The sequence below is a fragment of the Lithobates pipiens genome, unplaced genomic scaffold, assembly GCF_037356315.1.
Source record: "Lithobates pipiens isolate NorthernLeopardFrog02 unplaced genomic scaffold, aLitPip1_a1.2 Scaffold_27, whole genome shotgun sequence".
Taxonomy (NCBI): domain Eukaryota; kingdom Metazoa; phylum Chordata; class Amphibia; order Anura; family Ranidae; genus Lithobates; species Lithobates pipiens.
The window spans coordinates 170,798,811-170,942,989 of NW_027507788.1; positions in this window are offsets into that span (position 1 = coordinate 170,798,811).

Consider the following 144,179-nt stretch of genomic DNA (forward strand, 5'->3'; position numbering starts at 1 on the left):
GACTTACATTGCACAGCAGGGACAAAGCAGACTGCAAATGTATCAGGAGCGAGTCATCGACCATGTACGGTCACATCTGGCGCTCCCAGGACACCGGCACATGGCTCCGCAGTGTGGGCTTTTTTTAACGTGTCCGCTGCTGACAATAGCGTTGCCATCTGCAATCTTTGCAGTCAACGCGTTAGTCGCGGTAAGCCCAATACTCACCTAGGGACGACCGCCTTAAGAAGGCACATGAGCAGCCATCACCGAGCCCAGTGGGAGCAACGGAACACACAAAGCCACACTGCAGGCTCTCACCGTCCAGCCTCGTCTTCTACTTCTCCTTCTCCTCTCTCCTCACAATTGTCCTCCACTCCACCTTCCATCACGCCAAGCTCACATTTTTCTGCAAAAAGGCAGGCTTCCGTGGGCCTAATGTTTGAGCGTAAAAAAATGATGACGCCGGATAACCCTCTTGCCCAACGGTTGGCGGCTGGCTTGTCAGAACTCATAGCCCGCCAACTACTGCCATATAAACTGGTGGACTCGGAGGCCTTTCGCAAATTTGTGGCCATTGGAACACCACAATGGAAGGTCCCAGGAAGGAAGTATTTCTCAGAGAAGGGCATCCCAGAGCTATATGGCCATGTTCAGCGGCAAGTGAATGTATCTCTGGCACACAGTGTCGGTGCCAAGATACATCTGACCACAGACACGTGGTCTAGCAAACACGGGCAGGGAAGGTATATCAGTTTTACTGCCCACTGGGTGAACCTTCTGACGGCCGTCAAGCATGTAACCCGTGGCACCCGTGTAGATTTGGTTTTACCGCCACGGATTGCATGCAGGCCTGACTCTTCTTCTCCTCCTCCTACTCCATCCTCCTCCCTCTCCTCCTCAGCTGCCTCCTCCTTTTCCGCTGCTAGCGTCTCTTCCACTGCACCGCCCAAGCTCCCCAGAACCTATTCCACATGCCAGGTGAGACGTTGCCATGCCGTGCTGCGTCTGTTGTGCCTGGAAGCAAAGAGCCACACTGGCCCGGCACTCCTTTCAGCTTTGCGTTCACAGGCAGATGAGTGGCTAACACCGCTCAATTTGACAGTTGGTAAAGTGGTGTGTGACAACGGTGCCAATCTGCTTAGCGCATTGAAACAGGGCAAAATCACGCACGTGCCGTGCATGGCACACGTCTTAAACTTGGTCGTGCAGCGATTCCTTGTCAAATACCCTGGGGTCCAGGACATCTTGCGGCAGGCAAGGAAAATCTCGGCCCATTTCAGAAGATCTTACACGGCCATGGCTCGCCTTGCTGACATTCAGCGGCGACACCATCTGCCGGTCAGACGTCTTATTTGCGATTGCCCGACGCGATGGAACTCAACCTTCTATATGCTTGATAGGCTGCTCCAGCAGAAACGTGCAGTTAACGTCTACCTGTATGAACTCTGCGAAAGAAACGGTTCTGGGGAGCTGGGTTTTTTTTCACCGCGCCAGTGGCTGCTCATGCGCGACACATGCAGACTTCTGCGGCCATTTGAGGAGATCACCAAACTGGTCAGTCGCAGCCATGGCGCCATCAGTGACATGGTACCTTATGCCTTCTTTCTGGAGCGTGCATTGCGTCGTGTCATTGATCAGGCTGTGGAGGAGCAGGAGCGGGAAGATGAGGAAGTCGCAATGCTGGATGAATTCCCAGGGGGGGCTACTCTATCTGAGACAAGTCAACAACAGGAGTCTGATGAGGAGTCAGAGGAGGATGGTGCCGGGGCGGATGAGCAGGAGCAAGAAGAGCATGCTTTAAACCTTTCTGGGATCCCTGTTGTGCGAGGATGGGGAGAGGAGAATGAAGAGGACGACATTATCCTGGATGATGAGCAGGAGCCAGGCCACCACACCGCTTCCACTTTAGTGCAAATGGGGGCCTTCATGCTCCAGTGTTTTAATAGGGACCCCCGTATAAAAAGCATGAGGGTCAAGGACCAGTACTGGGTGGCAACGTACTTAGACCCCCGGTACAAACACAAAATGGCGGAAATGTTACCGCCGTCGCAGAGGGCTGTCAGAATGCAGCACTTCCAGGCCTTGCTTCGAGAAATGCTGCATTCTGCTTTTGCGTGCGCTGGCAGAGGAGCAATTCCCACTCCCAGAGAAGGATTTGCGGGTACCAATCCAACAGCGCCTGCAAGAAGAGGCCGGTTTGAAGATGTGTTGGTGACTTCGGATATGAGGTCATTCTTTCAGCCGACCCATCGACAGGTGTCATCCGGATCCAGCATCAGGGAACGCCTAGACCGTCAGGTGTCCGACTACATTGGGTTAACGGCCGATGTGGACGCTCTGAGGAGTGATGAACCCCTAGACTACTGGGTGGGCAGGCTTGACCTCTGGCCAGAGCTTGCCCAATTTGCAATCGAACTGTTGGCTTGCCCCTCATCCAGTGTCCTGTCCGAAAGGACGTTCAGCGCAGCAGGGGGGATTGTGACCGATAAGCGTACTCGCCTAGCTCACCACAGTGTTAACTACCTCACATTTCTAAAAATGAATGAGGCATGGATCTCGGAGGAATTCAACACATGTGATCAGTAGACCATGTATATGTCTATAAACAATTTTTGGAATCAAGCACACAGACCTTCTTAATTCATTTGGCTCACTTCCCTGACCCAAAAAAGCACACCGTACTATATGCCCCTACCCTCCTCTTTGAAGAGGTTGAGCGGTGTCATATTTCTACTGGGGCTGCTTATTATGAGGGGTTCCCACCATCCCTGTGCTGTGCTGACTTCCTCCTGGGTGTTCTTATTATGAGGGGCTCCCACCATCCCTGTGCTGTGCTGACTTCCTCCTGGGGGTTCTTATTATGAGGGGATCACACCATCCCTGTGCTGTGCTGACTTCCTCCTGGGGCTGCTTACGGTGCTGCTGTCAGCGCTGTATGTCACGGAGCTGCTGTCAGCGCTGTATGTCACGGAGCTGCTGTCAGCGCTGTATGTCACGGAGCTGCTGTCAGCGCTGTATGTCACGGAGCTGCTGTCAGCGCTGTATGTCACGGAGCTGCTGTCAGCGCTGTATGTCACGGAGCTGCTGTCAGCGCTGTATGTCACGGAGCTGCTGTCAGCGCTGTATGTCACGGAGCTGCTGTCAGCGCTGTATGTCACGGAGCTGCTGTCAGCGCTGTATGTCACGGTGCTGCTGTCAGCGCTGTATGTCACGGAGCTGCTGTCAGCGCTGTATGTCACGGAGCTGCTGTCAGCGCTGTATGTCACGGAGCTGCTGTCAGCGCTGTATGTCACGGAGCTGCTGTCAGCGCTGTATGTCACGGAGCTGCTGTCAGCGCTGTATGTCACGGTGCTGCTGTCAGCGCTGTATGTCACGGAGCTGCTGTCAGCGCTGTATGTCACGGAGCTGCTGTCAGCGCTGTATGTCACGGAGCTGCTGTCAGCGCTGTATGTCACGGAGCTGCTGTCAGCGCTGTATGTCACGGAGCTGCTGTCAGCGCTGTATGTCACGGTGCTGATGTCAGTGCTCTGTATTACGGTGCTGCTGTCAGTGCTCTGTATCTCCTGCACCCTCTTGTTTGCCTACCCTGGTCCCTGACCTTCCCTCTCCTCCATTGCCTTCATTAGCTCCATAGTCCTGAATTGTCAGAACAATTTCCCAAATAAAAAAAAAATGCTTGTAGTTATCGATCCCAAATTCACCTCATACATGTATTATGCTATTGTCCAGGTGGTGGGACTACGTGCTACCCCCTAATAATTACCCCGTGGCCGCAAATTCGACCTAAAGGTTTGCGAAATTCGCCTCCCATTGAAGTCAATGGAGCCCGCGGCGAACGGTCGTTTTCGCGAACGTTTGTGCCCGTTCGCGTTTCGCGTTCGCGAAACGTCCCGTCGGAAGTTCGTCCATCACTATTGAAGAATTCCTTAAAGACAATGATTTCCATCAGAGTGGGAAGGGTTCTTTATGGTAAAAGACAACGATTGCTATCAAAATGGAAAGGGCCCAACACAGTAAAAAGTAAATGATCGCCATCCCAAAGGGGAGGGTTTTTTACAGTAAAAAGACAATGAACGCCATCAGAGTGGGAAGAATTTTTTACAGTAAACGGACAATAATCACCAGCAGAATGGAAAGGGCTCTTTATGGTAAAAAGACAATGATCTTCACCACACTGGGAAGGGTTTCTAACATTAAAAAGACAAGAATTGCCATCAGAATAGGAAGGGTCCTTTACAGTAAAAAAGACAATGATCGCTATCAGAATGGAAAGGGTTCTTTATGGTAATAAGTGGTTAAGCTTTCGAAGCTCTTAAAAAATTAGATAATACTAGCAAAATCAATAATGAAGAAACAAAACAAAAAAAAAACCTGGATGCTTGTCTTACACCCGAAGGATAAAATGGGAATGTTTTGATCCTGGGAATCGATCCAACTTTTTGTTGGGTCAGAAATAGTTTTCCGTCTCATTGTGAGGCAGAATTGGCCACAGTTGCCGGTAAGGGGGACGATTGTATTCCTTCAGCCAAAAATTATCGGAGTTGTGTGACTCCTGATGGACACGTGCCTTTTTTTTCCCAACCCAGTTAACTATGTAACCTTGTCCGTTACGAAGCCTCTTGAGCAGTGATAGCTTGTCAATCAGCCTCTCTTTGCCTCCTATTAATCCTTTGAACTGTACGCCAGCCAGCGATGTACGCCCTGCGGCTGAATATAGGAATATCCATGTGTTTTATGAGCGATCGTACAAACTCTATCAGAATTCATGCCGGATTCCGCCTGGCGGGTTCATGCACTGTGTCTCTTGCATGTTAATTTGTGTTTCTCTCTTCCAGCAAGTTTCCCGTCTCGTCCTCCTGTTTATTGCATCGTGTTTTTGGCAGATAATCGGCCTTTGGTTCCGCTCTTGTTACCCCGGGTGTGGAGGGGGATTTGGCTCAGCCGTTTTGACTCTTTATGTATTTTTATAAGACGCAGCGGCATACCTTTACTGTTCTTAAGGTAAATATTTAGTAATACGGCGTGTCCTTGGAAATTTTAGCACCACGCGCCGGCGGCTCTTGTTTATGTCGCGCGGTAAGCTGCCAGTTTACTGCGCTCCCTGCCAACGTTTTCTCCTGGACTGGGTAGACCATTGGGGGTATCGGTAAAGTCGCCATGATGGGCAATGTAGGCCCTACCTAAGCTGACTATACACTAGTAGAATTTTGTTTGAAATGTTTCAGTTTCAGAACAGTTGTTCAATTTTTCAAATGTTTAGTTCGGTCAACTCCACGCTCGTTATTGGCTGCAGTGATGAGAAAATTCAGAGCGGCAAGATAGAAATTTTTCTGGAGCAATTTGAATTCTAAAGCTGGCTATACATGGATCAAAATTTGGCTGGTTCAGCAGGGACCGGATGGATTTCGATCCATGTATGGGCACCCTGGTTGTACAGAAGTCAATCTACCCATTAACCAACCTGTTGGGTTCTTCCCAATTGATCAGTGCCAGCAGAAATGATTATTGTATTCTGACAGTGGGAAAGTCTCTCCGCTATCGGAACAAAATAGCACAGCAGGGAAGATTTCCCCATCCATGTCAAATGTGTGGATGGGGGAATTGGATCATTTTTGTTGCATTGAACACACTGGTTCAAGGAAAAAGAATTAAGAATGTATATACTGCTTAAAGCGTTTGTAAAGGTTCACTTTAAAAAATAAAAATAAAATAAAAATCATGTTATTGTATTATACTTATCTGCTCTTCTCGCGTCCCCCACCAGGGCTCCTGGCCCCTTTCTCCTGCAGAGTGCCCCCATAGCAAGCTGCTTGCTCTTCTCGCACCCCGGAACCTGCCCCCTCCTCCCTGGCTGTGACTGACAACAGCAGAAGCCAATGGCTCCCACTGCTGTGTCTCAGCCAATGAGGATAGAGAGACATGCATGGTACAATAGGTGCAATCTCTAGATGTTTGTTGTGTCATGTCTTATGTTTTTTGCAGTCTCTTGTACTATGTTAGCAGTTTCTTGTACCATGGGTCTTGTATGTTGTTAGCAGTCTCTCTTGTAACAGATCAGAAGTTCCAATCTATTTACATACAGTAACTTTTATCATAGTTGCAGCTTCTAGATGTCAGTTGCACCACTTAGGAAGTCTTTGGCAGCCTTTTGTACCATATTGACAGTACAGCAGTTTCATGTAATATGGGACTGGTACCCAGTGGCGTCGGGAGGGGGGGGAGGGGTTGTACCCCCGAATGGGTCTCCGAAAAGCCCCAGGTGTCAGGCATGCACAATTTTATTGTTAGCCCCGAGCACAGATAGATCCGATCCCGAGTGTGGCTGAGTGTGGCTGAGTGTGGCTGAGTGTGGCTGAGTGACATAGCAGGTCCCACCTTCTGGAGCATGCAGCACCTATGATGGACATCCCACTGGGACCGCGGGACGTGTGATGCCCATCACAGGCGCTGCAGACTCCAGAAGGCAGCAATTACAATGCGGCCGCGCCACATCGATCCCCGCTTGACGCTCTGGCAGGTGGCTCTCCTCCACTCCTCTGGCAGCCTTGCACACCACGCCTGTTGCTGCTGCAGGACACAACATGAAGTCTGTCTCCTGGTCAGGTAGGTCACTGGTCAATGAGTGTATGTCAGGTAGGTAGGTCAGTTAGGTAGGTCACTGTGTGTCAGGTAGGTAGGTCAGTGTGTGTCAGGTAGCTAGGTCAGTGCATGTCAGGTAGGTAGGTCTGTGTGTGTCAGGTAGGTAGGTGAGTGTATGTCAGGTAGGTAGGCCAGTGTATGTCAGGTAGGTCAGTGTATGTCAGTGTGTGTCAGGTAGGTCAGTGTTTGTCAGTTAGGAAAGTGAATGTCAGGTAGGTCAGTGTAAATTAGGTAGGTCAGAGCGTGTCAGGTAGGTAAGTCAGTGTGTCAGGTCAGTGTGTGTATGTCAGGTAGGTCAGTTTAGTGGTCAGCATTGATGGGCACTGGTAAGCCAGGCAGCAACCAGCAAGTGAGCCCCCCCCCCGCCACACAACCCCATCGCCCAGCCAAAAAAATCTGTGCCACAGGAGCCCCCCGAGTGCCGTTCTTGGACTACAGGCTGAAGCCCCTGGTCTTTTTGCCACCTAGCAACGCCCCTGCCGGTACCCTAGATGTTAGCAGTTCCTGAAGCTCTCTGAAGTTCCAGACGGCCATTTGCTGTAATAGTGATGCCGCGTACACACGACCGGACTTTTCAACATCAAAAGTCCGACGGAACAATTCCGGCAGACCATTCGATCGTGTGTGGGCTGCAGCGGACTTTTGATTTGCAAAAGTCTGACAGACTTTAGAAATGGAACATGTTTCAAATTTTTCCGCCAGAACTCCGCCGGACCCAGTTCCTACCGAGAAATCCGCTCGTGTGTATGCTAGTCCGACGGACAAAAACCGACGCGAGGGCAGCTATTGGCTACTGGCTATGAACTTCCTTATTCTAGTCCAGTCGTACGTCATCACGTTCAAATCCGTCGGACTTTGGTGTGATTGTGTGTGGCCAAGTCCGTTCATTCGGAAAGTCTGTCAGAACTCTGTCAGAACTCCGTCAGAACTCCGTCGAAAGTCTGTCGGGCCTTGTCCCTCGAAAAGTCCGGTCGTGTGTACGTGGCATAACAGTCTCTAGATGTTTGTTGTGTCATGCTAAAATTTCTTCGTATTCCTTTGTAACATGTTGGCAGCCTAGCAGTTTCTTGTAATATGGGACCAGTATCATAGACGTAAGCAGTCGCTAGAGCTCTCTGGAATTCCCAGGAGTCATTCGCTGTAATAGCGGCAGTCTCTAGATGTCTGTTGTGTCATGGTAAAAGATCTTTTCAGTATATTGTAACATGTTGGCTGTCTCCATCACTCCCTTATCAGAGCAGCAGTCTCTTGTATTGCGGCAGCCTTCTAGTATGGCATCATTGAAGGTGGGTTTGGATTGTGGTCCCTGCTATAAACTCAGTTGGTTGGGTCGCAGGTCCAGATGTCCTCTACGAGAAGGTTGCCGGTAAGGCCATGGCTCTCAGATTGCTGCCAGGTGTTGGCCAGATCTCCGGTCCATACTACCGCGATATGTTAGTGTTGTACATATACACCCATTCACCATATAGGGGGGCCTCCCCATCCTCCTCTCTGGCCCCCTGCAGTGTGGATTAAAAGATTCTCTGTGGGTGTCTCTCGCTGTGAATTTGGGTTAACAGTGCAATGAAAAGGGAAGCGCCCTCGCATCTCCAGCGCCACACGCTGAGCAGTAATTAGAGAGTAACCCTCATTTAAATGCAAATGAGCCTGCAATTAACAGAGCAGCTTGGGCAGTTGGTTATTTCCCGGCCAGCGCAGGATTCGGCAGCCATGACTGGCGGGCTGCACAGCTGTGTTTGTCAGGTTACACGGGTGGGTGAAGCTTTCTGCTGCAGAATTTAACTATTTCCCCAGAAAACATCTTCTTTTCTCTCTATCTCTCGAGTTGACGGAAAGATTTTAAAAAATAAGTCAGATCCCCGGCTGGGACGAGCAGAGATTGGGGAGAAAAATTCAATATTTAATCCCAACAGACTCTTCCACAAGCTTGTATTCGTGTTTTTTTTATTCCCACAACTGTCACTCTCATTTCTTGGGCTTCGCTGAATCGATCGATCGTGGAAAATTGATCAGCTGGGGAATTAAAGGTGCTTTACTTGTCCTTCCAAATTTTTGCAGCCCACTCTTTCACTTGCAGGTGAAGTCTGGTGTCTGGGGCAGCTGATGCCTTTCTTATATTTGTTGCAGAAAACCTACATAAACTATATTGCCAAAAATATTGGGACGCTTGCCTTTACACGTACATGAACTTTAATGGCATCCCAGTCTTAAGCCTCATACACACTATTGGATTTTCCGCAGACAAACCCTCCGACTTTGTTCGAAGGCGTGTGTCTGGATTTTGTCTTGTATACACAAGGCAAGGAATTGTCGGACAACAAACACAAACATAGTGCTACATTTACTAAAGGAAAATCCACTTTGCACTGCAAGTGCACTTGGAAGTAAAGTCGCTGTAGATCCGAGGGGGACATGCAAGGACAATAAAAACAGCATTTTAGCTTGCACATTGGATGATAAAATCAGCAGAGCTTCCACTCATTTCAGATCTACCCCTTCGATTTAGAGCGACTGCACTTCCAAGTGCACTTGCAGTGCAAAGTGGATTTGCCTTTCGTAAATAACCCCCATAGTGACGTACTACGTGTTTTTCAGCTCTTTAGCGATACCCTTTGGGCTCCTTCTGCTAATTTCACGTAAGTAGGTGTTTGGTGAGTGTTGATTTGCGCTTTTCATTTCGTGCTTTTCAGTTTGTGCTTTTCATTTCGTACTTTTCAGTTCGGCCATTCGTCAACCAGACATGTTGCGGAATCGAAGGAGATAATGTGTTATTTATTATTGTCCTTGAAATTATTGCTTTGACCCAAGTCCAGTCCAGGAACAGGAGGAGGAGGAGTTCTTGGACCAAAAATTGGTTGCTTTATTAATCGTGACCAATTATGTCATATGCCTTTGCTGTGGGAGCTCCAGGAGAATAACCCAGATGTTTTTCGGAATTATCTCCGGATGACGGACCCCTGCTTTCACCAACTCTTGGCATTGCTGACTCCCTATATTAAGAAGCAGGACACATGCATGAGGCTTTTATTTTATTTTTTGGTTAAATACTAAGGATTTGAATTGTTATATTTTCTATATTTTTGGATGCATAGAATGCACTTTTTGGTTACGTTCTATTGGCAGATAGCATGTCTAATTGTATCTGTTTTCTTTTTTTTTTTTTTTTTTATGCACAATAAAAAAAAAGTGGAGAATAATACTTGGCTATGTGTTTTACTTCAAATGACAGTTTGGGAGTAGGCAGTTACATTTGAAAAATTACAATGTAAATTTGACAAGGGACACCAACAAAGTTGTATCTTTGATCTCAAAAACTATGGGATAATGGTGTTGTGGTAACTTGCTCAAAAAGCATAATAATTTATTCTTGATATCACTAGAAAGAAAAAGCCTTTGAAAATTTGTTTGCAATAACTCCATCAGTATCACCAGAAAAGCAGCTTCATTATCATCCCATTAAAGAAGAAGAGAATGTGCCCTGCATTTCGAGATTTCATAATTTGCTGCATCATGAATGTTAATTCTCCATTACGAATGCTAGTTTACAAGACCGACCACTTCGGGCTCGTCCTGGCTTCCGAGCATGCGTGTTTGTACTTTTGACTTTTGTCCGACTGACTTGTGTACACAGGATCAGAAAATCCAACAACAGACATTTGTCTGCGTAAAAATTTAAAACCTGCCATCCAACATTTGTCTGCGGAAAATCCGACAACAATTGTCTGATGGAGCGTACAAACGGTCGGATTTTCTGCCAACAGCCTGACATCACACATTTCCCATCGAAAAATCCAATCGTGTGTATGAGGCTTAAGTCTGTAGGGTTCAATATTGAGTTGGCCCTCCCTTTGCAGCTATAACAGCTTCAACTCTTCTGGTAAGGCTGTCCACAAGATTTAGGAGTGCGTCTATGGGAAATTTTGACCATTCTTCCAGAAGCGCATTTGTGAGGTCAGGCACTGATGTTGGATGAGAAGGCCTGACTTGCAGTTTCCGCTCTAATTCATCTCAAAGGTGTTCTGTCGGGTTGTGGGCAGGACTTTGCACAGGCCAGTCGATTTCCTCCACCCCAAACTCTCTCATCCATGTCTTTATGGACTTTGCTATGTGCACTGGTCCAAATCATTTGGTGGAGGGGGGGGGGGGGTTATATTGTAGGGTTGGGCTTGGCCCCTTAGTTCCAGTGAAGGGAACTCCTAAGGCGTCAGCATACCAAGACATTTTGGACAATGTCATGCTCCAAACTTTAAGGGAACAGTTTGGGGATAGTCCCTTCCTGTTCCAACGTGACTGCACACCAGTGCTCAAAGCAAGGTCCATAAAGACGTGGATGAGTGAGTTTTTAGGTGGAGGAACCTGACTGGCCTGCACCCCGATAGAGCACCTTTAGGATGAATTAGAGTGGCGGAGACTGCAAGCCAGGCCTTCTCGTCCAACATCAGTGCCTGACCTCACAAATGCGCTTCAGGAAGAATGGTCAAACATTCTCATAGACACGCTCCTAAACCTCGTGGACAGCCTTCCCAGAAGAGTTGAAGAAGAGTTGAAGCTGCAAAGGGTGGGCCAACTCGATATTGAACCCTGCAGACTAAAGCCTCGTACACACGATCGGACTTCAGTCTGACTTTTTTGTAAATTTTGGTCTGAAGGGCGTTGGCTGCGAACTTGTTCTGCATACACATGTTAGAACATTTTCAGCCAACTTTCACCAAATCATGTGTTTTTTCAGCTCTTTACCGCCACCCTTTGGGCAACTTCTGCTACTGTTGTCTGATCTTTAGCATTGGTTCTGAGCATGTGTGTTTGTACTTTGAACTTTAGTCCTATGGACTTGTGTACACACGATCGGATTGTCCTCCATCGGACATTTGCTGCCGGAAAGTTTGAGAGCATGAACAGCGAATATTTCTCTGTTGAAAAACTGAAAACGATTGTCCGATGGAGCATTCACACGGTCGGATTGTCCAATAAAACAGGTCCGTCGGACCGTTGTTGTCAAAAAGTCAGATCGTGTGTATGGGCTTTAAGACTGGCATGCCATTAAAGTTCATGTGTGTATAAAGGCAGGTGTCCCGATACTTTTGGTAATATAGTTTATCTCTCAGCTAGAAGACCAAAACTATTATCATAGCGTGATCATATTGGATTAGAAGTTGCAATCTTTGTCTGTTAGTACTGAAAAAAATACTTCTCTCTGGAACCTGAATAACCCATTCCTGTCTCCAATCTCAAATATGACGCCCAGTGCTTAGAATAAGTTAAATAAATGTCCTGCCTTTCTAAATCACCAGCCAACACTTTGCACGGCTGGTGGCTCTCAATCCCGATGGTCATTGATAGCTCTGGACTCACAGGCAGCCAATTAAAGTGGTTTGTGATCATGTAATCTCTATCAGCTGTGACACAATGGGGTTGATTTCCTATAGGCAAATAGACTGTGCACTTTACAAATTGCAGCTGCACTCTGCAAGAGCAGTCGCTTCAGAGCTTAGTAAATGAGGGGAAGCTCTGCTGACTTTTATCATCCAATAATGTGCAAGCAAAAATGCTGTTTTTTTTCATTTTCCTTAAATGGATATTCTTTGCAAAGTAAAGCTTCACCTCTTTTACCAAGTTCTGAAGCAACTGCACTCACTGAGCACAACTGCACTTTTCAAAGTGCATAGTCATTTTTGCCTTTAGTAAATCAGCCCCAATGATCACATGTTGGTATATGGATCTATATATGGATGTTTTGATTTTTTTTTGTAACTATTTTTGTTTAATTGTTTTAATTTGATGGGGCTTATTTTCAGGCTGACTGGCTATATATCTATAAATCTATAAAATAATCAGGGAGGAGACTTCCTTGAAAAATTAAAAACTAATTAAAAACTAAAACATATTCACAGTTTATAATACAAAAAGATAGAGCATGGCTTCTATTAAACTAGTAAATTAAATACCAAATGAAGACTTATATGTTCTTTAAAATAAATAAATAATAAGGCCCCTTTTTTATGTTTTTGCAATGCTTTAACCTCCCTGGAGGTATGATTATTTCAGATTTTAGGTGCTGAAAGCAGTACAATTATTTTACATGAACATTTGGCGTTTTATATTGTAGTCCTGTAATTCTAAAGCCTCATACACACGGTCGGACTTGTACAAACTTTTCCGTGGACTTTTGTACAAAGGGCGTGGTCCACAAGTTTGTATTGCATACACACTTTTTGACAACAAACACGAACGTAATGACGTCACAACGTACTGACGCCGCTTCAAAAGAGGACGTTCAATGACTCCAGCGCCACCTTTGGTCAACTTCTGTATTGTAGTCTGATCTTTTGCATTGGTTCTGAGCATGCGTGTTTGTACCTTGTACAAAAGTCCGATGCTTTTGCATACACACGGTCGGACTTTGCTCCATCGGACTTTTGTTGCCAGAAAGTTTGTCCGTTCGCACAGCCAACAAAAGTCCGATGAAAACAGAAAAAGTTTGTCCGATGGAGCGTACACACAGTCGGATGTTGCTCCAAAACAGCTAATTTGCATGTTTGTTGTCAAAAAGTCCGACCGTGTGTACGGGCCTTTAGGAATAACTCTCTTAAATCTGTCCAAACCAGAGTCTAGCAGACAATCCCGGGTATGATAAAGACTGAAAAATGAAATCATAAATTATAATATAATAAATAACTATAAATAATTATACCAAATAATAATATAACAATAATAAAAATGATTCATTAATGTAATCAAATCAAAAACACTGAAATTTGCTTATTTTGCAGAATTGTCGCTGTCATTACTTTTCAGTATTTGATGACGGATCTCCCCACAAATCGCTATCCCTCAATTCTGCGAGTGATTCTAATTTATTATCACTGTTTTCTAGCTGGTCTAAAACCATTTTTGATGTAAAGGTTTTGGTTGCTATGGGCAATCTCCAGTTTCCAGGCATAAAGAACAGTTTTTATAATATAAAACTGCATGCAGGACACTGGACAGACCACTAGGGACAAAGGGGATGTGACATTATTACATACAGCAATGTAATCTGTAAGATTATATTATACTGTATGTAATGTGTGTGTTTCACTTTTTGAATTTGGCGCGGTTCTCCGTCCCCGTGCGTCGCAACACTCGCAGAGAACGGAGATTGGGCTCCCTGATTGAGCGCAGTACGGCTCGCTCGTACAGCGGAGGGACATCGCTGGATCCAGGGGACAAGGTAAGTAAAGTCTCCCTGCATTCAGCGATGCAGTCCAGAGTTTGGCTCGGGGGGCTACCACTTTTGTTATAAAATCTCCACCCCGAGCCAGACTCTGGCATACCGCCAGTGGGGTTAACTCATGCACACTAATGCACTTTATGTAATTTGTTAATACAGTATATGTTAAGGCAGCTCATTCAAAATTTACAGGGTGCCAATCCACCCACAACACGACACACTTCAACACAGATGAAATGCCTTAGTGAAGAGGAGATTGGGGGTGGGGGGGGGGGGATATGGTCAACATGTATAAATACATAAGGGGTCCATATAGTAAATTTTGTGGTAAGTTATTCACTTTAAGGTCATCACAGAGGACAAGGGGGCACTCTTTACGTCTGGAGGAAAAGAGATTTTATCTCCAAATACGGAAAGGTTTCTTCACAGTAAGAGCTGTGAAAATGTGGAATAGACTCCCTGCAGAGGTGGTTCTGGCCAGCTTGGTAGATTGCGTTAAGAAAGGCCTGGATACTTTTCTAAATGTACATAATATAACTGGGTATTGATATCCATAGGTAGTTGATCCGATCCAGGGAATATCCGATTGCTTCTCGGGGGGATATGGAACGCATTTTTTCTCCTCCTGTAGAAAATTAGGTCATGCTTTGTTGGAGTTGTTCACTTTCCTCTGGATCCACTGTGGGTGAAGGATTGTATATATGGGATTGTATGGTTTATTTATTTTTTATGGTTGAACTAGATGGACTGGTTTCTTTTTTCAACCTGACCAACCGTGTAACTATGTGACGGGCAATATTTTGATCAATGCTGCCGAATTAACAAAATTGAAAACAACAGTTAAAATTAAGTTAACATTTAAAAGCTAAATACACAGCTTAACCACTTCAGCCCCGGAAGAATTTACCCTCTTCCTGACCAGAGCACTTTTTGTGATTCAGCACTGCGTCGCTTTAACTGACAACTGTGTTGGTCAAGTGACGTGGCTCCCAAACAAAATTGACGTCCTTATTTTCCCACAAATAGAGCTTTCTTTTGGTGGTATTTGATCACCTCTGCGGTTTTTAGTTTTTGCGCAATAAACAAAAAAAGTGCGACAATTTTGAAAAAAACACATTATTTTTTACTTTTTTCTATAATAAATATCCCCCCAAAAAATGTTTTTCCTCAGTTTAGGCCGATACGTATTCTTCTACATATTTTTGGTAAAAAAAAAATCGCAATAAGCGATTATTGATTGGTTTGAGCAAAAGTTATAGCGTTTACAATATAGGGGATAGTTTTATGGCATTTTTATTAATATATATATATATATATTTTTTTTTTTTAAATGGCAGTGATCTGCGATTTTTATCATGACTGCGACATTATGGCGGACACATTGGACATTTTTGACACATTTTTGGGACCATTGTCATTTATACAGCAATCAGTGCTATACAAATGCACTGATTCCTGTGTAAATGGCAGTATAGGGGTTAATTGTGTCCTTGGGGCGTGGCTGTGTTTTACAGATCACTGATCTCTGCTCCAAGCACAGGGGGCAGAGATCAGTGTCACTGTTGCTAGGCAGAACAGGGAGATGCTTGTTTACTTTAGCCTCTCCCCTTTTTTCCTCTCCGTGAGGTGATAGCGGGTATCCCTGCGGCGATCGAGTCCGCGGGACCCACGACCGGACTCACGGAGCTTCCAGCGGCTGGGCGCACGCTCCCCCCGCCGCCTCTTAAAGGGCAACATAAAGGTATGTGATTCAGCCTGTACGTGCCCTTCTGCCGACGTATATCGGCGTGAGGCGGTCGGGAAGCGGTTAAATAAATACATAGGAGCTGTTTTATCAGCCAAAGGATTTGCATCTCTGTCCATACAGTTTTGAGATTCACAGAGCTATGCCTTAAAGCACAGGACAGGAGACCTCATTTTTCTCTGCTGCAGTTAAAGTGGTTGTAAACCCTTACAACACACTTTGACCTACAGGTAAGCCTAGATTAAGGCTTACCTGTAGGTCCAAGAAAAATGAAGACGGAGGACTGCTTCAGGGGCTTTGTTCTCAGGTAAGTTATTCATAATGAGCTATGCATACTAGCTCATTATGCCTTTGCCTTGCAAGTTGTGTTTTTTTATTTATTTATTTTTAGCCTTTACTTCTTCTTTAAAGTAACACTTCCCACGTCTTGTCCCTCCCCCTGCCTGTGATTGGACAGTAAAAAGAAGAAGCAGCAGACTGATGAGCTCATTTCTTGGTCACTCTGCTCTCTCTTCCTATCAGCATGCTCCTTGTAGGTATATGATTACTGCAGCACAACTGATTGGAATTCCAACCTTGTGCCCTCCTTTCCAAGTTCTGCTGTACAGGCACTGCAAGAGGCTGACATCATGTTAAATTCAGGATAAATGCAATACATACAGAATACTTAAAAAACACATTTGTTTGATATATTAATTATTTCAGAGCTGCATTATTTGTGTATTTTCAACCTGCATGGTGTTCAGCATTACAGGATACATGAGATTTTAGTACTGTAATTGGATTTAGTTCTGCTTTAAAGCTGAACTGTGGGATAACCCAATATTATCTAAATACAAGGGTCATGTATATTCTTACTTGGATCTTGGTGTGTTTTGTGTATTTCTTCCAGATCTGTGCAGTAATCCAGTGTGAGGATTTACCTCTCTGCAGGAGCTTCCTGTAATAAAGACCGATCACTGCTGCTCTTGCTCCTTGATCAGGGTGACTGGTCTTGTCTCCGCCCCTTCTGTAGTTTTCTGCAGGCAGCCTGTAGTGGGCAGCACCTGCTGGGCCCCTCCCACAGCTCTGCACAGGCAGTGTACAGCACAGTGATGATGTCACTGCTACTTTTATATGATAAGATCTGGGTTTGCAAAGGTGTCTGGTGAACAGAAAGTGGATTTATATTCTTTGTGGCTATTGAGGAATATCATGTTTTTTTAAGCTCCTAGAAGCTATTATGAACATTTGTTTTCTGCTGCTGGAAGCTAATAGTGTTATCCTAATTTGCAAAATGTATATGTGAGACTTTTACACACCGTGGCCACATACAGAGGCCCAACATGCAGGGAGCACCATCAGGCGTTCTTGGAGCATAAATTACACATATCATTTCTTGCCGACCTCTTACACTCTGGAAGGCCCTGGAGCACCAGGACAATGAAAACGCCCCAAAAATTACCCCATTTTGGAAAGAAAACAACCCAACACATAATCTATGAGGCATATCGAGTCTTTTGAACATGTCATTTTTTTCTACAAGTTTTTTGAAAATGTGTAAAGAAAATTAAAACATTTTTTTTTATACAACGTTGTGCATTTACACAGTATTTCTAACACATTGCATGTACATACCAAAAACTACATCCCAAAATAGATTCTTCTACTCCTTCTGAGTATGGCAATACCACATGTGTGAGACTTTTCCACATACAGAGGACCAGCATGCAGGGAGCACCGTCAGGTGTTATAGGTCCATACGTTTCAAATCTAATTTGACTACCCATTATACATTTGTGAGGCACTGTAGGGGCATGGATGATCGTGAATGGGGATGGCTGAGCATGAATGAGTATGGCTGGGTATGGCTGAGTATGGCTGGGTATGGCTGAGTATGGATGGGTACGGCTGAGTATGGATGGGTATAGATAGGATGGCTGGGTACGGCTGGGTATACTGAGTACGACTGAGTATGGGTGGGTATGGCTGAGTATGGCTATGTACGGCTGAGTATGGCTGGGTACGACTGAGTATGACTGAGTATGGCTGGGTATGGCTGAGTACGGCTGGGTATGGCTTGGTATTGCTGAGTATGGATAGGTATGGCTAATTATGGATGGGGGTGGATAGGATGGCTGAGCATGGATGGATGGGTGGATGAGTATTGCTGAGGAAGGATGGATAGCTGAGCATGGCTGGATGGATGAGTATGCTGAGAATGGATGAGGATGGATGAGTATGCTGGGTATGGATGGGTATGCTGAGCATGGATGGCTGAGTATGCTGAGTATGGATGGGTGAGCATGGGTGGAAGGATGAGTATGGATGGGTGAGCATGGATGAGTATGGATGGGTATGCAGAGTATGGATGGTTTGGTATGCAGAGTATGGATGGGTATGCAGAGTATGGATGGATGAGTATGCAGAGTATGGATGGATTGGTATGCAGAGTATGGATGGATGAGTATGCAGAGTATGGATGGATGGGTATGCAGAGTATGGATGGATGAGTATGCAGAGTATGGATGGATTGGTATGCAGAGTATGGATGGATGAGTATGCAGAGTATGGATGGATATGCAGAATATGGATGGATATGCAGAGTATGGATGGGTATGGATGGGTATGCAGAGTATTGATGGGTATGCAGAGTATGGATGGGTATGGATGGGTATGCAGAGTATGCGAGTATGGATGGGTATGAATGGGTATGCAGAGTATGGATGGGTATGGATGGGTATGCAGAGTATGGATGGGTATGCAGAGTATGGATGGGTATGGATGGATATGCAGAGTATGGATGGGTATGCAGAGTATGGATGGGTGAGAATGGATGGATGGATGGATCTGTCACTGAGCAGCGCTGTGGGGACGACATATGCAGCGCACAATGCTGCTGCCACCGATCTCTCCCCTCTCCGTCGGATCCAGAGATGTTCTCGTGTTCACGCCCCAGGGGGCTCACAAGAGCGGGATTCTGGGAAGACTTCACTGTACGCTCTCCCAAAGTTAAGCAACTGCCCTGTAGCCGTCATTGGGAGTTTGGGGCGCTTAACCATGTAAGGACCGAGCCTGTTTCTGAAATTTGTTGTTTACAAGTTAAAAACAAGTTTATTTGTTATAAAATTACATAGAACCCCCAAACATTATAAAACATTATAAAAAAAAAAAATTCTAACAGCCTAGAGAATAAAATGGTGGTGGTTGCAATACTTTCTGTCACACTGTATTTGGTCTTACAAGCGCACTTTTTTTGGAAAAAATACACTTTTTTGAATTAAAAGATAAGATAAGTAAAGTTACCCCAATTTTTTATATATATATATTGTGAAAGATAATGTTATGCCGAGTAAATTGATACAGTTTAAAAAAAAAAAAATTAAAACATCAATTGCAGCCTCACTCATAAAATGAAGCCACTGTGCCCCATTAAATGCAGCCATTGTGCCAATCAAATTCAGCCACTGTGCCCATAAAATGTAGCCTTTGTGCCCATAAAATGCAGCCTCTGTGCCCATCATATGCAGCCTCTGTGCCTATCATATGAAGCTTATGCCCATCATATGCAGCCTCTGTACTCATCATTTGCAGCCTCTGTGTCCATCATATGCAGCCTCTGTGCCAATCATACGTCCTCTGTGCCCATCATATGCAGCCTGTGCCTATCATACAACCACTGTGCCCATCATTTGCAGCCTCTGTGCCAATCATACAGCCACTGTGTCCATCATATGCAGCCTCTGCGCCCATCATACAGCCACTGTGCCAATCATATGCAGCCTCTGTGCCCATCATATGCTGTCTATGTGCCAATCATACAGCCACTGTGCCTCTCATACAGCCACTGTGCCCATCATATGCAGCCTCTGTGCCAATCATACAGCCTCTGTGCCCATCATATGCAGCCTGTGCCCATATGTGCTGGGAGCATTAGGGGGAGTCAGATATGTGCAGGGGGGCACTTTGTGAGAGAAGAGGGCCAGTGCAAGGGGGGGGGGGGGGTGGGTGGGGGGGTAGAATGAATGAATGAATTAATAACTTGTATAGCGCTACATATGTGAACTAAATTGCCTCAGGGCGCTTTTGCTGCCAGTGTCCATCTGTGCTTTCGGAAGAAATGGGTCTTGAGCTTTTTCCTGAAGGCCAGATAGTTTTCCTCTGAGCGGATGTCCGCGTAGGGTAGGATATGTGCTGGAGGGGTCCTTTGGGAAGAAAGAGAAATAGTACTAGGAGGGGTTGTCAGATTTAAAATCCAAGCCACACTTTTAGCATATCTTCCTCCTGCCGAAGCCCCTCAACACATATCCTCCTAACCCCTCAATCACTCCACATATTTTCTACCTTGTCCTCCTTTCCAGCCGCTCTCCCCCTCCCTCCTCAATCTACAGAGCATAATAACAACTTTCTACAGACCCGATATCAGCGTGTCCCTGCTCCCCCCCTCCTCCTCGTGTGTGTACAGCATGAGAACGAGGAGGAGGGGAGGAGCTTTGATACACCGACACTCTGCTCTGCTGAACCAAGCTGCTGTCAGGGAGAGGGGAGACATGTCACTCTCGGTGCAGTCTATGTGAATGATGTGTCCAGGTCTGGGGCAGAAGTAAACCCCAACACATCATTCAAAAACCGGACTGTCCGGGAGAAAATCCGTACAGGTGGCAACCCTACTCGGATCTCATATTTACACTAAAACACAATATAATAAAAAATGAAATTAAATGTCATAAAAAAATAACTAAAATAAATAAAAATGTTGCTTTAAAGAGGAAGTAAACCCTGATGAGTTTACTTCCTCTTTCGTTCCCTGCAAAGGCAAAGCATAATGGACTACTATGCATCGCATAGTAGCCCATTATGTGTCACTTACCTGACACAGGAGCCAGCGAAGTCGCCGCTGTCCCCTGTAGTCCGCTGCATCCATCTTGTTGGTGGGGTCTCGCAGCTCCGCCACTGTCATTCGGCGAAGCCGCGATGACGTCACTCCCGCGCATGCGCACGGGGGCCGACACGTGCGGCAGCTCCGTCGCTGAGAATGCCGCGCTCAGTGCGCCTGCGCGCCACTGTCTACGGCGCATGCGCCGTAGACAGCGGTGCCCGTTTTCGGGCAAATATCTCCTAAACCATATAGGTTTAGGAGATATTGCTTGGACCTACAGGTAAGCCTTAATCTAGGCTTACCTGTAGGTCAAAGTGGTTTGTAAGGGTTTACAACCACTTTGAGAGCTTTGAGCGGAAGTGGCGTTTTAACGCTGCTTACGCCCAGCAATGGTCTCCATACCAAGCCAGGAAGAGGACCCAACCGCCTCCATCTCTACCGACGCCTCGGGTAAGCGGCGGAGGGCACCAGAGAGCGGCGGAAGGGGGGGCCCTCTTCCGCCACCGATAAAAGTGATCTCACGGCAAATCCGCCTCAGAGACCACTTTTATCTGAAACCGGACCGCTCACTGAAGAAAAGGATACTGGGGTAGCTGGCTGCTGTCATAACAATATCCCTCTTCAAAGTGCCGACGTATATTGACGTAAGCCAGTTCGGAAGTGTACACCCCTCTATGCTATCCTATGTATCCACATAAATGTTTATTGAAGTTTATCAGCAGGGGAGTTTATGGGCTGTTGTATGAACGCCCTAAAATCGTGTTCAAGGGCAGCTCTTTTGACCACGAAAAATGCTGAAAAAATGTGCATAAATGCTCATAAACGCACTTTTATCAATGTTCAGCATTTTTTACATTGCAGAGCTGAATATAAGCTGGGTGAAATGTAAAAAAAACGCAAAAAACGCTAAAAAAATTGCATAAACGCGTTTAAAAAATGCTGTTAAAAGCACGTTTTTAAAGCAGTGTTTTCCTGCCAGCAATCCAACGTCCAGAAAGACTTTTTTGAACATCCTGTGTGTTCTTCATGTACTGTAAAAACGCTAATGCTCCTAAAAGATTCTAAAAGCTACTAAAATACTACTACAAGCCGTCACAAAAACTCTATTATCAGCATTTTTTTATCCAGCGTTTATTTTTTCATTTTTTGAGCTTATAAAAAAGCTAGTGTACATGCAGCTAAAAAAATTGCTTTTTTTCTGATGCTAGAAGTTGAAGCTTCAAAAAACGTATCTAGACTAAAATAGAGTGCATGGACACATAGGATAACAGTATTTGCTTCTAACAGCAGAAGCCTCATGAAGCCTTCATGAAAATTTTTGTGCCTGGAGTTCAGCTTTAATTTTGCCTTCCCTATTGCATACTTACCAACATTTCAGTCCCCAGCACAAAGTTAACCCCATCTCCAGTGTGTTTCAGGCTTTCCTAATGACTGGGTACCCCACCCACTTACAAGAGTGGCCAAATTTCCGCAAAACTAAAAACTCCCAGCTCCGCCCACTTATACCCTTCACATTTCTTGCTGCAGATCCTACAGCGAGTTTTGTGGCCTTTTTGGCCTCTGTTGGATTATCCTTCTGCCGGTGAACTCTCTAATGTATTTATTAATACATAATGATGCCAGGGTATAAAAGGAGTGACGGTATTATTATCGGATGAGTAAATCGCAGGATGTGGCCGACGGGGGAAAGGATGCAGAAACTGACATTCACCATGGAGACCCGCAGCGAGGGTCACAAGCCGTGATTAAATGGCGCATTAAAAAAGGCAGGGAGCGTTTTGTTTGCTGTCTGTTGACTTGTAATAAGAGGTTAAATGCCAGCAGCCGGCAATAACACACATGCACGCTGGAATTTGGCAGTGGCTTCAAAAACAAGTAATTAGAAGCCTTGCTTTCAAACTTCCAGAGCCGCATTCAATATCAAACTGACAGCCGCAGATATGAGCACAAAGAGGACAATTATATTGTACATTTTTACTTTCACACCGCTGAAAAATTGCTTTTCAAATGTCCGTGCGGGGAGTCAGCCAGAGCTGTGAAGGCGCATCATAGTAAATATTAGCAAACAAGCTGCCGTCATATCAGATGGATGGGAGATGGTCTATTGCTTTATATGCTCTATAGAAAGGGTATTATAATGTACACAGCGTGCTCAGGGTAGGTGCATGTCACAGAGCGCAACCATTATTAATATTAATTGATCGCGCAATACAAAGTCATAGGACATAGTGGGGCCATAACAATGACATAGTGTTGTAGGGGGTGACTGGGCTAGAAAGATACCCAATTCTATCAGGGTTAAAGCGGTAGTAAACCCACTTTTTTATTTTTTTATACTCCTGCAAGGCAAAAGGCATAATGAGCCAGTATGCACCACATACTTACTAGCTCATTATGAAATACTTAACTTAAAACCAGGCGCCGGCATCTCACCCGATCTACGCCGAGGTAGCTGACATGTTCCCTCGGCGTGTCTTCCGGGTATCGCGGCTCCGGCGCTGTGAGTGTCGTCACTCCCGCGCATGCATGCGGGAGACTTCATTCCGGCAAGGTTCGACGTCTGCCGGGCTTTCAGCCGAGAAACCCCTATGTGCATGCGCCGCTGCAGTCAGCGGCTCATTGCGAGGGGAATATCTCCTAAACCATACAGGTTTAGGAGATATTTTTATTTACCTACAGATAAGCCTTATTATAGGCTTACCTGTAGGTAAAAGTTACAAATTTGACTATACAACCACTTTAACTACTTACTGACTCCAGAGGAAGCAAATAAACCCAATGGGTGACCGTGAACAATTTTGCCTCTGTAGCACCCTCCTAGTTCAGAGCAGGCTGCTAGATGTGGTTCAGCTCCTCTTTAAAGAGTGGAGCAGGGATTGATTGCTTAGGGCTGTTCAGCGTTTCACAGGCTGCTATTCTGCTACTTTTCCCTGTCTTCTAGAGACTTCTGGAAGTATAGTGAGAGCGAGAGCAGGACAGGTAGCCTGAATATTTATTAAACTCCAACCAATCTCTGGGGAGGTGTGCCCAGAAGGTGGAGGGAGAGCCCATGATTAGGTGTGAGGCCTGGCAAAAGAGAGTTCCTGGGTCAAGTCCTGCAGGTGGAGAACCCTGTATATGGGCCCTGCCCCTGGGGCAGAGGAATCTAGAGGATCCAAGGTGAAGACATCAAGGTTTTAGCTACGCTTTGCTGGGGGCCTACCGAACAGAACTTTGTTCAGAGACTGAGTGGAATCAGAAGGGAGATGGTAGGAGGAAGTCCAACCATTCTGGGACTGAGTGAGTAACGGACTCCCCCCACCTTTACAGAGGAGAAGTGGCCGTGGGGAGGTTTGGTCTACCAAACAAGTGCGGTGCAGCCAGGATTTGTGCAAAACATCCAGGAACGTGCAATGCTGCCTGAAGTTTTCCCAGTACAGCCAGGGGTTGTGCAGTACAGCCAGGGCTTGCGTAAACCCTTGTACACACGGCCAGACATTCTGACAACCAAATCCGTTGGATTTTGTCTGATGGATTTTGTCCGACGGATTTTGTCCGAAACTGTTGCATACAAACGGTCAGACAAAGTTGTCGGAAAATCCGATTGTACATAACGTGATGATGTTATTTCGTTACGTTCAGGCTAGTAGCCAATAGCTTTGGTCTAGGAATTTGATCTGAACATGCGTAGCACTTTGTCCATCGGAGTAGGCTACACATGATCGGAGTATGTCCGATCGGAGCATTTTGTCGGAAAATTTTACGGACAAGTTGGAAAACTTGGTCCGTCGGATACTCCGACGGAAACAGTCCGATGTAGACCACACACAGTCGGATTATCCGACAAAAAGGTCCGATAGGACACATTCCGTCGGAATCTCCGACCATGTGTACAAGGGCTAAGACAGTCAAGAAAGTACAGGTCAGCCAGAGGTTGTACAATACCGCCTGCATTTTTACAGAGCAGCCAGGAATCAAGCAGTCTTCAGATTGTACAGTTGTACAATTCTGGGGTATCCCAGGCCTCCCATATCTATCCAAGTTCCTGTTCCAATAAAAAAAAAACAAAAAAAAAAACACTAGAGTAATATTTGAGCCAGAGAAAGAGTGCTAAAAATGCAGTATGCTTAGCTGTGTTTGGACAGAAGGGGGGGGGGGGAATAGAACTAAATTACCTGCACCTGTGGGGGTAATGTTACACCTTAGTGGGGGAAAAACCTTTTCTGACCTCAAAGAGCCTGAGTATTTGCTGCAAAGTCTCCTCTATAAAGTGCTCACATGCTTTCCTCTTCCATGTACAATGCAGGATTGATAGACCAGCACTGTACAAAATGATGCAGAGGGACCATCCAAAGCCAGGAACAGGGATGTAAGGTGGGTAATACAACCTCTCCACTTCCCCTCTAGACCTAATGAGCATTTAACCTTTGCAGTGCAAAAGTATTTTTTTTCTTCTTCCCAGGCTAAATTCACCTGTTCTAGAAATTAGCCCACGCAGAGACAATTTTTTATGATACACAATGCACAGAGCGAAAGAAATGTCATTCAGTTAAGGGTTACTTCAGCTGCTCATATGATAGTGGATTTCCGAACAAATGTTCTTATGAAGCGTCATAGGAAAATTCATTTCAATTCACTTTTGATGACCTAATGAATGGCGTTTAAATGTTGGAGTAAATGGACTTTTTTTTTTTTTTCCTTCCTGCGCCTTTGAATTTTCTCATGGAAAGCAAATGTCAGTTTGACCCCACTAGCGATTAGAAAATCAAATAATAATTCTGAAAACTTAAATTTTTTCGAACAAAATTCTACTAGTGTATGGCCAGCTTTATTGCAAAGAATAACAACTCCAATACTGACAATCTGATAGATTTATGTGTCTTTCCATTAAACCTTGTACCTGGCCTGCAATTCTATTCCAAAGCCTTTTAACGTTTCTACAGTAGACCCCTTTCACACTGAGGCGCTTAAAAACTGCCCATAAAACATTGGGTGCTTTTGAGGCGTTATCGGTGCACTTCAGCTTCGCTCAGGTGCCCACATAGCAAGCTGCTTGCCGTGGGGGCACTCATCAGGAGAGAGGGGCCAGGAGCACCAAAGAGGGATCCAAGAAGAGGAGGATCTGGGCTGCTCTGTGCAAAACCACTGCACAGAGAAGGTAAGTATAACATGTTTGTTATTTTTAACCAAACAAATGAGATTTTACAATCACTTTAATGGCTGGAAGTTTTTGATTCCGCTCCTTGACACATTTCCTCTTGGCAGCATTGTTTTGGCAGAAAAACATGCTTGATGCTTGTAAATGCGTAAACTATGTCTAGATGTGTTTAGGCACGTCAGTTGCTTGGGCGTTAATTAATTTCATTGGCCAGAATAATATGAAGGGAAAAAAGATACATTGTATATTTTTACAAAAAAAAGTAAAAGAAAAAAAATCAACATAAAAGTGTTACATCAGAGAATGATCTAGGTCTGTTTTAGGTCCCTTTGACACCAGTGGACCGATCCTAGGCCTGCTGATGTCACAATGCCTCACGTCGCCGACTGTGCTGCATTCCACGCTGCCGTCCTGCAGAGAAAGACACATCTGCCGGCTTTCTCCTCATCTGCTGGGCCCTCAGGCGGTGGATGTGGACTTTCCTTTCCTTCTGGCGTCCCGGACCTTGTGCTATGATGAGCCTATTTTTAACTTACCTAAGCGAGTAGCCCTGTTTGTAGGTTTATTAAAGCTTATCTGTCCTACCACACTTTCAGGCGCTTCTCCTTTTCTCCATTTCTCCCATTTTCTTAGAGCCAACTTCAGCTCATGGACTAGCTTTCCTAAGTGATGGACTTTTTGAACTTTTTATGGACTTATTTATACCCTATTTACATTTAGAGACACTGCCTTTGCACCTACCATTCTTCCCCTCTTCTTTGCAGACCGGTCGGGTCCATCTGTTCGTTGTCCAGGTGGAACCGATCAGACCACCCATTGCTCTCTATGGGGCAGCGGGTGTCAGCAGACATGTGCCCACTGTCACCCGCTAGCATCCGATCCAGTCTGCTAAAAACAGACTGATGGAAATCTATCTGTCCGGCAGATGAGATTGGATGATAATTGGACAGAAACAGACAAGCAGTCCGTTTTTATCTGATCGCCCCACAGTGTGCTGTATGTGTGCTGTGCAGATAGGACACAGATCTGTCATCTGCCTTCTCAGCAGGGATCAGTTGAGAGATTACCTGCTGAGCAAGCAGATCCGCTTGATGGATTCCACTCGATGGATTCCGCTCGATGGATTCCGCTCGATGGATTCCGCTCGATGGATTCGATGGATTCCGCTTCATGGATTTCGCTCTGTCTAAAAGGCCACTTTTTCGACTTGTCAGTTTTTCAGGTGGACCTGATTGGACGGTTCATTTACCCCTTGGATACAAGTGCGTTTACATCCACCTACCTCCAACAGATCCCTAATAAAAACAGAAGGGGATCTGTTCCCCTCCGTCTAGGTGGATCATATCAGAGGGTAGTCGGGTGTAAATGGACAGCCAAGGCTATGTACACCCAACCACTTATAGCGTAGCTCCTGAATTTTTTTTGGGCAACATGCCTCACACGATACGGGTTGCCATGATTGCAGCACAATTTATCATGCAACAAACGTGGCAGAACCGCAATGCTATTTTGTATGCCATTGAAATGAATGGCATCTCAAATTTGCATTCTGTGATTTGTCATTCTCACTTCCAACTTTGAAATCGCAGGCAGAATTGTGGCAAATCTTCTGCAATTCAAAACACTGAGTTGTGAATACAGTGTTAGTGTTAGCCCTTGTACACACGGTGGGAGATTCCGACAACCAAATCCGTCGGATTTTGTCCTACGGATCTTGTCCGAAACTGTTGCATACACCCGGTCAGAAAAGTTGACGGAAAATCTGGTCTTTCAGAACGTGATGACGTAATTTCGTTACGATGGGACTACGTTCAGGCTAGTAGCCAATAGCTTTGATGTAGGAATTTGATCTGAGCATGCGTGGCACTTTGTCCAATCGGAATTCTCTACACATGATCGGAGTATGTCCGATCGGAGCAGTTTGTCGTAAAATATTTCCAGCAAGTTGGAAAATTTGGTCCGATGGATATTCCAACGGAAAATACCACACACAGTCGTAATATCCGACAAACCGCTCCGATCGGACACATTCCGACGGAATCTCGGACCGTGTGTACAAGGGTTAAGTGTGTTTCGGTAGGATTAAGGCCGGGTTCACATCGCTGCGATGCGGGAACGCCGCGAATCCGCTGCGTTTTCCCGCATCGCATTACTCCCGCCGGCAGTTCACACTGCCCTATGCGGACGGCTGGGAGTGTCAATGATATGTTAATGACACCCCCAGATCCGTCCGCATATCGCAGTGCGATCTGCCGACTCGCACAGGAATCGGATCGCATGGTGTGAACCCCCATGCGATCCGATTCTGTTGCGGACCAAAAAAAGGGTCCCGTGCGAGTTTGCTGCGGGAGCGATGCGAATTCAGCCATACTATCTGTATGGCTGAACTCGCATCGCTACGGAGATCGGATGTGATTTGCGGTACGAATCACATCCGGATCTCCCCCCGCAGCAGTGTGAACCCAGCCTAAAGGAAAGAAAAACAAAATGTGCACTATTAATTCTGGACCCTGCTATGGGTACAATTCAAAAGGAGGAAATTTGTTTTCGGTCTTATTGGTGGTTGTTCATAATAATGGTTTAAAAAATAATAATTATATATATATATATATATATATATATATATATATATATATATATATATATATATATATATATATATATAAACTTGGTTTAACTATTTTACGCTAATTTGTATTGAATGGGAGAAATGCATTAACAATTTGTTCTAACAAAAAAAAAAAAAAAGTATAATTCCCATGGGGTGTTTTGAGATTTTGCATACTTTTAAAGTTTTTTGAGGAAAAAAAAAAAGATTGAGAAACGGTATTATAGCTTTGCAGAGAACACCATGGAAGACATTTCTAAAATGTAAAAAAGATCAGTTATTTTCTCCAATTTATTATTAACACTGTATTTTGTTAATTATTTACTACAGAGACTAATTAGAAAAAAAACGTTAGGCTTCAGAAGAGAAAACCTCCAAATACATAATTTGCTCACTTTCAGTCTACGCCACAAATGTTTTTATTTCTATCACAGAATGTTTGTGCAGATTGTGTTTTTGAAAGTTACATTTCTCTACTGTGACCCAGCAACGGATCTGCCTATTAGCGCCGGCAATTCTTTAATATTTATCTGCAGAACATCAGACGGAAATCAGATATTTTAGCATTTGATGAGTTTTCTGATAAATGTTTAAACGGCTCCTACGCTTCGTGTTGATGATGATTTTCCAAAAGATTTCGACCTTCCTTTGAACGTTGCAATTCTAAATAAGTTGAAAATAATCTGTACAAAGACGGGAGACCCCAGGGGGATTTCCCCTGCGTTTTTGCCTGACGGGGAAAGGAAATGTTTTATAAATTGCTGTACATAGGACGTATCTACGTCAAGAAACCCCAAGTGTCTCCCTTTTGTGAATTTCTAAATGATGTGGAGACGCAGTGGGGAGGGAGATATGCTTCCTCTACGCGGATATAGGCATGGTACTTATTAATGAGCGCTCAAAAACTTCACTCTGCAACATATGTAGTGAAATGAGAAAATTCCCGAAAATTCTATTGGATTCTTATTTATAGACAGCAAACTTGCAGCAGCCCAGGTGAGTATGTGTTCAATCTCTCCCTCTGGTATTAGTCCAGCCCATTGTAATCCGGGACATCAAGTAATTAACAAAAAAAGCACAGTCCAGACTGCTGGAAATGTGTTTATTAAACATGGCAGAAGAGATGCATACAAATTAGGCTAAAAACATCACTTTTTCAAAATGTCTAGTAATCTTTCTCAGTCCTTTTCCCCCAGAGGAACCCTTGAAATAATTGAAAGTCTTGGGAGACTCCTGCTAAAACCAATTCATTGGTGGTCAGTGGGTGTAATGCTCTACTTATAATGGTGATCAACATTCTTACCTACAGCTAAAAATATAATTGTCAATATGTCGCTGGCTCTTTGTGGTGTTGGCCCCAAGACTATTCAGGGACCATCAGATAGGAGGTCAATCAGCCACAGCTCAAGGAACCTCTATTAACCTCTGTAGGAACACTAGGGTTCTATAGAACCCTGGTTGACATATGGGTTGATTTGATAAGGTTGACATATGAGTTGATTTACTAGATCTGAGGGGAACAGAGGGGAGGATCTGCTGATTTCTATCATCCAATCATGATCCAGCAAAAAGCTGTTTTTTATTTTCCTTGCATGTTCCCCTTAGATCTACAGCAACTGCACTTCCAAGTGCACTTGTAGTGCATGGTGGCTTTGTCCACCATGCACTACTATATAAACCCCAATGACTGCTCTAGAGGCTCACATTCGTGTGCATCTTATACACTAATTAAAACCAATTACATTCTAGTTTAATTAGTGTGTAAGGTGGACAAAACATGAGTCTCTATACTTTTTGAGTTGAATCTCTCCCCCCTAGTGTCCGGGTTTCAGTCCAGCCCATTGTAATCTGTTACATCAAGTAGTAGTGTGGTGTGAATAAACCACAGTTTGGACTGTGTAGAAAGTGTTTATTAAACATGGCAGAAGAAATACACGCAATTGGTGCTACAAACATTGCTTTTTCAAAATGTCTAGAGTAGTCTTTCCCATCTTTTTTTGGTCCAGAGGAACCCTTGAAATAATTTCAGGTCTTGAGAAACTCCTGCTAAAAAACAATTCATTGGTAGTCAGTAGGAATAATGCCCCACTTATAATGATGTTCAACATCCTTACCTACAGCTAAAAAGATCATTGGCATTATGTTCCTGGCTCTTTGTGGTATCTGCCCCAATGGACATAAGATAGGAGGTCAATCAGCCTCAGCTCAAGGAACCCCTAGCAACGCTTACCTGAAACCAAAGCCTGCGATGTCACCACTGTCCCCACTAGCAGCTGTCCTCACTTCACCCCTCTTCCTTCCGGGGCCGCAAACTCCGGCTCTGTGACTGGCTGGAGTCGCGTGACCTCACTCCCGTACATGCCCTATTAGAAATGTAACGATCTGCTCTTTCTAAAGTGTGCATACTCTGTAGACATCGGCGCATGGCTTTTTGGTAAATATCTCCTAAACCGTGGAGGTTTAGGAGATATTTCAAGCACCTGCACGTAAGCCTTAATATAGGTTTACCTGTAGGTAAAAGTGGTTTACAGGGTGTACAACCACTTTAAAGCCCTGATGTAGGACGATTTGTGAGCTCTTGAAATGTGTTGCTTTTTCTTATGTCCTCTCATTACTGGAATGATAAAGTAATTAGAGGAATTTGGGACTTTAGATGAAGCACACGGTGTGCTTCATCTATAGTCCCAAATTCTCCCCTTTATTTTAAATGCAACAGGGATGGAGATTTTTGATTATTGGGTCGGCAGTGTTCCCCTGCCGTCCATGTGTGGGGTTATCTATGTCCTGGGTGTTAATGTACCAAATACAGTATCCACGCACACATGTTCATTAGCTTTTACCACACACTTTGCATTGCACTATTAGGGTGCTCACCGGGCCGCTGCACGTCTTATACCCAGGAACTGCCATGCGCTCTGTGTGCCCGTGCCCCGCCCCTTTCCCCTTCTGGGGATAGGGTGGTTGACCACAGTGCATTGGCGCCAGGCATCGTGTCACATGTGGTGTCACGACGGGGGCGTCATGTTCATCTCCATCTTAGCTGACACAGCTGGGGCACATGGGTTTTGTTCTTGTACCGTGTTCACCGCCCAGGCAGGGGCCCCGCACATGCTATGCTAGCGTGACGCTGGTGTGAGCCTACGTGCTGGACGTATTTATGGCACCTCCCCAAACACAGTCTCTCTTGCCATACACTCAAAGATACTACTTGTCACTGGAGCAGTTGCTCCTATGTTTATACTTAAAGTAACTACTACGTTATCCCACCCTATTGTTTATTTAGCCATTCACTCTCTTGGTAAATGCTTCTTGGCAACCTGGTACTACCTTGAGTGGTTCTGCATATACCATTTCTTTATTTTACTTACACTTTCTTATTTTTGTTTACTATCACCACTTCACTCATAGGGATTTCACCCTTTTATAATTCTCACTTGGCTACTCTTATTCACTTTCTCACTGAGACTGTTTAATTTATGGATATTCCTTTTATCCAGACAGACTCCTTGGCAGTTATCACTTGTATCCACCATTTCCGTTTTACCATAAAGGTTGGCAATCTGTGCTCTGGGGGTGCACTGTGTGCACCTTTCTTGTACTGCTGCTTCAGTACACCTCGGCTCCCGGGAGAGGCAATTCTCTGGTCCTGGCCCCATGTCTACTACATACCATTGCATTGCACTCTATTTAAGTAATCAGAATTTGCAACTGCTTTTTCCTGTTATGCCTAGTGCCCCACTAGATTAATCCTATTTTGTTTATTGTAGATTAAATTTGAGCACCCGTCCTCGAGTAAGTGTTTACATACATAAAACGCGTCGGAATTTCAGGATGCATTCTCATGCCTCTTAATAGAAGCCTATCTAGACTCATCATCTACAACCAAAAAATGATCATACTGTCTTCCTTACCATTTACCACTCTGCATAGTGCAAGTTAAATGATATTTATTTATATGAATTTGCATTTATTTTTTATTCATACAAATTTTTTGTCAATTCTATATGCCGTCAAATTGATATGTATATGTATTCATGAGATCCACACCATGTATGTGTGTGTGTGTGTGTGTGTGTGTGTGTCTATATATATGCAATCATTTTACTATGTGCATTATTGTTATGTATTGTTACACCTAATATGCCAATAAAATATATTTTTAAATTACTTCACCCCCACATATCAATAACCTAATTTAAAGTCCCATTTTTCCTTTCTCTTATTACTGAAATGATTGGGTTGTGGTGTTCTCTTCCTTTACTATTTCTCAGGCATCAATTCCCTGGTTGACAGAGAGCTGCCTCTTAGAGCTGGATTTTTGGTTTGATTTTGTCTACCCTTGTCTACCCTTGGGTTCAGTGTCTTCCAACATATTCTCTGTCTATATCTCTTTAGCATCCTCTACCAATAGGTAGGTGCTAGTAATAGATTTACTAGGAACTGTCAGCGCAGGCGAATTTAGGCAGGCCTATGCTGCAAGCTAGGCCTGTCTGTTTTTATCTGGGGGCTGGGAGTGGTTAGAGTAGCAGTGGGTGTGACCACCTGTGCTCTAGTTCTGAGGTGCCTCCCCTGCTTCCGGGGAGAATGTTCTGGAATAGGGGCAGGGCCTGGAACTGGAGTGACAGGCAGCTCATGTGGGAGCCCTGACCAATCCCCAATTGGTATTGGCAGGGGTAGTCCTCCTATATAAGCTGAGGTAACATGCTATTTCGGGAGAGATGTCGGCTGAGTAAAGTGGAGGATGGAATACTAGGCAGCAGCAGGAGTACACCCCCATCTGGGGGGGGGTGCACCAATCGCAGGAGGGGGCCCAGGGACAGCTTCAATGCATGAAGGTAGAAAACATTCTGTGTGCAGCAGCCCCCCTAATAATTAAGCCTCTGGACTCTCGTTGGCTCATGCTACTGTCAATCCCAGCCAGTGAGCCAATGAGGAGAGAGGAGGGCAGGGCCAAGCCACAGCTATGTGTGTGAATGGAAGAAGGAGCCTGGTTGGGTGCCCCCATTGCAAGCTGCTTGCTCTGCGGGCACTCAACAGTAGGTGCCGGTGAGGGACCCCAGAAGAGGAGGATGCAGGCTGCTTTGTGCAAAAACACTGCACAGAGTAGGTAAGTATACCAAGTTTGTTTTAAAAAAAGAAAAAAAACAGAAGAAAGCCTTTAATATAACTTTAAGGTTAAGTATTACAATTGTCACCTCCCAGCCTGTGTTTGGATAGCAAATAAGTAACTACAGACTGATGTGTTCTCTCCTCCCATTAGTATATTCCTTGTGAGTAGTGATGGACGAACTTCCGACGGGACGTTTCGCGAACGCGAAACGCGAACGGACACAAACGTTCGCGAAAACGACCGTTCGCCGCGGGCTCCATTGACTTCAATGGGAGGCGAATTTCGCAAACCTTTAGGTCGAATTTGCGGCCACGGGGTAATTATTAGGGGGTAGCACGTAGTCCCACCACCTGGACAATAGCATAATACATGTATGAGGTGAATTTGGGATCGATAACTACAAGCATTTTTTTTTTATTTGGGAAATTGTTCTGACAATTCAGGACTATGGAGCTAATGAAGGCAATGGAGGAGAGGGAAGGTCAGGGACCAGGGTAGGCAAACAAGAGGGTGCAGGAGATACAGAGCACTGACAGCAGCACCGTAATACAGAGCACTGACATCAGCACCGTGACATACAGCGCTGACAGCAGCTCCGTGACATACAGCGCTGACAGCAGCTCCGTGACATACAGCGCTGACAGCAGCTCCGTGACATACAGCGCTGACAGCAGCTCCGTGACATACAGCGCTGACAGCAGCTCCGTGACATACAGCGCTGACAGCAGCACCGTGACATACAGCGCTGACAGCAGCTCCGTGACATACAGCGCTGACAGCAGCTCCGTGACATACAGCGCTGACAGCAGCTCCGTGACATACAGCACTGACAGCAGCTCCGTGACATACAGCGCTGACAGCAGCTCCGTGACATACAGCGCTGACAGCAGCACCGTGACATACAGCGCTGACAGCAGCTCCGTGACATACAGCGCTGACAGCAGCTCCGTGACATACAGCGCTGACAGCAGCTCCGTGACATACAGCGCTGACAGCAGCTCCGTGACATACAGCGCTGACAGCAGCTCCGTGACATACAGCGCTGACAGCAGCTCCGTGACATACAGCGCTGACAGCAGCTCCGTGACATACAGCGCTGACAGCAGCTCCGTGACATACAGCGCTGACAGCAGCTCCGTGACATACAGCGCTGACAGCAGCTCCGTGACATACAGCGCTGACAGCAGCTCCGTGACATACAGCGCTGACAGCAGCTCCGTGACATACAGCGCTGACAGCAGCACCGTGACATACAGCGCTGACAGCAGCTCCGTGACATACAGCGCTGACAGCAGCTCCGTGACATACAGCGCTGACAGCAGCTCCGTGACATACAGCACTGACAGCAGCTCCGTGACATACAGCGCTGACAGCAGCTCCGTGACATACAGCGCTGACAGCAGCACCGTGACATACAGCGCTGACAGCAGCTCCGTGACATACAGCGCTGACAGCAGCTCCGTGACATACAGCGCTGACAGCAGCTCCGTGACATACAGCGCTGACAGCAGCTCCGTGACATACAGCGCTGACAGCAGCTCCGTGACATACAGCGCTGACAGCAGCTCCGTGACATACAGCGCTGACAGCAGCTCCGTGACATACAGCGCTGACAGCAGCTCCGTGACATACAGCGCTGACAGCAGCTCCGTGACATACAGCGCTGACAGCAGCTCCGTGACATACAGCGCTGACAGCAGCACCGTAAGCAGCCCCAGGAGGAAGTCAGCACAGCACAGGGATGGTGTGATCCCCTCATAATAAGAACCCCCAGGAGGAAGTCAGCACAGCACAGGGATGGTGGGAGCCCCTCATAATAAGAACACCCAGGAGGAAGTCAGCACAGCACAGGGATGGTGGGAACCCCTCATAATAAGCAGCCCCAGTAGAAATATGACACCGCTCAACCTCTTCAAAGAGGAGGGTAGGGGCATATAGTACGGTGTGCTTTTTTGGGTCAGGGAAGTGAGCCAAATGAATTAAGAAGGTCTGTGTGCTTGATTCCAAAAATTGTTTATAGACATATACATGGTCTACTGATCACATGTGTTGAATTCCTCCGAGATCCATGCCTCATTCATTTTTAGAAATGTGAGGTAGTTAACACTGTGGTGAGCTAGGCGAGTACGCTTATCGGTCACAATCCCCCCTGCTGCGCTGAACGTCCTTTCGGACAGGACACTGGATGAGGGGCAAGCCAACAGTTCGATTGCAAATTGGGCAAGCTCTGGCCAGAGGTCAAGCCTGCCCACCCAGTAGTCTAGGGGTTCATCACTCCTCAGAGCGTCCACATCGGCCGTTAACCCAATGTAGTCGGACACCTGACGGTCTAGGCGTTCCCTGATGCTGGATCCGGATGACACCTGTCGATGGGTCGGCTGAAAGAATGACCTCATATCCGAAGTCACCAACACATCTTCAAACCGGCCTCTTCTTGCAGGCGCTGTTGGATTGGTACCCGCAAATCCTTCTCTGGGAGTGGGAATTGCTCCTCTGCCAGCGCACGCAAAAGCAGAATGCAGCATTTCTCGAAGCAAGGCCTGGAAGTGCTGCATTCTGACAGCCCTCTGCGACGGCGGTAACATTTCCGCCATTTTGTGTTTGTACCGGGGGTCTAAGTACGTTGCCACCCAGTACTGGTCCTTGACCCTCATGCTTTTTATACGGGGGTCCCTATTAAAACACTGGAGCATGAAGGCCCCCATTTGCACTAAAGTGGAAGCGGTGTGGTGGCCTGGCTCCTGCTCATCATCCAGGATAATGTCGTCCTCTTCATTCTCCTCTCCCCATCCTCGCACAACAGGGATCCCAGAAAGGTTTAAAGCATGCTCTTCTTGCTCCTGCTCATCCGCCCCGGCACCATCCTCCTCTGACTCCTCATCAGACTCCTGTTGTTGACTTGTCTCAGATAGAGTAGCCCCCCCTGGGAATTCATCCAGCATTGCGACTTCCTCATCTTCCCGCTCCTGCTCCTCCACAGCCTGATCAATGACACGACGCAATGCACGCTCCAGAAAGAAGGCATAAGGTACCATGTCACTGATGGCGCCATGGCTGCGACTGACCAGTTTGGTGATCTCCTCAAATGGCCGCAGAAGTCTGCATGTGTCGCGCATGAGCAGCCACTGGCGCGGTGAAAAAAAACCCAGCTCCCCAGAACCGTTTCTTTCGCAGAGTTCATACAGGTAGACGTTAACTGCACGTTTCTGCTGGAGCAGCCTATCAAGCATATAGAAGGTTGAGTTCCATCGCGTCGGGCAATCGCAAATAAGACGTCTGACCGGCAGATGGTGTCGCCGCTGAATGTCAGCAAGGCGAGCCATGGCCGTGTAAGATCTTCTGAAATGGGCCGAGATTTTCCTTGCCTGCCGCAAGATGTCCTGGACCCCAGGGTATTTGACAAGGAATCGCTGCACGACCAAGTTTAAGACGTGTGCCATGCACGGCACGTGCGTGATTTTGCCCTGTTTCAATGCGCTAAGCAGATTGGCACCGTTGTCACACACCACTTTACCAACTGTCAAATTGAGCGGTGTTAGCCACTCATCTGCCTGTGAACGCAAAGCTGAAAGGAGTGCCGGGCCAGTGTGGCTCTTTGCTTCCAGGCACAACAGACGCAGCACGGCATGGCAACGTCTCACCTGGCATGTGGAATAGGTTCTGGGGAGCTTGGGCGGTGCAGTGGAAGAGACGCTAGCAGCGGAAAAGGAGGAGGCAGCTGAGGAGGAGAGGGAGGAGGATGGAGTAGGAGGAGGAGAAGAAGAGTCAGGCCTGCATGCAATCCGTGGCGGTAAAACCAAATCTACACGGGTGCCACGGGTTACATGCTTGACGGCCGTCAGAAGGTTCACCCAGTGGGCAGTAAAACTGATATACCTTCCCTGCCCGTGTTTGCTAGACCACGTGTCTGTGGTCAGATGTATCTTGGCACCGACACTGTGTGCCAGAGATACATTCACTTGCCGCTGAACATGGCCATATAGCTCTGGGATGCCCTTCTCTGAGAAATACTTCCTTCCTGGGACCTTCCATTGTGGTGTTCCAATGGCCACAAATTTGCGAAAGGCCTCCGAGTCCACCAGTTTATATGGCAGTAGTTGGCGGGCTATGAGTTCTGACAAGCCAGCCGCCAACCGTTGGGCAAGAGGGTTATCCGGCGTCATCATTTTTTTACGCTCAAACATTAGGCCCACGGAAGCCTGCCTTTTTGCAGAAAAATGTGAGCTTGGCGTGATGGAAGGTGGAGTGGAGGACAATTGTGAGGAGAGAGGAGAAGGAGAAGTAGAAGACGAGGCTGGACGGTGAGAGCCTGCAGTGTGGCTTTGTGTGTTCCGTTGCTCCCACTGGGCTCGGTGATGGCTGCTCATGTGCCTTCTTAAGGCGGTCGTCCCTAGGTGAGTATTGGGCTTACCGCGACTAACGCGTTGACTGCAAAGATTGCAGATGGCAACGCTATTGTCAGCAGCGGACACGTTAAAAAAAGCCCACACTGCGGAGCCATGTGCCGGTGTCCTGGGAGCGCCAGATGTGACCGTACATGGTCGATGACTCGCTCCTGATACATTTGCAGTCTGCTTTGTCCCTGCTGTGCAATGTAAGTCATTGCTGCTTCTCCTCCCTATCTGCTGGTCCATATCTCCCTCTGAACTCCCCTCCTCTTCCTCTCTTGTGGGCACCCACGTGACATCACTAGACACGTCATCATCAACGTCACCTTCCCCACCGCTATAAGTAGAGTAGGCAGCAACACCGGGGACCAACCTCCTCCTTGGGCTGATCTGGGTACTGGCGTCAGACTGCTGAGTAGCGCTTGTTGCTACCTCCTCTTCCTGATCCAATACCAAGAGTGGCTGCGCATCAGAAATGTCCTCTTGATATGGATCGGAAAATAATTCCAGTGACTCAAGCGGAAGGTATGTGGTGGTGGTGGTGGTGGTCGTGTTGTTGGTGGTAGTGTCTTTGGGGGTGCACATAGCAGAGAGTGAAGAAGAGGGTGCAGATCGAGAGGATGAGGAGGGTGCAGAAGAGTAAGGCTGAGCGAGCCACTCAACCAAGTCTGGTGCATCCTTTAAAGTAATTGAACGCACCTTCTGCAACTTCCCACTTTGGCTCAAGCCTGTTGCTCCTGCCCTACCCCTACCACCCCTGCGGAAGGGCCTGCCTCTTCCTCTGCATGTCATTTTTTAAATGACCCTGTGACAAAACTCTTAGTCCCTATACCGCTGAAGGACTGCTGCAGTATAGGTGAGCGGTCAGCAGTGGTGCACGTCAACCCTATCTATTGTGGACCTATAGCGGTCCTTACAGAACAGCAGACTGTACCGCACTCAAGCCTATGTACCGTAGCACCCTATACCAAGTTACCAGTCCTTATAAGAACTTTTGTGGACCAAGCAGGTTGTGTATTAGTGTTTAGCAGACTGTACGTCAGTCCCTATACCGCTGAAGGACTGCTGCAGTATAGGGCAGCGGTCAGCAGTGGTGCACGTCAACCCTATCTATTGTGGACCGATAGCGGTCCTTACAGAACAGCAGACTGTACCGCACTCAAGCCTATGTACCGTAGCACCCTATACCAAGTTACCAGTCCTTATAAGAACTTTTGTGGACCAAGCAGGTTGTGTGTTAGTGTTTAGCAGACTGTGCGTCAGTCCCTATACCGCTGAAGGACTGCTGCAGTATAGGGCAGCGGTCAGCAGTAGTGCACGGCAACCCTATGTATTGTGGACCGATAGCGGTCCTTACAGAACAGCAGACTGTAACGCACTCAGGCCTATGTACCGTAGCACCCTATACCAAGTTACCAGTCCTTATAAGAACTTTTGTGGACCAAGCAGGTTGTGTGTTAGTGATTAGCAGACTGTACGTCAGTCCCTATACCAATGAAGGACTGCTGCAGTATAGGGCAGCGGTCAGCAGTAGTGCACGGCAACCCTATGTATTGTGGACCGATAGCGGTCCTTACAGAACAGCAGACTGTAACGCACTCAGGCCTATGTACCGTAGCACCCTATACCAAGTTACCAGTCCTTATAAAAACTTTTGTGGACCAAGCAGGTTGTGTGTTAGTGTTTAGCAGACTGTGCGTCAGTCCCTATACCGCTGAAGGACTGCTGCAGTATAGGGCAGCGGTCAGCAGTGGTGCACGTCAACCCTATCTATTGTGGACCGATAGCGGTCCTTACAGAACAGCAGACTGTACCGCACTCAAGCCTATGTACCGTAGCACCCTATACCAAGTTACCAGTCCTTATAAGAACTTTTGTGGACCAAGCAGGTTGTGTATTAGTGTTTAGCAGACTGTACGTCAGTCCCTATACCGCTGAAGGACTGCTGCAGTATAGGGCAGCGGTCAGCAGTGGTGCACGTCAACCCTATCTATTGTGGACCGATAGCGGTCCTTACAGAACAGCAGACTGTACCGCACTCAAGCCTATGTACCGTAGCACCCTATACCAAGTTACCAGTCCTTATAAGAACTTTTGTGGAACAAGCAGGTTGTGTGTTAGTGATTAGCAGACTGTACGTCAGTCCCTATACCAATGAAGGACTGCTGCAGTATAGGGCAGCGGTCAGCAGTAGTGCACGGCAACCCTATGTATTGTGGACCGATAGCGGTCCTTACAGAACAGCAGACTGTACTGCACTCAGGCCTATGTACCGTAGCACCCTATACCAAGTTACCAGTCCTTATAAGAACTTTTGTGGACCAAGCAGGTTGTGTGTTAGTGTTTAGCAGACTGTGCGTCAGTCCCTATACCGCTGAAGGACTGCTGCAGTATAGGGCAGCGGTCAGCAGTAGTGCACGGCAACCCTATGTATTGTGGACCGATAGCGGTCCTTACAGAACAGCAGACTGTAACGCACTCAGGCCTATGTACCGTAGCACCCTATACCAAGTTACCAGTCCTTATAAGAACTTTTGTGGACCAAGCAGGTTGTGTGTTAGTGATTAGCAGACTGTACGTCAGTCCCTATACCAATGAAGGACTGCTGCAGTATAGGGCAGCGGTCAGCAGTAGTGCACGGCAACCCTATGTATTGTGGACCGATAGCGGTCCTTACAGAACAGCAGACTGTAACGCACTCAGGCCTATGTACCGTAGCACCCTATACCAAGTTACCAGTCCTTATAAAAACTTTTGTGGACCAAGCAGGTTGTGTGTTAGTGTTTAGCAGACTGTGCGTCAGTCCCTATACCGCTGAAGGACTGCTGCAGTATAGGGCAGCGGTCAGCAGTGGTGCACGTCAACCCTATCTATTGTGGACCGATAGCGGTCCTTACAGAACAGCAGACTGTACCGCACTCAAGCCTATGTACCGTAGCACCCTATACCAAGTTACCAGTCCTTATAAGAACTTTTGTGGACCAAGCAGGTTGTGTATTAGTGTTTAGCAGACTGTACGTCAGTCCCTATACCGCTGAAGGACTGCTGCAGTATAGGGCAGCGGTCAGCAGTGGTGCACGTCAACCCTATCTATTGTGGACCGATAGCGGTCCTTACAGAACAGCAGACTGTACCGCACTCAAGCCTATGTACCGTAGCACCCTATACCAAGTTACCAGTCCTTATAAGAACTTTTGTGGAACAAGCAGGTTGTGTGTTAGTGATTAGCAGACTGTACGTCAGTCCCTATACCAATGAAGGACTGCTGCAGTATAGGGCAGCGGTCAGCAGTAGTGCACGGCAACCCTATGTATTGTGGACCGATAGCGGTCCTTACAGAACAGCAGACTGTAACGCACTCAGGCCTATGTACCGTAGCACCCTATACCAAGTTACCAGTCCTTATAAGAACTTTTGTGGACCAAGCAGGTTGTGTGTTAGTGATTAGCAGACTGTACGTCAGTCCCTATACCAATGAAGGACTGCTGCAGTATAGGGCAGCGGTCAGCAGTAGTGCACGGCAACCCTATGTATTGTGGACCGATAGCGGTCCTTACAGAACAGCAGACTGTACTGCACTCAGGCCTATGTACCGTAGCACCCTATACCAAGTTACCAGTCCTTATAAAAACTTTTGTGGACCAAGCAGGTTGTGTGTTAGTGTTTAGCAGACTGTGCGTCAGTCCCTATACCGCTGAAGGACTGCTGCAGTATAGGGCAGCGGTCAGCAGTAGTGCACGGCAACCCTATGTATTGTGGACCGATAGCGGTCCTTACAGAACAGCAGACTGTAACGCACTCAGGCCTATGTACCGTAGCACCCTATACCAAGTTACCAGTCCTTATAAGAACTTTTGTGGACCAAGCAGGTTGTGTGTTAGTGATTAGCAGACTGTACGTCAGTCCCTATACCAATGAAGGACTGCTGCAGTATAGGGCAGCGGTCAGCAGTAGTGCACGGCAACCCTATGTATTGTGGACCGATAGCGGTCCTTACAGAACAGCAGACTGTACCGCACCCAAGCCTATGTACCGTAGCACCCTAGACAGACCAAGTTACCAGTCCTGATAAAGAGCTTTGTGGAACAAGTGAGTTGTGAATGATTAGCAGACTGCAGCAGAAGGGCAGCAGTCAAGTATAATATTCTTTCTATATTTGGAAGAAAGAATATTATACGTGTACAAGCCTATTACCGTACCACTGATACCAGTCCTGAAAAGAACCTTTGTGGAACTAATAGTAACAGCAAGTCTTTAAAATTATCCTCACTGCCTGACACACTGCTTCCTGCCTGTCCCTATACAAATTGGCAAAAAAGAGTAGGCTGGAACGATTAGCTGGAACAGCTCTTTTGTGGACCTGATAGTAACAGCTAATGATGATGATGATGATGATGATGAAGAAAGACTAATCTGGCTGAGCTGTCCCTAAAATAGCAGCATACAGCGCTCTGTCCCTTTATCTAAACTGACAAAAGAAACTCAGGCTGCTGACCTAACACCTATACCAGTCCTGAAAAGAACTTTTGTGTACCAAATAGCTAGCGTTTTCTCTGTCCCTACTCCACACAGGATCCTTTCCCTACAGTGACAGAAGAAAGAATGTAAAATGGCCACCGGATCGGGTGTATTTATAGGTTAGGGGGAATGTCCAAGTGTCCATGAGCTGTCATGTCTCAATTGGTTGTCCTGTAACACATGATAAACGTGTCACGAAAGGTTAAAGTTCTTGTATACATTAAACACGTAAGTCCGCCGGGGCGAACGACGGAAAAAGGCGTTCGAACCCGCGGACGGCGAAAGTCGGAAATTCGCCGCGAAACGACCGCCGGGCGAACCGTTCGGCCATCACTACTTGTGAGCACATGTACAGTATGAACACATTAATTAAAGCATTTGCATACGTAAATTTTACACTTTTACAGTGCCTTGCGAAAGTATTCTGCCCCCTTGAACTTTTCAACCTTTTGCCACATTTCAGGCTTCAAACATAAAGATAGAACATTTTTATTTTTTGTGAAGAATCACCAACAAGTGGGACACAATTGTGAAGTGGAATAAAATCTATTGGATTTTTTGAAAAATGCAAAATTATTCGGCCCCTTTGCGTTAATACTTTGTAGAGCCACCTTTTGCTGCGATTACAGCTGCAAGTCGCTTGGGGTATGTCTCTATCAGTTTTGCACATCGAGAGACTGAAATTCTTGCCCATTCTTCCATGCAAAACAGCTCGAGCTCAGTGAGGTTGGATGGAGAGCGTTTGTGAACAGCAGTTTTCAGCTCTTTCCACAGATTCTCGATTGGATTCAGGTCTGGACTTTGACTTGGCCATTCTAACACCTGGATACGTTTATTTGTGAACCATTCCTTTGTAGATTTTGCTGTATGTTTGGGATCATTGTCTTGTTGGAAGATAAATCTCCGTCCCAGTTTCAGGTCTTTTGCAGACTCCAACAGGTTTTCATCCAGAATGGTCCTGTATTTGGCTGCATCCATCTTCCCCTCAATTTTAACCATCTTCCCTGTCCCTGCTGAAGAAAAGCAGGCCCAAACCATGATGCTGCCACCACCATGTTTGACAGTGGGGACAGTGTGTTGAGGGAGATGAGCTGTGTTGCTTTTACGCCAAACATATCGTTTTGCATTGTGGGCAAAACGTTCGATTTTGGTTTCATCTGATCAGAGCACCTTCTTCCACATGTTTGGTGTGTCTCCCAGGTGGCTTGTGGCAAACTTTAGATTAGACTTTTTATGGATATCTTTGAGAAATGGCTTTCTTCTTGCCACTCTTCCATAAAGGCCAGATTTGTGCAGTGTACGACTGATTGTTGTCCTATGGACAGACTCTCCCACCTCAGCTGTAGTTCTCTGCAGTTCATCCAGAGTGATCATGGGCCTCTTGGCTGCATCTCTGATCAGTCTTCTCCTTGTCTGAGTTGAAAGGGACAGCCAGGTCTTGGTATATTTGCAGTGGTCTGATACTCCTTCCATTTCAAAATAATCGCTTGCACAGTGCTCCTTGGGATGTTTAAAGCTTGGGAAATCTTTTTGTATCCAAATCCGGCTTTAAACTTCTCCACAACAGTATTACGGACCTGCCTGGTGTGTTCCTTGGTCTTCATGATGCTCTCTGCGCTTTCAACAGAACTCTGAGACTATCACAGAGCAGGTGCATTTATACAGAGACTTGATTACACACAGGTGGATTCTATTTATCACCATCAGTCATTTAGGACAACATTGGATCATTCAGAGATCCTCGCTGAACTTCTGGAGTGAGTTTGCTGCACTGAAAGTAAAGGGGCCGAATAATTTTGCACGCACCACTTTTCAGTTTTTTATTTGCTAAAAAAGTTTAAAATATCCAATAGATTTCGTTCCACTTCACAATTGTGTCCCACTTGTTGGTGATTCTTCACAAAAAATAAAAATGTTATATCTTTATGTTTGAAGCCTGAAATGTGGCAAAAGGTTGAAAAGTTCAAGGGGGCCGAACACTTTCGCAAGGCACTGTACCTACAGGTAAGCCTATAATAAGGCTTTACTGTAGGTAAAATTAATATCTCCTAAACCTATACGGTTTAGGAGATGTTCCCTATGCATGCAGCCACTGACGTCAGCAGGCGCATGTGCTCTGAATGCCCCAGCTGAAGGTCCAGCAGCGTTGGTAAGTATTTGATAATGAGCTAGTATGCGCTGCATACTTTTTTTTTTTTTTATGTGCGGGTTTACTAACGCTTTAAGATTGAAGTGAGACTTCTTTAAGGCTCGACGCACACTAGCGTTTTTTTAAGCTAAAAAAAAATCCAAAAAAACACTGGATAAAAAACGCTGGTAATAGCTTTTTGTAGTAGCGTATTAGCAGTGTTTTAAGAGCGTTCAGGAGCATTGAGGAGTGTTAAGCCCCATACACACTATCAGTTATTCTGCTGACTTTTTCCTTCAGATTTACCAAAACCATATAATATGAGGTCAATCCTTAGGAGTTTCCATTTGTATGCAATCAGGCAGGCCCTTGTACTACATGGTTTTGGTAAATCTGCAGGAAAAACTGATAGTGTGTATGGGGCTTAAGCGTTTAACTAGCGTTTTTGCAGTAAAAAGGGGGAGCTCAAAAACCACTATTAGTAGCGTTTAGGAGCGTTTCTGCTGGAATAACGTTCCAAGCAATGCTACAAAAAAAACATTTAGCTTCTAGGAGCAGGAAAAAAATGCTAATAACATCTTCTGGGAGATTAAAAATCACTAGTGTGCATGGAGCCTAAAGGGCCGGCAGAAGGGCAGCCAAAAAAGGGTTAAAAAAAAATGTATAATATGCAGTGCACAGTATAAAGGAAATGTCATTCAATTAGGGTTTATATCTACTTTAACCTTAAAAAAAAGTATACTTATCTAGCTGGCCCCATACATACTGGCACTGAAACCCTACAGTTCCTGAGCTGAGATCTTGGTGCCAAAACCCAATGACAAGGCAACATTGCTGGAAATTATATTTCCCATTAAAAAACAGTGAAATATGATTTTCTGGGTTTATAATCAGCCCTCAAGAGATAAGTTGAGTCCAAGACGAGGAATTTAGAAGTATTTCTTCCTTTTTCTTTTAAATCTGCAGCCTTTATAGCCAACAGGGTGTGAGGTTACTGAGGGGTGCAATCGGAGGTACTAAGCGGCACGATGTCCGATCCAAGGCGCTGGAAACGCCACCGCTTTGTGTTCCTGGCTTCTCCCTCCAGTGGATTTATTGTCAGATAAAACACCTGAGCCCCAGGGCCGCACAGCCAACGCCGACCACTCAGCCGTAGGTACCTCGCTGCACTGCGCCATCTCGTGCTTTCCAGAGCACATCTTATTTCATATCGAAATGTCATCTCAGCCACCAACGCCACCAATGCAAATCACAGAAACTTTTCACATTCTGACTTTTACGGCTTGTTCAGAGGATATTCCAATCCGCAGCCTCGGTAGAATGTCTGTTTGAACTCTTCAGTGGAATGAAACTCGGGGAATGAAAAGCAAATTTTGTCCTGATCCTTAGAAGCACGCCTGAGAACCACTTCAATTGTTTTTAGTACGCTCATATTATGACGCATCAGATAGCTCTGAGGCCACACAATCCAACCGCGTTCTCTGCACCGTGCGCCACATCTCTGGGGAGCAGCTACCGCAGTGTGGGGGGGGGGGGGGGGCTACAAGATTAAACAAGTTTACCTGATGTTTAAAGAGATAACAAGTGACGGCTGAGACCAAGGCGGAAAAGTGATGTGAAAGATTTTGACAAGCATATGCTGCCCATTAAGTGAGAATAATCAGAAGGTGAACAATCCTTTTAGGTAGTACAAATAGCGCAGCTCTCAGCATTCCATCCCTTCTGATGTCATTTAGGCCAAACGCTTTTTCCCAGCAAGCATTGTGGTACCCCAGCATGATGCAAAGCTCCCGCAAGGCCTCCATCCAACTCATAAACGCCTTGTAATTTGCGTGGTATTTATTCACTACGGCATTCATCTTTGTATACATCGGCAGCTTCTACAAAGTTTCCTTTTAACCGCACATCTGAACGCCGCGAGGACACCACCGGCGGCCGCGGATGGTGCGTGCTGCAGCGTAACACAAAAGACACAATTATACACAGCACACCTTAGATAAACACGCCGTATCTTTGTCTTGCCGCGCTTTGTTTCACAACCGGTATCTCTCCCTACGACGCATTAGACAAAAACGGACAAAGGGGCCCTGTCTCTCCGATGTATGGGTGTGCAAGAAAAGAGCTTGGCGATCAAACGCAGATATACTAATTTAAAGCCACATCAGGGGAGCTAAAGTTCAGAATAGGCCTTGTGTTACCATGACAACCGTTATAAAGTAATTAGAAGGAAAATCACAACAAAAGGAGAAAGAGCGGAATAAAAGAGCCAAGAGAAAGGGAGGTAAATTAAGACGACGAGGGCTGACGCTCGTCATTGTGTCAAGGTGATGCCACTGCAATGTGACACACGGGAATTTGGTTTAATGTCGCCGCTCGGTTTTGTTGTTCCTGTGTTGACATTTAAAGAACAACTCGATGCGTCTTTCTCTTTCTAAAGAACAACGTGATGCGTCTTTCTGTTTCTATTTTATAAGGTATTGTTACTTTGTGCTGGAGTTTAATATAAAGAAATTGTCATTCTCTGTTGAGGAGGCCCTCATCTCACACTTTGTTCTTCTTTATTTTAAGATGTATTCTCTGCAAGACTCAAATCAGCTTTTGTGCCGATACCATCCACAATTCTGAGCTGAGGGACGCCAACAAAGGGTGACATTTCTGGATCCACGGTGGAATAATTCACTACACAAATGTTTTTCATAGACACATCAAGACACACGGCTTTCATGTCGGTGTATTACCTTGTCCTCTCTCAGGGGTCTCACAGAATCATACCCTCTTCTCCATCACCATCATTTTCCACTCTGATGTCTCCTATGTGAGATGTTTGGCAGGATGGTCCCGTCTACAGGGATGATACCATATAACTGTAGCTCCCTCTAGGTAGGTAGGTGCTAGAGTAGGATTTTTCTGTTATAGGGTAGGCAAATTTAGGCAGGCCTGGCTGGCAGCCAGGCCTGTTTGTTTTGATTTAGGCTGGGAGTGGCTCAGGATTGCAGCTAGTGACTCACGGGCAGCATCACTGGGACCTCCCTTTTCTTTCTAGAGCCTTCTGGAAGGGACTGGAAAGAGAGGAGGAGAGGAGAGAGGGGCTGCCTGGGTTACTCTAAGGAGCCCTGACCAATTCCCATTTTGGATTGGCAGGGGCCAGGCCTCCTTACCTACCCAGGTTCATCCCAGTGGGGGGGGAGTTGTTCAAACCTTGACGATGGAATGCTAGGCTGTCTGGGCCTTTGAGGGAGATAGCATTGTCGGGCAAGTCTTCAAGGAGAGGAACAACTGGTCGCAGCCAGGAGGGCTAGTGAGTGACAAGCATATTAAGGAGGACTAGGGAGGCAAGCCTAAGAGGACTGGGAGCATGCAGTCTGGGATGGGTGCAGAGCCAGTGGAGTGGACTGTGTTGTCAAGGGTAGTGGAGAACGGCAGCTGCAGTCAGGAGGGCTGACAGCGCCCTAATATGAGTTACTGGGCTTAGTAACCAGAGATAGAACGGGTAGCACCACAAACTTTCTATCTATCTGCTACACCAGGGGTCTCCAAACTTTGTAAATAAAGGGCCAGTTTACTGTCCTTCAAATTTTAGGGGGGCCGGACTTTGGCGATTAGGAGTAGAAAAGGGCCGGACATCAGTGAGAAAAAATAATGGTTTATCATTTATCTCACTGGGAGGAATTGTGCCCCATCTTTAGTGTCATTGGGCCCCATTATTGGTGTCAGTGGGAGGTATTGTACCCCTTCATTGGTGTCATTGGACCCCATCATTGGTGTCATTGGGAGTAATTATTTCCCTTCATTGGTGTGGGTGGGGGGTTATTATGTCCCTTTGTTGGTATCAGTAGATGAAACAGTGCCCCAAGGGCTGCATAAAAGCAAGCAAAGGGCCGCATCTGGCCCCCGGGCCGCAGTTTGGAGACCCCTGTACTACACTATAGGGGCCCACGGTCTGTGCCTGCAAAAGGCTGTTGCTAAGGGCCTGGCTGAGTCACAGTCAAGCCTAACCCCATTGTGCTAGTTGTGCCTGGAACATTAGAGAGCAAGCGATGTGCAGGAGGAGAAATGGAGTGAACCTACTGAACTGTATATAGTTGTCCCAAGCAAATTGCAAATTGCTATTATTTCCAATGGGCCAATCCCATATTTCCCCTACCCCATCCTTACTTCAATTTCCTCAATAAAATACAAAAATAAAGCTGACGGACTGTATATTGTCTTGGAGTGTTTGGAAGTAAATGCCGGCCTGGACAGGGTGACAGGTGGGCCACATCACTTAGCAGCCCCTATGGGAGTACCACTACATAGTTGGAAACAGTCCCGATTTTCCCAGGACAATTCTGATTTTGGGACCCTCATCTCGATCGGAGGCCGCCCCGATTTGGGATTTGCCTTTTTTGTCCAGGGAAATCGGGAATGTTTGGCTCTACAGCAGCTGGCTCCAACAAAATGGCTGCCGGTGTCGCCGCTAGATTGTTCCCCTTGTGTTCAGTGGAGAGGGGAGGGGGCTTGATCTGTGCAGCCAGTGAATCGTCTTCTCTCTTCACAATTCTGAAGCCGGGGTTAGCTGCACGGATCGGCCCTTCCCCTCTACACTGAACACACGGCGCCGCTCATGGAGTTTGCTCTGCTCTTGTCCCTCTCAGTGTAAAGCCCAGGCCAGCAGCAATGTAACTGTAATGTACAGGGGGGAGGATAGTAACTATGTACAGGGAGGGTAACTATGTACGGGGGGGTTACTATGTATAGGGGGTAACTATGTACAAGGGTGTAACTATGGCTCTGCCAAGTACACAGGTGTAAGGACTGACTGCTGGGGGCAACTGATGTAAGGAGGGACTCTGCTGGGGGCACCTGATGTAAGGAGGAACTCTGCTGGGGGCACCTGATGCAAGGCAGGACTTTGCTGGGGGCACCTGATGCAAGGAGGGACTCTGCTGGGGGCACCTGATGCAAGGAGGGACTCTGCTGGTGGCACCTGATGCAAGGAGGGACTCTGCTGGGGGCACCTGATGCAAGGACAGACTCTGCTGGGGGCAACTGATGCAAGGACAGACTCTGCTGGGGGCATCTGATGCAAGGCGGGACTCTGCTGGGGGCACCTGATGCAAGGAGGGACTCTGCTGGGGGCACCTGATGCAAGGAGGGACTCTGCTGGTGGCACCTGATGCAAGGAGGGACTCTGCTGGGGGCACCTGATGCAAGGGCAGACTCTGCTGGGGGCACCTGATGCAAGGACAGACTCTGCGGGGGGCATCTGATGCAAGGACGGACTCTGCTTGGGGCACCTGATGCAAGGACGGACTCTGCTGGTGGCAGGCGACATGGCAGGTGATACGCTCAGGGGTCCCACTGATTCTACATTATGGTGAATTGAATTATTTCATCTTATATTACAATGTAATAATAGAAATAATGCGCTTCAATCACCCTGACACCATTACAACCTTGGTGTCGGGATGATTGAAACGCTAACCCCAGATGTTTGGAGTATCTTTATCTGCTGATTGGAATACACATATTTCTATTGTGGTTTAGGATCTGGGGCCGCTGTGCCTCAATCCCTCTCCCTCTCCCCCCCCCTTCCCTCTCCATCCCTCATTCATCTCAGACTCTAACCACACCCCCAGTTGAGCCACGCCCACTATTTAGCATAAACCACGTTCATTTTTTGGCGTGACACTCCACATTTTAAGTTTTCCATGCCTCGCCTACAAATATATGCCCCGTCCCCTAATTATAATGTGACACCGCCTACAGCCAAAAAAGTGTCCCGAATTTTTTTTTAAACAATGTTGGCAACTATGCCACTACATAAGACATTGGTGGAAGGTAAGTCTGTGTTCCAGCAAGGCTTCAGGCCTGCAAACACAGGCTAGTCAGGCAAATTTAGGATATAAACTTATATTTATATCATCTCATCACCTTTTTGTTTGTTTTTTATCATTTAAACATTAGGAAATGAATACTTTGTTTACTATTATTTAAGTTGTAGGAAAGTATGAGTCTCCCGGGGATGTGTGATCATTTGGGGCAGTGAGATAGAAGTGACTACAAAAACTTTTAACCAGCCTTCAGCCTGCTACACTCCTATTTTTAATTGGAGATATTACAGTTGTAAAAAGTTTGGAGAACAAATGTGAAAATGATGTATATGGATGTATACACTCACCATGCTCTGCAGAGGGTCCAGGACCCCAGATTGATGTGCATGGCAGGGAAGCAGATGTCAGAAAAGCTGCGCATGAGGAACATCTACCAAGGCATTTTTGCACAGTCTACTTGCTAATAGCTGTTCTTAGTTCTTAACTTTTCCTGGTTTGAAGGACAAGGCCACAGATGTATTGATTCGCACTGCTTATTTATTTCAGCAACAATACCAAACAGATCGAAAATGTGCAGTTGACAAAAGAAGCTATGCTGGCCACACATAAACATTGAGCACACAATATATTATGGCTTTTGAGGTCTTTTCTATCTCTAAGTTCAGGACAGTCGTCTAAGTTACCAAAGTCCACTGAGGACATCAGTCAGGTACCATTTTTCATCCATCAGCGGACTGTAGCTTCAAGTGAGTGGGACCTCTTTATAGCGCTGCAATTAGCTACTCACCTTCAAAACCTCCCCCGCTTTAGATCAGTCATTTACTCCTAACTTCCTTAAATAATTTATGGAATTACTAATCTTTATGAGATCACTTCAAAAAGTTAGGAGGCCCTTTCACTAAGATTCAAGAGCACATTTGTTCCCTAATGCCGCATACACGCGATCGGACTTTCCAGCAAACTAGGTCTGACGGTCTTCCTGATGGAGTTCTGACAGACTTTCCAAGCGAACGAACTTAGCCACACACAAACGGACTAAGTCCGTTTGAAAGTCCGTTCGTTTTGAACGTGATGAAGTAAGACGGGACTGAAAAAGGAAGTTCAATAGTCAGTAGCCAATAGCTTCTCTTGTGTCTTATTTGGTCCGTCGGACAAAAAGTTTTTCCCTATATGAATTGAGTCCATCAGACAGATTTGAAACATGTTCAGTTTCTAGGTCCGTTGGATTTTTTAAACGAAAAACTATCGGATTAGCCCACACACGATCAGTTTGTCCAATGACTGATTCCGTCGGACCTAGTCTGCCGGAAAGTCCGGTCGCGTGTACGCGGCATAAGTGTCCCTGCAGAACCTGCCACCAATGTCCACACATGTACTCTCCAAAGAGCTTCCATACCTCTCCTGCTGCCTACACCACCAAACACTGCAATGTTGAAGATAAATTACCGACTAAAGTCTCTTCAGAAACCAAAACTTTCAGGAGTGCAGATCTCCCAAAACATCTCACAAAACTTCCAGGAGTGTGGATCTGTAAAATCTAGTGCAGCTAAATAGAAACCTTCTATAGGAGGTTTAGAAAATCAGCTTCTAGGTTGTAAGTGAATTATTTTTTTTTTTTTAATTAACAAACATGTCATACTTACCTCCACTGCGCAGCTCGTTTTGCACAGAGTGGTCCCGAACCCGCTCTTCTGGGGTCCCTCGGTGGCTGTCTCGGCTTCCTCCCGCAGGTACTTCTCACGTTCATGCGAGCTCCCTCGCATGGTGAGAAGCACCTGCGGGCGCGCTCCCGTGATACAGCCGGCAGCTATAGCCGCTCGCTGTATCACACGGCCCCGCCCCCGGCGCTCCGCGTCAGTGGATGTGATTGACAGCAGTGCGAACCAATGGCTGCGCTGCTTTCAATCCATCCACTCCATCTAATCAGCGGCCAGGCTGAACGGTGGAAAGGACGACGGGGGGCGAGCGCAGGATTTTCGAGGGGTGAGGTAAGTAAAACGGGGGGGGGGGGGGGGCGCAGGCACTGTCAGATGTTTTTTCACCTTAATACATAGAATGCATTAAGGTGAAAAAACATTTACCTTTACAACCCCTTTAATTGTACAAGCTGAAGTTAGAAGCTGATTGGCTACCATGCACAGTCGCATGAGATTTGTCACTCTCCTGTCTTAGTAAATCAACCCCACTATGTCTTTTTTGCATTAAAGTTTCTTACCTGCCTATACGCCCCTGTACACTAAGCTGTTCATGCACAGCTCAAAGTACAATGTTGCCAGTGCCGAGACAAATTAACTCTCATGCATGAGTAGGAGTTGCATCGTCTTGGCCCAGTCAATGAAAAAGGCCGACAGTTGGTACACAGAAGCCATTTGTTCAAAGATGTCAGCATCCGACTGAGAGCTCCAGGACACTACACTGCTGGAGTGAAGGTAAGTATAGTTCCTCTTTAAGTTGGTGATTCCTCTTCATCACAACAGTATTAAAAAGCTGGGGTAGCAAGAGACGTAAGTATTTACTTTCTTCTTTGCAGAGGCATCTGTCAAAAGTTTCATTTTTCTGAAAACAACTTTTTGAACCAGTGTTTCTGGTACCCAGAATGCATTTTATAGACCAGCCATTCTCAACCAGGATTCCTTCAGAGGTTGCTGTAGGTTCCTTGAGATGTGGTTAATTGACCTCCTATTAGATGGTGCCTGCCTAGTTCAAGAACCACATTCTACAAATGATCTTTTTAGCTTTAGGTAAGGTTGACATTCTGACCGCCACTGTAAAGGGGGCATTCTTTCCACTGACCACCAATGTTAGGGACATTTTTTCTCATTTCCTTTTCTAATTTTTGCTTTTATATTTTATTCCATTTCGTATTTTGTATTTTAACTTTTTTGGTCATATGACCATTTGATTCACTATTTAAATCTTTGTAATGTTATTTTTCTTCAGCCATGACTAAAGCCTGATGGCTGAAACCCATTGGCTGTTTTACAACTTTTTATACGGTACATGTTTTTGCATAAAGGATAACTATTGTTGGATGCCATTTCAAGTGCAGGCCTCGCTTCTTGTATATTTTCCTATTGACCTCCAATGAATTTGTTTTAGTAAGGGTTCCCCCCGAGACCCGAACATTATGTTAGTTGTTTTTCTGATGAAAAAAGTTGAGAAAGGCTGATAAAAAGAGAAGATATAACAAAAAAAAAAAGAGAAAACTTAAAATAGAACTATAGGCAACATTTTTTTTGTTCATTTTGAATAGAGTAAAGCATCGTACACACGATCAGATTGTTGGCCAACCGAGCACCTGATTTTTGTCCAAAGGGCGTGTGCCAGGAACTTTTCTTGCATACTAATGATACACAATTGTCAGCCAACAAACACAAACGTAGTGACAGACTAAGAGGAATTTCAGCTCTTGAGCGCCACCCTTTGGGCGCCCTCTGCTAATTTTCGTGTTTGGTGAGCATTGATTCTGAGCATGCGTGTTTGTACTTTCAGCTTTTGTGTGATGGACTTGTGTACTGACGATACAAAAATCTGACAACAGACCGTTGTCCACTGAAAATTTACTAGCCTGCCATCCAACATTTGTTGGCGGAAAGTTCGACAAGAGTTGTCTGAAGGAGCGTACTAACGGTCTGATTTTAGGACAACAATCTGTCAACAGACAATCCCCTGCTATCAATCGGATTGTACGTATGAGGCTTAAGAGAGGGTTATAACAACTGCCAGATTTCTTTTTGCCATCTGTGTCCCATTGAGGAGATTTCCCTTCACTTCCTGCCCCATACCCAAACAGGAAGTGAGAGGAAATCCCTGCAAATTAAGAGAATTCCTTGGGAACCCCAGGTCACCATTGGAAGATTTCCCTATTACTTTTCTGGAGACAACCCTTTCCCTTTCAATAATAAGAGTAGACAGGACAAATAGAGAGTGTGAATCTCCTTAAGGTCTCATGTACACTGCGTCTCAAAGAAGCAGCCCCAACAGGCTTTTGAGATTTTTTGAGTTCTCAATTTTTCTTGCCTGGAAACTCCCCTCCATGTTAGCCAATGTGTCCATGCACACCATGGCTTTTTCTGGAGTTTACAGACATATGCTCTTACAGGCAAAAAACCCCCATCAAACTTGTCTGTTTGAGAGGTGCTTTCGAGCACAAAAGACACCTAAGTGCAAAAAAATAAAAATAAAAGTGTGAAAAAGCATGAGAAAGCTCAAAGAAGCTAGAAAATACAAAAAAAAAAAAAAAATAAGATAAAATGAGCTAAGGGGAAGGTTTGTGAAAAACAATGCTTATGCTCAAAGAAACTCAAAGAAGCTTGAAGAAACTCAATAAAGAACACAAAAAAGCATATATATATATATATACTGTGATTCTGTACTTGCCAAATATGCTCCACTAAGTCTGGCTGCATCCATTTTAACTGTGGGCAGCTGAAGCTGCTGCCTGTTCACTTCCTGGATTTACACCGACACACAGAGGCACACCTCCAGCTCTGCAGCTCTCATTGGTCCTCTTATGACTCATTCCCCCCTCCCTTCCTGGCAAACTCTCAGGAGAGTGAGAGAGATCTGTGCATGATTTCATAAGCCTAGGATAATGACCAGACAAGAAACAGGATGAAGGCCTCTTGAGCCTCTTAGGGAAAGAGAGTCGCGACTGATGGGGACATGGCCAGGTGCAGGACAGGGTGGCTGAGTGTTCACCTAGGATTGGTTGTTAGGGGGGATGGGCTGGGCCTGAGCTCGGTAAAAGTTTTGCCCCAGGGAATTCTGGGTCTTTCCAAAAACGTGATTGGAAAAGCTGCCCACCCTCCTGCCCCTTTTTTCTATGGTATGGCTTACGCATGCGTTTGCAAATGCATGCAGACTAAACCCCTGTTTTTAACGTACTGTTAGACAGTTTGGTTGTCTGCGAGCTGGTGGTAAGTAGGCTTGGATTTTTCCTGGGCAAACCCCAGGCCTTTTTTTCTATGGTATGTCACAGCTTGCTGCTGTTTCTAGACCTTGCCAGCATAAAATGGCTGTAATGGGCTATGCCCTTGATAGAAATCGGAAGTAGGCTGCCTGTTCAGCACTTATGGTAAGGACAGGCCCCCGTTTGGAATTGTGTGCTCACAGTACAACTGTGACTGATACTGGGTGAAAAGTGTTCACATGTTATGTTTGGATTTAATAAAGCTGTAGCCTTGCACCTTTCCAACCTAATCGTTTTAAAGGGGTTGTAAAGGTAAATGTTTTTTCACCTTAATGCATTCTATGCATTAAGGTGAAAAAACATCTGACAGTGCCTGCGCCCCCAGCCCCCCTGTTTTACTTACCTCACCCCTCGAAAGTCCCGCGCTCGTCCCCTGACGTCCTTTCCACCGTTCAGCCTGGCCGCTGATTGGCTGGAGTGGATGGATGGAAAGCAGCGCAGCCATTGGCTCGCGCTGCTGTCAATCACATCCACTGATGCGGAGCGCCGGGGCCGTGTGATACAGCGAGAGGCTATAGCCGCCGGCTGTACCACGGGAGCGTGCCCGCAGATGCTTCTCACCATGCGAGGGAGCTCGCATGAACGTGAGAAGTACCTGCAAGAGGAAGCAGAGACAGCCGCCGAGGGACCCCAGAAGAGCAATTTTCGGGGGCCACTCTGTGCAAAACGAGCTGCCCAGTGGAGGTAAGTATAACATGTTTGTTATTTATTTATTTATTTTAAGTTCACTTTACAATCCCTTTAAGTGTGTTTATTTAATAGGGTGAGGGGGCAAGGGGGACGTTTTTCTATACTATGTTACAGTTAATTGTACCTGGGCTCATTGCGACTCAGCAGTCAAGTGGGCTGTATAAGGTATTTACTGGCAGAAAAAAAATGTTTTACTTTCCAAAATTAAAACAACAAGGGCAGAAGATTTAATAGATGGAAAGTTGAAAAAATTACTGAAGGTCCGCTTTAAGTTTTAATAAACCCCCAGGACCCCGCATTCACTATATCTGGTCTCCCACAGTACACAGAACATGGAAATGCAATTATTTTAGTAAATAAAGTGCTGAATACTTTTTCTCCTGAGCAGTATATATAAGGCCGCGTACACACGGGCGGACTGTCTGGCCAACTAAGTCCGTCAGACAATCCGACAGACAGTCCGTCCTACTTTTGAATGAACGGACTTGACCACACACGATGAACAGACAGTCCGTTGAAAGCTTGCGCCATGACGTGTACAGCACGTACGACGGGACTAGAAATACGACGTCCAATACACTGCAATGCAACCTTCGGCCGTGTAAATCCTTTCTGAGCATGCGCCATACTTAGTCCGTCCAACTTGCCTACTCACGAGCGGACTGTCCGCTGAAACCAAAGTTGGACGGACAATATTACGGAAATTCCGAAAGACTTAGTCCGCCAGACTGTCCGCTGAAAAAGTCCGCTGAAGCCCACACACGAGCGGACTGTCCGCTGAAACACGTTTCAGCGGACTAAGTTGGACGGACAGTCCTCTCGTGTGTACGCGGCCTTAGTCTTGTTACTTCTATCAGTGCCCAGCCAAGCACTGGTTAAAGCTTGCAGGAGGAGTTTTCATTCCCCTTTGACTGCCCTATGAGGCTGCATGACCCCTGACCTTCTGTCTGGACAGTGCTGATTGGCCCCGTGCTGATCAAATGCACCCTCCCAGAAAATAAATAAATAAACTCTTTAGCAATAAACACTCAACTGAGCCTGTGCAGAGTGCCCCCAAGGCACTGTTCTATCAGCAGATGGATTGGGGATAGCAAAAGAAGGGGAGGATCAGAGCAGACAGGAACAAACCGCTTTTTTACACAACACAGAGGATTAACCCCTTAGGTTCCACAGTGAGTATAACAAGCATGCTTTACTGGATATACAGACTGATTTTACCGTTGTGGGTTTAACAGGGACACAGATAGCAATAAAATGTATAAGTGTTCAGATCCCTCTTAACTCTATCCAAAAAAAAAAAAGTTTTTCCTTTAGTTATACTTTAACGATCAATAGGATAATTTAATGAAAATGGTAAAATGTTATTACCTTCATGCACCAATGTCAGTCTATGATGACAATCTTTGTGAGTTAAAATCTGTGGTAAAAAAAATGCCAGTTATTCTGCTTTTCAAGGTTCTCTTCCATCAAATGGTGTCTTTCAGTGGAAATCATTTCTGTCATTTTAGAAGCAGTGTATTTAATGTGGAAAAAAGCGTTTTTATTTTTTTGTTTTTTTTCTACACCAGATGATATTATCTGGAAAAAAAACGGTCATATATTCGATGTGGAAATGAGGTGAGAGAGCAGATTCCTCCGTCCCCGCCGCGGTCTGATGTCTGGAGGCCTCTGAGGTTGTAATCTCGGCCTAAACATTGACTCTGTGTCCCCGATGATTCCCGGGAGCATTTCATGAGAAAAGCAGATGGCAAAACATTTAGTGAAGAGGGCGATTTAAACTGAATAGTACTTTAGTGGAGAAATTAAGTGCATCCTTGTTTTACAGGGACAGGAAATTTCAACAAGAGACGCAGCACTCATGTCATGCGGGAAGGCAGCAAAGCAGCCAGTCTGCTGTCACAGGAACGTGTCGGAAGAATGTTTGTTCTAAAAGACTGTCACCAGCATAAGAGACGGTGTACGATGTTACCAAATGTGAACCTCCCGAGACCTGTCACATGGAATGTGTAATGCGATTCAGAGACGAGCTGTGGCGGGGCTTGCAAGGAATGACAATAGAGATATTATTATTATTATTGTTATTGTAGCACCCTCTACTTAGGTAGGTGCTAGAGATAGTTTCTTTTTGGCTAGAGCAGGCAAATTTAGGCAGGCCTAGCTTCCAGCTAGGCCTGTTTGTTTTGATCTGTGTGGGCTGGGAGTGTCTCAGTTTAGGCTGGTGACTCACAGACAGCATCACTTCACTGTCACCTCCCTTTTCCTTCTAGAGGATTCTAGGAGAGAGGCGGGGAAGTATGGAGGAGCTGTCTGGGGTTGTCTCAGGGAGCCCTGACCAATCCCCAACTAGGATTGGCAGGGGGCAGCCCCCCTGAAATACCTGGAGTCACCCCAGCTAGGAAGGAGTTGTTGGGTGGAAGAACTGGGTATGGAGTACTAGGCGGTCGGGGCCTTTGAGGGAGCTCCCCAGTCTGGGGGGGGGGGGGGGGTTGACCTTGGGCCTGGGACTTGGGTGCAGCACGGATCCTTTCAAGAACGCATGAAGGATCTGAACAGGAGGCACAGAGAGGAGTCAGAGAGGACAGCGGGAGCTAGTACTGCCAGGCAAGTCCTTAGGAGGTAGGGTTGCCACCTTTTCTGAGCAGCACACGGAAATTCATTTTTTAATGGACTCTGATGTAAGGGGGTTTCTGCTCACCAAACCTCCCACTTCCATCAGAAATTCCAGCATTTCCTCTTAAATGAGGCTCCCCACAGTCCCCCTTACATCAGAATCCACAGGGCACCCCTTACATCTGAGTCTCTCTTACCTTAGTGTACTCACTCGCTCGGAGGCAGAAGGGAGGGAAGGGGGAGACTTCAGTCACAGACATTGGATAGTGAGCTCACTCATCCGAGGATGGGGGCTCAGTTATCGCCACCTTTCATCCACAATGTAACTGCCAATTTCTGACCCTCAAATTTTCCTCCCACACATCCCTTTCCTGAGTCACAGAACGCCAGGGATTGGAGTGTGGGTGGGCAGACAGAGAGGTAGAGGTGGGAGGAGGAGGAGCAAGCGCTCTCTCCTCTCCTGTCTGCGTATGGGAGTAAGGGCCCGTGTACACTCCTATGCACTTGGCGGTTTTAGTACTCAATTACTTGGGGAGCCATAGTCCATTATGAATATTGTGTCCGGGTTTCAGGCAGTCTGAATCCAGGACAAACTATTCAAAACCCGGACTGTTCAGGTGAATCCCAGACGGGTGGCACCCTATTAGGAGGGAACCACCGATTTGCAGCCAGAAGGGCTGCTGAGTGACATGGGCAGTTGGGAGGACTGGAGAGGCATGCCAGAGAGGACTGAGAGGAAAGTCAGAGCTAGGTGTGGAGCCAGTGAGGATTGCAATGTCATGGGAAGTGAGGTCGGGCAGCTGCAGCCATAAGGGCTGGCAGGGTCTGATGAGGACTGACTGGGAGTAGTAGCACTAAAATACTTCCTATTTCTATTTTTGCTAAATTAAAAGGGACCCGCGATCCCTCTCTGCAAAAAGCAGTTGCTGAGGCCTGACAGAGTTAGAGTTGGGCCTAACCACGTGCTAGCTGTGCCTGGAGTTAAAGAGGAGTTCCCATTCTAACAAAAAATGTAAAATCAGAATCTAGAAATACTGCAGCTGCTGACTTTTAAGAATCAGACACTTACCTGTTCCAGGGTCCAGCGATACAGGGATCGAAGCCTCGTCTCGCTCTCCGTTTGGGGGCGCCGCATTGTAACTTTGGGCACCCGGCTGTGGCTTCACAGCCGGGCACCCACTGCGCATGCACGAGCGTCGCTGCACGTCGTGATTGGCCGAACAGTCATCTGGGACCTGTCACGTGTCCCAGATGATTGACAAGAGGGAGGGGGCAGAGCTGAGCCCTTACTGCGCCGAGGGGAAGTGATATCACCAGCCCAGGCACTGAAGGAGGCAGACTACGAGGGAATCCCTAGCAACAGGCATTTAAAGGTGAGTAAAAAAAAAAATCAAATTTTTTTTTTTTTTTTTTTAGGAACATTCATGCCATTATTTTTTTTTGGATGCAACTCCACTTTAAGTGATGTGCTGGAGAGAGAGACCAAAACAATCTGCAAGCAAGAGATGTGTTGGAGGAGACTGGAGTAAGCCAATTGTATATAATTATCCCAACGGATTGATATACAATTAACCAATTGCTTGTTCTACTGATCATCCCATATATTCCTATCCCTATCCAAGTTCAAATCCCTCTAAAAATACAAAAATCACATGGACTGTTCTTTCCCTCAAAAGTGACTGGGGAGTGAATGCCGGGCTGGGCAGGGTGACAGGTGGGGCAACAACTTTCAGTAGCCCCTACGAGGGTAGCGCTACATTATCCTGCATTTATTAGGTGCTGACATATTACAGGGTTCTTTAAACACTTGATGCCAAAGGTAAGTACATGGACGTCCTTGGGTTTCAGTGGTTATACTGGGATGATGCCTGCACCTACAGGTATCATCCCGGTATCAATCTTTTTAGCTTGTGACTTTTTTGCAGAAGTGATCTGAGTGGCTAATTAGCCACTCGATCACTTCTGCAGTGGCAGAAAGGGGTCCCAACCCCCTCCCACCACCGCCTCTCCTGGGCTCTCCGGTCCTATCACAGAGGCCGGGACAGATGTGACCGGCAGCGATGGCTGCCCTGTACAGAGAGAGAGGAACTGACATCGTTACCCTCTCTCTGTAACCCTGGAAACTGGGAGCGTCGAGCAGGTAGGAAAGCAGCTGATCAGGTCGGCTGCATAGGAGGCCAGAGGAGAGATCTGGGGTCTAATAGATCCTAAATCTCTCCATAAAGAGGACCTGTCATTCCCCATGCTGTCACAAGAGATGCTTGTGATAGTAATAAAGTTAGTACAAACAAAGTGTAAAATAAATACATTTTGAATAAAATAACTTAATTAATACAAAAAATAAAATAAACTGTAAAGCTCCCCCATCCCACCATGCTTACGCGCATAGGTTACTTCTACACGCATATGTAAATGGTGATTGCACCACACATGGGAGGTATTGTCATGAACATCAGAGCGAGAGCAATAATTCTAGCACCAGACCTCCTGTACAACTATAAACTAATAACCTGTAAAGGTGTTTAAGGTTTTTCCTATGGAGAATTTTAAGTATCGTAGTTTGCTGCCATTCCACAGGCAGACGCGTGACATATTAGGTATCTATTTACTTGGCGTAACAAAAAATTGGGCTAACTTTAATGGGGTTTTTTTTATTCATGAAAGGGTTTTTTTTTCCCAAAAAAAGAATGTTTGGAAAACTGCTGAGCAAATACCGTGCGACATACAAAATTGCAACACCCGCCATTTTATTCTATAGGGTCATTTTCAAGCAATAAAAAGTAGATTTTTACATGTAAGAGTGAAGTGTCAGAAATGGCCCGGATGGCAGGTGGTTAAATACAGAAGCCCCCCTAATCCAGCACTAGAGATGTGCATTTAGAAACCGGTGAACTGAATAACACTGTGCATGCTATGTAGTTTGTGTTTTCTTTAAGTCACTAAATGTGCAGCGGGGAGGCCGCCATGAGAATCCGCTATATCAGGATCTGTAGGATACAATAAGAGGATCATTACACTGATCCTAATCAGCGGCATCTAATCTGCAGCACAATGAACCAGCTCACTGATAGCAGTTCAGGGAGAGGACCGCATGATGTAACTAGAGAGACAGTTCACTGTGCTGGGATTTTGTCTGCAAAGAATTGCTGAATATGGGCAATAGAAAAAATCCCCCCCCCCCAAGAGTATTATCTAAGACCTTTAACCTTCACTTGTGTCAGCTTTATTTTATTCCATAATTGCAGCTGCCATATGAAGCAACCTAAGTTTTCCTTTCATTCTCCGCCCCATTGCTGGCTCTGTTTTCTTAGAATCATGAAGGTGAGATCCATAGAACCATCTTTTGTCGCAGTATTCAGTCTGTGTCACCAATGCAAAGAATGGACTTCCTCAAGGCTCAGAATCTAAGGAGCATTCAGTCTCCACTAGGGACCCCAAAGACACATGGGTTTTGTTGATTGATGCCAACAGCTCCCAAATTTATCCCACTGGAAACCACTGCCACGCATGCATATGACTGAAAGAATATGTTAACCCAACATTTCATATACCTGACATGTGCCTGTCGTTCCAAGTACTTTCCTAATAAAAACTGACCACACTAGGCAGGATAGCACATTGTGGCCAGTTTTCTTGCTGTGCTGAGAACTCAGCCTTCTCTCCTCCAATGATCAGACTTGTGCTGAATTGTCTCGCCCCTGCACAGCTATTCTCTGGACAGATCCTCCTCACTTTGGTCTGATAGTTATTTAGCTTTCAAAAAGTGTTTCACAGCGCTAAACCTTTCATCCAATTTCTGAATTTCTGTATCTGTAAATGTCAAAAGCCAGTATAAAGGAATATTAGTTGTAAAAAAATGTGTAGGTTTAACTAATCTTTTTTTTTGTACACCTCTCCTTTAAGGGGGCGTGATAGAGGGTGTGCTCTATGCCTAAATACTTTTGCTAATAAAGTTTATTGAAAAGGGGGAGTGAGTCCCTGAATCGGGAGACTGTGGGAAAAGGGAGGGGGAATTTATAATGCCAAAAAAAGTATCAACTACTCTGATATAAATGTAAAAAAGATGCATCTAAATTTTATTTATACTAAATTAAAAAAAATATATAATATCATAGGTACAGATCACACCAACATAAACAATATGGAACCATTCTGTGCAGACAATGCATAACAAAGAATTTGTGGATCACGGGTCAACACGTTTCGTCCAATGCAGGAAGGGGGCTTCTACAGGATCCAGTTTGCAACATTAATAAATCTGATAACTCATAAAAAGATCAAAAAGTCTGTACATCAGCTGTTTTCCATGTCTGATGTTAAAGGATATCCAACAAGGAGATATATGTCCATGCTTGTATAGATAGTTGGTTAAAACAACAGGCAAAAAAAGAGAGTCGCCCACGTGTATGCGTCATGTAGCAATGATTTAAAGATAATGGGACTCACATATATATATATATATATATATATATATATATATATATATATATATATATATATATATATATATATATATATATATATATATATATATATATATATATATATAATTTGTGGGGAGCTGAAGAGAATCCATCCGTATGGTTCAAAACAACATGAGAAAAGAAGGAAGAAAAAAGTGGAAATCCACAAGATAGGACCAAAGGAAGACCATAAGGAAAAGATCACCTCTATTCTAAAGCTTCTTTAACCACTTCAGACCCGGAAGGTTGTACCCCCCTTAATGACAGGCCATTTTTTGCGATACAGCACTGTGTCGCTTTAACTGTCAATTGCCCGGGCATGCAACGCTGTACCCAGATAAAATTGATGTCCATTTTTCCCACAAATAGAGCTTTCTCTTGGTGGTATTTGATTACCTCTTCGGGTTTTATTTTTTGCGCTATAAACAAAAAAAACTGACAATTAAAAAAAAATATATATATATATATATTTTTTATTTTCTGCTATAATACATATCCAATATATATATATATATATATATATATATATATATATATATATATATAGACAAATGTATTCATTAGTTTAGGGTGATATGTATTCTGTTACATATTTTAGAATAAGCGTATTTTGATTGATTTGTGCAAAGGTTACAGTGTCTACAAAATAGGGGATACATTTATGGACTTTTATTTTTTTTATGATTTTACTGGTATTGGTGGCCATCTGCAATTTTTAGCAGGACTGTGACATTGCGGCAGACAAATCTGACCCCAAACTACACTTTTTGGGAACCTGTGACATTATTACATTGATTAGTGCTGTAAAAATGCACTGATCAATGTATAAATGACACTGGCAGGGAAGAGTTTAAAAATTGGGGGTTATCAAGGGGTATCCGTGTGTTCTCTGGCTGTGTTCAAACTGTGTGGGGGCTGGGCTGCCTGGGACAACAAAGAGATCGCTGTTCCTGATCACTAGGGATAGCAGATCTCAGTTGTCCCCTGACAGAACGGGGATCTGCCTTAATTACATAGGCAGATCCCCATTTTGCCTCTCCTCACCGCGATCGCAGATGGCCAGCAGACATCAAGTCCTGCGGGTGTGCTCCCGTGGCATGCCCGCAGCTTAACATGCATGGACCAATGTATGGGTACGTTGGTTTGTGCAATGTTTTTGTTATCCCTTAAGATTATAATGTTTGATACGGCAACATGCCATCGACCCTACATGTTTCCAATAAAATAGTTTTATATAATTCCTTTCTGGATATCATATAGGTTTTTCAATTTTGTATAAATTCAGTTTAGATGTATCTTTTTTAAATGTATACTGTTTTTGGCACTTTAAAATCCCCCTTTCTTTTCCCACAGTCTCCTTGTTCTGGACTTTTGGGGAACCTCCCCCTTTTCAATGCATTTCATTTGTTGTAGGGGATCATGCCATTTTGTGATGATAGGCTCCCCTCTACCCAACCACACTTTTGCCAATAGGTGTCCCTCGTTCCCAACTTAAAGAGGGATTCCACCAAAAAAAAAAAAATATTAAAAGCCAGCAGCTATAAATACTACAGCTGCTGACTTTTAATAAATGGACACTCACCTGTCCCGGGTTCCAGCGATGCCGGCAGCCGAGGCCGATCGATCGCTCGGCTCTCGGCTGCTGCCGCCACCATTCTAGGTGAGGGAATCAGGAAGTGAAGCGAATCGGCTTCACTTCCCGGTTCCCTGCTGCGCATGCGCGAGTCGCGCAGCGCAATAGGAAATCTCCGCGCTGTCGCTGGGACCCGTGTGTGTCCCAGCAGACAGCGCGGCAGGGCAGGAAATGGCGTAGACTCCCACGGGAGTCTATGCCCGGAAGTGGGTGTAAATACCTGTCTTTGAGAGGTATCTCCACCCCCCTTCCCCCTGAAAGGTGTCAATTGTGACACCGGAGGGGGGGGGGGGAATCTGATCAGTGGAGGTTCCACTTTAGGGTGGAATCCTGCTTTAAAAAGTTGGAAGGTATGCTGCTGTTTCTCCTACCCCAGCTCTTATGTAGCGGATAATATAGATTATGTGATCACTTAAAAAAAAATGGGGGAAAAGATATTTATAATTTTTTTTTTATATGTATATACGAAAATGTTTTGCCTTTCCTTTCTATTTTAAATTGAATAGTTGGTTTACAAGATAAGGGTTCACATATGCTTGAAGGGAAGTGAAGGCAGGCATCCTTGTCTGCAGTCTGTGGTCAAGGCAGTCAGAGTTCAGGCAGTGTCTTTAGGGTTGTCACAGGTGCGTCAGTAACTAATCAATATTTTCTCCTATTGATACCTTCTGATAGGAATAATTGATCTATATCCAGCAACTCATTTTATTGTTATGACTCACATGGAGCGGAAGTGGAATTCGACCAAAAGTTGGAAGGTACAATGGTAACTTATCAATTGCATCTTTGTTGTCATTGTGCAGTTTTGTAATTTGATTGATCAAAATATGATTGAATTCATGAACAAAGCATCACAGCGTTGCCGATTGATGTAACACAATCATTCATTTTTCGCCCTGGCCAACTGACTCAGTTTGATGGAATCCAACCTAAGATGAGTCTAAATTGTTCGGAAAGGAAGATATGCTTATTTGATTGTCATTGTTTTGACTGAATCGCCTATTGATTAGATAATAAAGTCGAAATGTTTACAGATAACAAAGATGCCACTTTGAATTAGCCAAGTAGGGTAAAGAGAATGTCATCTGTCCAACAGGGTCAAATCTTTATTAATGGGCAGAATCCATGGTAAAAATTGTGTAGCGTATCCCCTGAGGAGCCGCTGTAGTTTGACCGGTTCCTTCTCCAAATCTGAATGCATAGACAACCAGGCACACAGTGTTCCCTCTCTCTGGCTCAATAAATGGTCTAGGGCAGGGGGTCTCCAAACTTTCTAAACAAGAAAAGCCAGTTTACTATTCTTTGGATTGTAGAGGGGGCGAACTGTGGCCAGTGGGAGTAGAAATTGGCCTGGGGTGGATAACAATGCCCCTTTATCAGTGTCCATAGGAAGAATAGTACCCTGTAATTGGTGTGAGTAGGAGGAACATTGGCCCATTGTTGGTATCAGTTGGAGGAATAGTGCTCCACTGTCAGTGTCATTGGCAGGAATTATACCCTATTGTTAATGTCAGTGGGAGGAATAGTGCCCCAAGGGCCAGATAAAGGCAAGCAAAGGGCCACCTCTGGCCTTGTGGCTGCACTTTGGAGACCACTGGTCTAGGGCATGTCTTTTTATGCAGTTTATAATGTGTAGAAACTTGAATTGGCAGAAGGAGGGAAGCATGGGATACCCAAAGGACATTGAATAAACAGAGGAGATGTCTCCATTTTTCTAAACAGTTCCTGTGCATCAGGAGGAAGGGGTAGCTGGAATGAGGTTCTCATAATACCGCGTACACACAACTGGACTTTCCGGCAGACTAGGTCCAATGGTTTTCCCGATGGACTTTCGGCGGAGGTCCGATGGACTTTCCGAAAGAACGGACTTGGCCACACACGAATGTACTAAGTCTGTTCATTTTGAACGTGATGCCGTAAACGGTACTAAACAAGGAAGTTCAATAGCCAGTAGCCAATAGCTGCCCTTGCATCATATTTGGTCCGTCGGACTAGCACACAGACGACCGATTTTCCAGATTTTTAGTCAGTCGGAATTGAGTCCATTGGATAGATTTGAAATATGTTCTATTTCTAGGTCCGTCTGATTTTTTTCCTGAAAAACGATCGTACTAGTACTGATCGGATTGTCTGACGGACTGATCCCGTTGGACCTAGTCTGCCGGAAAGTCTGGTTGTGTGTACGTGGCATAAGGGTCATTAAGGATTAGAATTAAGGTCAGTACTCAAAATGCCACAGGCTCATTGTCTGCCTCCTTATGATATCTACCAGACACTCTTAAATTAGAGAGAAACAAAGCACAATACCACAGGACAGCTAGACATCCTCCTCCAACTTTCACTGGGCACTCTTCCACAAGCTCTCCAAAGCAAAATCCCAGATCTGAACCTTTGAAGTAGCCCCCCCCCCAACTATGCTACAGTTGGGACTTCAATGAACATCTGGCAGCATTCTAGCCAACTGATCTATGGGCGGGGGAACCCTTAGGTCGGGTGTTCTTGTTTCAGGTCTAGACCCAGGGCCAGCTCTCCCCTCCTCCAGGCCTATTTATGTGCTTTCCAGCCACCTACTGGGTAAACCTCACCAGGAATTGGCACTGTCCTCATAAAAAAATTCTGACTGCCCTTCTGCCTCTCCTCCCACTGTGATTCCAGAACTGTCTATAAAACAGAGGCAAATATTCAGCCTAGCAGCCTGTGAAACACTGAGTAGGCCAAACCAATTAACAACTGCTCCACTGGCTACAGAGAAGTCACATTCATTTACCTAGCATCCTTTTACTCTAACTAGGAGGGCGCTACAATAGATTTCCCCAGGAAACTCCTACGTTTGTGGAGTCATGCTGAAAAAAGAGAGGAGAGATTTTACACAGTAGCTTTATAAGCAGGCAAAATGACTGAAATCCCAATCCAAAGTGAAGATTGGAAAATCCCTTGTAGTTTTGTGACCCAAAAGATAAGAATTTTTTCCAGAGGAAAAAGTGGATGGACTAAATGTTTTTTGAAGGCCCTATCTCTCCTGAAAGCTCTATTATGTTGTGTGCAGCTGTTGAGAAAAAAAAAAACAAAAAAATATTTGACGGATCCACTCATCAGCCTGACCTGTGCTGATCTGTAAATAAAATATTATTTCATGGTGAATGGCTGTAAATCTCTGCATGTAAACCTGTGCGGGAAATCAAGGACAGGGAGCGGCAGAGAGATATGTGCTCATTTCAGTCTCAACTCTCTAACATGAGATGAATGTCGGACTATAAATGCTATAATAATAGAAGCTTGGAGGCAAATTTAAGAGGGTCACATCGACCAGAATAGACAAATGCAACTTCATTTATTACTGTCATCATAACAGAAGACAATACAGTAGAAGCAAATCATGTTTTACGTTTCTATATTATACTTCTCCATACAGCAATGTAGCAATCTGCATTGCAAGAGTAACAAACACAAAATGAACAGGGAGTATGTAACCTGAGGACCGAGCATGCTCCACCTCCTCATATGCTATTGGCTGATCTCTGCCAGTGAAAGACTCCAGACTGTGTATCCTCCCATTTCTTGCACCTTGATTCTGCTTAAAATGTATCATTGCTTGTAGCAGAACGGACAGGAAATGTGTACAGGGATGGGCAAGCATTGGGAGTTACAGCCTATTAATGCCTATTTTAGAGACATTTATGATAAAAACACAAAGCTGCACCAATAATATCAGTATTTAGGAATCAAATAAGATTTGAATTGCCTGTAAGCAAGCATTGCACTAATTTCTATTACAGATATTGATCAAGTAAAAGAAATCATACCGATAACTGTATAATTCTCACCATAGAGCCTGCAGTTACAATGTATCACTTTGGTGAATGGCTTTGTTAATTAAAGAGGAATCCCTGTGAGTGGAAAGCATTCATCCGGTGTATTGTTTGCCCGCAGTCTATAAATAAATATTAAGAGTAAGCAAAACACACAGGTGCAAGTAAAGAGGCAGAGGCTGGCATTGGCTGCCGCTGCAGTATGTCGGCCGGCCACTTGGTGTCATCGTCCCCTCATGTCCTGTATGTCAGGGCTCAGCAGCAGATTGATATTCACTACCACAGGGCTGCCTAATGAGTGCAGAGAGGAAGGAGCAGCTCATCCACTCAGTGAATGTGCTGCATGAAAATATTCCCTTCTGTATTGTTCTAATGGAGAGTCCTGGGCTCACAAAGTCAGCTGCATCTGGCGGCCTGTCGCTGCTGTGTCAGTGCCGAATAGGCAGCTGAGTGATTGTTAAAGTCAATTTTATCACAATTCCCTACTTTAGATGGAGAGAGAATATGAGAAAGAGGGAAAGAGTATGGGAACGAGAATGAGAGAGAGGAGAGGGAGGGAGAGAGAGAATAGGAGAAAGGGGGGTACGAGAGAGGGAGAGAATGAGGAGAGAGGAAGAAAGGGGAGGGAGAGAACGAGAAAGACAGAAGGCGAGAGGGAGAGGAAAAAAAGAGAAAGAGGGAAAAAGAGAGGGGGTGAGAAAATAAGAAAGGCGGGGAGAGCGAGGGAAAGAATGAGAGACAGAAGGGGAGAAAGAAAATGAGAGTGATAGGTAGAGAAAAAGGAGAGAACGAGAGAGATAGAGAGAGAAAAAGAAAAAGAGATGAAGAGAATAAGAGAGAAGAGAGAGGGAGGGGGAGAGAGGAATAAATAGGGGGAGAGAAAGAGAGAGAGAGAAGAAAGAGGGGGCGAGAGAGGGGGAGAGAATAAGAAAGACAGAAGGATAGAGGGAGAGAAAAAAAAGAGAAAGCGGGAAAGAGAATGAGCGAGAGAGGAAGAAAGAGGGGGGAGAGAGGAAGAAACAGGGGAGAGAGAGGAAAAAAGAGGGTGGTAGAGGGAGAGAGAGGAAGAAAGAGGGGAGAGAGAGAGAGAGAGAGAGAGAGAGAGAGAGAGAGAGAGGAAGAAAGAGGGTGAGAAGGAGAGAGAGAGAGAGAGGAAGAAAAGGGAGAGAGAGAGGAAGAAAGGGGGAGAGAGAAAGATGAAGAAAGAGGGGGGGGGAAGAAAGGGGGGGGGGAATGTGAATGAGAAAGTCAGAAGGACAGAGGGAGAGAAAAAAGGGAAAGAGAATGAGGGAGGGAGTGAGAAAATAAGGGGGAGAGAGAGGGAAAGAATGAGAAAGCCAGAAAGGGAGAAATAAATGAGAGAATGATAGGGAGAGAAAAAAAGAAGGAGAGCGCGAGAGAGATAGAGAGAGAAAAAGAGAAAGAGGGAAAGAGAATGAGAGAGCGAAGAAAGAGGGGGCAAGAGGGGGAGAGAATAAGAAAGACAGAAGGAGAGAGGGAGAGAAAATAAAAGAAAGCGGGAAAGAGAAGAGAGAGGAAGAAAGAGCGGGAAGAGAGAGAAAGATAAAGGGGGAGAGATAGAAAGACAGAGGGAGGGGAAAGAGAGGAAGAAAAAGGGGGAGAGAGGGGGAAACAGAGGAAGAAAGAGGGGGATGAGAGAGAGAGGAAGAAAAAGGGGGAGAGAGGGGGAAAGAATGAGAAAGACAGAAGGAGAGAGGGAGAGTAAAAAAAGAGGGAAAGAGAAAGAGAGGGAGTGAGTGAACAAAAAAGGAGGAGTGAATAAGAAAAAGAGAAAGAAAATTAGAGAATGAAAGGGAGAGAGTAAGAAGGAAAGAGCAAGTGAGATGTAGAGAGAAAAAGCCAAAAAGACAGAGAGAAGTGAAAGGGAAAGGGCAAGAAAAAAAGGGGGGTGATAAAGACAGAAAGAGAGAGGGGGAGGGAAAATTAGAGATTAATAGGGAGAAAGAAGAAAATAGAAAAAAAAGATGAGAAAAAGCGGAAGAGAAATGGAGAGAGAGAGACAAGAGAGAGCAAGGAAGAAAGGGAAAGAATGATAAAGACAGAAAGAGAGAGAAAATGTGAGAATGATAGAGAAAGAGAGATAAAAAGAGAAAGAGGGGAAGAGAATGACAGAGAGAAGAGAGAAAGAGAGGAAGAAAAGGGGGGGGGGGGGAATTAGAAAGACAGAAGGAGAGGGGGAGAAAAAAATAGAAAGAAGAGGGAGAGAGAGAGAGAGAGAGCGAGAGAGAAAGCAAGGAAGGAAGGGGGAGGGAGCTAGGGAGGGAGATAGTGATAAAGACAGAAAGAGAGAGGGGGGAGATGATATAGAGAAAGGGGGGGGGGTGAGAGAGTGATATAGAGAAAGAGCAAAAGAGAGATGGAGAGAGAGAAGAGAGAGCAAGGAAGAAAGGGGAGGGAAGGAGAGAATGAAAAATATATAAAGAGAGAGAGAGAGCGGGAGAGAGAACATGAGAGAATGAAAGGGAGAGAGAAAGAGAGATATGGAGATATAAACGAGAAAGAGGGAAAAAGAATGACAGCGAGAAGAGAGAGAGAGAGATGAAGAAGGGGGGATGATAATATGATGGGGACAGAGAAAGAAAGAAGACACAAAGAGAGGGTGAAAAAGGGAGAAAGATGGAGAGGGAAGGAAAATAATCGAAAGAGGGAGAGAACAATGAAGAAAGGAAAGGGAGGGAGAGAAAAATGAAGGCAGAAAGAGAGAGAAAAAATTATAAAATAGAGAGAGAGAAGAAGAGAGAAATAGAGGGGGAGAAGGAGAGAGAGAGAGAGATGGAGAGAGTAATGCCCCATACACACGATTAGAAAATTGGATGAAAGAAGGTCCGACTTTTTTCGCTTACTAGTCACAAGTACAAATTGAATAGGTTACTAAAGTCACAAAAATTCTCATACGACCGAAAAAAAAATCGGAAGTGATGTCATGTGTTGTAGTGTATTTGTGCATCGTGTGTATGGGGCATTAGAAAGAGGGGGAGGGGGAGAGAATGAGAAAGACAGAAAGAAAAAGAGAGGGAGAGTTTAACAGAGAGAGAAGATAGAAAGAAATAGAGGGTGAGAAAGATGGCGAGAAAGAAGAAAATGAGAAAGACAGGTAATAGAGAAAAAATTTAAGAATAAAAGAGTGAGGAGAAAAGAGAGGGAGACGAGGAGTAGAAGATGGAGAGAGAAAGAGAAGAGGTAGGAAGAAATAAGACAAAATAAGGGAGAAAGGAGAGACCGATATTGAATGAGAAAGACGTAGAAAGAGAGGTGGAGAGAAGAAGAGGCAGAGAGAGAGCTGGAGAAAGGAGAGGGAATAAAAGAAAGAGGGTAAGAAACAGAAAGAGGAGGAGGGATGAGAGAGAGAGAGAGAGAAAGTGGATCGGGGCAATTCTATACCTTGGCCCCTAGGGCATGTGCCCCAGGTCTTCCACTGAGTGCCCTGGTCTCCATTGAGATATGGAGATGATACATTAAATGCATTATACAGTTTTTGAAATGTTGTATAATTCATGTACTTCTCAATCCATCAATTATATATGTTATCATCATAATGCTAATTTACAGATTTTAGATTGTGTTAGTCCTAGATTTGATCAAAAGTGGTCATCATGGTATTCTATCAGCCCCTCAACATTGTAGTCTGTGCCCAGAGGTGGCCCTTCTAGGACCCTAAAAATGAAAAAAGAATAAAGAGTGAAAAGTGCACTCAAAGACTTTTCTATTCATGCTTAAAAAAAAAAAAAATTATATATGTATGTTTATTAATGAATAGTTCATGATTACAGGAGATATATATATTATATATATATATATATATATATATATATATATATATATATATATGTGTGTGTGTGTGTGTGTGTAGCGGCCATAACCCTTGGCAGGGCGGCCTTAACTTTTGGGCTTACCGGTTACCTCGGCTTGGCTTGTTCTTCCACGTCTAGGGGTTCCCAGAGTTAGTACCCAACAACTTTGGACGCTGACACCATAAAAGTCCTTTAGAAAGGTTTTTATTTGCGGGGTAACATCCAACAAACACAGTCTCGTATGGGAACAGAGGGCAAGGGTGAAGAAACTCAGGCACATTGAACTAATAATATCGGAAAGTCTCTAATACCACCCAGAGAGTAGCCACTGGCAGCTGGGCGCTTCGAAGCTGAACACATCTCTAGCTAGAGATTATGGCAGTCAGCACTTTGATCCAGAACTTGTGAAACCTTGGACCTTGAGTAACTTGTAACTGAAGTGAACAGGAACATTTTTCCTCAGTACCTGGAACGTTCTCTGTCTCCTTGGCTGTACTGGAAAACGTGAATTCGTCAGTGTCCTCCACAACTCAGCAACCAGGCACTTCTCAGGATACCAGCTTATCGGCCCTCCTCCGAAGATTCCTCCCCCGGTCGCTTACACGAGCTGCGGTGCCCCTCCAAGCCGAGAGCGCACCCGGACGCCTTGAATCCTCCCTCAGTTACTGCGCCTTGTACCAGCCGGTTCCGAGACTCAGGAACAGATGGATCCCTACCCCAGACCAGGCGGGTATATTGGGGCTAACCAACCAAAGAATGTTGCGGAGCGACATACACTCCCGTGACCAGGACCCATCGGGGGGCTACCCCGATCCAGTATCAGGAACAGGCCGCTATGGCCTCACGAACGAACCTAGAACACATCACTTCAACATCTTAAGTATCCTTCCCCAGACTCCTCAGCGGGGCCCGGCGCACACCCACTGATTGGCTCTGGGGAAGCTGATACCCAAAATGTCCAACCAGGCCTGGTTATGAGCCTGTCATGTGCACCTAACTGTACACATGACCAGGCAGATGGCAAAGTTAAACCCACTGTTCTGAGGCAAAAACTAATTTTGTACATGACAGACACTTTGTCCAAAGTGTCATCGCTACATATATAAATACAGAAAATGTAAACCATGATAATAAAACAAAATAGTTATACTGATATAAAAGTGTTCTCTGTATCAGTATGTACACCAATCAGCCATAACTTTATGATCACCCACCTTATATTGTGTAGGTCCCCCTTTGCTGCCAAATCAGCCCTAACCTGTTGCAGCATGGACACCACTAGACCTCTAAGGTATTCTGTGGTATCTGTCACCAAGCCATTAGTAGCAGTTCTTTTAAGTCCTGTAAGTTTGCAAGACGGGGCCTCCATGGATTTGCTTTTTTTTTACAGCATATCCTATAGATGCTTGATTGAATTGTGACCTGGAGAATTTGGAGGCGAGGTCAACACCACAGGTAAGTGACAGTCATTCACCTGGCCATCCACTTGATGTAAAAGCAAGCATGATTCATCAGACCAAGCCGCCTTTTTCCATTTCTCTATGGTCCAGTTCTGATGCTCACGTGAACCTTGTAGGTGCTTCTGGCTGCAGACATGGGCAGCATGGGCACCCTGACCGGCCAGAAGCTATGCAACTCCATAACTCCAATGCCCAACTTTCTGCTTTTAACACAACTTCAGGGACAACATGTGTACTTGCTGCTTGGTCTATCCCACTGACTTTCAGTTGCCATTGTAATGAGATCATCCATATTAAACACTTGTCAGTGGTCATTTGGTCTTTTTTCAAATAATCTATATATGGATGAGGTACCTCCCATAGCCAGAACAATATATATATATATATATATATATATATATATATATATATATATATATATATATATATATATATATATAATGTCAGTGGTCATAAAGTGGCTGTTCGATGTATATGTCTGTGTGTGTAAAAAGAGTTCTCCTTAGACCCAGACCACAGAAGATGTATGATACATAACTTGCCTGTCCTTCACTTCAGTGTCTATCAGAAAACAGGGAAGGGATTGCCTGCCTTATACTACAATGCAAAATGTAATTTATACTTTCAACACCTTCTTAGAAAAAATTATTTGAAACAAATAATAAAATAAATGCCAATACAGTTATACAAAATGTATTATGCTTACATATAATCATGCCTTAATAAGGACACACGCTGAGCTGGAACGAAGGCAGCGTTCGTTCCAGCTCAGCGTGTGTTGGGCGTCCCCCCAGCTGGCTGTACCGTGTCAGTTGTTCTGGCAGGATTGCCTCTTTCAAACACACCCAGCGTGACGCAGGGGGCATCATGTACAGTGGCCCTGGCGTGTATATATTGCAGTCTTGGGGAGGTATCTTTTTCTCCTTTCATGCTGGACACTTCCTGGACTACACATATTGGAGCTGTCTACAGGTTTCTCCCTGCAATTCACCCTGGACACTTTTTATCGCTTCCCTGGAATGTGGTGTTCTCCACCTTGGCTGTCTGCAGTTTTACGCCCCCCCCCCCCCCCCCAGCTCCCGACGGGGATATTTCCCGGCCTTCCTTGACCAGCAGGCTTTCGTATTATATGACTACTTTTAGAGCTGAAATTCTGCATTTGCTTCTGAAGAAGTGGAATGTATACACGAAACGCGTCAAGATTATTAATGCAGTTTTTGATTCAATCATGTTTGTATCCTTCCTTTGATTTTATTAAGTTTGTGCAATAATGTATTTTTATATGTATTATCAGCCCATCAGCTTGTCATGCCTGCTATGTACCATGTCCTATGCACATTGTTATGAATAAACGTCTTTTGATTATGTCATTTATTTATTTGTTTCTCTAACACACATCTCATACAAAGTCCCAAATGTCCCCTTTTCCTCATAGTATAGTAAAACATTAGCCAGCATGCATAACTTAACAATAAGCAGTAATCTTCATTTTTATATACAGAAAAACCTTGGTTTGAGAGTAACTTGGTTTGAGAGCATTTTGAAAGACAAACAACATTTTTTAAGGAATTTTGACATGGTATACAAGCAATGTCTTGATATACAAGAAGCATCATGTCACAGCTGAGTATAAACGAGAAGAGAGGCGCCTCTAAGTTTAGCAATATGGTTACATTTAATGAAGGTACAACATTTAGCAACTCACATGGTTGATTATTACAACAGGCACATCTAAGTATGCAGGCATCCAGGGTAAAGCTGTCCTCATAGACCAGGGGTACCCAACCTATTGAGGAGTGAGGGCCACTTTATCGACTTGGTAACCGGTCGCAGGCTACAATGAGCGTAAAGGGAGGATGACAGGTCTGTGTTCACTCTGCATATGCAGAGCAGACACGGGTGCAACCGGCTCTACCCTAAAGGCCCTCCGATCTGCCCAGACAGAAGGAGACAGATCCCCATCTGTTTTTTTTTAAGGAGATCGGATTGCAGATAGGCAAGTGTAAACGGACACGAGTCCATTTACATCTGCCGCTCTATAGAGGTGAATGGAGAGTCCGTTTTAGTCCCCCTAGAAAACAGGCAGGCGGACCCGATCGGACCGATCATGTGAAAGGGGCCTAAGGCTGCTTTCACACTGATGCACAGCGGTTTACCTGCTCCTCGACTGAGCTCAATCTTCAATTCTTCCTCAGGATTCCTGTAGCTGGCTGGTACTGCCGGTGTGTACTGCTGACAGGTGCTGGTATTGCTGGCTGGTACTGCTGGCGGGTGCTGTTGGCTGGTACTGGTACTGGTGGCTGGTACCGGTACTGCTGAAAGGTACTGCTGGCTAGTATGGCTGGTGGGTATGGGTACTGCTGGCTGGTACTGTTACTGCTGGTGGATACTGCTGACTGATACTGCTGGCTAGTACTGCTGGTGGGTACTGGTACTGCTGGCTGGTGCAGGTACTGATGGTTGGTAATGCTGGTGGGTACTGGTACTGCTGACTGGCACTGATATTTCTGGCTGGTACTGATGACTGGTATGAATGGTAGGTACTGGTGCTGCTGACAGGTACTTCTGGCTGGTATTGGTACTGCTAGTTTATACTACTGGCTGGTATTGATGACTGGTACAGGTGGTGGGTACTGGTACTGCTGGCGGGTACTTCTGGCTGGTACTGGTACTGTTGGTTTATACTGCTGGCTGGTACTGATGACTGGTACGGATGGTGGGTACTGGTACTGCTGGTGGGTACTTCTGGCGGGTACTGGTAGTGATGACTGGTACTATTGGTTGGTACTGGTATTGCTGGTTGGTACTGGTACTGTTGGTACTGGTACTGATGGCTGGTACTTCTGGTTGGTACTGGTACTGTTGGTTGAGATTGGTACTTGGTGGGTACTGGCACTGCTGGCTGGTACTGTTACTGATACTGGTGGCTGGTACTGATACTGGTGCTGTCCCAGATCATGGGTTCCTGTGTCCCGACCCGCCATCCCTGAGCATAATTGTGACAGAAGCATGCAGCTGCAATAGAGAGCAGAGCCGATGCTCCCTGTCACAGGCGGAGTACATTTGTTATCACTCCACCTGTGCTTCCTCTAGCGGGGGCTCCATTCTTCACACCAATGCTCGGAGATGGCGGGTCAGAAACCCGCGATCTGGGCTTGCCGACTCGCCATCTCAGAGCAAGACATGGTGGGCCAGCAGTTGGACTCCCCTGTCATAGACCATCCTCCTCACCGTCATCGACGTTGTCCCTTCCACTCTGTGCTCCACGAACAGTTCAAGGCACGCTTTCAGATTGCTCCTCTGCAGCGTAGTCTCTCCGGTCACGATTGCAGACTGACAGCGGTGAAAGCCGGTGGTGCTGGGGATGGTCTGTGGACAGCTTTACCCCGGATGCCTGTACCATATGCCTCCTTTTAATCATCAACCATGTGAGTTGCTAAATGTTGTAACTTCATTAAATGTAACCATATTGCTGCACTTAGAGGTGCCTCTCTTCTCTTTTATATTTTGTAGCTCCTGCTGGATTTTGCTTCTAATCCCCTTATGGAGGCTTCCATTTTTGGATGGACATTTTATGGTTACACAACCTATCACATTGCTATAATTTTTTTTATATGGACTATAAACTGAAGGATTTACGAATAAATGGTTGTGGAACAAATCATTTAAGTTTCGATTATTTCTTATGGGGAAATTTGCTTTGCTATACTTTGTGCTTTGGATTACAAGCATGTTTCTGGAACGAATTATGCTCGCAATCCAAGGTTTTACTGTATTCCTAATCTTGAGAAGGAGACAAAGAAGGATAGAGAAAGAAAGGAGAGAAGGAGAAAGAGGAAAGTGATAAAAGGAAAAGAAGAGATTTGAAATTTGAGCCACAGATGTTGGATGAAGCATGAAATGAATATTACCCTGCAATCATTCAATTGTAAAAAAGCAGAATGTTGGATTTGCATCATTAACAAATACTTCTTTCTAATTATGAGATCAGCAAACTGGCACTGCAACTATACATCAAAGCCACCAATAACATTTGCTATATTAAACAGAGCCACAGATAACAATAACTATCAGTATATACTAGGGCTGTGGAAATTAAAGATTAATTCCTCGTTTATGATCGATTATGATTTTGATTGGTACTTACCTCTCCGCTGGCATCCGGGTCTTCAGGGAGTTCCGTTGGAAATCCAGTAACGTCATTGACATCGATGTCACTGGACTCCTCCCCCCTTCCCCAAGTGCCTCCTTCTGCTAACGAAGGGAAGGGGGGAGGAGTCTGGTGACGTCAAAGTTCTGATTTACCGTAACGCACTTTATGTGAGTAGTTTGTGTTTGAACACAACAATTAAATATTATACTTAAGCGGTGAGCATTTAGATCTTTTCTTTCTACCCATGACCTGGTGTCCTTGCTGAGATCTAAGGAGACGTGAGAGAAGTTTATGGTCCGTGTTAACCCTTTTGATACCCGCTTGCATGACCACCTGTTTGCACAGGGGTCCATGCCATAAGGTGAGAGTGATTAGTTAGACCGGAGGTGGAAGGATTGTAAAGGGTTACTGTTGAAAAAAAATGACTTACCTCAGTGCCACAGCTTGAATTAAAATGTATTTGTGTGAAGTTAAGTCATGGATTGTGGAAACTAACTAGTGTCAGGTGATTGTATATAGTGTATACCACATTTACCACTGACTAATGTAGAGGTGCAATGCAGGGAGATCAGCTAAAAGTAGTTGGATCTGTATGTGCGTTATAATTAATCGAAATGAATCAATTAAAAAAAAAAATGATTAATTATATACACCAAAGCCACTGATAACAATACACCAAGGCCACCAATAATTAGTTATACATGGGTATTTTATATATCTACCATATAAAGTCTGTAGTCTGGCCGCCTTATAGCAGCGAACAGGTCTGAAAAACTAAATATCACATGAGATCTGCCAGGTTTTATACAAATATAATAACGTTACCTGACAATCCTTCTTAAATATTTACTGGTCTATTCACAGCAGAACACCATTGAAGATAAAGAGCCGAAGCACAAATTTGGTTTCTATTTTGCTCAATCTTGTAGACCACATTTTCTTTGTTTGGATATCTTTTTGCTGGTTTCTCAATCAAATGTTATAAAGCTCAACAAAAAGTTTAAGGGAAACTTGTGTGAATGTGGATTGCGATGTTGCTGAGGCCCTGCAATGCGTCGCAGTGGCAGAAAGCCGTTCGCTGTCTGTCTCCTGGCATGATTGTGTTATTGAGATATTAGGCCGAACATATTCAAGATAAAGAGGTTAAAACTTAATTCTTTATTGATCCGTTGTTAAAACTTCAGCCACAATTCTTGTGAATTTTTTCAGCTCTGCTCCGTCTCAGGGGAATGGTAGTTTATGGAGCAAGTGTTGAGGAACACAGATGAAATTTTAAGTCTAGATCAATAAGGCGCTGCAGATTTTAGAGCTGTGACTTTCGGCTTGGTGTGCTTTCTGGAAAAGCAGAGTACAACAGCCACATGTGAACCTGCAATGTTTTATATAGAGTAGAGAATCTGCACCATCAGTAACTGGAGGGCATCAGAGTCCTGCACATCCCATGACTAGAGGGCAGCAGAGACCTGCACAACCCATGACTGGAAGACAACAGTGGCCTGCAAAACCCATAACTGGAGGCAGATCCTGTGCTACCACTAGGCAAACTAGGCAGCCGCCTAAGGCGCACTGCTGCCTTGGGGCGCCCAGCTGCTGTTTTCCCTCCGTGTCTGCATGCTCTGCATGCTGCAATATGTAACTAACTCAGTCTGATCGGTAGTGTAATTAGAAGTGCAGCGCAGCACTGGAGCCAGCGCTAGAGGAAGCAGAGCCGATGCTTCCTGTATAATGGCGCCCTTCTGCCCCATGGGCAGGGCAAAGGGGGTGGAGTCCTGGGGGCAGCAAATTGAGGTTTCGCCTAGGGTGTCAAAAATCCTTGCACCAGCCCTGACTGGAGGGTATCAGAGACTTGCACAGCCCATTACTGGAGGGCATCAGAGACCTGAAAAATGCATGACTGGAGGGCATCAGAGACCTGCACAATCCATGATGGGGGGAGCAACTCGGGTCTACAGAGCATCAGAGACCTGTAAAACCCACAGTTGGAGGGTGTCAGAGACCTACCCAACCCACGACTGAAGGACATCAGAAACCTGCACAACCCCTGACTGGAGAGCATTAGAGACCTGCAAAACTCATGACTGGATGGCAACAGAGACCTGCAAAACCCATAACTGGAGGGTATCAGAGATGTGCACAGCCCATAATTGGAGGGCATCAAAGACCTGAAAAATGCATGACTGGAGGGCATCAGAGACCTGCACAACCCCTGACTGGAGGGCATTAGATACCTACACAACCCATGACTGGAGGGCATCAGAGACCTGCACAATCCATGACTGGAAGGCAACAGAGACCTGCAAAACCCATAACTGGAGGGTATCAGAGATGCGCACAGCCCATGACTGGAGGGCATCAGAGACCTGAAAAACGCATGACTGGAGGGCATCAGAGACCTGCACAATCCTTGACAGGGGGGCAACTCAGGCCTACAGAGCCTCAGAGACCTGTAAAACCCACAGCTGGAGGGTGTCAGAGACCTGCCCAACCCACGACTGAAGAACATCAGAAACCTGCACAACCCCTGACTGGAGGACATTAGAGACCTGCACAACCCAGGACTAGAGAATAATGCCTCTCCCCCCTCAATAATAACCCCCCTCCCTGCCTCTCCACCAGCAATAATAACCCTCCGTTCTGCAGAAACAGTGGTGCACTGATGGTTAATGAGTGACAATGCAGTTTGAAGGGGGGACTGTGTAATTATGGGGGAGGGGTCCTGTGTAATAATGGGGGTAGTATGGGGGAGGGTACCTGTGTAGTGATGGGGGCAGTATGGGGGATGGAGTCCTGTGGAATAATGTGAGAGGGGGGTCCGGTAATTATTAATTATGGGGGTAGTATGGGGAATGGGAGCTCTATGTAGTGATTTGGGTAGTATGGAGGAGGGAGCCCTGTGTAATGATGGGGGGCAAAATTGCATGTGGGGGGTCCAATCAATATTAAAGACAGCCCTGAGCCTTTTCTTTTCCCCCGCCCCATCAGCTACTCTGTACAGTCTACGTTCCCCCCCCCCCCCCCAACATTAGGAAGAGACTCTGATGAGAACTCAGATGTAAGGAGGACTCTGATGGGGGTTATTCTGATGGGGACTTTGATGTAAGAATGGACTGTGATGGGGACCCCAGTAAAAGGGGGACTCTGATAAGAAAGATGCAGACTGAATTTATTATGTTTGACCCATATTAATGGCTCAAGTTTATATAGAATATCTGTGTTGTTTTACTGAAGTTCTTTCTCTTTTGTTCTGATCCTGTGAATATAAAAAAATGGCTGCAGTCAAAATGTATTCACCCGTTTATAAAACTGTTTTGTAAAATGTACGATGTGGCCTTCCTAATGAAAATCTGGTCTACATGCGTCCTCGGGGCAGAGAAGGTAAATATTCATTTTACTAGTTTCTTCTATCAAATGATTTGGTTTATTTCTTCCACTTTCTTACTTTTGTCCATTCTTGTTTCTCTTTTTTTCTTAGCCCTTGTACACACGGTCGGACATTCCGACGGAAAATGTCCGATCGGACCGAGTTGTCAGATAATCCGACCGTGTGTGGGCTCCATCGGACTGTTTCCGTCGGAATATCCAACCGACAAAGTTTTAGAGCTGGGCTATAACATTTTCCGACAACATGATCCGATCGGACTTTGTCCGATCGTTTGTAGAGAATTCCGATCGGACAAAGTGCCACGCATGCTCAGATCAAATTCCTAGACCAACGCTATTGGCCACTAGCCTGAACGTAATCCCGTTGTTACAAAATAACGTCATCACGTTCTGAACGATCGGATTTTCCAACAACTTTGTCCGACTGTGTGTATGCAACACCAGTTTCGGACAAAATCCCTCGGACAAAATCTGATGGATTTGGTTGTCGGAATGTCTGACCGTGTGTACAAGGGCTTAGACTTTTTTATAATGGATTTAAGGGTCCATTCACACCAGAGGATGTGCTCTATGCTCACCTATGGGCTTGTGTTATGTAGGGACAGTACAATAGGTTGTTTCTTTTTTTTTTTACTTTATTTAAATGTCACAAAATGGCATTTCTTTCAACGTTATGCACTGTTGCATGTTGGGATGCATTGTAACACCTTACAGTGCATTGTGAGAAAATGTAACCTGTCCCTTTTCAGCACTGACAGATTATATTGCCAAAAGTATTGGGACAACTGCTTTTTCATGCACATGAACTTTAATGGTATCCCAGTCTTAGTCCATAGGGTTTAATATTGCACAGTGCACAAAGCAAGGTCCGTAGAGACATGGGTGAGCGAGTTTGGGGTGGAGGAACTTGACTGGCTTGCACAGAGTCCTGACTTCAACCCAATAGAACACCTTTGGGCTGAATTAGAGCGGAGATTGGGAGCCAGGCCAATCAGTGCTTGACCTCATAAATGCGCTTCTGGAAGAATGGTCAAACATTCCCATAGACACACTTCTAAACTTTGCGGACAGCCTTCCCAGAAGAGTTGAAGCTGTTATAGTTGCAAAGGGTGGGCCAACTCAATATTTAACCCTACAGACGAAGACTGAGATGCCATTAACCGCTTAAGGACTGCCTCGCGCCGATGTACGTCGGCAGAATGGCACGGCTGGGCACAAGCACGTACAGGTACGTTGCCCTTTATGTGCCCAGCCGTGGGTCGCAAGCTCGCTGGCAGCGGCGAACTCGCGACCCGCTCCTGAGCTCCGTGACCGTGGCCGTGGGACCTGCGGACCCAATCGCCGCCGGTGTCCAGTGATTGGGTGGCAGAGCTGAAGAACGAGGAGAGGTAAGTGTAAAGAAACCTCTCCTTGTGCTTCCTACTGAGCCTGTCACTGATCATCTATTCCCTGTTATAGGACGATCAGTGACGTCAGATGCCAAGCCACGCCCCCTACAGTTAAAAAAAACACACACACATTTAACCCCTACACTGCCCCCTAGTGGTTAACCCCTTTACTGCCAGTGAAATTTTTACAGTAATTAGTGCATTTTTAATTGCACTGATTGCTGTATTAATGCCAATAGCCCCAAAAATTGTGTCAAAATTGTCCGACGTGTCCCCCATAATGTCACAGTCACAATAAAAATCACTGATCGCCGCCATTACTAGTAAAAAAAATTATTAATAAAAATGCCATAAAACTATCCCCTATTTTATAGACGCTATAACTTTTGCGCAAACCAATCAAACGCTTATTGCAATTTTTTATTTTTTTTACCAAAAATATGTAGAAGAATAGGTATCAGCCTAAACTGAGGAAAAAAATGTTTTTTATATATTTTTAGGGGATATTTATTATAGAAAAATGTAAAAAAATAATGCTTTTTTTCAAAATTGTTGCTCTTTTTTTTGTTTATAGCGCAAAAAATAAAAACCGCAGGGGTGATCAAATACCACCAAAAGAAAATTCTATTTGTGGGAAAAAAAGTGCGTCAATTTTGTTTCGGAGCCACGTTGCACGACCGTGCAATTGTCAGTTAAAGCGACGCAGTGCCGAATCGCAAAAAGGGGCTTGGTCCTTTAGCTGGAAAATGGTCTGGGACTTAAGTGGTTAAAGTTCACGTGCGTGTAAAGGCAGGCGTCACAATACTTTTGGTAATATAGTGTATGACATAAGGCTTTTTGTATGTGTTGAGACTGAGCTGGGAAATGTTGCTGCATTTCCCAGGAACTGGTGTGAATGAGACCTAAGTGGAAAGTAAATGTTATATGCTCCAGAACAAGGGTCTCTAAACTAGAGCCTGCTGTCCATATCCAGCCCACTCAAAGATTTATAGTCCATTATTTGCATCATGCATTTCTAGGGTGTAGGTGGGTCATCTGCCAGCAGTATATAAACCAATTACACTGAGTGGCCAGGACACAAGCTGTCATTCATTGCTTTAGCACTGGTGGTTTATCCGACCACACTATGGAAATGTATGAAGATGATCCAGGACGGTGGAATCACGGGCCACACCAGTATTCAGAGGAGGACTGTGCCCTGCATCCTGCCTTCCATCCAGAAGTGATCTACCTCCGATCCTGTACCATGCACACTATGATTATAAGGTAGTAGGCCAGGAGGACTGAGGACTCTGATGTAAAGTAGTGCTCTGATGAACAAGGGGGGCTCTAATTTGAAGGGGGTTCTGATATGCAAGAGGGGACTCTGTATACCCCTGTATTTTCCAACTATATAGTTAAACTGTACAGAACGACAAACAGCTAAAGCCCAAGAAAGAGTCATAAAGCCAAAAATGCGTTATTTCCATCTGTGTCCCATTTTCTTGTTTACTGACTTTATGTTAGGAATATTGCTTATTCTACTCCAGGGACATTGCACAAGACCCATTTTGGCAGGGATTTGACTAGGCAGTAACACAGCCTAAGGGTACCCATAGAAATCAAACAATAAACTAGAGAAGAGGACAAAGCCAGCCAGGGATGGATGATGCCAAAGTACTGGATTAAAGAGGTTATCGCTCCACCAGAAGTTATTGCCAGGAGCAGCCAAACCCCAACATTAAAACTGGGGCAAACCAGAGATCTCTGTGAAGCCAAGGGTTAATCGAAGAACAAAGTGGCACCTAACAAAGTGTGGATCGATCTACTCTTTAATAGGAGATCAGACCAGTTGTTGACACCCTCTGAAGTGACAGTCTACTCAACCCTGCCCCACCAGTTGGACAGCATGACTTGAGCGCATAAAGGGAATGCTAATGCATGCACCCTTATGGGAAGCAGCAGCGTGGTGCTGCGGCAATAAACACTCAGAATCCAGATGCATTAACAGAACTGTATTGTAAATGTAGTTAAAAAAAGCACAACCACCTGGCGGGAAGTCCACCAACCGGGCGCACTCTCAGTATGCTGCAGCAAACATTGTAGTACCAGGTCTTGGATGCACTGACAGCATCTGTCTCGATGGATGGAATGCCACCTAGCCAGTCTGTGCCCAAAAGTGGAGGTTTTCAGGAAGGATAGCGTGTCCCTGCTCTTTCCCTACTCGTCTGGAACCTCTGCCTACTATTACTACTTTCTCTGACAGACTGGTAACCTTTCCCTATACTATCCAGTTGCGTAATGCGTGTCAAGTTTGGATGCCAGAGTCTTAAATAGATTCTGCCTGACCCAAGATGGCCAGCAGAGTCACATGGGGTGGCAGTATCCAACAGGATAGTTTTCATAGTGACCCAGGAAACCATAGATGAACCGTGTTCCTCTTGACTTCCTCAACAATGCCGCCCCAGCTGAGCACCACCTGCAGTGGAGAAAGTAAACTGTTCCTGCCTAAACCCGGGCATAGGAGGAAACCACACCGGTGACAACCTATGACTCAATGAAGCAGAATTGCCCCTAGTACATGTTATATAATAAACAAAGAACGCTAAACTATAGGAAAAATATGTTGCATGAGACCTGTAGGGGTGTAAATATGTCTCTCTTAATAATTACCATTTCTTCTCCTCTGTGTTTTCTCTTATCTGGCTTCATTGATTTAATGTCATACTCAATGGTGATACGGCTCCATTTTTTCATTTTTATTTTCTTCTGTGACTGAAACAAAAATGGAAAAACGAAAAGTTACCAAGAAAACATGTCAGGCAACCGAAGGAAGCTCCTGCTTTGACTGATTATATTGGAATTGTCAAGGTATGGATAATAAATGATGATGAAGTGGAATGATGTAATGTTCTGGGAAGGGGGGGGGGGGTTTAGTTATAATAACAAGTTCCTCATTGCGTTACCCCTCTACCAATGACCTTAAATCCTGTTGGCTTTTGCAGCGCGACGCTAAGCGCCCACTCTGGGAATTCCTAGGAGAAGTCTTTAGCGGATGTACTTAGAAGGTGTTTAATTGCAGCTGCCAAATCAGAGAGAGAAGCTTTAGATTGTATCAACTCCTCGGAGGATTGGTACCCGCTTCAAGGTCGCGTCCCTCTCCTACATAAATAGCAGTGTGTGTGTTGTATGAACACTTTGCTTCTGTATACGGCGTACACTCAGTAGGCCTCACACCTTTACATGTTCCCCACCTCTCATGTCATTTCATAGGTGTGCGTGCGGCAACAGCCAAATCAGTCTCCCAAAGGCAAATCCATAAAAAATAACTTGTGTTTGGTTGATTCTCACAATGTGCATTAGAAGCTGCAGCAAGTCAGAGGGAGCTTGGTTTAAGGGCATCCAGTATCATCTAGTCTTGTGGTTGTCAACTTTTGGGCTATAGGGGGCCTCAACTGCAGCCTGAAACATCACCAGTGGGCTGTACACAATGTTCAATATATGTAATGCCTAAATTACACACAAGCAGGATTTCCGTCAGAAAAATCTTGGATGGTTTTTCCGACGGAATTCCGCTCAAGCTTGGCTTGCATACACACGGTCACGCAAAAGTTCTCTGAACTTTCGACCATCAAGAACACCGTGACGTACAACGACGAGCCAAGAAAATTAAGTTCAGTGCTTCTGAGCATGTGTTGAATTGTTTCCGAGCATGCGTAGGAACTTTGCGCATCGGAATTGCTACAGATGATCGGAATTTCCTGCTCTCAATCTTTTGCTGCCGGGAATTCCACCAGCAAGAGTCCTATGGAGCATACACACCATTTGCATTTTCCGACCAAAAGCTTTCATCTGACTTTTGCTGGTGGAATTTCCGATCGTGTATACGCGGCATTAGAGGACTGCCAGACTGCAGACCTAATAGAGGAAATGAGGCTCAGAGCATGTGGAAGCTGAAGATGGAACTATATTTTAGGAAACAAGCAAAAGTCAGCACTATTACAGTGGTGTGAAAAAGTGTTTGCCCCCTTCCTCATTTCCTGTTCCTTTGCATGTTTGTCACACTTAAGTGTTTCGGAACGTCAAACCAATTTAAACAATAGTCAAGGACAACACAAGTAAACACAAAATGCAATTTGTAAATGAAGGTGTTTATTATTAAAGGTGAAAAAAAATCCAAACCATCATGGCCCTGTGTGAAAAAGTGATTGCCCCCTAAACCTAATAACTGGTTGGGCCACCCTTAGCAGCAACAACTGCAACCAAGCGTTTGCGATAACGTGCAATGAGGCTTTTACAGCGTCCTGGAGGAATTTTGGCCCACTCATCTTTGCAGAATTGTCCTAATTCAGTTACATTAGAGGGTTTTCGAGCATGAACGGCCTTTTTAAGGTCATACCACAACATCTCAATAGGATTCAGGTCAGGACTTTGGCTAGGCCACTCCAAAGTCTTCATTTTGTTTTTCTTCAGCCATTCGGTGGTGGACTTGCTGGTGTGTTAAGGATCATTGTCCTGCTGCAGAACCCAAGTTCGTTTCAGCTTGAGTACACGAACAGATGGTCGGACATTCTCCTTCAGGATCTCTTGGTAGACAGCAGAATTCATAGTTCCTTTTATCACGGCAAGTCTTCCAGGTCCTGAAGCAGCAAAACAGCCCCAGACCATCACACTACCACCACCATATTTTACTGTTGGTATAATGTTCTTTTTCTGAAATGCAGTGTTCCTTCTACGCCAGATATACTTGGACACACACCTTCCAAAGAGTTCCACTTTTGTCTCATCGGTCCACAGAATGTTGTCCCAAAAGTCTTGGGGATCATCAAGATGTGTTGTGGAGAAATTGAGACGAGCTTTGATGTTCTTTTTGCTCAGCAGTGGTTTTCTCCTTGGAACTCTGCCATGCAGGCCATTTTTGCCCAGTCTTTTCCTGATGGTGGAGGCATGAACGCTGACCTTAACTGAGGCAAGTGAGGTCTGCAGTTCCTTGGACGTTGTTGTGGGGTCTTTTGTGACCTCTTGGATGAGTCGTCGCTGCGCTCTTGGGGTAATTTTGGGCGGCCGGCCACTCCTGGGAAGGTTCACCACTGTTCCATGTCTTCGCCATTTGTGGATAATGGCTCTCAGTGTGGTTCGCTGGATTCCCAAAGCTTTGGAAATGGCTTTATAACCCTTTCCAGACTGATAGATCTCAATTACTTTCTTTCTCAATTGTTCCTGAATTTCTTTGGGTCTTGGCATGATGTGTAGCTTTTAAGGATCTTCTGGTGGACCTTACTGTGTCAAGCAGCTCCTATTTAAGTGATGCCTTGATTGTGAACAGGTGTGGCAATAATCAGGCCTGGGTGTGGCTAGAGAAATTGAACTCAGGTGTGGACAACCACAGTTATAGTATGTTTTAACAAGGGGGGCAATCACTTTTTCACACAGGGCCATGATGGTTTGGATTTTTTTTCACCTTTAATAATAAACACCTTCATTTACAAATTGCTCTTTGTGTTTACTTGTGTTGTCCTTGACTATTGTTTAAATTGGTTTGATGTTCCGAAACACTTAAGTGTGACAAACATACAAAGGAACAGGAAATGAGGAAGGGGGCAAACACTTTTTCACACCACTGTACATCTAATCCAGTGGTGTATTTTGTTTTTTTGCTGCCCTAGGCAAGACTAAAATCGGGCGCCACCAACCCCCAAACCCCCCAATCACCTGTGCAGTGGTGACAGACAACAGAAATTTTACTATCCATAGGTGACGCTTTAAAAGTCTTTACAGGTTACTTCTTTGGATTTACAGAGGAGGTCTGGTGCTAGAATTACTGCCCATGATCTGACATTCGCAGTGACACCTCACATGTGTGGGACGATCGTGTTTGTGTGCAGGACCGACACATGCGTTTTTTTTTATTTATTCATTACATTTGTTTTTTTAACCTGTTGTTTTTTTTTAACCTGCTTTAATTGTTTACATTCTTTTTGAATCACTTGCTGTCACAAGGAATGTAATTATCCTTGTAATAGCAATAGACATGTGACAGGTACTCTTTATGGAGATATCTGGGCTCTAAAAGAACTCAGATCCCTCCTCTGCACTTATAAGCATTCAAAACACCAAGATCTGTGTTTTTGAATGCTTTCGATTTTTAAAAATGGAGCAGATGGTTTCCGAGTAAACCGGAAGTGATATCATGTCATCGCTTCCGGTTTACTGTTACGACCAGTCGATCAAAGCTGATTCCCAGGTTTGCTTGGCTGTCCAGCCAGCTGGCAGACATGCCGGCTGGTCACTTGGGTATCCAGGTGGGACAGGAGAGCCCGAGACAACTGTGGAAGGTGGCGGGGGGGGGGTCAACGCCCCCTCCTGCTGCATGTAATAGCAATTGGAAGCTAGTAAGCCCCTTTGATTGCTACTACAAGAGAGCTGACCGCCCGACTCTAGAAAAGGATACCGGTGTGGTGCCTGCAGGAACCATCCCAGTACAGGCGTTGCCGCCCTGAAAAATGCCACCCAAGGCAAATGCCTTAATTGCCTCATGGTAGATATGCCATTGCCCTAATCAATGTTCCTCAATGTTCCCTATACAAACTGTTGAGGTCCATACAGTACCTTGAAAAAATATTCATACTCCTTGACACACATATTTATTTGTAAAACATTTTGAAAACTATTTATTCTATTATAATTTTCCTTCCACTTGACAATTATGTGCCACTTTGTGTTGGCCTTTCCCATAAAATCCCAATAAAATACATTTATGGTTTTGGTTGTAACATGACAAAATGTTGAAAATTTGGTCACACCAATCAAAAAGTGTTTGGATTTACTACTCATGCAATATGTGGTAACTAGAATGCATACATTAATGGCAAAATAAATAAAGACAGAAATAGTCTAAGCCCTTGTACACGCGGTCGGACATTCCGATGGAAAATGTCCAATTGGTTGTCAGATAATCCGACTGTGTGTGGGCTCCATCGGACTGTTTCTGTCGGAATATCCGACGGACAAAGTTTTAGAGCTGGGCTATAAAACTTTCCGAAAACATGATCCGATCGGACTTTGTCCGATTGTGTGTAGAGAATTCCGATCGGACAAAGTACCACGCATGCTCAGATCAAATTCCTAGACCAAAGCTATTGGCTACTAGCCTGAACGTAGTCCCATTGTAACGAAATAACATTGTCACGGTACGTACGATGGGATTTTCCGACAACTTTGTCCGACCATGTGTATGCAACACAAGTTTCGGACAAAATCCGACAAAATCCGTCGGACAAAATCCGACTGATTTTGTTGTCGGAATGTCCGACCGTGTGTACAAGGGCTAAAAGTGAGAGGAGGTAAGGTGGTGGTGGTGGGGGGGGGGGGGGGGTATTGGGATAGAACTTCCCCATTGCATAGTATATGGCTGTATATACTGTATATATAGTTACGTTCATATAATTGTGTACTTTATACAATGGTTTGTACATAGCCCAGGGAGGATTGTATAATCTATTATCTAATGCAGTCATGCAAGCCATGTTTAATTTTGTTGAAAAACAGCAGCATGATAAATTTTCCATCTCAGTGATATCAGACAATCTTAGTGGGTTGGCTGCATTCTAATCCACAGAATGGTGTTTTGTGTTGCGTTCAGGTGACAGGTACACTTAACATTGTATTATCACTTGTAGCTGCAATTCATCGGGATTCTTCTAGTCTCTGACCGCAAAGTCTCTTGAGGAGACCAATATTTTTACAGCAATCTGTATGAACATTGTCTCCCCTGTAGCACAACACCACATCTGAGAGGTTGAGGATGGAAAAGCATACAAAGTGCAGTGTGAGCAATACAGAGACAGAGGGAACAGCAGCCATCTGCATACTGACACATACAGCAGGAGTCTTACACAAGAAAAGCAGGGTGAGCGGAGCTGCTGAATCACTGCTGGGAGGAGGGAGCAGGTAAAGATGTGCTGCTGGGTCATTGCTGGGAGGAGGGAGCAGGAGAAGATGTGCTGCTGGGTCAGTGCTGGGAGGAGGGAGCAGGAGAAGATGTTCTGCTGGGTCACTGCTGGGAGGAGGGGGAAGGAGAAGACATGCTGCTTGGTCAACGCTGGGAGGAGGGAGCAGGAGAAGATGTGCTGCTGGGTCACTGCTGGGAGGAGGGGGAAGGAGAAGACGTGCTGCTGGGTCAACGCTGGGAGGAGGGAGCAGGAGAAGATTTGCTGCTGGGTCATTGCTGGGAGGAGGGAGCAGGAGAAGATGTTCTGCTGGGTCACTGCTGGGAGGAGGGGGAAGGAGAAGACATGCTGCTTGGTCAACGCTGGGAGGAGGGAGCAGGAGAAGATGTGCTGCTGGGTCACTGCTGGGAGGAGGGGGAAGGAGAAGACGTGCTGCTGGGTCAACGCTGGGAGGAGGGAGCAGGAGAAGATTTGCTGCTGGGTCATTGCTGGGAGGAGGGAGAAGGAGAAGATGTGCTGCTGGGTCAACGCTGGGAGGAGGGAGCAGGAGAAGATTTGCTGCTGGGTCACTGCTGGGAGGAGGGAGAAGGAGAAGATGTGCTGCTGGGTCAGTACTGGGAGGAGGGAGCAGGGGAAGATGTGCTGCTGGGTCAACGCTGGGAGGAGGGAGCAGGAGAAGATTTGCTGCTGGGTCATTGCTGGGAGGAGGGAGAAGGAGAAGATGTGCTGCAGGGTCAACGCTGGGAGGAGGGAGCAGGAGAAGATTTGCTGCTGGGTCGCTGCTGGGAGGAGGGAGCAGGAGAAGATGTGCTGCTGGGTCAGTACTGGGAGGAGGGAGCAGGGGAAGATGTGCTGCTGGGTCAGTGCTGGGAGGAGGGAGCAGGATAAGATGTGCTGTTGGGTCAGTACTGGGAGGAGGGAGCAGGGGAAGATGTGCTGCTGGGTCAGTGCTGGGAGGAGGGAGCAGGGGAAGGTGTTCTGCTGGGTCAGTGCTGGGAGGATGGAGCAGGAGAAGATGTGCTGCTGGGTCAGTACTGGGAGGAGGGAGCAGGGGAAGATGTGCTGCTGGGTCAGTGCTGAGAGGAGGGAGCAGGGGAAGATGTGCTGCTGGGTCAGTGCTGAGAGGAGGGAGCAGGGGAAGGTGTGCTGCTGGGTCAGTGCTGAGAGGAGGGAGCAGGGGAAGATGTGCTGCTGGGTCAGTGCGGGAGGAGGGAGCAGGGGAATATGTGCTGCTGGGTCAGTGCTGGGAGGAGGGAGCCGGGGAAGATGTGCTGCTGGGTCAGTGCTGAGAAGAGGGAGCAGGGGAAGATATGCTGCTGGGTCAGTGCTGGGAGGAGGGAACAGATTAAGCAGAGTTGCTTAGTTGCTGCTGGGTGACTGCTGGGCAGGTGGAGAGGGTTATCCGAGCTACTGAAATGAAAGTACTCTTCACTTCAAATTTTAAGGATGGATTGCTCCACAGTTCCTACAGTTACTGAGTTCAGTGTGGGCTTGTTTAAAGCTGAACTCCAGGAATTTAGCTCCTTTGGAAAATGTTCTAGGGGTTAAGAATTCAAAATTAATTGATGGTCCGTATCATGGTCACAGGTCCACTTTAATGTGAAATTATTCTTCAAGTGAGCAATGGGATACACTCTTTATTTCCAATAGTTTGTATAGTGTACATTCTCTTCTAGCACCAGAACTCATTTCACAGATGTCCTTCTTCTGAGGTTTACTATGGTTACTGCACACACTTTCTTTTTATTATTTTTAAATCAACAAAACCAACGCAAATACAAAGTACAAAACACAATACATGTTGAGCAGAATATTAATGTATCATTGAAAAGATTATAGCTAAGGCATGAGTCCTTTCAGTCACCATAATGACAACCAACTCATACAGAGAAAACCCCCCCCCTTCCCCCCCAAAAAAAACAACTATAGCAGCTCGTATCAGCAACCATCCATGTAATCTGTATAACAGTAGATGTAACAGTATCATATCAAAAGTTGATGTGAGTATCCAAGATAACGCTCAGCCAGCCACTTAGTCCACATTTTTCATACTTGCGGGACAACCCCTGTTCACGTTGGCATCTCTATATAATGGTAAGCTGTTATAAACTGCTTGCCGTCTGCCCACTGTCAAATGACGGTGGGGCAGTGCGGTTCTCATTCTGGGATGCCATCATATGACCGCGTCCCAGAATGGCCCACTGTCGTGCACCGGCCGCGCCGTGTTGCTAGGACACGGCGCAACACGATCTCCGTAAAGAGCCGTGTCCGCAGCTCTTTAACTATGTGATCAGCTGTGTCCAATTACAGCCGGTCACATATAAACAGAGTGTGAGGAGAGGAGAGCCGATTAGCGGCATCACCTCACAGGGGGACATGTAGGAATGTAATCAGGGCACTAAACATCAGTGCCCTGATTACAATAGTGCAACACAGTGTCACCAATCAGTGCCCACCGTTGCCCACCAATGCCAGCTATCAGCTGCAGCAATCAGTGCCCACCACTGCCCACAAGTGCCACCAATCAGCGCCCATTAGCGATGCCAGTCAGTGCCACCTATCAGTACTGCCCATCAATGACCATCATTGCTGTCAATCAATGCCCATCTGTAATGCCCATCAGTGCCACTCATCAATGCCCATCAGTACCGCCTATCTGTGCCGCTTATCAGTGCCCACCAATGCCGCCTATTAGTGCCCATCAGTGCTGCCTATCAGTGCTCATAAGTGCCACATATCAGTGCTCATAAGTGCAGGCAGATCAGTGCCTCCTATTCAGTGCCACCTAATCAGTGCCGCCTCATCGGTGTCCATAAGTGCCACCTCATCAATGCCCACCAGTTCAGCCTATCAGTGCCGCCTCATCAGCGCACATCAGTGAAGGCGAAAATGGACTTAGATACAGTACAAATTTACTGACAGAAAAAAAGTAAAAAAAAAAAAAAGTTTTTTTCAAAATGTTTGGTCTTTTTTTGTAAAAAATAAAAAACCCAGCAGTGATTAAATACCACCAAAAGAAAGCTCTATTTGTGTGAAGAAAATGATAAAAAAAATTGTTTGGGTACAGTGTAGCACGACTGTGCAACAGCTCTGAAAGCTGAAAAATGGCTTGGGCAGTAAGGGGGTGTAAGTGCCTGCTAGGCAAGTGGTTAATAATTGTTTTCAATATGCAATTGTGGGTGAGGAGGGTTTTTTCCAATACAATAGCTTTTCTGGCATAGAACAATGTAATATTGGTAAATGTCCACTCTGGCTTTGTAGGAAGAATATCCTCTACCAAAGCCAACAGGCATACAGACATAGAAACCGGTAAAGGGGCGGATATAATGGAATTTAACAAAGCCACCACCTCCACCCAAAAACCTACTATATGTTGAAAGGTCCAGAAGATGTGAGAAGTGCCCCGGAGGCACACCACACTGCCAACAATTGGAAGAGCACGTAGGATTCCTCTTATGAAGTCGGTATGGCAGAAAGAAGGCTCTATGCACCAATTTAAATTGAATCAAACGTTCTCTCCAGGATCAAACGATCTGCAAGGATCGAAAGGGGAACTCCCACACAACATCATCCCAATCATTATTGTCTAGATCGGGAATATCCCACAACCATCTAGTCCTAAGGCCCTATAAGGCTGGATTCACACCTATGTTTTTTTAGTGCTTTTTGCATTTTGCAGATTTGCACTACAGAACGTGTTCCATAGGAAACTATGTTAAATGGACTGTAGTGCAAATCTGCAAAATGCAAAAAGCGCTAAAAATGCATAGGTGTGAATCCAGCCTAACACCGGGAGAGAAATTGTGATGAAATGGGAATACAATCTGGAAGTAGGTTTCTCAGAGCAATCAAAACCGAAGTACCTTTTCCAAAATGGTTTAATCACTAGATCAGCTGGAGAGAACTGAACATGGCAGGCATGTGAAAGCTGGTAATATCTAAAACATACATATGTACTGCATAAACTTTTATTTTACAACATCAGCATTGTAATAACAATACAAATATTAGTTATTATTGATAATCCAATAAAAGATTACTTAAAAAATCTCCTTTCATGTTGTGAGTTCGACCTGTCTCTTATGCCCTGTATACACGATCGGCCATTCTGACAACAAAATCCATCAGATTTTTTCCGACGGATGTTGGCTCAAACTTGTTTTGCATACACACGGTCAAACAAAGTTGGTTGGAAATTTACAACATCAAGAACAGGGTGACGTACGGTACAACACGTATGATAAACTGAGAAAAATGAAGTTTAATAGCCAGTGCGGCTCTTCTGCTTGATTCTGAGCACCGTGGCACTTTGTGCGTCGGAATTGTCTACACTCGGAATTTACGCAAACGGATTTTGTTGTCGGAAAATTTTAGATCCAGCTCTCAAACTTTGTGTGATGGAAATTCCGATGGAAAAAGTCCAATGGAGCCTACACACTGTCAGAATTTCCTCCGATTGCATATTTTCCGTCAGAAAGTCAGACGGTGTGTACAGGGTATCAGCCGCCTCTTTCCACAACTTCCTGGATTCCCTGCATGTTTTTCAGCTTCTCCTCAGCTATTTATTTAAAATTTCTAAGGACTACATAACCCATGGTACCTTGCTGCCTGCAAGCAGTGATTCCTGTACTGACTCCGCCTCTTCTCAGCATCCCTGTAGATCAGGACACAGGCTATGGGAAATGTGTGACACATCGGTGCCTACTCACAAGGCAAAGTGACTACGTGCTACAGAATTCAAGGAAGTAAATGTGTGGAGTTTACAAATTTCAAGATCATTCAGATAAACAGGAGTAGGCTAGAAATAGATGAAATTCAATGTGCTGATGAATGTATGATTTTACACTTTCAGCATAGATACACTTTAATTGTATACAATAATTGTAAAATCGTGAAGCTGATCATTGTCATCGTGGAAGCACTTCAAAGCCGTTTTTGTACAGATTTCTGCATTTAAATATGTTGTATTTCTCAATGTGGGTCTGAAATTTGTGGGACCAAAACACAGACCGATGTAAAATTACAGGCAGGAAATTACCTCTGCATGTGTATTGTGATTTCAAAATTCATATTTTTCTCTAGCTAGTAAAGTATACCCCCCCCCCCCCCCCATTCATTTCTGAAAACAGATTACTGCAAAATCTTACTGTGTTTTATCCAATCAATAATCAGCTTCCAGAAACATGCAATAAGATGGCTGATAAAATCAGGTTTTTGATTGGTTGATGGAAGAATCACTGTGGTGCTGGTCCAGTGAGAGGCAATCTGCCATCCTGTGTGTGTACATTATTCAGCAGATAAGGATTGGATGTAACATTATATGTGGCTATAATCGTAATATCAATGTTAATAACAGTTTGTGGGACGTCAGCTGTCATCCGCAATAATTACCCGTCTGATCTGCGTATTTTGTGTCCTGTGTGGTCGCTCTGTCAACTCGGATCTGGCAATCATTTGAATGAGAAAGAGACAGGCGCTCCTCTGAATGCTAAATAGGTTCCTACTAGAAGGAAAACTTTGAAGCAGAGAAGAGGAGTTTTGGGATTGTGCGATCAATCGGGGAGATATTGAACCTTAACTGCTTTTTCCTAAATGTTGATCCTCCGACAAGTAGTTCAGTGTAATTGGCGTTAGGGCTTTGTTTACTGTCTGATCCGCAACATGATTCACTGTGACATTATCGAGTAGGTGCCTGTTTGGAAGGGATTTTCTTAATACACATTTCCTGTGAGGGTGATTACCAGGCCGACTGCTAATTACTGGCGAAGAAGAGTTGAGAATCCCAAATTCATGCCCAGAATGGTGGATCACCCCTGTAGGTTTGAGCCTAGGAACTCATGTGTCTCATTAGGTGACAGAGTCTCACACAGTAGTGGAGTCTTGCAGGGTGATGGAGTCTAACAGGGTAGTGGAGTTTTTCAGGCTGATGGGGTCTCAAGGGGAGAAGTAGACGCAAAATTTGTGGAGTCTAATGGGGTGGGGAAGTCTCATAGGACAGTGGAGTAGGGTGGCAGGGGAAGTGGAGTCTTACAAGGTGGTAAAGAATCATGGGGTGGTGCAGTCTTGCAGGGAAGTGGAGTCTCAGGGGGTGGCAAAATCTCAAGTGGAGGTGGAGTCTCGGGGGGTGGCAGACTCTTAAGTGGAGTTGGAGTCTTACAGAGCAGTGGAATTCATGGGGTGGTGGAGTCTCATAGGGCAATAGAGTCCTTTTGGGGGCAGGGCCTGCAAAGAGTGGTAAAGTTTCATTATGTGGTAGAGGCTTGCAGGGTGGTGGAGTCTCATAGGGAGTTGGAGTCCCACAGGGCAGCAAAGTCTCGTTGGGGAGGCAGAGTCTCGCGGGGCAGTGGAGTCTCCTTGAGAGGGCAGCTTCTCTCAGGGCATTGGAGTCTCATTAGAGGGCAGAATCTCAAAGGGCAGTGGAGTCTCATAGTGTCAGAAACCATGAATCAGACCAAGACAGAAGTACAATTAAATCACACTATAAATACATTTTTTTTTTAACTAAATAAAAAGGTAAATAGAAAAAGTGTAATCAAGCATAGCCAGAGTCCAGTAACTGGATCGAGTAGTCAGTCAGGCCAGAGTTCAATAACCAGATCGGGTAATCAGCCAGGCCAGAAGTCAGGGATCCAAGTAGAGCAACAGCAAGCAGGATAAAGAGCCAGAAGGGATGTTAGTAAGCCAGTCTTTAAACAGAACCGCAGGAGATGGTTTCTTGTGATGTGACCAAGGCGAAGGCAGAAGTGAAGTGAGCTGGACAGCTTTAAGTAGGCAGGTCAGACGAGCATGATCAGGAACAGCTGGTAACTGTGGAGAGAGATGAGAGCTGGCAATTAGCCAACAGCTGAGCAGCCAGCCCAGAGAAGGAAGGGCTAAGCCAGCCCTGACAGTACTCCCTCCTCAATGACTCCTCTCCCTCGGAGGGCCACCGGGCTTGAGGGGAAACCATCTATGGAACTCGCGGAGGAGGACAGGGGCATGTACGTCCAAGGATGAAACCCAGGAGCGTTCCTCCGGACCGTACCCCTTCAAATGCACCAGGTACTGTATGCGCCCACGGAACCTACGGGAGTCAACAATGGATTGTACCTCATACTCCTCATGGTTCTCAACCTGAATAGGGTGAGGGTGTGGCACAGAGGTGGTAAATCGGTTACAGACCAACGGTTTCAATAAGGAGACATGAAACACATTTGAGATGCGCATACTAGGAGGAAGGTCCAACGCGTAAGCCACTGGGTTAATCCTGCGCAAGATACGGAAAGGCCCAATAAACTGAGGTGCAAACTTCAGTGAGGGAACACAAAGCCGGAGGTTGCGAGATGACAGCCAGACCCTGTCCCCCACATGGTAGGAAGGCGCAGGCATCTGCGGTCAGCATGGAGTCTGTACCTATCATTAGCATGACGCAAAGCCCCCTGGACTTGTACCCAAGTGGAACGAAGACTACGAAGATGCTCCTCTAACGCAGGAATACTCTGCGGAACAAACGAGTCAGGCAACATGGAAGGTTGGAAACCATAATTCGCCATAAATGGAGACAATCGAGAGGCAGAATTCAAGGCACTGTTGTGAGCAAACTCTGCCCATGGTAATAGGTCTGACCAGTTGTTATGGTGGTCAGAAATATAGCAACGTAGGAATTGCTCCAAGGACTGATTGGCTTGCTCTGCGGCCCCATTAGACTGCGGGTGATACGTAAAAGAGAATGCAAGCTGGATTCGCAACTGTGCACAAAAGGCTCACCAGAACCGGGAGACAAACTGACTGCCGCTGTCCGAGACAATCACCTTGGGTAGCCCATGTAAGCGAAAGATCTCCCGAGCAAAAAATGGAAGCCAGTTCCTTAGAGGTAGGCAACTTCTTAAGTGGAATACAATGACACATCTTTGAGAACCGGTCAACCACCATAAGGATAACAGTGTTGCCTTGGGAGTTGGGCAACTCTACAATGAAATCCATTGACAGGTGAGTCCAGGGCTTCTCTCCATTGGGTATGGATTGTAGGAGGCCAACTGGAAGGTGTCGTGGAGTCTTACTCTGAGCACACACAGGACAGGCAGCTACGAAGGCAGTAACATCAGCCCATAGACTAGGCCACCAGAATTGTTGAGAAATGGCCCAAATGAGTTGATTCTTCCCAGGATGGCCAGCTGCCTTGGGAGAATGGTAAGTCTGGAGCACAGCAGTATGCAAACTCTGTGGGACAAAGCAGGGGTCACAAGGTTTCTCAGGAGGAGCATGGACCTGAGCAGCAAGAATTTTGTCACCCAAAGGAGAAGTAAGACTGGTGCGAACCGTAGCCAAGATACGATCAGGAGGAATCATAGGAACCGGAACCGACTCCGACTTGGAAGTGGAGGGAAATTGTTGTGACAAGGCATCAGCCCTTACATTCTTAGTACCGGGTAAGAATGAAACAATGTAATTAAAGCTCGACAGAAAAAGAGCCCATCGCGCCCTTCTTGGAGAGATTCGCTTAGCCTTAGACAAGAATTTAAGATTTTTATGGTCAGTAAGAATAAGAACAGGCACAGTGGTACCTTCAAGGAGATGTCTCCATTCTTTCAGGGCTAAAATGATCACCAACAGCTCTCTGTCACCAATCCCATAATTGCACTCAGCAGGTGACAATTTCTTGGAAAAGTAGCCACACGGATGCATAGCACTCTCAGAGTTAGGACTTTGAGACAAAAGGGTGCCAACTCCAGTCTCAGAAGCATCAACTTTTAGGATAAAAGGCAACATAGGATCAGGATGTGCCAAGACAAGAGCAGAAACATCTTTGGGGGTCTTGTCCCGCTCTTCGGGGGTCTTGTTCCGCTCTTCGGTTCTTCTGGCCGGGCCTCTGCTTTCTTCTTCCAGCTCTTTAACTAGCGTTGGCCCGGTCCATGGCCAGACTGGGAATAAAAACCAGCCCTAGAAAAAATTTCATACCAGCCCCACAGCATTATTATATCAGCCCAACAGCATAACGTCATTATTTTCTTGTTCATGAAAGGGAAAACCATACATTTTAAAGCACATTTGATGAAGAGAGTATTATATATATATATTCAAATTCCAGACTCCCTCAGAGACTGCAGACATGATACAGGAAATGGTCAGAGACTGCAGACTTGATACAGGAGCCCAATGCAGCCTCAGCAGTGCCCATGAAATGCGGCCTCACTGTCCCCATCAACGTGGCCTCACTGTGCCCACAAATGCGGCCTCTCTGTGCCCACAAATGCGGCCTCACTGTGCCCACAAATACGGCATCACTGTGCTGTGAATGCAGTCTCACTGTGCCCAACATTTCAGCCCCTCCTGTGCCCCATGTCCCAGTCTGCAGTCCCTGTCTGTGGTGTATTGTTGATGCTCGGTACAGTACCTTGCAGGCCAACAGGATATCCATTACGGCCAGCAGCAGGCAGGGTCTGTTCTTGTTTTGGATGGGGATTGTGCTCCTTCCAGAGGATCTGTTTGCTGTGAGATGGAGTGGTCCCTGGCCACCTGCACCTTCAGCCGTCTTCAAAGAGCAGGGTGGAGTGGAGATCACAGGGGTGGGAAGCGGAGAGCGCTGGGGGGGGGGGAACTTGAGAGCACTGGGGGGGCCAAAAAGAACAGGGGTGGAGAGCACGGTAGGCTGAGAGCACTGGGGGGGCTAAGAGTGTGGGGTGGTGAAGAGCACTGGGGGGCAGAAAAACAGGGGTGAGAGCACGGGGGCTGAAGAGTACTGGGGGGTACAAAGAGCAGGGGGAGTGGAGAGCAATGGGGGGGGGAGCTTGAGAGCACCAGTGAGGGCCAGAAAGAACAGAGGTGGAAAGCACAGGGGACTGGAGAGAACTATGGGGGGTGGAGAGCACTGGTATGGTTGGAGAGCACATGGGTGGGGGCAAAATGCAGGGGGGAGTGGAGAGTACAGGGGTGGGGAGTGGAGAGTGCTGGGGGGAGCCAAAAATAACAGGGGGGGTAGAGAGCACTGGGGGGGCTGGAGAGCACCAGGGGGCCAGAAAGAACAGGGTTGGGAGAATGGGGGGCTGAAGCGCACTGGGGTGGGGGCTGGAGAGTGATGGGGAGAGCTGGAGAGCACTGGGGGGGTGAAAGAACAGGGGGGAGAGCACTGGGGGAGTGGAGAGCACTGGGGGGAGAGGAGAGCACTGGGGGGAAAGAACTGGGGGGAGTGGAGAGCACTGGGGGGGAAGAACAGGGGGAGAGCACTGGGGGGAGTGGAGAGCACTGGGGGGGAGGAGAGCACTGAGGGGAGAACGGGGCTAGAGCACTGGGGGGGAAAAAACAGGGGGAGAGCACTAGGGGAGTGGAGCACTGGGGGGGGGAACAGGGGGGAGAGCACTGGGGGGAGAACAGGGGGGGAGCACTGGGTGGAGAACAGGGGGGAGGGGAGAGAGCACTGGGGGGGAGAGCACTGGGAGGAGTGGAGAGCAACGGGGGGGAGGGCAGTGGGGGGGAACAGGGGGAGAGCATTGGGGGAGGGGAGAGCACTGGGGGAGAACAGGGGGGAGATCACTGGGGGGGAGAGCACTGGGGGGAGGGGAGAGCACTGGGGGGGGCAGGGGGGAGAGCACTGGGGGGGAACAGGGGGGGGATCACTGGGGGGGAACAGGGGGAGAGCACTGGGGGGGAGCACTGGGAGGAGTGGAGAGCAACGGGGGGAGAGCACTGGGGGAACAGGGGGGAGAGCACTGGGAGGAGTGGAGAGCAATGGGGGGAGAGCACTGGGGGGGGAACATGGGGGGGAAGCACTGGGGGGAACAGGGGGGAGAGCACTGGGATGGTGGTTATAGAAGGATGGGGAGAGCTGGAGAGTTGGGGGGGCAGCAAGAACAGGGGAGGAGAGAACTGTGGAGGGGGGCAGGAGAGTGGGGTGGTGGAGGAGAACACTGGGGGGGGGGGGGGTAGGGAGCACAAGGTGAACTGGGGACAGTAAAATAAGTTGGATAGGAGAATCGGCAAGGGAGGCCCCTGCAGCCCCCCCTCCGATCCTCCTATCCAGGCACTGTGGCACACAGGGCGGGCTGTACCTGCAGCATCTCCTCCTGTGGATCATAGCGCTGGCTGGCTTTGTGTTCGACGGCCGCTCTGTAACATGGCCCCGCCCCCTCAGACCGGCTCGTGTGATAGGCGGAACGTTGATTCTCTCTACTATCACACAAGGAGGTCTGGGGGGGCGGGGCCATGTTACAGAGCGGCCGCCGAACACAGAGCCAGCCAGCGTTGTGATCCGCAGTAGAGAGCACCAATGCAGCTGCAAATAAAAGCGGCCCCAGGGCAGGCGGCCTACCGGGAAATTTCCCGGTATCCCAGTAGGCCAGTCCGGCCCTGGCCCGGTCTTGTCGTCCCCTCCGCCGCCGGATAATCCGATCATGTGTACGTGGCATAAGAGTTTGTTGCCATGTCTAGCAACACATTTCCACTGAAACCAGGAATAATACGCAGCGACAATGGTGGAGAATACATAAACAAAGCAGTAGCCTCATACATGAAGAGACAAGGAATAGAACACTAGAGAACCACACCATACACTCCTGAACAAAACAGTGTAGCAGAAAGGAAAAAAATCACACTCCTATAGAAGTGTCGGATGCCAACCTACCTCACAAGTACTGGGGAGAAGCAGTCATGACGGCAACCTACTTACAGAACAGACTACCCTCAAGAGCCATTAAAAGTACTCCATTTCAAAATGTGGCATGAGTCAAAGCCTAGCATAGGGCACATCAGTGTGTTTGGATATAAAGCATATGCCTATATTCCAAGTGAAAAGTGATCCAAGCTGAAGAACAGAGCCATAGAGGGCAGTTTAGTAGGCTACAGTGAGCAAAGAGAAAAGGAATCTGCTGCTCCAGGTGTATGCAATACCTCAATTGGAACCAAGTAGGAGTGCTAGCCCCGACCCGCCTCAGTGAAAACTTGGGAAAAGAAGAAATGGCTGCAAAACAAAATGCCTTTTATTGAAAATGACCAGGATACACCAGGGACACCAGGTATTAGTCACGTAGACGTGTTTCACACATCTGACCTGTGCTTAATCATTACAGTGAGCAAACTAAGGGTTACAGAATCCTACACCCAAAGACTGACAAAGTGACAATAAGCCGTAGTGTTGATTTTGATGAGAGCCCAGCATCGGAAACACCAATCCCTGAAAGTTGTGAAGTGAGTATGCCAAGCAAACCAGAAGAAAAGGTCAACCAAAGCAAACCTTTGCAGGAGTCAGAACAAGAGGTGGAACTCACAATGCCTAAATAAAGTTCACTCAGCTCCATACCACAGACAGGAGAAGACGTGATCGCCTTCGACACTACCGGTGGCTCTGGCAAGCGGTGGAGGGCACCAGAGTGCGGGGGGGCCCTCTCTCACCGGCGATAAAAGTAATGTCACGGCGAATCCTCTGCAGAGAGCACTTTTATCTGAAAGCAGGCTGCCCACTGAAGAAGAGGATGCCGGGGTTATGGCAGCTAGCTGCTGCCATAACAACGATATCCCTCTTCAAACAGCCGATGTATGGCGGCGACAAGCGGTCCATAAGTGTTTAATGCTGCTAAAAAAAAAATAGCATTCCTTTTCTTGTGTGTTGGTTTCTAGCTGCAGAAATCACATCAAAATCCCCCATTCGCCCATTATTGGTGATCTGATGAATAGTGGGGTAATGGTAGAGATGGAGGAAGCACAGATCCAAAAATGAGTGAAGCAAAAGCACAGAGATTCTTGCACTGCAGATACTCAGGTATATCTTCCTCTCCAACAAGGAGAACAGCAAGCAGCACAGTAGTTACATCACCAAATCTCACTCCAAATCTGGTTAGCAGTCAGAGGCAGCAAAAGTGATGGCTTTGATGATCATTCACAGCAGATATTTTTCCCTACTGCTATGAGGCTACAGAACATCTAGGATGGAAAAGGACCTGGGGGTCCTAGTAGATGATAGGCTCAGCAATGGCATGCAATGCCAAGCTGCTGCTAACAAAGCAAACAGAATATTGCCATGCATTAAAAAGGGGATTAACTCCATAGACATAAAACTATAATTCTCCCGCTCTACAAGACTCTGGTCTGGCCGGACCTGGAGTATGCTGTCCAGTTCTGGGCACCAGTCCTCAGGAAGGATGTACTGGAAATGGAGCGAGTACAAAGAAGGGCAACAAAGCTAATTAAGGGTTATGGAGGATATTAGGATGAGGAAAGGTTGCGAGCACTGAACTTATTCTCTCTGGAGAAGATATGCTTGAGAGGGGATATGATTTCAATATACAAATAAAGTACTGGTGACCCCACAATAGGGATAAAACTTTTTTGCAAAAGGGAGTTTAACAAGACTTGTGGCCACTCATTAAAATTAGAAGAAAAGAGGTTTAACCTTAAATTACATAGAGGGTTCTTTACTGTAAGAACGGCAAGGATGTAGAATTCCCTTCCACGGGTGGCGGGCATTGATAGTTTCAAGAAACTATTGGGTAAGCACCTGAACAACCACCACATACAGGGATATACAATGTAATACTGACATATCATCACACACATAGGTTGGATTTGATGGACTTGTGTCTTTTTTCAACCTCACCTACTATGTAAATATCTAGGTACAGGAAGTGCTCTGCTATTTTCAAGAGAAATTCAAGATAAAACAAATCTTTGATTTTTGTTTAGGCACAAATAGCATTTCTAGGAGTCCAGAACAAACCCAATCCTAAAACACACCACCTTGCATCCTAGCCAGGAATTAACTATATACTGTACGAAACCTCCACAATCCCCCAAAAAAGCTTTGCTTTTGCCAATCAGCTTTGCTTGTGTATAAAATGTATATAATTTATACAGTAATATCAAAAAGGCATAACCACTAAAATCAATAAAAGATCCTGCATGCAGGACTTTTGGTGCATTTTCAGAAAATGCACCAAAATCTCAGAACATAATGAATATCTATAGGACAGCGCAGCTAACCTGCACAAAAAAAAAACATGTTTACACTGGGCTGCAGCTGAAAGGCAGAAGATCGGTGGGAAGCTGCCCTCAAGGATTGGACAAATAGTTCGATCCTGTGAGTCCACACCCATAAAATGCAGGAAAGAGGTATCAAGGACATCCAGAGAATAGCTTCATGCATATCATGGGATGAATTCACTTTGTCACACTAATGCCGCATACATACACGACCGGACTTTCCGGCAGAAAAGGTCAGACGGAATAATTCATCAGATATTGTGTATTGATATTGTGTATTGATGTGTGGGCTTCAGTGGCCTTTTTTTTTCAAAAAGTCTGACAGACCTAGAAATAGAACATGTTTTAAATCTTTCCGACGGAATCAATTCCTATCGGGAAAACCGTTCGTCGGTATGCTAGTCCAACGGACCAAATACGACGCAAGGGCAGCTATTGGCTACCGGCTATTGAACTTTCTTTTCTAGTCCCGTCATACGTCATTGCGTTTGAAACCAACGGACTTTGGTGTGATCGTATGTAGGCAAGTTCGTTCAGTCAGAACTCCGTCTGAAACTCCGTCGGAAAGACCGCCAGAGTTTATTCTGACGGAAAGTCCGGTTATGTGTACGGGGCATTAGTGGTCACATGCTACATTTGTGAAAGTTTTTTTTATTTACTCCCTCACCTTAACCTGAACCCTTGCTCTGATATAAACTGTCACCCAACCTGAGACCTTGTCCTGACCTGCACTCTCACCCAAACCTGAATTTACAACCTGACCTAAACACTCACCCAAATCTGAACCCTTCAAACAGCCCTGCAAATACAGACCACTGCAATGTGTAGAAAGTATGCTTTAAGGCATTTCCAAGCAAACATCAGCTACAAACAATAACCTGTGGGGTACAGGACTGTACACAGATTAAAATGTATGAGACTTAATTTGGGTTTTAATAATACTTTCTCTGGTGTCATAATAAACAAAAAAGTTTTCACGCCAATAACCCATTTACAAAACCAGTCCATTTCAAGAAGACCTTAGCAACTGCTACAAAATCAGCAGTCTATGACTATCTTGTGGTAAGGCTCTTTCTTTCTGTGTCCACGCCCTCTGCACCCTGCTTCTTCACCCAACATTGCTAACAGGCTGATAAGGGCAGCGATAATGGTGAGCAGTGGAGTTTTTGTTAAACTGACACCCTTAGTGCATGGAAATAACTAGAGTGAATGCCGACCACATTTGGTGCTCAAGAGCAAAACACATTCTTGGCTCAAGAATCTATTCTTGAAACACACCGACTCCCATTATATAACTTGTATGAGGGGCGCCCAGCGACACCACTACACCGACACAATTTAGTGTATTCTTACCAGGCTCAACAGTCACTTATCCTGACCGCTGTCGCTTTCACACCTTCCGTGTGGCGTGAATAAGAGACCTACTGAGAAAAGAAAAGGACAGAAAAAGCCTTTAAAGCTAGTTGTGATTCTGTGAATGACTGTATTAAATATAATTTGCTTGCATAAATGACGCATGAAGGGTTTGTTTACTCCTTCATACCTAGCAACTTTACCCCAACCTATGGTTACAGGTGTTAGAGTTGTGATAATTATTTCTTTATTTTATTTTTATTTATTTTAGAAGATAATTTATATTGCTTTTTATTATAACTATAACCTTCTTTTAGCACTTTTTCTGTTTTTATTATGAAAGAAAATATGGGGCAAAATCTACAAAATGTAAATTTATCTTATTTTTATTTTAACTGATTGTGCTTCTTAAAAACAGTAAATTGAAGAAATATGCATCTCACAGTTAAAAATGATCAGATGGCAGGTGAGGTACCTCTATTTTTGTAGATGTATATATATATATATACTGAGGAGAGGCGTGATGGTTGACTTTCTACAACTTTCTCCCATCTCTCGACTGCATCTCTGGAGCTCAGCCACAGTGATCTTTGGGTTCTTCTTTACCTCTCTCACCAAGGCTCTTCTCCTCCGATAGCTCGGTTTGGCCGGATTGCCAGCTCTAGGAAGGGTTCTGGTCATCCCAAACATCTTCCATTTAAGGATTATGGAGGCCACTGTGCTCTTAGGAACCTTAAGTGCAGCAGAAATTTTTTGTAACCTTGGCCAGATCTGTGCCTTGCCATGATCCTGTCTCTGAGCTCTTCAGGCAGTTCCGTTGACCTCATGATTCTCATTTGCTCTGACATGCACTGTGAGCTGTAAGGTCTTATATAGACAGGTGTGTGGCTTTTCTAATCAAGTCCAATCAGTTTAATAAAACACATTTGGACTCAAATGAAGGTGTAGAACTATCTCAAGGATGATCAGAAGAAATGGACAGCACCTGAGTTAAATATATGAGTGTCACAGCAAAGGGTCTGAATACTTAGGACCATGTGATATTTCAGTTTTTCTTTTTTAACCACTACAATACAGGCACTTTCGGCCCCTTCCTTCCCAGACCAATTTTCAGCTTTCAGCGCTCTCGCCCTTTGACAATTGCGCGGCCATGCTATGCTGTACCCAAATGAATTTTTTATCATTTTGTTTGCACAAATAGAGCTTTATTTTGGTGGTATTTATTCACGACTCCGTTTTTAATTTTTTGCGATGTAAGCGAAAAAAGAGTGGAAATTTGGAAAACAAACTATATTTTCTTCTTTCTATTTGAAAAGAAATCCAATAAAATCAAATTTTGTTATAAATGTAAGCCAAAATGTATTCTGCTACATGTTTTTGGTAAAAAAAAATTCCGTTAAGTGTATAATAATTGGTTTGTGTGATCACGGACATATGTACGCGAATGATCATGTACAGATATGTGCAGGTGATCACGGATATATGTGTGCAGATAATCATTGGGACATGTGATTTTAGTGTGACATATGTGGGGGACATGTGTTTTTATTATTTGGGGACATGTGTGTTTTACACTAGACTGGTGATCAGTGAATAAAAAGCTGTAAAAACAGCTCATACTCACTGATCACCAGCCGGCTGCAGCGATCCACTCTCCTCTCCTCAGCGACGTCTTCCATTTGAGGAGAGGAGAGCCGATTGCCTAGCAACCGGCTGTTTGTTTACATCACATGACGGCTGTTATTGGACACGGACATCGTGTGATCAGGAGGGCCAATATGTCATTTACCGGCCCTTCCTTTTCTGAATGAACAGATTCAGTGATCAAGTAAATCATCTCAGACTCTAGTTAACCACACCCCTTTAAGCCACACCCAATATTTAGCACAATTTAAACCATGTCCATTATTTTTTACACGTTTAGGGCCCACTTTTGATCTTGTACATGGGCCCACTGATTTCATGATAAGCCCCTGGATAGACCCCTCTAATTAGATAAAGGTATGCACATGTATAAATGTCTCTTTGAAATCATAAGCAATATTAGCAGATGTCCTTGGTATCATATATCCATCAAATGGAAATCACACAATACCATGGCTAATATATCAAAGAGAGATGCATCATATCATGCTAACTCTCAACAAAACTGTACACTGTCTCCAAATAGTAACCATGGTGCATTACTATATCTCCCCTGCCTCATCAACTATACCTTCACCTTTGCTTATGATCATGATAGCAATTTGATTACCTTGCCCAATCTTCTCTCACTCAAACATGGCCCGGTAGCATCTTTGGGGGCCATGTGGGATAGCAACTCCAAGAAAAGCAAACAGATACCTTGTTCCGACAAATCTGTGGGACCAACTGGACTCCATCCACAATACCAGTGGTGTCTATGGCAAGGCGGGTGTGTTGCTCCAGATGGGGTAGACTGAGCCCTTCTTGCAGCAAGTGTGCAAAGCCAATATAACCCTACCCTAAACCAAACAGCATCCTCCAGCATTCCACTCCTCCCCAGATAACCTTGGCAAGATGTCTGCAACAACATTGGAGAAAAACACAATGTACAAATCATACACATGTAAATATGCTTCTTGTTGAGTCCCACTGGGGGGATCATACTGTTCAAATTATAGGTACAGTAGGTCTCACCGACTTGTGTCTGTGTCCTAAATCATCATTCCTTATTATAGCTTCAATCCCGAAATGCCAAAGGCCCCCTAGACTGTTTCCGTGTACATCTGCAAAATGTCTTGGGACTCGTAGATTAGTAACCCCCTTTTAAGTTCCCCAAGCTGGACCCCAAAGGGACAAGAGGTACAACCTACATAAATTAAGCAACATGGGAAAATGAACACTTACACTACAAACTGCGCCCCACAGTCCATAAACTGTATGATAGTGTGTATCCTACCATCAGATCCTGCCACAGCTATTTTTAAGGTGTCACATTTATTGACAAGCTCCACTCCATATCTATAGCTAATCTGCTCAAAAAAGGAACCAAAGGCCTTATTTTGTTTTGCTTTATCTCCAATGCTGCTAGTGGCAATCAGACATCTTGGATCCACAGGTATCCTATAAATGACTGGACGTCTATCGGACAAACATTCACTCAGAACGTGCTCTTCTTTAAAAAATATTTTTAATATTTTTTGATATTGAAAGCACTATTGTTGAATTTAGTGCAGAAACTGATTTCCATTCTGTCCTGTGTTCCACTGGACATGTCCAGTTCGTTTCGTTCCAAATTCATTTTTTAATGAATTTCAACAAATTAGTTAGTTTGTAAATATCCGAATTAACGAAAACCCATTTAACAAATTCGTAAATTCAAAAATTCAAAAACCCGGAAATTTTAAAATCTGAAATAATAACTAACTAATAATGACTTAACTATTACTAGCTATTAAATTCTAGATATTGGAATTCCTTTCAAATATGGCTGTTAGTGAATGTAATGAATACAAATTTCTACAAAGTTATGAATTATCTGAAATAACGAATGCCCTATCTAAACTAATGAAATGTAAAAAATAATAATAATAAATAACAATAATAATAATAAACTTGTATTATTATTATTATTTATTATTAATTTTAATATTTATACATTATTATTAATTTTTTCCGTTCCATTTGTTTAGATGTGGCATTAGTTATTTTGGATAAGTCGTAACTTTGCATAAATTCATATTCCTTACATTCACTAACAGCCAGATTTGAAAGGAAATTCCAATACCTATAGTTTAATCGTTAGTTATTATTAGCTAGTTAGTTATTCTTTCGAATTTTCAGATTTTCTTTCCTATTTTTGGATTTTCCTATTTAAGAATTTTTGAATTTATGAATTTCAGTATTTACGAATTTCCAAACTTACGAATTTTTGAATTTACAAATCTTAGAATTTACAAATTTACAAATTGCAATCATAGCGAATGACGTGAAAGACGAAAAAAAAACAAAAAACGAATAAAATGAAAACGAACAAATTTTTCAGCAGTGCACATGTCTATGTTCCATCATCCTCTTCTATTTTATTACTTAATCCCCCAACTCTTCATACTTATGTTTTCTATATGATTCTTTAATCCAACATCTTATATCATTTTCTTCTAATTTGTTTTTTAAAATGACATGTTGTTCCTACTTTAGTAAAGCACACCTCAATTTGCTGAATTGTGCTAGAGGTACATAGTCTATGCATGGAGGGATATGTCCACTGATTGCATGAAGATAAGAGTTGCTGATGTAAACTTAAAATGTGTTCTCAAAGCAATTATCCCTTCCTCATTAAATGACAATTCTAAATCCAAAAATGCTAACCTAGTGGCATCCTCAACATATTCCATTGCAATCTGGAAAGGATTATCTTGACAGAAATCAGAGGGTTTAGATTTAGAATTAAATCATACCTTTCCCAAACTATTAATATGTCACCTATGCATGTATAGAGAACCAGGTTTGCCCCAAATGGAATATTAATCCAAATATGGAACTGCATACCCTATAAAAAGGTTGGTACAACTTGGGGAAAACATGGTTTCCATAGTTCAACCCCCAATCTGTCTACAATACCCAAAAAGTGAAATAGTTACAGGACAGGGTAAATTCAATACTGCTCAAAACTGAAGTGGCCTGTTCATAATGTATCCTGGTGTTTTTAACAAGAAAATATTGTTAAATTAATGTCTAATAAAAGTACACAATGATGATACATCCAGTGAAACCCATTTAAACCACCTATATTGTGGCACATAAAGAAGCATATGGCCGAGTCTCTCGCAAAAGAGGACAATTGTGCTACCAGTATTGTGGAAAAGGGTCTATATAACATCCCAAAGTACTCATCAGGCTATCAATGCCAACTGCTCTGGGCCCTCCTGGAGGGTTCTGTGCGTCTCTGTGCACATTGGCAATATGATAAAAATATGGTGTCAAGGGGAACAGAAACAATCTAAACAGAAACGTATTACTTCCCTGTAAGTGGCTGATTCAGTTGAGCTTTCAATGCTCCCCTGTTATGTAAGATAGAATCTTGTGTTAGTCTCTCATAAGTACAAACAACTCCAAGGAGTCTTCTGGCTTCTATCAAATATGTTTCCCTTTCTTGATCAACTACCCCGCCCAAACACACACACACTTGCCAGTCTGTCTTACAGAAAGCCTGCATTTTCCATGAGGCCCTACAAAGCCACTTTTTTCTTAGGCAAACTTTTGTATTTGATGTTACCCTAAGCCCCTTTGAAAATCTGTATGAATTCTGAATAAATAACTTGTTAGAAGGTGGCGCTAAAATTGCCCATGTGCCCAGTGCGTATAAAATATTGATTCAGGTCTTAAGTTGGTGTTCATACCTACAATCATACATCTCTGGTAACTCCCCATTGTCAATACTATATGAGACCTCTAGAATACCTTTTTTATTTTCTCTTTTCTACTCATAGTACACCTTTAACAATACATTTACTATAAACCTATTGAGATGAATAAACCCATAATGATGGATAGGGCCAACTCCATCTCAGTAAAACTAGGGAGGTTAGAAATCTTAATATAAAATAAGCGTTTTGAACCTTCCTGTAACCTCTTTGTCCTCCCCTGGGGAGCCTTCCCTTTATACTTTTCTGGAGGCAATTCACCTCTAAAAACGGTAACTTCAATGCCTGTTTTGGTCTGGCTCCCAAAGCGAAGGCTGAATGAGAGAAATATATAGATTCCATCCTATCCACGTTAAACATTGTGAATGGAGGAATCTCCCCTGCTGGCTATTGTTATCTGACAATCCCTGTTCCTGCGGCTGTCAGAAAACCTTAAGGCCTCATGCACACTGGACGTTATAAAAAAGCCAATAGCAATAGCTGGAGAAAGCTTTATAATGAATTTTTCAGAGTTTTGCAGTAGCGTTTTTTAACTGTAGCGTTTTGTAGCTTATTTTTAAACCAAATTATACTCACAAAAAAGTAAATGGCTCACAAATGCTGATAAACACAGAATAGTCAGGTTTTTTGGCATTTCTGAGCTTTTTTTTCAGAGTTAGAGCGTTTTTACAGCTGAAAAACTCCTCTTCAAACCCACTAGTTCTGGGGGGTTTTTCCAGCAAGAATACTCCCCTGCTAAAAAATGCTGATAACAGCCTATGTGTGCATGAATATATAGGATAACATGCTGGAGAGTTTATTGGCTGCATAAAAAAAAAAGTCTGAAGCCAAAAACAGCAGCTGTAAAAACGTTCAGTGTGCATGAGGCTGGGTAGCTGCAGTCACTGTTTTACTGAGAATTTGCCAACCAGCTCTTTTGATTTTCAGACTGAAGTTTGGCGTTGCAGGCAGGGCCACCCACTGTTAGAATTTTTCAGTCAGTTCAGCAGGAGTCAGAATTAGAGCTGTGTATGGCCAGCATTACTGTTCCTTACAACAATCTTACTGACTAGCAATGGCCAACCTACACTTGTACCTAGTTTCAATCTCTTGAGCATTTGGGGTCATACATTACACGTGTTGAAAAGTAGAACTCGCCACAAGCAATACATGACTACATAGACTTTATAGATAGACCCAACTTCTGGTCCCCCAGTCTATGTGACTCCACTCTCTGGTAGGGAGCTCTTCAGCTTACAGTTCAGCCATTATGCTTGCCATCGATGCCTGAGGCTTGAAGAGAATTTGACACGAGTCCGTTTTTTACTTTTACAAGAACTTCAGTCCGTCGGACAGTCCGATTGCATGTGGGCTAATCTGATAATTTTTTGTTTTAAAAATCTGACGGACCTAGAAATAGAACATGTTTCAAATCTGTCCAACGGACTCAATACCTATCGGGAAAACCGTTCGTCTGTATGCTGGTCCGACTGACCAAATACGACGCAAGGGTAGCTATTGGCTACTGGCTATTGAACTTCCTTTTTTAGTCCCATCTTACCTCATCACGTTCAAAATGAACAGACTTTCGAACAAACTTAGTCCATTCGTGTGTGGCCAAGTCCGTTGGTTCGGAAAGTCCGTTGGTTCGGAAAGTCCATCGCAACTCAGCCAAAAGTTCGACAGGAAGACCGTCGGACCTAGTCTGTCGGAAAGTCCGGTCGTGTGTACGCGGCATTAGAAGCAATATGGAACATTTAATAGGACAGGTAGGCTTCAGTGCAAGTCAACCAAACAGTCCTTAAACACCTCCTTTCAGGGCTGGCTTAGCCCTTCCTCCTCTGGGCTGGCCACACAGCTGTCAGCTAATTGCCAGCTCTCTTCTCTTTCCACAGTTACCAGCTGTTCCCGATGATGTTCATCTGACCTGCCTATTTAAAGCCTTCCAGATCACTCTTTCCTTTTCCTTTGCGCTGGTCACATCACTAGGAACCATCTTCTGCTGTTTGTTTCAAGACTGGCTTGCTGACATCCTTCCTGGCTTCTATCCTGCTTGCAGTTACTCTCCTTGGATCCCTGATGTCTGGACTGGCTGATTACCCGATCTGGTTTATGAACTTTAGACTGGCTGACTACCCAATCTGGCTACTGGACTCTGGCTATGCTTGACTACGCTTTTTCCTATTTACCTTTTTTATTTTTATTAATAAACAAGTGCGATTTGATTGTACTTCTGTCTCTGTCTGTTTCATGGTCCCTGACACCTCCTTAGTTTGTAGTAAGATAGTTCCTCCACCACCCCTACTACTTCCCAGGGGCAGTATCACCTCTTCAAGTATTCCCCAGCCAATTGGAGGGGTTGCCTCTTGCTAGAAAGGTCATATTTTTGCAGCTTGGCCCCAGTAAATTACCAAGGGGCCACACAGCCAGAGGCTGTTATTTCTTGAACTATGCCACCTCACCCCAAGAATACCTACACCACTACCCATATATGTCTTGCAGGGGTGCCACCTAGTGGAGAGACAAGAGAATATTCTTCACTTTCCTACATACTGATCAGGTGAAGGTCTTTATCCTTTCTTATTTGGGAAGTGCCATTATGTTCTACTCTTTTATCACTATGCCTCTCTAATTTCTGAATTTCTGTTGATTCTTTGCCCATATGCACCACCCTCTCGTTTCCCTCATGAAACTTTCTTGGCAAGCTCTCTGTTTATCCTGACCTCCGTCTTGTATTTTTGTACTCTCTATGTTCCAGCTAGTTTTCTCACCTCTTGTCCCTCCCTATTGTCTTCTCTACTATGAATACTTCTTCTTTTTGAAATTGTCAAATTTCTCTGACTTCTTACTAGTGAGATCAGGCGCAAGCATAACAATTTTCTTATTATTACTCTTATTCCATTCCTCAAATGTGGATAATCTAAAGACAGTGTAAGGGATGAGAGTGACACAAGTCTATAAGTAGTCCCGTAAAGATTTATTAATGTAGATAAAAGATCAGAAGGTAAAGCCTCATTCTAATCCTCCACACAAGTGGTCAACAAACTGTAGGTGAATGCAGCCCTTTGCTTGCCTTTATCTGGTCCTTGGTTCACTATTCCTCCGACAGACACCAACGATGAGGCACAATTCCTCCCACTGAGACCAATGACGGGGCACCATTCCTCCCACTGACACCATCAATGATGCTCTATTCCTCCAACTGACACCAATATAGAGACACCATGCCTCCCACTGACACCATTGATGAGGTTCTATTTTTCCAACTGGCATTAGTGGTGGGGCATCATTCTTTCCACTGACACCATCAATGATGCTCTATTCCTCCAACTGACACCAATGTAGAGACACCATGCCTCCCACTGACACCATCGATTACGCACTATTTCTCCAACTAACACCAATGATGGGGCACTATTTCTCACACTGACACCATCAATGGGGCACTATCCCTCCAACTAACACCAATGATGGAATTGTATTCTTCCTTCTAAAATCAATGATGGGGCATTATTTACTGACACTGACTGGGATGTTTATGTTTCTACTTCCATTGGCCACAGTCCCCCTAAAGCCTGCATGACATTAAACTGGCCATTTGTATAGAAAGTTAGGAGACCCCTGCTCTAAACTTTGTTCTCATTGTCCAGTATTTCCTGCTATTACCACCAGCAAAAGCCTTGGATGTGACCCCCAAAATGTGCTGGCTTTACCTGCTGATCCTTTTTTGTATATTTATAAATCTACACTGGAATTCATATAGACTTGTGTTGCTCTCATTTATACGTTGGATCGCTCTGGGGACTCATGCCATGTATGATGAGCTGTGTCTTAGCCCTTGTACACACAGTCGGACATGCCGACGGAAAATGTCCGATCGGACCTTGTTGTCGGATAATCCGACTGTGTGTGGGCTCCATCTGACTTTTTCCGTCATAATGTCCGACCAACAAAGTTTGAGAGCTGGATATAACATTTTCCAACAACATGATCCGATCGGACTTTGTCCGATCGTTTGTAGAGAATTCCGGTCGGACAAAGTGCATGTTCAGATCAAATTACGAGACCAAAGCTATTGGCTACTAGTCCCGTCGCAATGAACAAACGTCATCACGTTCTGAACGATCGGATTTTCCGAAAACTTTGTCCGACCGTGTGTATGCAACACCAGTTTTGATGGATTTGGTAGTATTGTAGATTCCAGCACTCCACCAGCACTTATTTTGCACCAAATTTGGAAAATCTGAGTATTGCACCAGAGTTTTTTGAGAAGCTGGATACAATAATACTTTATCTCCATTTTCTTTATAATACCTTCTATCCACTTGTATTTTCTTGTAAACAGTTAAATTATGTTTGCAGAAAATCTTCATCCGAAAAATTACAGGGTTTGGTAATTCTCAGACCCCATGGTACGCATTTTAACTTCCAAATATTTACGTAACATAATTGCTTCCCACCACCAGTCATTTCTTTCTCCAAAAGATTTTTCAACTTATAAAAAATAGATGTCATAAATTTACATCTTCCGTGTTCTTCTTGGGTATTAGTCATAGCATCAGCAGCTACATTGAAATGTTCAAAGGAATCAACACTTGTATTAAAACATTTTGACAATGAGATTCTCCTATTAATCCTTTCTTCTATAGAAAGAACCACTGATGTTTTCAATATTGTATCCAATCTCAAAGACCTGATTAATAGATTCTTTATCGTAGCATCTCCTATACTCCACTTAGCAACCAGCAGACCCGGCCATTAAATAAAATAAAGTAGATAGAAAGTGTCAGCACTTGAGTGGTACCGTTAAAGTACTTCCATCCAGATTTTATTCAATGTTCCCATAAGAATATACAATAATATCCATGGCCTTGAAGCTCTAATCAGACTGGGAAATTCTTGCACACCACTACAAAACAGATACTGTAGAAATCACATAAGCATTGTGTGATATCTTTAACAAAGCTAATGTTGCCTATGGATTTTAAATAGACATCTGCACATGTGTAAATCCTATATATAAGAAGGGAGTATCACATGGATGTTTGGTGCATGAAAAAGTCAACTCTGGGGTCCAATACATAATCCACAGAGTTTATTTACCAAACTTCAAGTGATCCAGTATACACCAGAAATAACACTTATAAAGCCTTATATGTAGCTATGAGTAATGCCACGTACACACGGTCGGAATTCCGACCAGAAAAAGACCAATGAGAGCTTTTCATCGGAAAATGTGAAGGTATGTATGCTCCATCGGAATTTAGCTGTCGAATTTCCGCCAGCCAAAAATTGATAGCATGTTCTCAATTTTCCTGATGGAAAAACTTTCTATCGGTAATTCTGATCATGTGTATGCAATTCCGACGTGCCAAAAATCACACATGCTCAGAATCCAGTACGAGATGGAACCGCTCGGTCTGGTAAAACTAGCGTTCGTAATGGAGATAGCAGATTCGTCACACTGCTAATTTTTAAAGTGTTCAATGCCGCGCATTCTCTTCTTTATATAATGCTAGAAGAATGAAGTTGTTTTGCTGCTCATATTCACACAGAGTTATCACAAACTTATTTTTTTATTATTTCTAGGTATCTCCTGAATAATCTTTATTTTAATTTAAGACAGATCTACATAATATATATCTTTTTTTTGTAAAGTTATTTTTTTTCATTAATATAAATTTTTGGATTATTGTATTATTTTCTCGTGCTCTCCTTTTTATTTTTTAAGGTCACATTTCCACAACACCATTATTATGTTGTATTTGTAAACCTGTTTGTTGTTGGTGTCCCTTGTTAATTTTGACATTGTATTTTTGAAATGTACCTGCCTACTCACCCAAAAATGTTATAATTGCTATTTGAAGAAAAACACATAGGCAAATATTTTCTTGAAAAAAAAAATAACAATTTATTTTACATCATAAAAACAAAATAAAGATGAAGGCAACGCTGGAGAAAGTGCATTTTTTGCAAAGCCTTTGGCCCCCAAGGCACACATGAACTTTGTGGCTCAAAAACTTGGTAGCTTGAGAAGTCCATATAGAAAGGAGGTCAGTCTGGTCCAGGAATCCCAGAGAACAGGAGCAGCAGCAGATGACATATGTACCCAGGCTGTGGAACTACAACAGGCTGTGTGTTCTTCAGACCAGACTGAAGGCAGGCAATCACTTTCTTGTCTTCCGTACAACCTTCCCTACAGCCTTCCCTGGAGGCTGTGGCTCTGGAGGTGGACCTGTGGCAGGAGGAGGAGGAGGATGGGGGAGCGCACACAGGTGGTCGTAATCAGTTATTTCTCCGCTCAACCCCTTGTGGATGGTTGTGAAAAATTTTTTTTCACATTTGCGCCATTGGCCCTCCTCCATTTGCTGTAAATTGGAGGCTATGTAGATGCCATAGGCCTCTACAGCATCGAGGGGGGATTTCAGGGCGTCATCAGCCTCCTTGATGAGGGCCAGTGCTGCCTCCTCTGTTTTATTCCCCTTCTTGGGCCTTTTGTAAGGAAGGACGAGGGGAGGCACCTGAGACTGGGTGTTACTGGGCCCTGCCACCTCCTGGCTGTCACCTTCCCCCACCTCCTCCTGTGTGCCACTTGCCAGAGCCTCGTTCTGGCTGAGGTCTTCCTCAAGGGACAGAGTTTTAGTTTTTTGTTCATCAAACACACACAATTTTCAGCTCATGACTGTTGCAAAATTAATGTTACTAAATAGAAAAGACTACCATTCTGAGCCCAGCATTTTTCATTCTTACCCCAATCATTTTTGGTCACTACTGTCTATTGATATGCGAAACACTTTTTGTTAAATCATTCATTTCTTATCATTAATAACATCTAATTAACAATCATTATTTTCACATAAAAAATATATATAAAAATCCTATACCTGGCTCCAACTGGGCTCCTCAATCTCCTCCTGGTTGGAAGGCACAGGTTGGTCCACGGAAGCCTCAGCTGGGGTTGAGGGAAGGCTAGATGGAAGGCTGGAGGGAAGGGGTGCTGGAAGAGTCGAAAGCTATTCCCTGGCCTCAATCTGGTCATCAAGAAAGCGCATCCTGTAAGGGCCGGTTCACACAGGGGGCGACACGAGGCGACACGACTTGCCGTGCCGCGACCTGACAAGTCGCCCCCGTTCTGTACAATGGAACCGTTCTAAGAGGAGCGACTCGAGTCGCTCCGACTCAGAAAAAAGGTTCCTGTACTACTTTTGGGCGACCTCGGAGCGACTTGCATTGACTTCTATACAGAAGTCATTTGCAAGTCGCCGCTGAGGTCGCGGCAGGTCGCGGCGAGGCAAGTCGTGTCGCCTCGCATCGCCCCCTGTGTGAACCAAGCCTTATAGTACCACAGACTAGGTACATACAGCTTATCTGCTGCTGCTCCTGACCTCAGGGATTGCTGGACCTTCTGATACTCCTTCCTATAGGTGCTTCTCAAGCTACCTATTTTTGTATCCAGAGACCTCATGTCTGCATTTGGGGCCCGGGTTTTTACAAATTCAAGCAGCTTCTCCAGCGTTGCCTTCCTAGCTGCTTTGTTGTGATATAAGGGGTTTTTCACCTCCCATAGATTTCTCATATCTCTGTATTTATCCAGGAATTCGCCCAGGAATTCTTGATCTTTAAATGGATACATATTCTCTGCAAGACCAAACAAAAGACCAAAAAACTAATCTCAGGATAATCTTAAAAGCCAATATAGGCATCAATCTAGATTCAGTATAGTCCACTCATGTCACCAAAGTTAAAATCTTACCTTCGGTCTAACGTTCGTCGCTTCCGTTCCTCTTTCCTCTGCACACAGAACGTAGTTACGACACACACGTGTTTAAGCTTTATATACACTGCACATGTGTGAAACTCCGCCCGCGTCACCCGCCCCTGACGTTCTTTCTAGAATATTCCCCGCACACAGAATGTAGTTACGACACACACGTGTTTAAGCTTGATATACACTGCGAATGCGTGAAACTCCGCCCGCATCGCCCCCGCCCCTGACATTCTTTCTAGAATATTCCCTGCACACAGAATGTAGTTATGACACAAATGTGTTTAAGTTTGATATACACTGCACATGCGTGAAACTCCGCCCGCATCGCCCGCCCCTGACGTTCTTTCTAGAATATTCCCCGCACACAGAACGTAGTTACGGCACACACGTGTTTAAGCTTGATATACACTGCGCATGCGTGAAACTCCGCCCGCGTCGCCCGCCCCTGACGTTCTTTCTAGAATATTCCCTGCACACAAAACGTAGTTACGACACACATGTGTTTAAGCTTGATATACACTGCGCATGCGTGAAACTCCTCCCGCGTCGCCCGCCCCTGACATTCTTTCTAGAATATTCCCCACCCCGTCTCTTTCGTCGCAGTGGGAGAGGAACATGGCGGAGACACACCAGGTTATAATAATAGCAGTAATGAGGAGGAGGAGAAAAGCCCGGAACCAGGAACGTCACGATCCCAGAGAAGATTTAAGGCCACAAATATGTCCTTTGCTGAGATGTTGGAGATGGTCGACATCTTGAGGAAGAACGACTATGACGGGAATTATGGTCCATACCCAAACCCAAATCTGAGAAAGGCCAAGATCATGACTAAAGTTGTGAAGAGTCTGTACAGGAATTTTGGGGTACGACAATCCAAGGATCAATTGAGGAAACGCTGGTCAGACCTCAAATTAAGGGAGCAGGATCGGTATAGAAAGATCAAGAAAGTTCTTCGAAAAAGTAAGTATTTGTCATGTGTTCCTATTATTATTAATATTGCATGCTGCGCCATGTGTTTTTCTTTATGGTGTTGTACATTTAAAAATGGCTACTTTCATGTTCATACGCACAGTAAGAGGTCGTAGTAAATATCGTTGGTTTCCTAAATAATTACGCTGTTTTCCCAGATACCTGATTAAATACATTTGTTCATGTTATTTTTGAATGTAATAAAAGAGGTTTAGGACATTGTTGTCTAGATGTGTTTGAACCTAGAAGGAACAGCAAACTAGATTCAGTGTAATGTATTGAGATGACAGTCAGCACCTGTCTACACATCTGGACTAGGTGCACTAGTGTGGGACACCAGAACAAACTTTTTAGGGTGTCAAACACAGGTACTCCATTGGATACCTGGGGGCCCAAAAAAGGTAGGTATTCCAGCTTTAGTAGGACATAAATCATGTCTTCAGCTTGTAATTCGGACCAAACAGACAATTGTACCCCACTTCCAAGCAATGTTTATCATTCATATTTGTTGCCTCAAATGTGTGCTAAGTATAATTTTTGTTTCATTCTCATAGGGGAGCAAAGAATCGGGAGATATGAGGTCACCAGGGACCCCTCACCTCCTGAACAAGGGGAACAGAGGTCACAACCAGAGGATGTAGAGGAAGGAGAGGTGGTTGAGATTGGGACCACAACAGGTGAGTGTCTGACACCCTAGCTTCAGGCAATAAGAGATGTATGCTTGCATAATTCTAATATATGGTGTGTTTTTTGATTTTTAGGTGATGTACAGGTTGTGGAAGAACAATTATCAGATAATTTCACCAGTGACAGCGCCCAAAGGCTAATCCAGGACATCATGTGATGCAGTCAGGATTTACACGTTATAAAACAGAAAACTATGGATATTGAAATAAAACTTAACAATATGATTGATGTCCTAGGAAGAATTTAATTTTACAAAAAATTGGCACTATTTTGTGTCAAAAAGTTTTACATTTTAAAAAAGCCTAATTTTGAAGATGCACACAGTATGTCAACATGTGCTATCTGCCATCAGGGGATAGCAATGCATGCGTTTTGTGCCTGCAACCCCTTCCTCAAAACTCAAGCAGGTGAGAGGAAGGTGTTGCACCCCCAAAACACGTCCATTTGTCCCCCATGATGGGAGATAGCACATGTTGACATTAGGCATGGGATCAGAATGCAAATCCCCAGTTTGACTCCCAATTTGTGTGCATCTTCAAAATTAGGCTTTTACATGGGTGACTTCACCCCATCAGTGGAAGGCAAGATCCATACATTTTGGACAATATAATGTGTGATCTTGCCTTTTAAGTTTTTCAATGTTGAACTTTGTAAGTTCCATAGTCGTGTATGTTCTGTTTTGAAACATGGCTGTTTATGTAACCTTAAAGGGATTGTAAAGTGATTTTATTTTATTTTTTAAATAACAAACATGTTATACTTACCTCCACTGTGCAGCTCGTTTTGCACAGAGTGGCCCCGAACCTGCTCTTCTGGGGTCCCTCGGCGGCTGTCTCAGCTTCCTCCCACAGGTGCTTCTCACGTTCATGCGAGCTCCCTCGCATGGTGAGAAGCATGTAACTAACTCAAAATTTTATATTTTTTTTACAAAAAAATGTTTTACAACACACATGTGAATGTGTACGGAGTAAAAGAATTTTTACTCAACAATGTGTGGCTTCTTCTTTCAATGATCAATACCATTTTTTGTGTTTAAATTGGTGTTTACACTGTCAATGGGTTTAGATAATAATGTACAAACCACTTGGTACTGCAAGTGCACTAGGAGACAGAAAAAACATACACAAGCAGGAATTCAAAAATCCAGATTTTTCCAGCTTTAAATGTAAAACTTGTTCAAACATGTGCTGGCAAAGCAATGGCCCCCCTCCCCGAAAAATATTCCAAATAATTTTGGCGCACTTCATGGGCACTTTGGGGGGGCAATCCAGAACGGGCCGCTTCCAGGGATGTCATTAATTGTGGAAATCCAGCGTCAGGCCCAACTGTGACCACATAATTTGGGTTGTTTCTTTTCATAAAGTTATGCAGAATGCAACAAGATAAAATGATGTTATTCAGTTTGTATTCCGCCATATAAATGGCCGTTTGAAACAGGCGGAACCGGCAGGCCAGAATCCCTAACGCGTTCTCCATAATTCTTCTGGCTCTGGCCAGCCGGTAATTAAAAACCCTCTTCTCAGGGGTGAGGGTCCTCTGGGGGAATGGCCTCATGATATGGCTTCCCAGACCGAAAGCCTCATCTGCTACGAACAAAACTGGCAGTCCTTCAACCTTCTCCTCCGGGGGTGGCAATCGGAAGCCACCACTCTCGAGACATCGGTAAAACTCGATCCGGATAAATACTCCTCCATCTGACATCCGGCCATTCCTCCCCACGTCCACATATATAAACACATATGTCGCCGTCACCACCGCCATCAACACAATACTATGAAACCCCTTATAGTTAAAATAGTATGACCTCAAATGGGGTGGTGGGATGATGCGGACGTCCTTCCCATCGATTGCCCCTTCGCAGTTAGGAAAATCCCACCGCTGGGCAAACTGGGAGGCCACAGTCTGCCATTCCTGTGGCGTTGAAGGAAACTGTGGAGTCAAACAAAAAAATCGAATTAGTAATTTTGCACAAAAACATTACAAGCAGATTATACACAAACATTGTTGGCCAACATCAGTATAACATTTCTTGTAAAGAGTATTTAAAGGCTAAAATATAAGGTCCACTTATTAGATTCATCACCCCCTCTGATGGCCCCTTGTAAATATTTTTTTGGGGGGGGGGAGGTATGTTTTGGACAGGTAACCACCCTCTCCAATACGTAATGGAGTAATAACAAAGTAATGTGTGTTACTTTGGCCAGCCCCTTCTTAATTACACTATTGGCAGCCCACCGGAGAGGTAATAAGAAGTGGCATCAAAACAAATTAATAAATGGAAGCACATTTGTAGATTCTGCAATTACCTATCAAGATAATAATAGGAGAATAAAAATGTAAACAGTAGTATTTGAAAGTATTGAGGCAGGCCCTTGCACTACATGCTTTGTAGAAATGCATCCATAAATCTTACCACAAAAGAGGTAGTTAGAGTGTGTATTGGGTTTGGCAAAGTCAGCAGATAGAGGATTGCTATCAGCTGACTTATTAGCGGTTGGGGGGAGGGGGGTTCCAAATAATTTTGGGCCCCCCAAAAAAGCCTCTGGCACTCTGCATGAATTTAAGAACAACAATAACATTTGTAAACATTTTAGGGGGTCTTTAGGGTAAAGCATTACAATGGAGATGACAAAATACATTGTTAAGTGACTAGACTATAGGAGTATATGGGCCTCGGATAGCATGCTGGGGGGGGGGGGGGGGGGGTTTAGTGAAGGCAAATATGCATGAAGGACAAAAAAGGAGCATACAAAATTCCAACATGCATGAGGACAAAGAGGAAATTCCCAGCTTATTACAATTATGTTAATTATAGAATTATACAATACATTAGCAAACATTAAATACATAGAATGTGATGTTAAAGGATAAAACTTACCCTCATATATTCCTTCTGCAGGACCTGTATGATGGCAGAACAGGTCTCTGGAATAATGATCCCCAGAGCCTAGGGGGAGATGCCTGTTGAGAACTTGAGGTCCTGAAGGCTTCTCCCAGTCGTCAAGTACCGCAAAGTGGCAACTAGCCTCTGCTCCGGAGTGATGGCTTGCCGCATGCAGGTATCCTGCCTGCTGATATAAGGAGACAGCAAAGCCAGCAGACGGTGAAAAACAGGGTCCGTCATCCGGAGATAATTCCTGAAATCATCAGGATTATTCTCACGCAGCAAAGGCATATGAGAGAACTGGTCACGCTGGCGCAACCAATTCTTGGTCCACAAACTCCTCCTCGCCCTGTTCAAGGACTGGGCTTGTGTCAAAGTAAAAACCTCAACACCAAGCCCCCGCACAGCACGAACTCTACGACGAGTACGTACACGTGACATGGCTTCAAAACGGTCGGCTGGTCAGAACGGACAACAGAAAGCACTGATAAACAGCAAGGCCTGAAAGAACGAAATGCAAATCAGCAACGAGCGGACAATAAGCACTGAAAATCTAAGCATACTATACCAAGATATAGTCCACAATGAGCAACAAATGCTAACTGACTATACGCACTGATAAGCATATACGCACAGACAAGCACAAACTGTAGAGCAGTAACGAACTGAAGCACAAATCTGAAAAGCACAAATCATTTCTAACCAAACTTCTACTAACACGTGATAAACACGAGACCAGTAGAAGGAGCCCAAAGGGTGCCGTACGTGGTGCTGAACTTCCCTTTTCTAGTCCTGTAGTATGAGTTGGACGTCACCGCGTTCTTGGCGGTCGGAATTTGGTGTGACCGTGTGTAGGCAAGACATCTTGAGCGGAATTCCGTCGGAATTTCATCAGAAAAACCATCAGAGTGTACGCAGCATTAGACTTTGTAAGTCAAAACATGTTAATTTCTAAAGTGTATTTGATCACTTGATTTTTAATAAACTCGTGGATTATGTATGGACTCCAGTGTTGACTTTTTCAAGCATCAAGTTGATGGGGCTGACAGGAGCCCAGCTGGGAGACTGACGTCTGCCCCATGATGATTTATTTTTTGTCTGACCCGCACAGACCCACTGAAACCCATTCATTGACCCCAATTTAAAAACCCCTGCTTTATAAGGAGTCTTCCTAAAGCTGGCCATATACTATTAAGAGACAGATGAAGGAGTCCTCCCTGCCTAGACATTGTATTCTGACAGTAGCTCCTGCCTGTCAGAATAAACTGACCAGCAGCTGAAGTCACTGATCTATGGAAGTTTTTCCAACTTGTCTCCTTAACAGAAGTCAATTTAACAATCAACTTGGGGGAGTCCAACTGTAGGCGGGTGCAGTCTGTATTCCCTACTGTAGGTGATGCTCGACCAAAGCGGAAATACAGAAAGGGGAGGAAATTGTGAGAAGCTTGGTACCTCTATGACTTCCTGCAGTTACAGGGAGACAGCTATCCAATTGGATGCTGGCCCCCCATGTGACTTTGGTGGACATCTAGGGTTGGGCAGAGTCCATTTAAGACTCTGGCTTCTGAATTTGGAGTGCTTTATGAGAGGAGTTAGTGTAGGGACAGGTTCTCCATCTGGCAGGGAAAGGTTCCTGAGGAGTAAGGACTACAATATCTCCTTGTAGTAAGCCTCCAATTTAGGTGTGAACCAGCCAGACCGCATTCCTTCTCCTTGCTGCAGAATCTATCAGCGTCATTCCAGGACCTTAATTCTCTGAGATTGTTTGTAAGTGGCCCCAGTCGACTGTGCCTTCCCACGGGGCCTGTCTGTGCATTATTGGAACTCTCACATTCGCCTGGTGACATGGCAATCTCTGTGTTAATGTGCCACATTTTTTAGGAACAAAGCAACCTGTCTGTGTTTATATCATGGAACATGGCACCACCACCATGTCTAATATTAAATCTCCTAAAATGTACCTTTCACTAACTTTGCAGTCTGCATAAATCAATTCCTGACATGTTACATTATACAGAAATAAAATAATTTTTCAAAAAAGTTCTACCTTTTATTAATAAAAGTGAGGCCCGGAGCGAAAAAAAGAAAAAAATGATAGGACAGACAGTGTGAAGAGGGGAAACAGGTCACGAAGGAGTTAACAAATAACCTTTTGTTTAGTAAAAGAGGGCTTATCTGATTGGGGGGGTAGCCCATGACTGGGTGGGGTTTAAGGCAGCTTAAGGAGGGGTGGCTGAGCCCTGGCGTCCAGTGGAGCTAGACGGACACAGGAAACAACTTCCCATTCATCCTCCCTGTTCTGGTTAGTTTCCACGTCGGGAGCAGCGGGATTGAGGATGTCGTGGCAGCTGGGCGGTTGTTGGTCTTTGCTGGTGGAAGAAAAGTTAGATATCCAAACAAAAGAACTCACTGCTCCAGGTGAGACAGGAAGCCTAGTGATATCACGGGTGCCTGCCTTGGCTCGCCTCAGCATATGATCAACACTGAAGAAATGGTTGCTATATAATTAATGTAATATGAATGAATAAGCGCATCTGTTAGTGTGTGAAACACGTCTACCATTTGAACTGTTTGTAACACTTGGGATGTTCGTTTATTAAGCAAGAATTTTGATGGATCTTGGAGTGCAGCCATTTCTTCAGTGTTGGAAGAAAAGCTAGTATAATGAAGGGTTCGGGACCCATCGGTGGTATGTGTCCCTCTGGTGTATTCCAGTTAACATTGGTTTAGTTGGACCTATTATGGTAAAAGTTATCGCAGTGCATAATTGAAATATACTGTAGTTTGGGATGCCTTCAAAGAGCAACAGGCTTAGTGACTGATATGTTTCTGTTATAAGTGTAGCACTGCCCCCTTGGGGACTGCTTGGATTTACCTGCTCATCTGCACCATCATGACTCTGTGAACATTCCAACCCACCTGAGACTCTGGGTTCAGACATTGTATGAAGGCCCTTTTTGCAGTAATGACAGTAATGTCCCAGTTGCAGACCTCATGTTCTTTACCAGCAGTCGGAGCTCTTTAATTATACCCAATAGGGTGCAGCATCACGGTAATGATATTTCTTGGAAAAAGGTTGATGCGACAGGTGGGTATATACAATGTTCAAATAGAGATGCAGTAAAGTGTTTCCCCAGGGTAAAGCTGTCTGTGCACAGTGTCCCAGTGAAGCACCAAAGAAATGGTTTGTAAAGGTGGGCAATTTCCCTGTCTCCAATGACCAGACCGATTTAATGCCTTCCGAACAGCCATTCCTGAAGAGGCATCCTTGCAGCTGTTCCACTCCCAATGATCATCTGATGCACAGCACAATGTGCAGGTTGTTGGACTATACAGGTGTATGCTGGATAGATGCCTGATGATCAGCAAGCAGGGATGGGCCCATTCTCGGCCAGGTTGGAATGTCGTACACGGCGTGGTAGGCTGTGACCTCACCCTCTCAGAACAGAGAGGTCCGTCATGCACCAGGCCCAGGAGGAAGAGGAAGAGGGCATGTCTCTGGTCTCTTTTATGCTCTTCCCAGCATTCCCCCTGATAATAGCAAAGATCCCTGGGATATGAAGTTCGGGTGCATAGTCATACAGAGTAATTGTCATTCTGAGGAACTACTAATCCCACAATCCTTTTGCGGCAACTCACAGATATGAGGTCAGTTAGTGATGTTGGGCTAGAGGGACAATACAGTACATAGAAATGACGGGGAATTGCTATGCTTTGCAATTGTAGTCCACATTGCTACATCAGGAATTCTTTTTCTCGTTTATGTTCATTTAAGTTTATTTCTTAATAAAGAGGCTGCTATTCATTGTGCGGTCTCCATTAATTGTAGGTAACGGAATGGGATGGGGTGGAGTATGGGTGTTTGGTCTGGCAGCCATTGGCTAAGGTTGGGGACATCTGTTCTACACAGGTCAAGTGGTCCTTGAGCTCCAGTCAGTGCTTTTGCCTAGGCTGAGATGATGTCATCAGTCTGCTGCAAGCAGGAGGAAGCATTCCCTCAGTCTATTCTCCACCAGTGATCAAACTGCAACATTGTAAGTAATTCACAAGGTGAGAGATAGCAGCAGAGGTTGATCTGAGTCAGACATTTGTGAACATAGCCTGTGCAGCACTAGGATTTATATGACTGTGTCATCTCTGAGTCAGCATCTCAGTTTAGGAAGTAGATGGTGACCCTGGATGATGCCTGAACAAAGATGGTTCTGTCTTTCTGAAGAGAAAAGCAGGAAAGGTTTTGTCAGGGGGAGTACTGTGAGCTATGTGAGAGGTAACAATTACTCGGACGTGTTACGATGACCCATTAGTGAGCATGCTGCACTTCACATGAATAAATATAACTGATGTCAAGTCTACGTTAATAGCATTGACCAAGTAAAGCATTAGCACGCATAATAGCAGCAGGATAGATAATGATGACCCCGAGAGGCAATAAATATCTGGGAGTGTTACACTGACGCATTATTAAACATGCTGCACTTAACATAAAAAATATATCGGAAGGCAGGTCCACTTTGACAATACGCCATATAATTGATTCTCTTTTTCCACTGCACCAACCAGGTTATAGATGCCGCACCACGTTTATCAGATAATGTAGATGTTAAAATACATCTGAACAATTAACGTTTGCACTTTGTTTTGTGATGGGGTGGAAATCTCTAGCTCAGCATATTCCCATCCACCGGCCATACATGGAAGATCGGCCAGTTTAAGGTGTTCTCGTGGCTCTTTGGCACTCTGCAAATATTTGCTCTGCGATGAATAATAAATGATTTAGCGAGGAGCTCCCCCCGCTCTCCTGGCTGTATTTCCATCCTCGCTCTGCCGACCATTTCTTAATAAAGCCAATAAACCAGGAGAGGTGAGCTGCCATTCATCATATTAATGGATATACAAAAGGTCAGGAATAATGACCAGCCTGCACCGTTCTCCCAGCACGATTCACCATTGTCACGCCGCTACTATTGTAACTCGTGAAGTCATTTCAGAGCTGCTATCTCTGTACGTGGATGTATGTTATGCGATTCCTGATTAATGGCGCTGAGCCTCACATGCTGGAGAGCGTTAATTAATTGGCAATTTTCTTTCCAGCAACGAATTATAGCCTGGTGTGTATTTAAATAACATAGTGTACAGATCAGTTAAGGGTATAAACATTGATACAAAGTAGTGGGAGATTAAATGTCCACATGTGGGAATCAGGGGGGCAGTTGTGATTTTTGGGAGGCACATGAAGTTCTCATTGAAGATCTTGGCATGGGCAGTCTGGACCATAAATACTTAGAAATCCACTCTGCTCACACTCCTCTTGCAATTCACTAAACCTGGCCATGCGATCCATTACATAGGGTCACATGTCCCCAGTTCAATTATTGCAATCACTAAAATCGCATATAATCTTTAACATGTTAATGTAATTTCCATGATCACATTCAATATTTTTAAATCTGAAGATTTCATAAAATATAGCCCTTGTTGATCCTGCCATGAATGTCCTTGTTCAGGTACTTCCTCTGGGGTTGATTTACTAAAGGCAAATCCACTTTGCACTACAAGTGCACTGCAAGTGCACTTGGAAATGCACTTGGAAGTGCAGTCGCTATAGATCTGAGGGTAAGATCTGAAATGAGGGGAAGCTCTGCTGATTTTATCATCCAATCATGTACAAGCAAAATCGCTGTTTTTTATTTTGCTTGCATGTCCCCCCTCAGATTTACAGCGACTGCACTTCCACCTGCACTTGTAGTGCAAAGTGGATTTTCCTTTAGTAAATAACCCCCTCTGTTCCTGGTTCTCATTTGTGCTCCAGCGTTGCCATCCTGTCCCATGAGCTTCCCATTGAGACCACACACACACACATTATGCTGGAATGGTTTACTGTTGTTACCATCAGGAAACCTGTCCTGAGAAATACGACCAAGAATGCTGTTTTTTTTTCTCCTTGCATCTGATTGGGTATTCTTTACATAGTGAAGCTTTAACGTATTTATTAAGCTCTGGTGCCACTGCACTTGCAAAGTGCCACAGTTTATTTGCCTTTAGTAAATCAACCCTTAAACATCCTCCAGTTAGGGTTGCACTTTAAATCTAATTTCATCCTTTAAAATCTCCCAGGTCATGAACTGAGGTATCCAGCACACCAATCCTGCACAGAGATAAATTATATGAATGTGGGAGTAATCTGACAAAGGCCCAAATTACCCTCTTACTAGTTCACTTTATGGATGAATGAAGGGTGATTTCAGCCACTCAATGGATTGAGCCATTTCTGGTTATTGCCAAGTCTAGTTTCTTTAGAATTCAGTCTGTGTTTGCAATGCGTTTATCTCTACCGTGGACTCTCCATGTCATCACTGCTTAGCATGGACTACGCAAAAGCGCAGATACTCATCTGCTCTTCTTTAGAAATCCCACACAACAAGGTATGGGTCTCACTGTATGGCACTGACAGATCACAGCCCTGAAGTTTGCCCCATCGGTGAAAGAATCCATAATCCCTCCTAGATTGTAAACTCTAACGAGCAGGGCCCTCTGATTCCCCCTGTCTTGAATTGTATATTATTGTAATGTCTGCCCTAATGTTGTAAAGCGCTGCGTAAACTGTCGGCGCTATATAAATCCTGTATAATAATAATAAAGATGGGCCCAGGTCAATTCCAGAAAAGTGACAGGATGCACAGATATTCAAGAAAGCCTGAGAAGCAACAGAAACCAAATTGTTCAACGGATGTCTTGCTTGCCCTAAGCAGAAGTTCTGAAGCTTGATGACAGATAGCCCAGGAGGCACCTACACTCCTGGTAGAATGAGCCATCACCGGAAAAGGCAAAGCCTTTCCTTTCACACCATAAGCATGAGGTATAAGCTGACAAATCCAATGGAAAATAGTAGACCCTTTTTTTTAGCCTTTTGGAAAGGACAAATAGAGTCTGATTGCCTGATTGCAGCCATTAACTTCACAAATATCCTGAACCACGTCTAAAGTGTGGAGAGCCTTGTCCCCCGGTGATGCCGCAGGACCCACTTTTCTCAACAGAGGTCCAGTCTTCAGCCATCATGGCAGGCTGTGCCCCAGAGGGCCTTCGAGGACTCAATCCCCCAACTAGATTTCACTGCACTGGACCAGTTTAGAATCCCACCTGGAAAGTACCTTGGTCATTCGACTGCCCAGGATTCCATATATTCAGGTTCTTGTGCTGACCCGTTACATTACAGGCTAACTCTGCATCGCAGTTACCATTCTGCTGGGTGATGATAGCCATAAGAATGGATCCCTATACCAAAAAATCTCTTGAATTTTGAGGAACTATTAGAGCCTCTTGCATTGTTGTGCAGAGAACCACACAGAAGTGACTATCACCTTCAGACACTGGTAAAATCGGAGGACCTTCCGGCATGGGAGGAGTTATAGGAAGTGACTTACTGTCTTTTTGCCAGTGTCCATTCACTTGTAGGTGGCGCATAACCGTGTTGGTAAGGAAAAATTAAGCTGTTCTGTGTCCCATGATGTACAATAAAGAAAACTCTATTTTGCTAATCTGTGTATTGTGAGGCATTTTGTGTGGTGGTTGCTCTCTGAGATATCTGAGGGTTTCTATAAATAAAGACATTGGGGGCTCTTGGTTCTCATGTTAGTTTGAGGCCCAGTAGATCTTCAGCTCTGAAATCAGGAAGGAATATCGAATTAGGGTGGTATACTGATTGTGTTCTTTTCGGGTGGGGGCGGAAAGCGGCTAGTGCAGCCGGCATAATATTCTCTTCTCAAAATTCTCTGCAGTTCACGCTCTGAGGCTTCAGATGTAACATCAGCCTGTGTCTCCTCTCAGGTACGGAATCAGTATTCGATCGCAGTGCCACATTGACAGAGTAATTTACCGGTGCAATTGAGATTATTCCAACACACCAAACTTCTATTCCGCTGCAGCTACAGACGGCGGCCTCACCGCCTCTTCCTTCTGAAATTTTTACATAAGCCCAACTAATCCCTGGACGGAATAGAAATGTAGGAAACAGAGAACAATAGAAATTGTAGCATGTGTACACGGCGGGCACTCCGGGGCCAGGAGTCGAAGTCTGCAGATAGATGGTAGATGCACTGCATGCTGACAGGGAAGAATATCCCACTCCGATTTATACAGCGACCATTTACTACAGAAATAAACATTTTATATTCGCCAAACGCAGGACAATTTCCTGGTTGAAATCTACAATGATCCCTAAACATAACTGTATTTTTTAGAAATAAATGTTTCCAAACTGCTAAGGCCCCATTCGCAATTGAGGCTACATTCACACTACAATAGCACACAAACTCACAAAAAAACAAAAACATGTGGCAAATACTGCAAAGCACACAACTAAAAAATGCACAAAGCTCATAAAGATACTTGATCTTCTTTGCCACATTTGTTATATGTAGGGTAGCCCATTAAAATAAATGGGCTGTCCTATGGGGGTAGTGCCTCAAGGCACAAAAAAAATGCACATATGCACAACACCTGAAATCGCACAAAATAATGTGAATGGAGGCTGAAAAACAAGCGAAAAATGTGTGAACATGTGCATCCTGTCGTTGTCCCCCCAGTAAGTAGCTTTCCATTAGCTAAAAATAACTTTTTAAAAACCCTCAAGCCTTAGATGCCCACAAAATGCTCAAAAACCTGTGCAAACGTTCAAAAAACCCTGAAAAATTACAAAATGCAATCAGCTCAAGTGTAAATGCAGCCTAAAACTGGTGTACAGTAAAATGTATCATGCTGGAACATCATTGTCGTTACAAGACATTGCAGCTTGTTAACTGATAATTATATGTAGCTATACATTTTACAAAGTTTATGCATCTAGTCTACTAACACGTGGGAAAAGACTGAGCAGGCACTAGAAATCAACAAATAAGTCAGAATTGTTGGTTACCGGTATATGGATTTTCCAGTATGTCAAACTCGTCAGCAAAATAATCATCTTTTGATTCAGTAGGATGAACTCTCAGCCAGGCCAGCCACAAAATCTTTTAAGATCTTTCTTAGCATTTGTCAAATCTCTAATCGTTTTGAGAAATATTGAAGCTTTTCCTATCTAGAATGTCAATTTTCTCCATGAGGTTCAGGTTGCAGCTATCCGTTAATCCTAATGGCGCAGTTTAACAACCTGCCAAAAAAAAGACGTTTTCTGCACAGTGTTGAATCAATGAGACCAGAAATCGCAGGGAGTAGGTATGGGCAGTTGAAAGTCGGGGACCCTGGAGGGTGGGTACAAGGTGGACAATGAAAGGCCAGAGATTCCAAAATTATGGGGAGTAGGTAGACACGTGGGGACCTATGAGGGTGGGATGAGACCCTGGGGGGGTGGACAGAGCTTGGTCAGTGGAAAGCTGAAGACCCCAAAATGCAGGCAGAGTGTGAAAGTGGAAGACCAGAAACTTTGGAAGTTAGGCGGATAGTGGAAAGTCAGAGATCTTGTAAGCTGAAAAGAATGTGCACAGTGGAAGGCAGGAGACCCCAGGGAGTTGAAAGTGGAAATCTAGAGACCTTCATGTCAGGCATAGGATGGACAGTGGAAGGCAGGAGACCACAATGGCCTGCTAGAAGGTGGACAGTTTCTCTCGCTGTTCTGGACAGTTTTTGAACAAATTTCAATGACAATGACCTGGTGAAATCTATTTACCCAACATTTAAACACCGTTTGCCTTTTTTTGCAGATACTTGGCACTCTACATCTGTCCAATATTTTCAAAAGGGACTTTTTCTCGAATTTGGATTATTTTTATGTTTTTCACCAACCTGTCTACTTCACCATTTTTTTCTACTCTTCTACAAATCAATGAGTAGTGCAGAAATTAAAAACAAAAAACTAATTACATTGGGTGGATGAGGATAGTCTGATTAATCCATCAGGAGCAGAATACCTCTTTCCATCCAGCACACGCAGCCAATGGGTATAAAGTGCAGACTCTCTGGAGGGGAAGTGAGCAGCACTGGTGTGAGTTACAACCTTATACTAGAAGTAAGCAAAGCAAAAATTTCAACAATGTTTTGAGTTTCTGAAAAATGCATTAAAAGTAATAGAAAACTTAATTTAAGATGGTATTTTCTCATTTTAAAGGCTTTCAGTGACTCCTGAGGGTTACAGAAAATAATTCCAGCTATCTTGGGCCTATTCTTATGTCATAAATGTCCCCTTAATAGCCAGGAACATAAAGTCAAATATTGAAGTAGCTAACAGTCACACACAGCAAAAGTAAACTTTTTTAAAGCGGAGTTCTGCCCAAAAAAATAATAATCGGACACTTACCTTTTCTGGAGTCCAGCGATGCTGGCACTGCAGCTGATGTTTCCATCTGCTGTCAGGTGCTGCCGCCACCATTGCGAGTAAGGGCACCTGGCAGTGTAGCCTTATGGCTTCACGCCAAGAAGGCCCCGCTCCTCTCTCCTACTGTGTCGGCAACAGGGGAAGGGGGCAGGAGCCCCACAGTGACGTCATGAGTGGTGGAATGGACTCCTGGCAGTGGGAACAGGATACCCCCCCTCCCCGCAAGGTGGCAATTGTGGCACCGGAGGGGGAGAGGAGACAAATGAGTGGAAGTTCCACTTTTGGGTGGAACTCCGCTTTAATCTAATTTAAATCAGCAGAACTGAATGACCAAATGAGAGACTAATTGTTTGCAAAAAATTCAGGAAAGGTCAAATTGCTTTTTTTGTGACTAAATTAAGTTTGGAAAAATTACCGATTTATCCCTACTCAGCTATTAGGTTCCAGCATGTTTTTCTTTGGCCACCATTTTGTTCCCTACATAGCTAGGAACATGACATATGGTGGTCCTGCAATCATTTGTATGGGATAGGTCAAGCAATAAATGTATTTTCCCTATCAGCATGCTGTCCTCTTTTCCTGATATCTGTGAAATCTGCGCCCATGTCCCAGGCGTCAGTGACTCGGTAGTGAGTGGTGTGTCGGCGGTTATTATTACTCCCTGGGATGGCTTTACAGCTGCCGTTCCTTGTCTGGTAATCCTGTTCTATAATTGTACCTCTAAGCTGCCATTATTGGTTAAGCCCGTTAGTTACAGCCTGCAGACTCTGACACAGTGAGAAGATTGAACAGAGCGAGAACGCTGAATTAATGTGATGGGGTATTAAGTAAGTCACTGGACATCGCCCACTGCCCCTCCTCTGGTGCCCAATCCTACTGAATGGACACACCGGCCTTTATCCATAGTCAGTGATCTCGTTATTAGGGCTTTGGAGTTGGCAATGCATTTTATGTGAGCATGGCGGCCTGGATTGGATGGCTCAGCTAGCGACTCAATATACGCGCTCTGCAGTCTGGAGAATTAGAACCACTAGGCTCTCTCTGCCGGGAGCTCAGCCTATAATAGGGTATTAATTGTTTGCGCTGGGAAGTCAGGGGTAAATAAACAGCCAGAGGAATCAATAATCAGCCAGGTCATATGAACTTATTTATCGCTCTAGCAGCTGCCGGCAGCAGCCACATAATAGATGTATATGGAGTATTAAAGAGGTTTATTACGTCCTCTGCATGCTGCAGCGAGCTTATTCTGTGTGCGCTGCAGAGCTGCCAGCGGCGGGGAGGAGGAGGGGGGGGGGGTAACCTCTGTCTGCAGAGCTGACAATGTGATCCCCCCACTGGGGGACATGCAGCACATCTGATTCAGGAAGAGATACAGACACAACACACATACCAGCACAGACAAGGCCACAGACTGGCTGGAAGGGTTCCAGTTTTTCCTCAATTACAAGATCTATGTGTGCGAGAGGGAAATATTCAGTTATTTATCGCAAATTCCAGGACAAGAAGCAGCTGTCGTTTTTTGTGCTTCTCACATTGTATGAAAGGCAGGAGATCACTGAATAAGATCTGCTCAATTTTCTGTTTACAACATTAAACATTCAATTAAACTGCACAGTCCAGTACCTGACACCCTCACCATCTATGGGCCCTCAGACATCTGATCACTCTCTGGTGCCGCTCTTGGTCACCTTGCATATAAACATAGCTGTTCACCTCAGGTGAACATTCATAATAGTTGCGGGGGGAACGAGCTGCACTGGCAGATACTATGAGGGGCTTATTGGTGCGGAGGGGGGTTGGCAGCTGTCTCTTGGAGGGAATGTTGGTCAGCATGGCTTCCATAGTCATGAAAGGCCAGATCAAGGAATTGTCATCATGTCTATGGGTATCTATGGCACATCAATAGTTTTGAGCACTGTGCCCATGGCGCCAGATCTAAAGTACTGGCTTAGGGTAATGGAAGGTTGATGCAGAAAGTGTTAGGTTAGTGTTAGTGATAGGGTTAGTGGTTATTGTATGGTAGTGTTAGGGCCAGTGATTAGGCTTAAAGATATTTGGGGGGGGGGGGGGGGGTGGTATCAGGTAAAGACCCAATGAAGTCAGAGCTCATTCACACTATGGCAATCATTTATAAAAAAAAAAATTGTATGAGTATCAGAAGCATTTGCATAGCCTTTACTAGTAATAATCTCCATATTTTTTATTTTACCCTATGATCGTCAGCTCCATTTGGTGACTAATACATAATGTGGTATTTTCCTGAAATACCTCAAATAAGAAATTTGTAGATTAGATGGAGCTGACGATCGTAAGAAATAATTGTAGCGCCCTTTAGCTAGTTTGCTAGTGTACATATTTGTTAGAGTAAGTAAATTTGGGTTGGCTAGGGCTGAATCTGGGTCAGAGACGAGTGACTCAGGAAGGCTGGATGATCCATCTCTGGTAACTCCCCCTGCTCTCTAGAACCTTGGAGAAGCTTCCAGAAGTAGTGGCTGGAGTGTAGGAGGAGCTTTTGGCCGGAGGGGCACTGGTGACATTCGGAGCCGCCTGGATGCACTCTGATGGACTCAGAGTCACTCGGAAACACTCCGTTCCCGAGTGTTTTCGAGCCTCGCCGAGTGTTTCTGAATGCTCCCGAATGCATCAGAGCAGCTCTGATCGGTTTCCGAGTGTTTACGAGTATCTCCGGCTCCCCCCTCCTCTGGCCATATGTGGTACTGCATACCATAGATGCCACTGTGGAACGAATTATCTGTGTTTCCATTGACTTCTATGGGGACACTCACTGTGATATACAAGTGCTTTGGATTACAAGCATGCCTCTGGAACGAATAATGCTCGTAATCCAAGATTTGTTGAGGTAGGACATTTATTTTGAATGAGGTGCCAGTGCTCCATACTGCACTATAAATTTGGACCTGAGCAGACACAGACCACAGTGCAAAGATATGAAGGGGCCCTTAAGGTTAAACTAAACCCTCCAACACTTTACAGCCAAGGAAGCTGCCATCTTAGCCCCTGCTGACCTGCAGTTGTTAAGGTGATGCACATGTGATCAGTTATGACACCAGCCTTTTGATGACTTGACAGTTTGGTTGAGGGCCAAAGCAAATGTGGAAGTTATCATTTACAGCATGCCTTAAAGGTAACTGTTTTGGGAAATAGATCAATGGGTTATGCATTCTTTTGCGCTTTTTAAATTTTGCAGAAACACACTGCAGTCATTTAACATGGTTTCCTATGGATGTAGTTCACATCGGTGCATTTTATGGAAAGGGACAGTGACATTTTTCTGGTTTTTGGTTCCATAGATTTCAATGGATCAAAAATGTGTATTGAAAAACACAAATCTTCCAGATGAAATCAACACCCAATATGCTAGGCAGACTAGAAGTCCTGCAGAGATTCCATACCCCAAAAACACTTAATCAGCGTCATCGGCATCAGGGGCTTCATAGCTGCTGGTAATCCAGGATCGATTCATTTTGATAAATGTCAGACGGTCCACCGAGTCTTTGAACAGACACGTTCTGTTATCTGTAAAGCCCCGTACACACGAGAGGATTTATGTCCGACAGACTTCCGAAGGAGTCCTGCCGGAGTTCTGCCGGAGTTCCGACAGAGTTCTGATGGACTTTTCGACTGAGCGGACTTGGCCACACACAATCACACCAAACTCCGACGGATTCGAACGTGATGACGTACGACTGGACTCGAATAAGGAAGTTCATAGCCAGTAGCCAATAGCTGCCCTAGCGTCGGTTTTAGTCCGTCGGAATAGCATACACACGAGCAAATTTTTCGAAGGGACCGGGTCCGGCGGAGTTCCGTCGGAAAAATTTGAAGCATGTTCCATTTTCTAAAGTCCGTCAGACTTTTGCGAATCAAAAGTCCGTTGCAGCCCACACACGATCGAATAGTCTGACGGAATCATTCCGTCGGACTTTGGATGTTGAAAAGTCCGCTCGTGTGTACGCGGCATAACAAAACCTCCAGCAGCACTAGATGCCTTGTCCGAAAGCACGCTGGATGCAGGGCAGCCCAGCAGCTCAATTGCTTACTGAGCAAGTCCTGGCGAGTGGTCTATTCTCATGACCCAGTAAGCCAGTGGATCCTTGATTGGAAAGCTCTCCATCTCTGTTTTCACCCCTAGATAATTGTCCACCATGTAATGCAGGCGATCCTGATGGGATGTGGAAGTTGACAGTCCTGGGCGGTAAGGACTAAAAAAATTGTGAAATGCATCACTTAGGCGGCCCTTTTTCACCGCTCCTCTCTTGGCCAACAGAAGCTTCAAAACTACGTTTTCCACAACACTGTAACCTACCAGAGTCGGGAAAAGCATTTAATAAATTCCTCATTAACCACTTAACCTCCGGACCATTTTGCTGGCCAAAGACCAGAGCACTTTTTTGCGATTCAGCACTGTGTCGCTTTCACTCACAATTCCACGTTGTGGCTCCCAAACAAAATTGACATCTATTTTTCCCCACAAATAGAGCTTTCTTTTGGTGGTATTTGATCACCTCTGCAGTTTTTATTTTTTGCGCTATAAACAAAAAAAGAGCGACAATTTTTAAAAAAAGCATTATTTTTTAGTTTTTGCTATAATAAATATCCCCAAAAAATATATAAAAAAGTGTTTTCCTCAGTTTAGGACGATACGTATTCTTCGACATATTTTTGGTAAAAAAATTGCAATAAGCGTTTATTGATTGGTTTGCGCAAAAGTTATAGCATCTACCAAATAGGGGATAGATTTATGGCATTTTTATTAATAATTTTTTTTTACTAGTAATTTTGACACATTTTTGGGACCATTGGCATTAATACAGCGATCAATGCTATAAAATTGCATTGATTACTGTAAAAATGTCACTGGCAGTGAAGGGGTTAACCACAAGGGGGCGGGGAAGGGGTTAAGTGTGTCCTGGGGAGTGATTCTAACTGTGGGGGGATGGGCTCGCAGTGACACGACACTGATCGCTGTTCCCGATGACAGGGTGCAGATGATCAGTGTCCTGTCACTAGGCAGAACGGGGAGATGCTATGTTTACATTGGCATCTCCCCCCGTTCTTCAGCTCTGTGACACGATCGCGGACATTGAGTCCGCAGGTCCCACGGGCATGGTCACGGAGCTCACGCCAGGCTGTAAACACAGCATTTCCCCGTTCTGCCTAGCGATAGGACACTGCTCGTCTGCTCCCTGTCATCGGGAGCAGTGATCAGTATCATGTCACTGCTAGCCCATCCACCCCACAGTTAGAATCACTCTCCAGGACACACTTAACCCCTCCCCCGTGCGCACGGAAAGAAATTCAAAGTCATGTACGGGTACGTTACTTTGCCCAACCGTGTCATTCTCTTGACGTATATCTACAGGAGTCGGTCGGCAAACGGTTAAGGTGTCCTGAAGAGATTTAATCTTTTGCACTCTCTGTGGGGACGAGATGAGTTCTGAGACTTTCCCCTTTTAATGGCGGTCAGGGAGGGTTGCCAACCAATAGTGATCCTTCTCCTTCATGGCACGTATGGGTCCTTTTGCAGGCTTTGAAGCATGAGGGAGCCCATGCACCGCAAATTTACAGAGGCATGAGAATCAGACTCCTCGGGGTCACTGAGGATTATAGTATCTGGAACTGCCTCCTCCCAGCCACGTACTATTCCCAATGGTTCTGAGGATGGAAATAATAACAGAATATTCCTGCGCTACCATATAAACAGTAAATTAATATAAGAACTGCTGCATACACCGAAATGGATCAAACCGTATCCACTATACATAGGAATAAAAAATGATTGGTGTCGCGCTGTTCTATCACTAAATTATTCGTCTGGGAAGTATATTTCTATCTCCCACCTCTAGCATCAATAAATGTAAACAGAGTAAAAGGTAGGATGTTGTGCAGAAAATAAAGTTAATAAAATTAAAAATAAAAATAAATATCCAATACTTAATAAACTGACTGTGGCTAAAATTAGATGAATAATTACATAAGTATACTGTAAGCAACCTAACGTATTCATAAAGTGCAAAGTGACCCAATATTAACCGGTTCCCGACCAGCGCACAACGATGTACGTCGACAGAATGGCACGGGCAGGCATATTGGCGTACAGGTATGTCCAATCTTCAATGCCGCCCTGCCATTGGGAGTGCGCCGCTGGCGGCGCGCTCCCGCGCTGGTCAGGACCCCCGTGAGTCCGGCCGCAGTGTAAACAGCATTTCTCTATTCTGCCTAGCAACTAGTGACGCTGATCTCTGCTCCATGTGATTGGAGCAGAGATCAGTGTTCACTTAATGAAAGCCCAACCCCCCACAGTTAGTAACACACCCCTAGGAACACTTAACCCCTACACTGCCACCCACTGGCCACCCACTGCCAGTGTCATTTACACAGGAATCACTGCATTTATATAGCAGTGATTACTGTATAAATGACAATGGTCCCAAAAATGTGTCAAAAATGTCCGATGGGTCCCCCACAATGTCGCAGTCACAATAAAAATCGCTGATCGCCGCCATTACTAGTAAAAAAAAAAAAATTATTAATAAAAATGCTATAAAACTATCCCTATTTTGTAAACGCTATGACTTTTGCGCAAACCAATCAATAATCGCTTATTGCGATTTTTTTTACCAAAAATATGTAGAAGAATACGTATCGGCCTAAACTGAGGGAAAAAAATGTTTTTTTATATATTTTTGGGGGATATTTATTATAACAAAAAGTAAAAAATAATGCGCTTTTTTCAAAATTGTCGCTCTATTTTTGTTTATAGCGCAAAAAATAAAAACCGCAGGGGTGATCAAATACCACCAAAAGAAAGCTCTATTTGTGGGAAAAAAAGGACGTCAATTTTGTTTGGGAGCCACGTTGCACGACCGTGCAATTGTCAGTTAAAGCGACGCAGTGCCGAATCGCAAAAAGTGGTCTGGTCTTTGACCAGCAAAATGGTCCGGTCTGTAAGTGGTTAATCAAATAAAGGCATAAATATGCTGTAAACAATGGTGCTTCTATCAACATCCATAAAGTGCAGAGTGTTCCAAAAAAAGCTGTATCCACTTTGTGCAAATAAGCAAACGCACTGCAGAGGCAACCAAAAAAAAAAAAAATAAATAAATAAATAAGAATCAATCTAAAGTATACAAATGAATATCAGTTCACATTTCAATATTCAAATCTAAAAATATAAATAAGTGTTCAGTTCATAAATGGTGCAAAAAAACAAGCTTCTTTAAGTGCAAGTGCTTCACTGTGCAAACTGTGCAATCTCCAGAAAGTGACAACATCCAGGTGTTTTATCACTCTGTGAACACACACTTTGGTAGGCAATGGCCCCTTACCTTGTGGTAAGGAGATAACTGCATGTAAATATAAACCCACTGGATCTTTTCAAACTCTTCTCCCCAAATCCACAAATACTACTTCTCCTTTATGTCAGGTCACCTGAGACCAGGTGACAGATACACTCCGTAGGAGTTGGAAGTGCAACACTAGGTAGTGGACTTTAGGACTGACTGCTGCGGATTGTACCCAAGGAGACTCAGGACACAGGTCTACAGGATCACTTACACAGATCCCAATGGGAGCTGGAGCATAGATTCCCCAGGGCGCGGAGTCTAAAAGCCAGCGGGTGTTCACCAGAGCCTTCAGTGGTGAGGATGGACTTCGCTGCAGTCTGGCTCCAGGTCGCGGCCCCTAGGGTCTTACAGCTCACGCTCACAGTAGACTACAGGAGAAGGAAGGAGCAGGCTGGAACGACAAGGATAGTAAGGGGATACGGCAGAGCTCAGGGCAACTAGCAGACAGGAACAACAGAGTACACACCAAAGGTTCAGGGTCATAGGCAGACAGTGATGGTTGGGAACATGCAAAAGGTCAAGGTCACAAGCAGACAGGAATCGTTGAGAACACGCCAAGGTCGGTAACAGAGTCAAACGTAGAGCACACGGCAAGCAGGAAACATGAAGCCAAACACACAATGATACACAATGGTTGATCAACACCGCTGGCTTGCAGTGCACAGGTTAATATAGGGTTCCCTGATAGGGCCTGGGGTGGAGCCACGCTTAGAGGAGAGGTTATAAAAACCACCAGGTGGGAGTGGCTGGCCTCTTAGTCTGAACACATGAGGGGAGGTAAGCAAACAGAGGAAGATCACTGCATAACCATGACAGTACCCTCCCTCTTACGAGGCCTCCCCCTCCCCCGCCTGGGTCCAAGCTTAAAGGAAATTCCAGCTGGAACCTCCTCAACAGACGAGGAGCAAAGACCTCAGATTCAGTGATCCAAGACCTCTCCTCAGGGCCAAAACCTTTCCAATGTACGAGGTACTGAAGAATGCCTTTACGGAACCAGGAATCCAAAACTTGACTAACCCTGTATTTTAGATTATCCTCAGAGACCGGAACCGAGGTAGGGAGAGGAGGAGAGGACTTGAGGACTAAAGGCTTTTTAGGAATGGGTAAGGGCATGAGAAGATCAGGAGTCTGAGCAGGGTCCCCCAGACCCTTAAAGATGAGCTGGACATCCAGCACAGGACCACCAGACTGGGCAGAGGTCAGTGGATCCCTGAGGTCAGGTTGGTTAGAAGGTGACATGTCACAAGAGTCAAGCTGGATAGCTGAAACACAAACAGAATGCAGAGAGCCCTGAGAAAAAGATTGAAAACCCCACCTGGCCGAATGAGGCAGTCTATCCAAAGGATGGATTGAGCCTCTAAAACGGATTTGAACGGACATAGTAGCAGTAGGGTGAGGCCAGGTTACAGAAGGTCCTGAATAAGAAGCAGGAAGCCCATTGGGCATGGGCTGGACTGGCATAACTGGTGCAGAGGCCGACTGAATAGTATTGTCAGGTGTAGCGACAATCTCAATCGCATCACAGGGCATAGCGACTGTGGAACTTGCAGACAAGTTAGCCTGGCTGTGCGTCCAAGGGAGATTAGGGACCAGCAAAGGTAAATGGTTATGCAAACTGGAGTGAATGATCAATTCAGGTTCATAGGTGGGCCCCTCATCCAGAGTACCACATGACCTAGAGAAAGCACCAGTCTGACTATTGCAGGACACATCCCCGAGATCGCTATATACAGTGGGAAGAGCAGAAGATACTGGGATGGTGGAAACAGGAAGTTTCTCTTTTGGGGTACCCTTGAGTAGGCAGGAAGAGGAACAGGAGGAACCCCAAGCCAGGATCTGTCCAGCAGACCAGTCAATGCGTGGAGAATGGAGCCGTAACCAAGGAAGACCTAATATGATAGGAGATGAAGCCTTAGGTAAGACAAGGAAGGATATCCACTCCTGGTGGAGTGTCCCTACTATCATCTTAACAGGAAGAGTCTGGAAGCGGATAGGGCCCCCTGGGAGAACAGTGCCATGAATCGCCAAGACCACCAATGGCGTTGTAAGGGGCAAAAGGGTAAGTCTCATGGAGGATGCAGTTTCCAAATCCATGAAATTGGTAGCAGCTCTGGAATCCAGATGTGCTGAGACTGAACGAGAGGAAGCACCGACATGAAGCAACACAGAAAGGAGAAGACGAGAAGGTGAAGGTGATATTTCAGGGTCTAATACTCCACCTTCCAGATGTATTAGCCCTGAGCGTTTTTCTGGACGAAGAGAACAAGTGTCACGGAAATGACCTTTGGCCCCACAATAGAGGCATAAGCCCAGTGTTCTGCGCCTAGCGCGTTCTTCGGGAGATAACTTTGTCCGGCCCAACTGCATAGGTTCCTCAGCAGGCAGGGGGTGCTCCTCGGATCGAAAAAAAGGGACAGGGAGCTCAGGCTGCCTAAAGAACGGGGAGTGCTGGTGTCTTTTTTCCAGGGCCCTCTCCTGAAAGCGAATATCGATCTGGTTACACAAGGTGATGACACTGTCCAGATCAGCAGGAAGGGATCTTCCCGCTAATTCATCCTTCACTCTATCAGAGAGGCCATGTAAAAAGGTTGCAACTAGGGCCTAATTATTCCAGCTCAATTCAGCTGTGAGGATACGGAACTGAAGAGCATACTGTCCCACAGAAGCAGACTCTTGGTGGAGACGTAAAAGAGCAATAGCCACTGAGGAGACACGACCTGGTTCCTCAAAGATATTCTGAAAAAGTTTCAAGAAATCAGACAGGCTAGAAACCACTGGATCATTCAGTTCCCACAGAGGGGCAGCCCAAGCTAGCGCCTCGCCGGTCAGGAGGGATATAATATATGCTACTTTCGCCCGATCAGACAGGAAGTTTTGGGGCTGAAGTTCAAAATGAATTGTGCACTGGCTAAGGAACCCCCTGCAAGCCTTGGAGTCCCCAGAGAAACGGGCCGGAGCTGGTAGTTGTAATGAATGTGTGGCTGCGACTGATGCGATAGGTGCAGCGGCAGATAACGGTTGAGGTTGTTGAACCGGGGGTCCTAATGAGGCCTGAACCTGTTCAAAACGGGATGCCAAATCCTGAAGGAATTGCATCACCT